General features: G+C 35.2%; 6 protein-coding genes and 1 long non-coding RNA gene across 20 annotated transcripts; 4 read left to right on the top strand and 3 right to left on the bottom strand.

The window, feature by feature from the left end:
* The first annotated feature begins 21,442 nt into the window (after positions 1 to 21,442).
* Positions 21,443 to 30,790, top strand: LOC105213003 (T-box transcription factor TBX18). The gene is made up of 5 exons (XM_011185476.3): positions 21,443 to 23,083; positions 24,246 to 24,402; positions 28,032 to 28,299; positions 28,455 to 28,592; positions 29,577 to 30,790. Exons 1-5 carry the CDS (start codon positions 22,993 to 22,995, stop codon positions 30,546 to 30,548), a joined length of 1,626 nt encoding a protein of 541 aa, XP_011183778.1. The 5' UTR covers positions 21,443 to 22,992; the 3' UTR covers positions 30,549 to 30,790.
* Positions 30,791 to 42,527: 11,737 nt separating this feature from the next.
* LOC105213002 (ubiquitin-protein ligase E3B) lies at positions 42,528 to 47,704 on the bottom strand. The gene is made up of 12 exons (XM_011185475.3): positions 47,331 to 47,704; positions 47,020 to 47,265; positions 46,882 to 46,952; positions 46,640 to 46,821; positions 46,295 to 46,579; positions 46,145 to 46,240; positions 45,655 to 46,087; positions 45,335 to 45,506; positions 44,365 to 44,483; positions 43,906 to 44,285; positions 43,043 to 43,840; positions 42,528 to 42,981 (listed from the first exon to the last, which is right to left on the bottom strand). Exons 1-12 carry the CDS (start codon positions 47,489 to 47,491, stop codon positions 42,697 to 42,699), a joined length of 3,228 nt encoding a protein of 1,075 aa, XP_011183777.1. The 5' UTR covers positions 47,492 to 47,704; the 3' UTR covers positions 42,528 to 42,696.
* A 489-nt stretch (positions 47,705 to 48,193) lies between these two features.
* On the top strand, positions 48,194 to 55,931 carry LOC105212999 (protein Smaug). Of its 4 annotated transcripts, XR_003752376.2 has the most exons (8): positions 48,919 to 49,365; positions 49,958 to 50,671; positions 50,773 to 51,628; positions 51,692 to 52,394; positions 52,480 to 52,699; positions 52,766 to 53,489; positions 54,292 to 54,383; positions 54,635 to 55,931. XR_003752376.2 is itself a non-coding variant. In XM_029040816.2 (7 exons), exons 3-7 carry the CDS (start codon positions 50,022 to 50,024, stop codon positions 53,964 to 53,966), a joined length of 3,630 nt encoding a protein of 1,209 aa, XP_028896649.1. In that variant the 5' UTR covers positions 48,194 to 48,349; positions 48,411 to 48,625; positions 49,958 to 50,021; the 3' UTR covers positions 53,967 to 54,348. The 4 variants fall into 4 exon arrangements, 3 of the variants coding, with proteins under 3 accessions (XP_028896649.1, XP_011183774.1, XP_011183776.1); XM_029040816.2 differs by lacking the exons at positions 48,919 to 49,365; positions 54,635 to 55,931 and adding exons at positions 48,194 to 48,349; positions 48,411 to 48,625 and having other exon boundaries at positions 52,766 to 54,348; XM_011185474.3 differs by having other exon boundaries at positions 54,292 to 55,931.
* Positions 55,932 to 56,001: 70 nt separating this feature from the next.
* On the top strand, positions 56,002 to 57,316 carry LOC105212998 (UPF0193 protein EVG1 homolog). 3 transcript variants are annotated; one of them, XM_029040817.2, is made up of 4 exons: positions 56,002 to 56,142; positions 56,200 to 56,429; positions 56,550 to 56,924; positions 56,982 to 57,316. In XM_029040817.2, exons 2-4 carry the CDS (start codon positions 56,255 to 56,257, stop codon positions 57,152 to 57,154), a joined length of 723 nt encoding a protein of 240 aa, XP_028896650.1. In that variant the 5' UTR covers positions 56,002 to 56,142; positions 56,200 to 56,254; the 3' UTR covers positions 57,155 to 57,316. The 3 variants fall into 3 exon arrangements, with proteins under 3 accessions (XP_028896650.1, XP_028896651.1, XP_011183773.1); XM_029040818.2 differs by lacking the exon at positions 56,002 to 56,142 and having other exon boundaries at positions 56,149 to 56,429; positions 56,988 to 57,316; XM_011185471.3 differs by lacking the exon at positions 56,002 to 56,142 and having other exon boundaries at positions 56,149 to 56,429.
* Positions 57,317 to 57,565: 249 nt separating this feature from the next.
* On the bottom strand, positions 57,566 to 59,694 carry LOC105212997 (protein phosphatase methylesterase 1). Its single transcript, XM_011185470.3, has 7 exons — positions 59,364 to 59,694; positions 59,083 to 59,281; positions 58,920 to 59,029; positions 58,543 to 58,854; positions 58,227 to 58,472; positions 58,013 to 58,170; positions 57,566 to 57,932 (listed from the first exon to the last, which is right to left on the bottom strand). The coding sequence occupies exons 1-7, from the start codon at positions 59,435 to 59,437 to the stop codon at positions 57,781 to 57,783; spliced, it is 1,251 nt and encodes a 416-aa protein (XP_011183772.1). The 5' UTR covers positions 59,438 to 59,694; the 3' UTR covers positions 57,566 to 57,780.
* A 299-nt stretch (positions 59,695 to 59,993) lies between these two features.
* On the top strand, positions 59,994 to 136,092 carry LOC105212996 (klarsicht protein). 9 transcript variants are annotated; one of them, XM_011185461.3, is made up of 20 exons: positions 59,994 to 60,301; positions 60,438 to 60,851; positions 72,067 to 72,934; positions 75,511 to 75,831; positions 75,903 to 76,064; positions 110,439 to 110,885; positions 113,256 to 113,468; positions 114,009 to 114,917; positions 117,088 to 117,942; positions 118,245 to 118,442; positions 122,632 to 122,814; positions 122,891 to 123,932; positions 124,615 to 124,762; positions 124,945 to 125,171; positions 125,245 to 125,642; positions 125,723 to 125,828; positions 133,134 to 133,309; positions 133,375 to 133,775; positions 133,856 to 134,078; positions 134,144 to 136,092. In XM_011185461.3, the coding sequence occupies exons 3-20, from the start codon at positions 72,167 to 72,169 to the stop codon at positions 135,014 to 135,016; spliced, it is 7,650 nt and encodes a 2,549-aa protein (XP_011183763.2). In that variant the 5' UTR covers positions 59,994 to 60,301; positions 60,438 to 60,851; positions 72,067 to 72,166; the 3' UTR covers positions 135,017 to 136,092. The 9 variants fall into 9 exon arrangements, with proteins under 9 accessions (XP_011183763.2, XP_011183764.2, XP_011183762.2 ...); XM_011185462.3 differs by lacking the exon at positions 60,438 to 60,851; XM_011185460.3 differs by having other exon boundaries at positions 59,994 to 60,851.
* On the bottom strand, positions 117,795 to 119,913 carry LOC128921578 (uncharacterized). The gene is made up of 2 exons (XR_008471019.1): positions 119,048 to 119,913; positions 117,795 to 118,979 (listed from the first exon to the last, which is right to left on the bottom strand). It is a non-coding gene; the product is annotated as an uncharacterized LOC128921578 (long non-coding RNA).
* Positions 136,093 to 136,826: the final 734 nt, after the last annotated feature.

Here is a 136,826-nt window from a genome sequence, read left to right as displayed (position 1 = left end):
GCGAATTCTTATATGATGGAATGGAAAATTCTTATATATTAATTAGTTTGAAAACTCCGTATATTCATCAGTAATTAACTGCAATTATATTTCTTTGCTATGGGACAATTATTCAACCATTGGCCGAAGATTCATTCAGAATTCATGTGATAACCTGAAAGTAAAATAACCAATTGAACGGAATATTGTATTTGAGTAAGCGAAGTATAAGCCAAGCCAATCGATCATTACACATACCTGCACATTTGGAATACATATGTACAATAGGGTGGAGCGATTTTTAGTTTTATTTTATTTTTGCATTGCTGTAAAAATTAAACACAAGAAAAATCAGTAATATCGTGCTATGTTTAGAGGTACCCCCATCGACATGGTACAATCTTCTATAAGAGTGTACAGCTGCTGGCGTACGCCGATAATATTGATATAATCGGTAGCAACAACCGCGCCGTTTGTTCTGCTTTTTCCCGAATGGATAAGGACGCGAATCGAATGGGTCTGGAGGTGAATGAGGACAAGACGAAATATCTCCTGTCATCAAGCAAACAGTCGGCGCATTCGCGTCTTGGCTCCCACTTCACTGTTGACAGTCATAATTTCGAAGTCGTAGATAATGCGCAGGATTTATGGTCTCAGAACCTTTTTTTTGGAGGGGGGGGGGTTTACGAAAAGTTTTATTACTCACCCTATTTTTAATATTTTAATATAGCAGTTCCCTCGCGAAAATTCAGTTATTATAGGACACGTTTTGTTTTTTTTTGTGCATTTTACCCAAAGTACGAATTTGACGCTAAAAAAGCTCGAGAAATATTTTCTTTTTATGAAAGGGTGATCAACTGTTCAGGACAAAACTTTAAAACTTTCTTGCGGAGGTGAAAATGTGGAAACAGCGAACTTCAGGCAAGCATTTTCGGAATGCTCTCGAAGCTTTAGAAGCAGTGAACAAAACGTCTTTTGGGAATGTTTTCAAGATTTTACGCATATTGGCTTGGTTATTGCCTGTTTCAATAGCATCACCGGAAAGAAGTTTTTCAAGTTTAATGAAAATTAACACCTATTTACGAAATACGGCAGGTCAAGATAGGCTTAATGGTCTAGCATCAATGAATATTCATAGGGATATTGATCTGTCAGTTGATGAAATACTAGAAGAATTCTTTCAAAAAGCAAGGAAAATATAACATGGAATGTGAGATCCCGTGTAAGTCGTTATTTGAATCCCGATATGAAAGCAATCATTGACAGAGTATTCCAACGAAATGGATATTTTGGTCACCCAGTAAAACTTCTCATGCTTGTTGATGGTAGATAGGTTATAAGGGATACTGCATATCGAATAATTGTAAAAGCAAGATCAGAGAATGCTTGAAAAATTCGAACGTTTAAAGTACCTGCATTCAGCTTCGATGCCAAAGGTTACACGGACATTATCATGTGGCGAGATTTTGATATAACTGAGAATGCCTTATTACAATACAAAAGACAGTTGAATGTGTAAATTTTTTTTGAATATTCAACAGTACTCGGGAACCTCAAAACATTAAAGCAGCTGTTTGATATTTTGCATGTTTGTTTCATTTCTTAAAAGGCAGCTTTTCATAGCTATGCTGTTAAAAAAAAATTATCCATACATTATCGCTCAACCTTAATGTATGAATATACTCATACAAGCATATCACAAATAAACATACATACATATAGCTACGGTGAACTAATTAGCAACGTTGCTGTTGTTAAAGCATGTTACCATACCATTACCAGTTGAAAGTTGAGTAGAATAATTTAAGTTTTTGGAGTTTTACTAACCGACATTTCACTGCTTTTTAAATAATATGTAGGTTTTTAATTTTAATTCATTCTGCACTACGTTTAATCTACTTGAAAATGTTATTGGAAAATGCTTCTCATTCCATCTTCACTTTTCCGAATTCTTCAGTTTCTTCAGAGAAATTCTCCCAAACAGACCTTTTTCTCTTAAACTAGTTTTGACCGTTTCTACCGATGGTGGACTATTATTTTCCCCAAAAATATGTACGCGAATTTCAGTTGATGCTTTTTGATTACATCTAACTTAACTTAAAATTGAAATCAATCAAAAAGTTTTACCTAATTACTTGAAATTTTGGTGTTAGGACGAAAATATTTCTTTGGTTCATGTCGTTGTTAATTAGTTGACAGTAGCTGTATATAGTTCAGGAACGAAGTGCGATGAATCAATATAAAACCTATTTGGGTATTTTCCAACAATTTTTGGACGTATGAAAATGGACAGGAAATTTTCAACGTATGTTTTGAAAGCTTTAGATCTCGAAGCCTCGATCTTTTAAAATTATTCCTACAACTCAGTGAACAAAACAGTTTTACTCTGTTCAACAGCCTGAACGAGTATAAAGTTAAAATAATTGATTTTGCTACATTGTAGGGAACGCATTTATGTATATATGTATGTATGTTTTACGTTTAAAAGAAATTTGTCAAAGCAGAACATTCTTCTGTGCATTTAAAGGACAAGTATACCACACACAAGAGCACAGCATACATTTAAACAGACTAAATAAAATAAGCATAATAATGTATATACATACATATGTACATGCATATGTCCATGGTCGAAGCAAATTTTCGAGCCCGACCAGGGTGTCTCCGTGCGCATCGCTGTGCATGAATACAAAACCGAATTCGCCTCCTCATTATATATTATGAATTCTATAAATATTAATGGCTCTTTAAATGCAATTATAACAGCTAATTAATAATGTGCATTTTAATCGTAACGCGAAGAGGTACTCACCTCGGACTGTTCGACAAATAAATTCTTCCTTAGGACTACCTACCCAGATACGCAAGTCCGTGGTAAGGTACATACATAGGTACATATGTATGTACATAAGTATTTGTAAGAACGTAACCAAAGGAGGGGCGGGGGTAGCAGATATGGCTGACCCTGCGACTTGTGTATACACATTCGATGATTCTTGCAATGTTGTAGATATATCAATTAATTTAAGCGTTCCCAAATTTCTTCGAAGGTTGAATACAATGCAATTCAGATTTTTTTTAAATGAAATCATATTTATGTTGATACATTATCCCTCCGTTTACATTCTTCAGCACGCCTCTGCATTGGCAATATGGTGGTCTGGCATCCCAACAGACTTTTTAATTTTTTGCCACTACTAGTTTTATGAATTTCGATTTTTTGAAGTCCCAAAAAGTGCACACAGCTAATGTGAGACGCTTTTGCATTACTTATTCAGGCGACATGTGATTATGCTTTGTAGTATTTGTTTGTATGTAGATAAATACATACATATGTGTTATGTACATATGTACTACACCGTCCCGCCAAACTTGTACATTTAAATAAAATTAAAATGTTAGTAAAACTACATCGCTTACACATGTATGTTTGTATATTTGATTTTACAACTATTCTTGAAATTATACTCGATTGTCGTTTGCAAATAAAAATACATACTTAAGCAAAATAGGCGACTGTTTGAAATACAAAGAAATGTAGGATCTAGGGTATAATTTATACAATCAAGAAAATATTTTATTTTAATCAAACTGAACATTTGATTTGCCTGATCATATATTATTTGTTTTGATCGATTAAAGAGGTACATATGTACATACATATGGAATTCATATAAAATACTTTAATTTACATGTTACATTTCCATTTTCCAGTGTCTACGCAAACACTACTTTCAATCACCAATAATCAGATAATCACCAATAATTGGAAATAAATTCAATAATAACAAGTAAGTTAAGGCTAAGTTCGGGTGCAACCGAACATTTTATACTCTCGCAATTTATTTAGAGATTTACCTATATTTTCGGTGAAAAATATCGGTTCCTTATGTATACATTATAAAGTGAACGAATCAGAAGGATTCAAAATTGAGTTATATGGGAGGTAGGCGTAGTTGTGAACCGATTCCACCAGTGTCATCAGGGTGCCAAGAAAATATTATATACCGAATTTCATTGAAATCTGTCGAGTAGTTCTTGAGATATGGTTTTTGACCCATAAGTGGGCGACGCCACGCCCATTTTCCATTTTGTAAAAAAATCTCAGTGCAGCTTCCTTCTGCCATTTCTTATGTAAAATTTGGTGCTTCTGATGTTTTTCATTAGTGAGTTAACGCACTTTTAGTCATTTTCAACCTAGCCTTTGTATGGGAGGTGTGCGTGGTTATTATCCGATTTCTTTCATTTTTGACTGTATAAGGAAACGGCTAAAAGAAACGACTGCAGAAAGTTTGGTTTATATAGCTTTATTGGTTTGCAAGATATATACGAAAAACCTATTTGGGTGCGGGGTCACGCCCACTTTTGCAAAAAAATTACATTCAAATGTGCCCCTCCTTAATGCGATCCTATGTTCCAAATTTTATTTTCATAACTTTATTTATGGCTTAGTTATAGCTCTTTATGTGTTTTTGGTTATCGCCATTTTGGGGTCGTGGCAGTGGTCCGATTCCGCCCATCTTCGAACTTAACCTTCTTATGGTGCCAAGGAACACGTGTTTCAAGTTTCATTAAGATATATCAATTTTTACTCAAGTTACAGCTTGCACGGACGAACAGACGGACAGACAGACATTCGGATTTGAATTTTACTCGTCACCCTGATCACTTTGGTATATATAACCCTATATCTAACTCGTTTAGTTTTAGGACTTACAAACAACCGTTATGTGACAAAACTATAACACTCTCTTAGCAACTTTTGTTGCGAGAGTATAATGATAATTGTTTATTAAAAGTTTCACGTTAAAGACTGTTTCGTGCATACATATGTATGTACATATAACTCATATGTCATAACTCAAAAACACGATTTTTGAGTTGAGTATGCATAAAATTGCACAATTTCATCGTCCATATTGTATAAAAATTCCATTCTGATGCGTAGAAAAATAAACCATGAAATTAGAATGTGTCGTTAATTCATTTGTTACATTGCATTATTATACTCTCGCAGCAAAGTTGCTAAGAGAGTATAATAGTTTTGTTCACATAACGGTTGTTTGTAACACCTAAAACTAAAAGAGCTAGATATAGAGTCATATAAATCAAAGTGATCAGGGTTGAAATCCGTATGTCTGTCCGTCCGTCTGTCTGTCCGTCTGTGCAATCTGTAACTTGAATAAAAATTAAGATATCTTGACGAAACTTGGTACAAATATTCCTTGGGACCGTGAGAGGGTTGCTTTCGAAGATGGCATCGAAATCGGTCTGCTGCCACGCCCACAAAATGGCGAAAACCGAAATACACATAAAGTGTCATAACTAAGCTATAAATAAAGTTATAAAAGTAAAATTTGGTACGAAGGATCGCACTAGGAAGGGGCATATTTGGATGATTACCTTAGGCTAATTCTTCACCGAAAATATCGGTAAATTTCTCAGATATCTTAATTTAATTCAGAGGGAATCTTTTTCTAATCTCTAATAGTGTGTCTCTGTACCAAAAATGGTTAAAATCGGTTCATAACTTCCCCTACCTCCCATATACCTTACTATAGGTTTTTCAAAAATATTATGGGCTTAATAGTGAAATCGGTCCAGGAATTACCTCAGCCCTCATTTACTATATATGATGATTGTCGTTATTCTATTGGACTTTATGTCGGATATATGGGTCAAATTGTGTGTTATATTAATAAAACTATATCAATAAATTGCGAATGTATAAAATACTTACTTGTTTTTTAACTACAACAACGATATATCTCAGTTATGCCAGAATTAGTCATGTTTTTTATTCAAAAGAAAGATATATTTTGTGTTACAACACATATTGTGAAGGTGATTTTCTTTTCAAAAAGAACGACACATTTTGTATTACAATAATATTGGTGAAAAATTAATCAAAATTTCCATATTGCTTTTTTCAGCAAAAACGACACTTGTTAGTCCATTTATGCTAAATATTGTATTTAATATATTACACGTTTTTCTATAATATATTTGCTAAATAAGAGACAATTGAAAACTTTAAACTGCTCTCCTGAAAAATCGTTTTTTTTTGCGTTGTGAAACTATTCATGTAAATGAGCTATACATATGCACATTCAAGTAAAATGAAAGCATAAATTATTATGTAAATTCATTTTAACACCTTCGATGTCAAGCAGCTCATCCATAAGTACAAACAATATTTTTTGGCTAACTGTTAATTTATTTTGCTTTTCTATTTGAGCTTTTTTGTGTATAGTAGTAATGTGCTAACATTAAAGGAAACATATAAATAAATCTTGCACAATACCCAAATACATACATATGCACATACCACATATGTATGTACGTGTATATTAAGCGATCGTCTACGCGATCGTCGGTAGGAGATAGTAGGAGACAACGATCGTGAGGCGTGAATTAATTCAATTCAATTGAGATGAAATTCCATGAAAACATTAAGAAGATTGTTTGCACAACAAATGATCACTGTCTATGGACCCATTATGCGAGCGCGTCAAGCTGTGAAATGCCATGAAAAGTTGATGAGCGTTAAAACGCTTTGGATTGAATGTCCCGTATGTATAAAGGTGCACAATCCGCTAATTTTCGGTCCAGTTTCTAACGTTTTCCGACTCATACATATACTATGTATGCATGCATCTGCATATTTATATTTCGCTGTCCGTCGACAGTGCTTATCAGTCATAGCAAGGTCTCACTCACGCTAATACCAACATACACATACATACATACATACTTGAAAAATAAAATGTTTTGTTAATGAACTTACATTGGTTTTCAGGTGCTATTAGAATTCGTAAGTCTACTCATCGTTCATAGCAAAGATATTCTCACCTTTGCAGCATGGCATATTTTTGTTATAAATTATACATACAAGCATCTGTACATCTGACAGAAAACCACAACGAAAGCAGAGGTAAGCAAACTACAATAATAATGTCTGGATGAATGAATGCCATTGACGCCGTTGCAGCTTCCAGCATGTTGTCTCGCCATCTAACTTGAATTCCATTCAGGCACACATAGTATACGAGTACTATGTAGCTCCTTGGCACTCACAACCACAAACCCTATGAATCAACCTGTCAAATGGCTCGTTAGCGCCAACAGCATTTTTACGGTTGCAGCCCCAAATTCGTATCAATTGCTCCAAAGCATACATATGTACATATGTATGTATGTACGTTCACATGTTAATATGCGTGTACATTTACGAAAATCGGAAAAAACCATTTAACCATTTCACTAAAGGGCTACCGTCTAAAAGGCCACTGAAGAAACAAGTGCCCACGAACACCAAGGCAAATATTAAAGAAGAAAAGAAATTTCATTAAGAGTGCGATAAAGTTAGACTGGCGCCAAATCAACCAGCCAAGTTTACTTCATCGTTTTGTTTATGGCTGCCGCAGTAGTTGGACACAAGTATGCTTCATACATACATACGTACTTAAAAATTGTTATTTCTTCGTAAGGTGCGCTTGCGCTCTTTCGCAAGCATACCACACACAGGCGCCACCAGCGTGGTCTTCATACAAACATATGTGTGTACATATAAGTGTTTGTACTACGTACATACATATGTACATATATGAATATAAATTATATGAACGCACACAGCCATGTTTATATAGATATACATATATACACACATAAATATTCATATACATATAAATACATACATATATGTATGTATATAAATTCGCATATTTATTCCAATCTTTGATTGAAAGTTGGCTCTAAATTATTCTTATTCCATGTTATAAAGTATTATATTTCAAAATTGGCAACTTGTAGATAGCCAATAGTTTGAATTCGGTTAACATAACCAAGAGATCATGTTAGTGTTTGACCACTATTCGGTTGGTCAAAGGTTCAAATATTTCTCACGTGGGAGTGTAAGCTATATATGTATGTATGTATATATTTGACGAAGAAATGAGAAACCAGATAATATGTAGGTATTCACAAAAAATAATAAAAATATTTAAATATTTTAAAAATTTAAAAGTCCCGTTGAAATCTTATTGCTCATAAATATAGTTGTTGTCGTTGTACCAATTATCCAGTCCTGCTGGAACGGAAACCATAAGTTTAGTTGTCGTCGAGGTCATCTAACGGGAGGCCAAGGAAAGGGGCTGTTTTAATGGGGTCGGACCAAAGGGGAAGCTGTGGTGGATGAGTTGAGTTCGACATGCAAAGAGGTTACTAGTATCATGCGGAGACTCATTGTATGCAGGACATGAATTCTAGCATGGGTGATTTCTGCGAAAACACCCGAGTAGAAACTCCTTGGTGAGCATTACGCATTTACTTTTAGACATAACGGCCTCATTGTATAGATGTGCTTCAGGAGACATCAAGAGACACCGTGAATGTCCGTAGTGCGGTGTTCTGGCACGTCCGTATCTTCTTTTGCTGCGTGCCGAACGGTCCGCCGGTAGCCTTGTGACCAGCAACATTACTTTGTCTTTTCCCAAGTGTTACCGTCTAGCGATTTGAGGATCTTGTTGCGGCTCTATACTTTGGTCATTATCGCGGTCGTATGTGGAGTGAAAGAGTGCAGACTGTCAAAGGTACCACTGTCGATATTGGTATATCATCGACGTACAGGTTCCTTCCTTTAAAATATTCGATGAATGTTTTATGCTACTACAACAATAACAACACGGGATCGTGAACTTTTGTCATCTCTGTGGTTATGAAACTTGGGTGCGACCCGGCGTGCAACCACTCGGAAATTCGTTAAATCAAAGGATTTCTCTGCACGATCTAACTTCCAAAGGCAAGAATTGAATCACCAACCAATTTGGCACTTTTCCCATTTCTTGCTTTGATGAAATTTTATAAATGTTCTATGAGAAATATACATGGTTTTGCTTAGAAGTACTGCATAAATGGTTAATGTGAATATATAAATAGTTACTGATTTATGGATTAAGTTATAATATACTCTTCCTGTGCGATTTCCTATGACATTAACTGTACTATATAAGTATGTAAAAATTCAAATCTTAAACACATACCTACATACTTACATATATACATTCCATACATATGACGCTCATACTCCCTGAGACCAATTATTCAGTGGCAGCGATCAATAGCTGTTGCGGCTAAAACACAAAGTAATGCACTTTATTAACTACTTGAGATTAGGACCGATAAACAGATAATCCTTCGCCGGTATTTTTCGACATAAAAGAGATCCGACAATGTGAACCAATTCTACTGGCATCAGTTCATCTGTTCTCTTCATCTTTGAGTGATCTTTGTTGGCATTAAAGTCGGTAGCTGACTAAGTGTAATAGCCATAACAATACCCGTTGTCCGCCCAATTGATATACCGCGTTTTCCTTAAGCGAACAAAGACAGTGTGAAGTGTATCATCTTTGCTTTGCTTGTGCTGTACCTGTATATATATGTACATGCATGTGCATACATATGTACATACTGCATGTGGATGCATACAAAAGTGATGAGTTGCGCTGCTTTGTTGCCGAAAATTCATCCGAATGGCGGTAGCGCGTTTTGAGGTGAGATCAATGACAGGCTTATCTCTATCATCTTTGTTGTAGAGCCTTTTCTTTCATCCGTCATAACAGTCTAGTAAAAAGTGAAATAGATCACCACGATTCACGTTAGTTTATCGTCTGATTTCTCCTTTAATCAGCCTCTCTTGCTTCGGGCGGCTTTTCCGTCACGAGTGGTGTTGGAAATAGCGGTTACCTTTTTACTTTGAACATTGAGGTGAACTTTAATCCCAAACACTTCTTCTGCTTCCTTACATCATTTAATGGGCACATGGAGCATATGCTCATTTTTATGTATGTATATCATCCTAATCAATAATTAAGAAAAGTTGTGAAACGTTGCCACAATATCACTTGAAAATAGTCGAATCCGTCAATATGATGACAATAGCTAATTTGGCTCTGCAATAAATAAAGGAGAAACCCTACCAAAAGGTCTAAGATAAGCGACGCCTCCATAGTTATTAAAATCATTTTCTTATATGCTATGACTAAACTTGGATTGATCAAATTTAATTTTGCGTTGAAAAATTTTATCTTAGAAAATCCTAGGCCTTTGTTGAGATCGCGCCACAAACAAAAATGCCTTTCTAAATCGATAGGGCGTCGAGATGAAAATTATGTCCGTCCATCCGTGTGTCTGTGCAAGCGATAACTTGAATAAAACTTAGTACAAGTGTTCCCTGGCAACAAGAGAGGGTCGGTATTGCAGATGAGCGAATCGGACTCTTGCAACGCCCACAAAATGGCAAATGAAAAACTATAATGTGATATAACGAAACCTCAAATCAAGCTATAAAACCGAAAAATGGCACAGATGATCACTATAAAAAGGGGCATCTATGGATAAAATTTAGATATTTTAAGGTTCCGTTGAAAATAAGAACTAAATTCTATAGAAACGATGGTTTAAAAGGGTTGCAATCTGACCAATATAAACACCTGCTCAAAATAATAGGTACACCAAAATTTTTCATGCAAAACACACCCAAAATAATTTGTATTCAACTTTTAGAGAAAAATGGAAACGCAATTCTATTCTTTAGATATCTACAAGTAAAATTAAAAAACTCCACGTTCAAATAAAGCAAAACAAAGAAATAAGGATCCAAACACGCTACATAGTCGAAATCAGCCATAATAGGTCAAAATAATAGGTACACTTCTGATAAGACATTTACTATCGAAAAATAAATTATGATACAAACGTTTTGTTGTTTATTTAACATTATTTAGTTAATAAAGAGTATATCCACCATCATTCCGGATTGGTTTACTAATTTTTTTGGAAATACTAGATGGATCGCAAGTCATACTGCTCAGTTGAAGAAACCCTACAAGTTCCCAGCTCAGAATGCAAGTAAGATTACTTCTGGATATTGAGAAATTAAGGGAAAGGTCTCATAAATGCTTTAACTGGAAAATCTAGTAGTTACACTCGCGAAAAACTACTAAAAATTAATAAATTTCTTGATCGTCTCATTGTAACTATTTGCAAAAAGGACCTTTTCAAGTGGTCGGAGTGTACATGTATAGCCGAATCCACCAGACCAAATACACATGGGAGTCCAAAGTGTGTGCTATCTTAATAAAATTAAATAAATAAATTGCGAGAGTATAAAATGTTCGGTTACACCCTGATACAGTCTTGAGTTGTTAACAGACATTGCTTGAGTTTTATTGGGGGAAGCAGTATGTTGATAGTATCAGAAACCATCTTATGGCGCAAAAATAAATTAAAAAAAAAATAAATTATGATACAAACGTCAAAAATATTATAACGTTCAAACTAGTTGTTGATTCAATTGTTTCTGTGTCATCTTAGTTAGTTTCCAAAATATTGTAAATAAATGTATCTATTTCAACACGTATATAACATAACACTTATATATCATATATACATATACATGCAGAGACTGACAAAGATACAGATCAAAGCGAATCATTGAGGAAGTCGATGAAGGTGTCAAGCTCTTGTACAATATATTTCACTACTACCATAAATGAATGTCAGGGGATGTATGAATGTATTTATGTACGCCTGAATAATAATATCTCTCCCGCCAGCACATTCTCTTCTGAGCAGGTAGATAATAGACTGTACTAATTTCAATTAGATTTTTATTTTATGCCCAGCTTCATATTAACGCTTCGCCAAATATAGATTACGTATGTACATATGTATGTATTTAAGGTGATATACACAACTGCCTCAGAATGGGTTACACACATTATTCAAAAATAGAGACATACTCGTAATCATGCTCTGAAAATATAGGGGCGTACGTACTTAAAAATTATCCAAATATTATTATCGATAAGGAGTACACAGTCCCCAATACAGCCAATATATGTACATATGTAAATACATTTATGTTCACAGAATAAGTTTCCTTCCCAGCTGCGAACTCCTTGAAGTATGCTCCTGAAATGACAATTATATGGGCGTTTACCGCAAGCCTCAACTAAACTTGTTATTCCTATAATTACTTTGAGATCGTACCTAAAGGCGCTGAATGGGATTGTGTGGGCTGTGCTCAATAGCTCAGTAATCTGTTTGTACACGGCTTAAGTAGGCTCATAATAGAAATTATTTACCACACAAGCACTGTGAACTGTTGGCAATGGATTCACTTATAACTCGTGTACTTAAGAATGTTGCAGTTTGACAAATTGTATGTGCATATATATAACTGTACAGACATACCTTTGTATGTATATATGTACTAAACAACCATACAGTTTTTACTTTAATTCACATAATCGAATATCCCTTTAGTATTCGTAAATGGTCCACTTGAGAGTATAAAGAACATGTGTACATCCTTTGGCATACATACATATACATACATTTGGAATTGTTTTACTACAATATATTCTTCCTTTCTGTCTTATTGTTAAACAATTTGCTACTTTCGCTTAATCGACACTTATCCTTATTTGCTTATTTTCTTAAGCAGATGCGTCCTTATGCTCCCATATGAACTTACATGCATCCATAAAGAATTCAGCAAATTGTCATACAGACTTATGCATATTATACTTATGTGTGTACCTAAATATGTTCTTTTCGGGAACGATAATTGCTTATTTCTCTATAGATTCTTGTTTTTGTTGTTTGTTTAATACTCGATTGTGGTTGAACACAAACAAACATGTTCTGGTAATCCCTTTGAAAATATCTTACACAACTTAAACAAACAAGGATTTGTGCGTACTCAATGCATGCACATTGCACTTCACTTGGATCAGAAAGTACTCCAAAATTTGCGACAATGTGTTTAAAAAATGGATAGTGTTCTTCAATGCAAGACATCGAACTGTCACATTTTGATATTCTTATCGATATTCTACATACCTACATACATATGTATGTTAGTGCAGAAAACGAAAATCGGAAATTTTTGTGGTTTTCATTAAATTAGATACTTCAAATATTCCACGCGTATTGATATCTTTTTGATACCGATACTGAAAAACAAATACTACCATAGTCGTTACCCATCCTAGTCCTGTCCATTACATATTGTACAGAGATTATATATATATATATATTTGGCGTAGGAACCGCTTTAAGCGATTATAGCCGAATCCACCAGAGCGCGCCACTCATTCCTCCTTTTTGCTTTTTGGCGCCAACTGGAAACACCAAGTGAAGCCAGGTCACTTTGCACTTGGTCTTTCCACCGGAGTGGAGGTCGTCCTCTTCCGCGGCTTCCTCCAGCGGGTACTGCATCGAATACTTTCAGAGCTGGAGTGTTTTCTTCCATCCGTACAACATGACCTAGCCAGCGTAGCCGCTGTCTTTTTATTCGCTGAACTATGTCAATGTCGTCGTATAAATCGTACAGCTCATCGTTCCATCGTCTGCGGTATTCGCCGTTGCCAATGTTTAGAGGACCATAAATCTTGCGCAAAACCTTTCTCTCGAAAACCCCAAGAGTCGTCTCATCGGATGTTGTCATCGTCCACGCTTCAGCGCCATACATCAGGACGGGAATAATGAGCGACTTATAGAGTTTGATTTTGGTTCGTCGAGAGAGGACTTTACTTTTCAATTGCCTACTCAGTCCAAAGTAGCACCTGTTGGCAAGAGTGATTCTGCGTTGGATTTCAAGGCTGACATTGTTGGTGTTGTTAATGCTGGTTCCCAGATAAACGAAATTATCTACAACTTCAAAGTTATGACTGTCAACAGTGACGTGGGAGCCAAGACGCGAGTGCGCTGACTGTTTGTTTGATGACAGGAGATATTTCGTCTTGTCCTCATTCACCACCAGACCCATACGCTTCGCTTCTTTATCTAGTCTGGAAAACGCAGAACAAACGGCGCGGTTGTTGCTTCCGATGATATCAATATCATCGGCATACGCCAGGAGCTGTACACAGAGATTACAATCCTTAAAACTCGAGCAACTTAAACTAACAAACTAACAGTTGTACAGAAAGTATTTCAATATAGCACAAATGACCAACAACAACACTTTTCGCATGATATAATACTAGTACATATACTAGCATTCGCTTGCTTACAAACGTAGAATCTGCAATTGTATTTCTCACTAAATCAGTGGTTTCTTTGCTCTCTTGTACTGATAACAAGATCGACCCAATAACTGTGTTTTAAATTATTACACGAGCGTTAGTCCCCCCAAACTAATGAACTGAACATTTTTATAAACAGAAAGAAATAATAAGAAAGCTTTGTTATAATACAAACAATATCAGACCATAAGTCGATTATGCCGTCATATAAATAACTTGAAAGAAACGTCAGGTTTTGATTAGGAGGTAATAGCTGGGAACGTATAGATCGATTTTGTTAATTTGTTCAAGAAATACTAAGTCCCAAAGGAATGAATTTCAAAGTAAATTTCGTTTCTTCGAACGTTTAGAGAGTCCTAGATTTGTTTCGGAGATATGTACATATATGTATGTGCATACAGCTTTTGTAAATATAAATACCGTGCAGTATAATCGATTACTATTCCCTCCAGAAAGCTAACTGTCTTTGACTGGTCTGTGCATCGAGATGTCCGTTTCCAGATTTTCGTCAGAATTGTACCACATTCGTATCAATAAATAATACAAAAAACTATTTGCTACCAAACACAAATCAAGAGAAATTAAACTTACAACTTTTTCTTCAAAACTTCAATTTAACAATTTAAAGAAGAAGAATTTTTGCAAATTTCTTGAGTCAAATAAAACTAATCATTAATAAATAGTCCAGCAATAGTAGTCTGCTTACTTAATTCGATTTCAGCCAGGACATTCACGTAGTATAATATACTATGAAACATCGATGAATTATATTAAGTCGATCCGTATTTATTGTTTACTGTTGGATTCATCATTTGGTCAGCGACGTTACGACGAAACGAAAATTCGTCGGTATTTTTGCTTAACGTGTGAAAATGCATTTGCATAATCAATAATCAACAATTTTTGAATTCATAATTCAATGTTAAATAGCAATAATAACAAGCAAGAAGAACAACTGCTCCAACAGATCGATGGTTACGAGCACGGGCGCTGGCAGACAACACAGACAACAATGACAGCGCAGAAAACTCATAAACTCATAATGGTGAGGGTATTAGTGTTTGCATTAGTATTGTCGACGAAGTAACAACAAAATTTACATAAAAAATTGGTAGTCACGAAACCGCGTCGCAGCAACGCAAATATATCTTTCCAGCGTATAATAAAAATATAAAGCTCCAGCTCATCTGCCCATCGCCCATTTAATGATGCGTCAATATGTCACAGCCGTTCAAATTGGTTTAACAAATAAAGTGGCTCGCAGAAGCCACAAAATAACACCAAGCGTGGATAAACAAGGAGAGAGATGCGAAGCAGAGACCCGCAACCACCGACTCGCGAATATGGCTAATATACATAGTGGAAGAGTTGCCACATGCATATATTTCTAACATATTTAAATTGATACCTATGTAGGATATGACATGGATTTAGAGTACAATGAGCTTTCTGTGAATAGGTGTTTTTAAGTGCTCTACAAAGTTTGGATGCACTCGTTTTAATTTGAATGTGAGTACACCAGTAATTTGTGCTTATTTATAAATAAAGTTAAATATGTCGTTGTTGTTGTGCCAACGATGCGTTGTTTATTTTCCATTATCGGAATTATTATTCTACTTTGCGTGAATTGCCGTGAAATTTTCCATATTGACGATACACTTTAAGTTATTCGGCTTGCGTGGATTTGAAATTATAGTAAATTTCCTTTAAATACATTGCAAAAAAATGAACATAAACATATACAAGACTTTGTACATATTTGCAAAGAATGGACGAATATTTCAATATACTCTGAAGCATGTACACATTCGTTTTTTTTTAGTTATGTTTAATTAAATGTTGCATCCAGATCTTACTTGAAAGATGACGAGACTAATTGATTTACCTTCTCAATTATATCAAAATAAGAAAGTCAGCTTTGTACACTTATCCTCGTTAGCTACCGTCGGCTTTGCGTGATCAGCACCCTCTTGTAAATAATTGCTTAGCTTCTTGGACGAGACATACTTATGTATAAAGTAGAAGACACATAAATGTATGCTTCAAAACTACAATGATGTAAGCGATTGAGTAACTAGTGAATAGCATTGTAATTGGAATTGACGCTGCATTAAGCAAGTTAATTAAGCTAACCAAAACAAATGAAAAGCCGAGAGTTAATACCACGTCAATTTAACATGTTGTTATAATAATGTTCGTTTATCATTTCTACCCTTGTCATATTTCACTTATATATGTAGATATAAAATAGTTAATGGTAGTTTATAACAACAAAAAAGGAATATCAAAATGTCAGAATGTCGGAATGATTTCTTGACCCTGTGATCCTCCTCATTCGAGATGATAGAGCTTAAGCATTCTTCAGAATAGATTCGCGGCCATGCCTACCAGTAGTCCACCCGCGCTTAGCAGTCTCTTGCTTGCTAAAACTGTGGGGTGCAATCCATGAAATGGGGAGTTATTTTAGGGCGAGAAGTACACATCATATAATATATGTATATATATGCACATCATGTGTATGTATGTGCATATAAACGTAAACATTCAGAGAGTTGGGAGTATGTGCCTTCTGTTACTGTAAATGTATTCAACACTATAAACACTAGCAGGGTGTAAAGTGTGTTTCTGGTAGCACGGACCATGTCATGTGTTCAAGAAATGTGTTGTAAGTGGAAAGAGAGGGGATGGGAAAACAGTGGAGAGAGTTTGATTACTTTTAACCAATGAAACCCATTATCACACCATACACATTATATTTATAAGCGTTTGTACATATAGTTTTACACACACCCTAAGTGCATAACTTATTGCAATCGTATATGGTAAATCTAGACGTAGGATGCCTAGCAATTACCGACATTTTCCTTCACATTTTCTGATTATATGCCTATAATCCAATTTCATATTAAATGATCGTGTTTCAAGGAAGGGTTAAATTCGGGAGTTTTAGAGGATGGTAAACACAAAAGGAGAACTTTTTTCAATTTCTTTTTTTGAAAACATTATAGGAACTTATAGCACCAATTAAAACTGTGTGCAATATTCCACATATGTAATAATATATGCATTAATACATATAGAAACATAAGCATGTGTGTATGTTAATTGTGAATTTACAAATTGTTTAATTGTCTACGTCGCTGCATTTGTTTTTAATAATAAACAGTCAAGTGTTTCGATAATTTCTAAAATGTATGAAATTGGTTACTGAAAAAACCAAACATGGTAGCACTTAGCATTGTTTAAGTGACCACTCAGCAGACTAAAGCAGAGTCTTACGCACTTACAAGCGACGGCAGGACGGGACGACCTCCAGTAGTGATTTAGCACTTAATCTGCTCTCCAAGTGGTCAACGAAGATAACGACGGCCTCGTGGAATATGAAATTTTTCTATTTGGAACCGGTTCGTATATGCCACAAACATAGATGTACATATGTATGTAAATATATATGAACATTTACTTATGTGCGATTGTAATGGGGCTTACATTAAGTCCAGATGTATGTGTTTGTCGTTATAAGTAAAGTACAAAACTTATAAACAGATTTATGCTGGTTTATTAAAGAATTCTAAGGAGGTATTTCATTTGAATAGATGTCGTATAAGAAATATTTATAACTCCTTTGCACTCCTTAAATTATAATCTACAATTAAAACAAATATATCCAAAGCTATGTGAACATCACTGGAACTCGGTTTACTAACTCTAATGAAATACCCTGTTTATTTGGGTCTCAACAGTCGGCATCAGCGAGGCAACATTTAATTTAAAAACACAATCAAGTAGCGCATTTTCGACTTTTACTATTTGCTTATGATAATTTGAGAGCGTGCATAAGCATTGTCTGTTTTGCCAGCCAGATATTCCCTCCATAAATACATACATACATATATGGAAATGTTCCCGGATTTGTTTGTATGTGCACATAAATAAATAAAGTGAGCTGCGTGCGGTATGCACGTGAAGCGGTAGTCATCGAAAGCATGAAAACACGATTAAACACCTCACAATTACTGGAGCCCTTTTTAAGGGCTGCATCTGAAGTAGATACATACATATTTACGTATGTGAATCGAATTTTTAATTATGCATAAAGAGTTAAAGTTGTTAAGTGGGAGTAATTGGTAGGACGGGGGCAACAATGGTCATTAAGCACAATTGACCACACAGTATCATTAGCTTCAGTATACGAAATGCAGCTTTTATTCAAACTCCTCAAAACTAATTACCAAAGTAATCATTAATTCATATTTACAATAAGTATTGGCGCAGCATTGTGTTTTACGGATAACTAAATGACATATAATAATTTTATACATACACATAAGTATGAAGTTCAAAAGCAAAGCAATATAAACCAATAAACAGCAAAAATTACATCTCAATAAATATAATATACAATTATATATATACATACATATAAATATAATATAAAATACAAAAATAGAATATACTACTAGTGGCCGGCCCATGCATTGCTGTGGATAAGGTATATGTATGTTAAATCCTATTCTGGTTAACTATTTTATAAAGTGAAAGTATTAGGGAGCAACTAATTATTTAAAAATATAGACAAAAATGTTATATCAATTGTTGTATCTTGAAGGTAAAGTAGTCAACACTAAAATCTTTTGCTGCGAAAGTATCGGGATTACAAAATCAGTTATGATCCAATTAATTATTATGTACTTGCATCTCAATTAATTAATTTTTGTATTGAACAATAAGTCATAAATTGTCTGGCAGATTAATACATTTTGTATTTGGTTGCAGTTCTATTCCACCGCTCCCAATAATAATATTTCTGCTGAGGAATCAATTTTAAGTTGTAGTTGAAGTGTTTCAACATTTCGCCATAAAATACATGCGTTATTGTCATTGTCAAAAGTACATAAGGATGTCAAAATAATATGCATGCAATTTGTATCAAAACGGTCAAAGAGTAATGGACCGTGTTACGTCCATTGTCTATTTTTTAGTGAAACCTTTCTCTACTATCTTGAGAAGACTACTTTCACTACCCTCCAAATTTTCCGTCAGCTTTAATGTTTTGCGATAAATATACCAAAATTCTATCTTTGGTTTTTTTTCTCGCCAATTTATCAAACAATTAACTACATAAGCCCTTCCGTAGCTAGGTCATGTGTTCCGAATTTTATAGCTTAAATTGTAGCTGTGTTATATCCCTATTTAACCACAATTTTTTAGTCGTTGCAGAAGTCCGATTTTGGCCATCAAGAATACCAACCTTCTCAAATTATCAAGGTTTAAATGTGAGCTAAGTTATATTAGGATATCCAGATCAAATTATCGCTTGACCAAAATGCCGATCCGACAGACGGATGTTGAGCTGTGACCACATCCACTTACCTAAAAATGTGTAGATCCTAATATTGTTCCGTGCTGTGAATATGGAAAAGTTTTATTTTTTCTTAACTTATTTTTTTTATTTTTTGCATTTGTCCGGATCCGGACAAACAACGTGACATGAAATTTTTATATATATAGTTTACCATATATAGGATATAGAACTTCACGGTTAATAATTTTCTGGCAATCATGCCATGCATGTGGTGTGTATTTAAAGTCGTATCACCTTCCGTAATACTCAAATCTCTCCGTAAATACTCAAATCTATCCTAACTGATTTGAATCAATTTTGTTTGTAAGATCATCATACCCAGCTCTCATACATATATAAAGTGGGTTCCAGATACCAAAAACTATTTTTTATCGGAAATAATATATACATATATATATTTAAATATGTTTTAAAGAAAAGCGGTAAGAGAGTGTTAGATAAACCGTCTTCCTGTTCAGATTTGACTGGAACTTCAAACTCCTCGCATGAGTACGTATGAGATTTTAAGAAAAATACTTATAAATTATTATATAATTATTTATTCATTCAAGCTCAATTCATTTCCTAAAGTTTTTAATGAAATATGACACGATACGATGTCTTTATAAACATAATTTTTTGTTTTTTTGTAATTTTTGTATTTTTCAATCGGGATCATTTTTCGAGATTTCCCATAATGCATATACATATATATTTTCAAGAAATTCGGAATTCAGAATTATTCCATGCGCATCCCAAGTTATCGGCGTCATAACTTTTTCAGTTGACTGTTACGCTAATAAGTCCAAATAAACAATTACAACGCGACAATAATATGATAAGAAATAATTTATGATAAATCACTGCGCCACTACATCCAAGTATAGGAATGTATATATTAATAAAATATATATTAGTATGTGAATGCACATTATAAAAGTCGCTGGCGAATGTTACCCTGTGAAGTGATAATAAAAGAAGTGAAAAGATTTTGCACATTTATGGAATTAAAATAAATACAAGACATTTGCTTTTTTGAGTTATAAGTTCACCTGGCCAGTAGGGGTTTTCCGGCTGGGTATCTTCACCACTAATTCACGACGAGCGAAAAACTGAGCAGGTAGAACTAAAAATTCTTCACATTTGCTTATATGTATTTGAATTTGCGTACATTAATACATACTTCATACAAAAAAGAGCAAATGTTTATCTAATGCGGATATTTACTAGTCTGCCCACACATTCTTTACACTGATTGTCTTTGAGACGGGAGTAATTTGTTAATTTCTTTGAATGGTTTCCGGGCGACACCGATTCAACATACTTACATACATACATATGTATGTACATACCTTTGTATGTTCTTACTCATGCCACCAACAGGCTAAGAGGCGCGACACATAAACATTCAATTGCAATTTATCAGTGGTACTAATTGTTCCGGATTTAACTATCCGCAGAGGTGGGTGTACTTCCGTCTGACTGCCTGTTCTGTTCTTCGTGTTGATTATTTTCTCTTTGGTAATTATTTGAGAGTAATTTATCGTTCTTTCTACATATACATATATGTATGTAGATACATACATACAGGTATATAATTGTGTTAACAATTTAAAAATACATTATATAGCCAATAGCGTTTAATTGAAAAGAAGGACTATATTGGGTTTACACAACAATAAACTATTATTTATTATGTAAAATTGTTCAGAAAACCAAATTCTGTCAGAGATTCCGCCCAAACATGGTATTAAATAATTCTTCACGCAACAATTTTTTATATATAACATCCATATACATATGTATGTGAGTACATGTTTGTGTAATTAGAACTTATATACTATAATTAACAGAACACCGTTTCTAAATGTATTAAAATAAAAACCCACTGATCAAAATCTAAGAATACTTAAAATATGCACAGATCACTGTAACAATTTGATACAGCGTGTTGTAAATAAAATGTGGCAAATGTTCTTCAATACAATAATCAGTACCTGCATAGAAAAAACAGCTGTTGAAAGGGGAGGAGTCAGATATCGACGATAGAGTGATATTGAGGGAAGTACAAATGTGGACTGTAACGGTGAGGGATTAACGACGGTGACGGTGTTGGAAGTCAACAACTTCAAGCGTCAATATCACCACCAGCAGCGAGACGTGATTTTCAAAATGGAGGCAGAAACAAGCCACCAAGCCAACTGCAACTCGAACACAGCGTTCCACAGAACTCAGTAATTCAATTTGAAGTCATAACAGCCAATCAGATCACTTTTCGTCATCTCTCCGTTTCGACACGTTCTCGGATCGCTCTCACACGCTTTAGTTGCGCCGATCTTGTGAGTGCGGAGCGTTGGAAGTGGAGAAAGCAAATACTGTCAAATACAGCAGGTTATTTCTCGCTTCGAACATACACAAGTGACAACCATTGCCTCTCCGCGTTTAAAAGTTGTGTAACTAAATGTTTCACTTCATGTTGTGTTATGATATTTGTACACTCATTTGCACATTGTGAATTCTGGTTCCCTTGAATGGAACCGTCTGAACGCTATTCCGACCTTCAGAGACGTGGAAGCTCTTTGAGTGAGAATCGAATGCGAAAACTTACTTAGTAGTACTCACTCAGTTTAAAAGTAAACTTTGCTAAAGACAGACACGAGTCTTTACCGGCAAAATAACACGTCAAACACTTGTGGCAAAGTGTATTGGGAATATTCTTTGAATTGTGTGTGTACTCGTATGTCACAGAAATCGTTATACTAAATCATTGGCGGTACAATTTGATTACTCGAGTGACATTGTGGATTTAAATTTCATTTTTATAATCGTCATATTATTGCTTTAACTCGCGCGCTAGATATACGAGTCTATATCCAGGGCAGCATTGGCGTGAAACTACGCTGAGATCCAATCCAGCTAGCTAATTAAATTAACGCCCTCACGCAATTGTCGAGATTGTCGTTGACAATTTGATTTATCTATGCGGATATACATACATATGTACATATGTATAGACATACATACATAAAAAAGCTTGCATTCACCATCAGTGTACAAATAAAACACATAAACATGTGTCAATGTTTACAATAATACAACGAGTGTAAGCGTGTGCATAAAGTATTTACTGTGATACAAAAGGCGTAAGCCGCACGATCTAATGCCAATGATATAAGCGTCATTAACACTTTTCTAAATCAGTAATAAAAGATTTTAAGTGTTTGAGTTTATTTGTTATGTGGACCCGGTTTCTATAATTTAATATGTGCTAAAAATACCATCCAACAAATAGAGTACCGACGTAACTGTATCCCTCATTTGTGAAAGTTGTAGACAAGTGTTGTTTACCAATTTTTTTTTTATATTATATTGCATATAGTATATACAGCTGTTGAAAACATACGATGGATGCATAAATTTGTATGTACAGTGATTAGAAAATATAAAATTCCATAGCTTTTTGCTATTTATGAAAAACATCACACGTGCATATGTATGATTTAAATACGTAAACTATCAAGGCACATATCAAATTCAAGCTTAATTAGTCTCAACAATTGAGAGAAGGCGAACAAAATGATGACGATGAATGAATTAGTGGATCTGCGAATGCAACAACAAATCGCGCATGAAATCTATCGTCAACAAATTATGCAACGAATTCCAGGTACGCATTCTTAATTTAACTAATATTTTTAATTTTGCAATAGAAGTCGTACTTTTTATTTTCGGATGTGTGTATAATTGTTACTTATCATAAAATTAAGAATATACATAAATATTGGCAAGAAAAAGTCAAGTCATTACATTCTTATCTAAATATTGGCTGCAATCATTTTTGTTTACATTTATACATATTAGTTTTTAAATATCGTAGAAGTTATTTTTTTTTATACATATGTACTTATATGTACGCTGTACGACACTGCTCTGATTATGGACCAAGACTAGAAGGGAAAAGTGATATATATATTTAATAATTAAATACTATTGCCAAATACCAAAATATTTACATATTTTAGAATTTCATCAACAATAAATAAACCTTGTTGTTGTTCGATAAAATGAAGTCTGTAAGTGACCGACGGCACGAATGAAGATTGTTGTTTGATCGAAGCTTCTTATTCTTTCTTGCATATAAAGTCCTAAGAAGTGTTCTATTGAACAGTACCGTCAATTGATTGATTCTCTATTAAAATTTATAAAAAAAAAAAAATAATATATACTGATATCAGAAATTACCAATTTTATAAATCGGTGAAGTACGACTCAGTATAAGTTTACGGTGCTTATATACTTAGTCTTTTGGTATTGTAACCAGCGAAAGGAAACAGCACATTATTCATGCTGGTGGAATTTTAAATAGACCAAAATCGAAAACTCTCCCCTAATCTCCATATTTCAACATTATTGAACACGTTAGAATATTGAAAACAACTGACATGTTTGACTCAAGAGAGGGTGTTTAAAACTAATTGGAGATTATCTTACCGGTTATTGCAAAAAGCACATGTACGAGCTGAAACAAATACATATTAATCAAAATTTATATATTTTGGTTTTTGTACATTTTTGTAGGAGTCAACAATTTATCGAATTAACTGTGTGTTTTTAGAGATGTTTAATTGCAAGTTCTGTGGATAAATAGATTAGATAGGCTTTTATAGTAATTAATATTTGAACTACATTCATTGCAATAAGGACTCATTCAAATTTCAGTGTTGCTAATTATTGTTAATTTATGCTTTTATTGTTATTATATAATGTTTACATACATAACTACTAATTCTTTAATCATAATTTCATATCTGCATGTATATTCATAACAGATCCCTTCCCACCTATGCTGCCTATACCGATTCCTCGGCACGTGGTAATGCCACCCAGAATCTCTTTACCGGACGCTGAAGTAAAGTTACAAAACGATCAACTTTGGAAACAGTTTCATCAAATTGGCACCGAAATGATAATAACAAAAAGTGGCAGGTAAGAAGCTCATCAAACGCTTAATCATAAATACAGTATCATATGTACGAGGGTGTGCATAATATATGCATATATGTATGCATATAAGAACACACGTGTACATCCATATACGTCTCGCCCTCTACCTTAACATACAAATATACATATGTATGTATGAGTGTAGCAACAGACACAACAAGTGTAAGATATTTATTCCTCCGACTTGAACAAGTGTAGATGCCGGTTTAACACTTCGTTTTGGAACTAGACTGTGAATGCACTTTGCGTTCCTCAATGGCGCGACGACATTAGTCAAAAATGCTGTTAAGTGGTCATCAAAGAATGGCGCCTGTGATGTGTTTACGTAGGTCATGTCGGCAAAGGCGACAGCAACGGCGCGACAAGAATTTCTCACAAATAAATAAATGACGCGAACATTCCATAGTAAAACCCAAAAAACACGCAAAATATTTGAATTCGTGTGATAGCATAAATGTACATACATACATATGTACATATTTATTATATACACATATGCTTCGATATAAGAAGAAGACCTCCTCACATGCCGAACTGCCTGGAACAATTCCAAACTATATTTATGTACATATATTCATACATAAATACAAATATTCATAGCGGCTAATCAAACTAAATGCATATGTACATACATACAAACTGTGTGTATATGAACGTGTTATTGCTTAAAAGGTGCGCATCGCCTTCGAAACACAACTTGTATTATGACTAGCCCGATTTACTGTCATCGCTACTTTTACTAGATAAGAAACGAGACTTGAATTTCGGTTATCAAAAGGCAAGGTTCCTCTTGACACCTGTTTCTTACATCTAGGAAATGTTCAATACATACATACACACATACACACAAATGTATGCGTATGCATATGTTCATGGCTAAAAATGCGCATTCGTGAGTGTATATGCAAGTGTGTATTTAACGTAATTAAATTGCCAATTGGCTTGTACTCGTATGTATTCGGCAGACAATTTTTTTCTGTCACCAACCATTTCGGACGTCGGCGCCAGTATTGTGCCACTTGAACCTTCTGTCGCACATTTAAAAAATGATACGTTGACAATGTCCGCAGCGTGTCATCCATTGCCCGACAAATACTACTAGCAATTTCACACTTTCAACAAGCATTTCGATCGGACAACCGATAAGCAGGTGACTGCAACGCTTTTACGACTGAGCAGAACATAGAAAGAAAAAGGGCCCGACAGTAGCCAGACGTGGTGCTATCAAAGATACTTTGGTCCATTCAATTTCGGTCACCTTCAGCAGCGCAGCTCCCGTGCCGACGGCTTAACTGCGTTTCTGGTAGCTATGCAAGAATTAGCATAATTTGAAGTTGCCCAAAATCTCCGAGCTCTTTTTTCTCACACAGTCATCCATAACCTGTCTTCAATCGGGAGTTGTGCTCGGTTCGTCTGAATTATTTATGAGTAGTGGCGAGTGGTGGATATGTACATACATACATACGAGTATAAACAAAGTGAGCAGCAGTGAGCAGGTCCAAATGAGTGGTAATGGTGTGCAGCTATAGCTTTTATTGCTGTTATTTGAATTTTTAATTGTTGGGCGCCAGTTGTCAGTAGGTAGAACCGAAATGTGTAATCGATACCTGTCCGCGGTATGACAAGTGATGGCCACGATCTTAGTATAGATACGCGCCATCCTTAAGACCATAAAGTTGAAAATCTCCCGAAGGTTTACCTTTCCACCAAGCTACACACAACATGAAGATAGACACGTAGGTATGGACATGCATTCATATGTATTTATATGGTACGTTCACACTCCACTTAATTTTTGTAGGCATTTGTCCGAAAATCAATTTTAGCATTTAGCATACATAAGTACATACATAATATCCAGAGAAACAGATTTCATAATTAATCATCATGAAGTCAAGTATGTATATGTGATCTTACCTACATACAAATATAACTATGTATGTATGCATGTATGCATTCGTTGTCGCCTTATACGCTGTGACACACAAATGAATTACCGAATCATAGCTGGCGCCATGTGCTTGACCACCTGCTGACCACACGATGCGTCCCTATTGTCGTTAAAAGTTAAGTGGATATGGTGTATAAATGTGCAAATGATGTTTTAAATTTATATACATACATACATACTATATGTACATGTTACACATTGGTCCTTTCAATTATTATTTTCTTGTGTGTTCCATACAGACATACATACATATATCTCAAATAAGACTGAAAGATGCAGATATCATACGTACATATGTATGTACATTTAAGTAAAAAAGTTTTGAGGAAATATTTGATACGCCCACTTTAAGGACGATATTCAACTCAAGTGTTGTTTATTATACACACATACATACTATATCTAAGAAAGCATTGAATATAAGAGAGTTTTTTCTTACACCAACTATGTATGTATGACGTAACTGCTAAATTAAAACAAAAGCTTATAAGAAGAGTCGGATATAATGAAGATTCTTCAAACATTAATGGATTAATGGATTCCATTGGAAAGCAATTATGTTAAAGAATGTTACATTTCTGGATTTCTGTCTCTGACAAAAATCAAAATTTTTTTGGAGAGGAGTTTCGACAGTAAACGAAAATTAAATTAATTAAATTGGATAGTGAAGAAGTTACTCAAAAACAACGTAGGCGATATTAATTTAGAGCACTGTCTATTGGAAGGAGTTTTTGGAGTTCGTGATGAGCAAATTTGGTAAGCATCGGCATAATTTAGCAATATTTTAAAACAAGTAAGGAAGGGCTAAGGTATATGGGAGCTAGGGGAAGTTATGACCCGATTTAACTCATTTTTGGCACGGAGACATAATATTAGAAGAAACATATTCCCTCCGAATTTGTTCAAAATATCTGAGAGACTTACCTATATTTTCGGTAAAAAAAATTGTTAGAAGCACTAAGATCCTCATATTCGATTTATAGGGTCTAGAAAACTTATTGACCGATTTCGACGATTTTTAGAAAGACGATTCCACCGTTTAAATGCAGTACTTTTGCAAAGTTTTGTTCCGATATCTTCACTAGTGCTTACTTTATATATTGTAAAGTAAGCTATTCAGACCGACTTCAAAGTTCTGGTATATGGTAAATAGGCGTGATTGTGAACCGATTTCGACTATTTTCACAACATATCATTGGGAAGCTAGGAAGATATTATTAATATTTATATTATATTTCATTGAAATTGGTCGAGTAGTTTCGCCCATCTAAGTAGGGGGCGGGACCACGCCCACTTCCCCAAAGAAATTGCATCTACATATGCCCCTTCATAGTACGATCCTTAATGCCAAATTTTATGGACGGATTTGAACTTTACTCGTCACCTTGATAATTTTGATATATGTACATATATAACCCTATATCTAACTCGTTTAGTTTTATGACTTGCAAAGAACCGTTATGTGAACAAAACTATAATACTTTCTTAGCAACATTTGTTGCGAGAGTATAAATATCAATTTGAAACCTATTGCCTTGTTGTTGTTGTAAAATATATTTATATTTATAATATACATATGTTGTATGTATCTAATTAAAGTTTAGTTTCTCGGTTGTCTTTGCTTAGAGGTCTAAATAATATGCTATTTTATTTTTTGTAGACGTATGTTCCCTTCTATGCGTCTCTCACTCTCTGGCCTGGAGGATGAATCCAATTATTGTGTTTTGTTGGAAATGGTGCCAATAGGTGATTGCCGATACAAATTCTCCGGATCACAATGGATGCCTGCCGGAGGAGCCGAACCACAGAGTCCACAAAGGATGTATTTGCATCCGGATAGCCCAGCGTCTGGGGCCCATTGGCAGGCGCAGCCTATTCTGTTTAATAAAGTTAAACTCACTAATAACACACTGGATAGTAATGGACACGTATGTATTTCATATTGTTAGGCATTCACGGAATGTAATATCTATGGATAGAAATACTAATAAAATTTTAAATCTCTACAATAGAATAGCAATTCATATAACTCCCTTAAATTTTATTCAATTAATTATAAGTGTACATACACATGTTTTCCTAGATTGTTTTAGCCAGTATGCACAAGTATCAACCACGCATTCACGTGATACGCACTGCAGATTTAACGCAGATACCATGGGCTCCTCAACAGGCCTTCATATTTCCAGAAACAGAGTTTGTTGCTGTAACAGCTTATCAGGTTAGTAATATCGATTCAATATTTTATCAAACTAATATTTCATTAATATATATGTACACATATGCATACTTATGTAAATATTTGTAAACATATGTCTGCATAGGACTAAGGATTTTATATATATTTAAAGCTAACAATGGGAATTCTTATTATTTATTTATATGTCAACTAACCTTTAAGGAAAGGATACCAGCAAAAATAATTTTTGTTTGCAGCAAATAGTTAAAACGGCTATGTATGCCAGGTAGGCCTAGGTAAAACTATTTTACTGAAGACTTCAGTGACTTAAGAGAAGTTTTTAAAAACTACTGCACCAAACACAACGACTGCATGCCATGCCGTTCGGAAATGGCCAACTAGATCAAATTAGCATGTAACGCCTACTACATACCAACCCAAAAACGCTCATAATGCTTCCAGTCTCCTGAAGAGTTTTTGTGTAGTCAGATGTTTGATCACTTGCTGTGTTTTTGTTCGTATATCCGTCGGCGCCAGTCTGAACACACCTAATTAACCAATTCAATGTCCACATTTCTTCCTAAACTGTTATGTCATGCTACGTGTACTGACGGTCCAATGGGCAATTTCAAATTTTTATAGATTTATGCACTTGCAAGATTCTAATCGTAAATTTCGTTAAATACATAAATATGTATACATTTCTTATTATACATGCATACGTACATGTGTATCCTTATATATAGAAATTTGTGTACATAACCTTAAATAAATTGTGCTGTTATCAGAACATTTGCTTTACAGTTTGTTCTCAATGTGTGATTTCATCACTATAACTGAATGATGCGATTTATACGTTAGTATAGAGCTTAAAAATATGTAATTGATATACATACAGCAATATATTAAAATTTCGATTTAAACATACATACTTACTTACTACTAGGTACTGATCATGAAATATAGAGATATGTATAGAAATATTTCGACTTTTTTCCATTTTCACTTTATATCCATGTCTTACAGAATGATCGCATCACCAAATTGAAGATAGACAATAATCCGTTTGCGAAGGGCTTCCGCGAAACTGGACAATCGCGAAGTAAACGTAAAATGTCTTCATCACCTTCCGATGAAGACTCCGAGCAACAACAAACTGGGCGGCAATACGGAATAAGAGCACTGTTATCACAACCTCAAACACATTCCCACAGTCAGCGCAATGTTGTGTCGCCAACCATTCCTGCCTTGGCGCTGACCAGCGAGTCGGGATCATCAATTTGTTCAGATAAGACGGGAAATCCGAACAACGGCGAAAATGACTTCGTGGACGTTGACATTGTTGCGGATGCCGACATCGATGACGGCGGACCACAAATAAAGCGCTTGAGATCAAATAACTCCGCCGGTTCGATAGCATCGACACCGCTCGAAAAGACGTTCGTTAATGCGCATGTGACTAGCGAGCATGAACCCTTTTCCGCTGTTACTGAGGAGACCAGTGCACAACAGGCATTGCTAACACAACTACCGGATAAGACTGTCGTGCCTGCTTTCGCCAATGGTGGCCAATCGTCATTTATTTTCCATCATTTGCAGCAAAACATGCAAACAATGCTACGACCCTCATTGGTCGACTTAGCTTGCACCTACTTTGGTCGATCTCAGCCCATTTACCTTCAGCATATGCACCCACCTCATTCAACTATCGGCGATCAAACCTTGTCCATCTCAATGCCACCAACAGCTGAAAGTTGTTCACATCTAGAGTATGTCGATTCATTGATACCTTCTAGTGCTAACGAAATACTCTGTCGTTCGTTAGTGCCCGATGAAGAGAATGTCCTTGCGGGAACCGTTGACAATGACGAAGGTAAAAATAATGCCACTTTGATATCGAATAGCACACAAATACTGCAATTGGAGAGCTTAATGAGTCATTCGCCACCAAAAAGAAAAGGTTTCAGCATTTCTGCTATTTTAGGAGGAAACAGCTAAAGCTAACAATAAATTTATCGATAATAAAGTTTCTTCCGCGTAAATTGTTCTTATGTTTTAAGTTATAATATTGTACAGTTTTAAACAAATGAAATTACACCGATGAATTGTTAAAATACTATAACTCACGTTTGTAATTGTGCGATAGCACATTCTTAAACAAGATACATATGTATGTATAAATCAAGTACAAATACAATATATATATATATCACTTGGAGGCTTGACAAGTCAATACAATATATAGTATGTGTAAATCTGTACTCGAAAACATTGAAATCATTTACTAATCTATCTCGTTAAGTGAAAGTTAGGCGTAATCTAACTCATCCTCTCTCAATCCATCCACCGTTCGAAGACTGCTCAAAATTGATTTACACACAAATATATATATAAAATAAAATATGGATCACAAAAATTTATTACTAAATTAGTTATGCCCAGAATTATTAAATAGTCGAATTTATATTATAAGTTTCTGGATTTCATTGTATGTATATATACAAATCTGATTTCGTTAGTTATTAGATAAAAATGTGTCGACAAAAATACTTGTATATAAAAATAAATAATCTCATTTGTTTTAAAACTTAAGCGCGTGTCTAACTAAAAAACTATAAAAATGAACATATCACTGGCAACATAAGAAACCCAATATTAATTTATTTTACTCTTAACACGCCATGTCAACAAGTTCAACATCATCATTAGCGTCATCCTAATTACTTAGGTATAGATAATTACATATGTATGTACTATTTTACCATGAAATGCGGTTACTACCCCTAATAGTGCCATCCAGAGACCGAAGTCAGCAATCAGATGTACACGTACATAAATACATACATAGATGTTTATCAGTCTTAAGAATCGTGCTTTAAGCGATCTCTAGTGGCAAATGAGGCAATAATCTATTAAACCAAAGTAGTATTTACAATTCCCTTTTGGTGCCACCGAGATAGAAATAGTACATACAATAAGTGTTCATGCAGCACATGCGTACAAGGCAGCAGAAGGGATGCATTTCGTTTAAAAGCGAACGTTTAAAGAAAAGTACATTCATGTACATACATATGTACATATGTACAGACACACAAATATCAAAAGAAAATTATTGGTGAAAAGTAAATTAGCTGTGTGTGCACCGGTCCAGACGGAGGCAGGAAGCCGCCGAAGCCTCAAACCAACTTTACGATGACATGCAGAACCGCCTCTCGTTGGCTGCATAGGAAACAATAAAAAATAAATAAATACGTACATACATATGTTTATTAAACCTACATATTCACATTTATTTGAGTATGTATGTAAGTATTTGGAAAAATAATTCAACTAATACAGACGGTTGCAATCCACGACGTCTGAACAAACCACAACGATGGCGACGTAAAATGAGTTGTAGGAGGACCAACACAAACAAACACTAAATGGAAAGGCACCGTGAACAAGAAAACAAAACAAACATGAAATTTTATAATGTATGAAATTGGCCATCAGGCCAATTTGGAGGCTTGACAAGTCATATCCAATTGCATGAACGCTGATGCGCTGACGCCACTACCGTGGTGATACAGCAATGCAGTTGAAGATTTCGTATTGCTTGTTATTGTACTTCATATGCGTATAGTTGCCGAAACTGTCGACGATTTAACGCATATAATTGACAGTTGAAGATGTCAAACGAAACGCGGTGATGGTGTGGCAATTGCCGCATTTGTTATTGCTGCCGTCAGTTGGCGATTGCTGCTGTTTGTCGTTTGTTTATTTTATTTTCCTTTTATAGTCGTGTAACATACTAATTTATACAACTAGAGAAAGGGGAGAAACTTTTGAGAGGTAGTTAATGGGTAGTAGTCCATTTCTAAGCACGAAAAAGAGGGAGTACTTACCACCAATGTATATTGAAACAAGTAAGGAAGGGCTAAGTTCGGGTGTAACCGATCATTACATACTCTCGCTATTTATTTATTTAATGTTATTCAAAATACACACAAATCGTTTCGTATATTCACATTAACTTCACTAGAATAACAAAAATCATTATATACATAAAGTATATAGGGGCTAGGGTAATTCATGAACCTATTTCACCCATTTTCATCACCAAACTACTATATATGCTAGATTATACACTCACTTAATTTTGCTAAGATATCTCACATATTAACCATTTATAGGAGCTAGTGGAATTATTGATTTGCCCATTTTTGGCACAGAGGCACACCATTAGAAGGAGCACATCTATTTTGAATTACTTTCGAATAACTGATAGATTTACAGATATGTTCGATAAAATATATAGACAAAGGCTCTGAGGTCCTCGTGTCCAATTACTGGGACCTTGAAAAGTTATAGTCAGATTTTGGCGGTTTCTATACGGGCACACTGTGCAAATTTTTCATCCGACATCTTCACTGATATATTGTGAAGTGGATATATCAGATAGATTTACAAATTGTGGGGTATGGTGAAAATAGGTGGGGCTGTGAGCCATTTTAAAAACTATAGCATTGAGGTGCCAAAGAAATGCTACAAATTTTGTTGAAATTCTGAAATTCTGAGTAGTTTCTGATATATGGTTTATGACCCCCACCACCCCCATTTGCAATTTTCAGGCCAGCTCTTTTGTACCATCTGTACCATAAAATTTAAAGTTTCTTGTGTTTTTCCTTACGGATTTAAAGCCCTTTGAGTAGTTTTCAAAATAAAATTTGTATGAGAAGTAGGTGTGTTTATAATCCGATTTCCTCGTCATTCTGATCACTTTAAAGGGAAGAAATTAGCTCCTAGGTCACAGCTAACCCGAATCTTGTGTTAAGGGCTATTATTGTAACAAGGCTCACATGAGATAACCTGGGTGCCGTAGTAGTATATGGAAGAGAAGTAGGACTTTTGATGGGTAGCTTAACGCGGAACGGTGAAAGGTTGTTCAGTTATCTTCATACCCATAGTCCCTTTTCTAGAAATAAACCTAAACCTAACTAACCATATCAACAAAGTCAAGCAGTGGATATACACCATATTTGTATGTCAGTCACTAATGGAACAGTTGCTTGGACCTCAATCGACAAAGGAAATGTGATAACGCCTCTATATATGACGATTTTCAGTGCGAATATGCAACTGCAACACCGGAACCCTTGCTTCTAGATTTAGTTGATTTGACTGGAAGGAGTAAAATACTCGGAGTAATAAATCCTTCTTCAGAAACCTATACAAGGCGTACTATTTTAAAATGATAACTATTTGTAAATATATATACAGTCATAATATTCGGGAAATATCAGAAGGATATTTAAATACAAAGAGTGTGTTGGTAGGTTTGGAATGCAGGCAGCATACCTTCCTTTCTTGACATACAATTACTTTAAAGGCCTTTAGAAAGCAAAGAAAGACCCACAAGTGGTTTCATTATGAGTCTCTTGCCGATGACAAGACACGCGTGCATAGAGATCTTGCGGTTACCCGATTCGTGATCCTCTAATTGTCTTCATTGTTTCCACTAAGGGCCAAATATGTAGCACTCTCAATAATTGCCATTTCAATTGTTTTGCTATTAGAATAAATTACAGATTTGCATAGCCTTCTCTTAAATACAACGCAACATTCACCACCACCAGGCTATTGTCGCCGAGCACCCACTTCAGATTCTAAGCTAATACCTATCAGAAATACAATACCAACTATTTTCAATACAATGCATTTATTTATTTGTTTCAAGTTTTGAACACAAATACTCGTACATACATACATACATACATACATACATACATAGACATTCTATTATTTGAAACAATTAGGGTTTTGGCAATACCAGTTGTGGTAACCTAAATTGCAGGTTTAACACTAAGCGTTTCGAGAGCTACATAAAGCAATCACGCGACTTTTTTTGTGTTGACAGGTTTGTTTGCAACTGTTTGAATGACTGAGGCAATTCGATTGCCAGTAAATGGACATATTAACAATCATCAGGTATGCATACCTGTACACTTGCGCACCAAAAGTTAAGTTTTCAAAAGTCCATTTATGCCACTTTCATATGCAAAATATATTCATATACATATATTTATATAAGTACGTGTTCACTTGGGAAAGTTTTAGACAATAGACTGAAAAATATACATATCCAATAAAACTTTGAACAATATATAAGATAAAGAGGATTTCATTTCAGCTATTGTACATTTTACATGAACATAACTAAATCGAAATGAAATAATTTGCTAGCCACCTTAATACACCAAATACACCGGTGACATTTCTTATTGGGATGGGTGTCTTGAAATTATCTTATATACATATATATACAGTGGAACTTCCATAACTCAAACGTCCTTAATTCGAAATTCTCCATAATTCCAACTCTTGAATTGGCAATAGAAGTAAAATTTTATACAAATTTCTTTCCATAAATCGAATTTTTCGACCAATGTATAATACAAAATTTAAAACTTTACTATCGAGGCAGAATTTTAAAGGAGTACCTCTATATCGTATGTAGGCGACCAAAAATATCATATTACACTTATGAATTGCATAAATCATGTAACAAGGGCATGGGATACAGACCTGAAGAGCCAAACAAAAGCAAACTGCAACTAACAAAATTACAGAATACTTGTTTTAACATATGAACATAAAACTTTATGCGAAGTAAATAAATAAAACTGGGTATAAATCTACATATATTGTTCAGCTTTTTGAAAAATTTTATGTTTTAATGAAAATTTCTTAACTCGAAGTTTTTTTGTGGATTATGGGGATTCGAGTTAAAGAAGTTCCACTGTACATAGGTATGACTCGTTTATGTGACAGAGACAGGAATGAGGAGTGCAATAAATATGGAATATTTACTCACAATATTGTATGTTATCTCACACGCCTGTTGAGTCTCCATTTGTAAAACTACTCAGAGTTGAGATATCTCGCGATTTAACTAAGAGAACGACAACAGTAGCTCACCTTTTGTCATCGTCAGTCATTATTTGTTTTCAAACAATATTTCATTTGATGGAGTTACATAATTATTGCTAAAAATTATAATATCATCAGAAGGCAATATTCTTGGACCTACACATGGAAGGGCTGGCTTCCTTAATAAGTAGCTGTATATACACACATATATATAAATCTAAACAATGTTTAAAGCCTCAGAATATTAGGTACTACATAAATATAACGATATATTAATGTGACAGTTTTTATTTCAAATATCACAGTAGTTGTGGCAACGCCAAAAAGTCACCAAAAAGCATCGAAACAACTTCCAAGAATGGACAGAAACATCGACAAACAAGACACTACAATTGAGTCTCGCTACTGACTTTGGCGCCATCACTTAAGATGCGGCATTCTCTGATGTACTGATAAACATGCATTCAAACACTATTTATACTCACCTAGCATATGGGCATATGCAGTACCAGAGCACATGTATGTATATACATATATTATATACATGCATTGAAGATGTGTATGCGTAGAAACTTGTTTTGTACGCCACTTCCGTATAATGAGAGATGAAAATTTCGGAGAGTATGTACATATAATGCCCATATACTTACATAAATACATTTTGTAAATATCCATATTTACATATATCTACGTGGCTAGTGAGTGATGAGTTTTCGGCCAATTTTATTAGATTATTTGCTGATTGGGGGGTTTCAAAACTCACTACCAGTGTTTGTGATTACGATGAGAATTTAATATGCGTATGTATTTGGACAGTTATTAAATGTTTAAAGAAGCATAATAATAAGTACCATAATATTGGCTTTTATCACATGAAAAACGCTACTTTGCTTCTTTTACATAAGTTTTATAAGCAAAACAAATCAACTCATATTAAATTATCCTGTGTAACCTGTGATATCAACTTCTAGGACAATTTGTCAGGCGATTATCTTTTTTCAATACAATTCTTCTCGTAAGAACTCGTTCAGATATGGGGAAATCGATCGTAATATTGTTTTAATAATAAGAAATAAAGGAAAATAAAAATATGCATACGCAATAAAAATATCTTTAATATATGATGACTAAATAAAAATTGACAGCCTTCCACGGATTCAATAAAATATATTACATTTTGTGTCATCTGACTAGTTTTATACTCCACGGTATATAAATGACCATTCCAGAAAACACATTGACCAGCATATACATACCTTAGTAAAATTGATATTTGTGCATCATGTTTTGTTATAATTTTTTCGAACTCTTACTTGACAGTTTTTTTAAATACATGTAAATAGGTAGGTTATATTGAAATTCAATGAATGAATAATTCCATTAGATTAGTAACTTTTCAAAGTTTTTAAATAGTTTCGATTTATATTTCGGTGGCACTTGATTAGTTCCGCTCTTTCACTATCATCCCCGCATTCAGACATTGTCGCAATCTGAATCCTCTCTTTGGACTTAATTTGGTTAAGACAGGATTTTTAAATCGAAGATAGTTTGAATTTCAAAAACAATACAGTAAATTGTTTTTTGTTGCACTTAAATTAGCCAGTAAATAAAATTTTAATAAGTGTAAACACTCTTTGCGCAGAGATCACTGAAGTGACGGACTCAAAATAAAGTGGAACTTCCATAACTCGACCTTCTATAACTGGAAAATCTCCATAACTCGAACTTTTGAATTGGCAATAGCGTTTAGAATTCAAATTTCATACAAATTTCCTTAACTCGAAGTTCTCCATAACTTGAAATGGGAAAAGAAGTAAAATTTGATACAATTTCCTTCCATAAATCGAACTTTTCGACGAGGACATAATAAACAAGTAAGGAAAGGCTAAGTTCGGGTGCAACCGAACATTTTATACTCTCGCAATTTATTGAAGAAATTTTATTAAGATAACATACAAATTTACCCATAAATTCGGCATAAAGTTTAATAGCATAACAAAAATCGTAATTCCTGAACCGATTTCATTCACTTTCACCAGCAAGGTACACTATATCCAAGACATTTTAACGAATACATATATGCGGAATAGCGCCAACCGTTTTTAAAAAAAAACAGATAATTATGTATATGGGAGCTAGAACAGAGACACACTATTAGAAGAAAAAAATGTTCTCTGAATTACATTAAATTATCTGAGAGATTTACCCATATTTTAGGTTAATATTTACCCTTAGGCGCTGAGTTCGACATGGTCGATATCTGGGGCCTATTATAAAGTGAAGGAATAAGATGGAATTCAAAATTGAGTTATAAGGAAAGTAGTCATGGTTGTGAACCGATTTCGCTGATTTTTTTATCCGTGTTATCAGGGTGTCAAGAAAATATTATGTACCGAATTTCATTCAAATCGGTCGAGTAGCTCCTGAGGTATGGTTTTTGACCCATAAGTGGGCGATGCCACGCCCATTTTCCATTTTGTAAAAAAATCTGAGTGCAGCTTCCTTCTGAAATTTCTTCTGTAAAATTTAGTGTTTCTGACGTTTTTCGTTAGTGAGTTAACCCACTTTTAGTAATTTTCAACCTAACCTTTGTATGGGAGGTGGGCGTGGTTATTATCCGATTTCAACTACACACATGGTGTATGGTGGGATACGTAAGAGAACCGACTGCAGAAAGTTTGTGGGCGTGGCAATGGTCCGATTTCGCCCATTTTAGAAAGCAACCTTCTCATGGTCCCAAGGAGTATTTGTGCCAAGTTTCGTCAAGAAGTCTTAATTTTTACTCAAGTTACAGCTTGCACAGACGGACAGACGGACAGACAGACAGACGGACAGACGGACGGACGGACAGACATCCGGATTTCAAATCTACTCGTCACCCTGATCACTTTGGTATATATAAATCTATATCTAACTCTTTTAGTTTTAGGTGTTACAAACAACCGTTATGTGAACAAAAGTATGAGAGTATAAAAATTTAAAATTTGACTATCGAGGTAGAATTTCAAAAGAGCCCTTCTATATCTTATGGAGGCGAACAAAAAATATGATATTTTACTTATAGATTGCATAAATCATGTAACATGGGCATGGGCTACAGACGTCAAGAACCAAACAACAGCAAACTGCAACAAACAAAATTACAGAATCCATTTTTAATGTATGTACATAAAACTGTATGCGAAGTAAATAAATAAATATGTGTATAAATCTATATTTTATAGTTTTTTGAAAAATTTTATGTTTTAATAAAAATTCTATAACTCAAAGTCTCTCTAACTCGAAGTTTTTTATGGATTATGGTGATTCGAGTTAGAGTAATTCCACTATATATATGAAGAATTTTGCACAAATATCAAATTTCTATTGAATGACTTTCTCTTCGTCGAGTATCAATAATATTGAATTATTGAATATATAAGCTTTTTGCCTTACATACACTGCTGGCCATAGGTTAGATATTTTTCTTTAAAGAACTCGTTATATTTATTACCAGGTATATTTTAGTTGAACAAAACCTTTTTCTTATAAAAGTTCAAACCGTGTTCGATAAAATGCTGTTCATAGTTGCTTGGCTTGTGCAAGCTTAACTATGTATTCCAAAACTTTAGAAACTTCGATGAATCCATATGTGCATTCAGTTGGGCATTCAATTAACGCATTATTTTCATGAATAAAAAACTTAATATTAAGAAATCAATAGTTTGTTTTAGCATTATTTGAAAAAATAGGAATAGCTAATGTTTGGAGCCTATTGGAACGCCTAAAAATATACTTCTTTCACTCACAATGACTATTGCCAAACAAATTAAGTACCGTTGCAGAACTGTTGATAGATGTTTAGAAGATCCAGAGGAATATAAAAAAAACTTTAAAATGCGAAAAATTATTCAAATTAGTCGACATCTTAAATCAGGGAATTAGTCGGAGTAAACACAAACTTCTCAACCGTTCCGCGTACAATCAGAAATGCAAAATATCTTTAGCGTTTAAAAATTATGAAAAATCCATTTCTGAATGTCATACGCAAAGAAAAACGGCTTCATTTAGCGGAAGAGTACATGCCTTAGAATGTTCATTCTGACACCCGACTCAAGGATCGGTGATCAGTTGTTTTACTGATGAAAAACGTTTAAATTTAGAAAGACCCGATGGCTTTCAACACTATTTTCATGATTTACGCAAAGAATAAGTGTGTATAAGACGCCACCATACGTGGGTAATGGTACGGGATGCCATCACAATTTATATAACAAATGATTTTATTGGTCAGAAAATTAGCGGAATCAAAAAAATTTATTTATTTATTTATTTACAAGAATATTGAAGCTATAACTAAATTATAGAACAATATATTAAGTTAAAGCTATGGCATCTGGGGCCTTAAGCTAATATGTATGTGAGGATATATAGTAGTGCAGTTAATTTAGGTGGGATGGAACATGTTAGCGTGAGTGAAAGATGTGAAGGAATAGTAAGTTCATAATTTATTATATAGGTTACAAAACTTTAAATAATTTATTAGTGTTATTAAATTTTTAGTTGAAGGGTTTTTGAGTAGGTTTGAGGGTGTTGGGTCTGGGAGTGACAGTCGGTAGATATCGAAGAATGTGCATGAATCAAGGATGTGTTGGGTACTAATTGTCTGACTATTGCAAAAGTAACATATGTTGGACAGGTTTTTGTCAATTAAGTGTTTATGTGTGAGATTATTGTGTCCTAGTCTTAGTCTTATAATTTTTGTTTGGTCTTTTCTAGTCAGAGAGGTTGTATTAATTTTTAAGTAGTCGTTGACTGTCTTGGAGTTTTGTGATATATTTGAGTACCATTGTGAAGTATTGTTGTTATAGTTTTGGTCTTTTTGGAGGAAGTGAGATTTTAAGAAACATTTTATGTCTGAGAAGAATAGGTTGGGTGTAATAGTGAGTGGTGCGTTTAGGGCATTTTTAGCTGCCATGTCAGCACATTCGTTGCCGGTTATCTGTACGTGACCTGGGATCAAAAAAATATTAGAGTCAGTTTTTATATTATTAAAAGATCTCTGCACATCTATCCCATGGATTTTTCAACAAGATAATGCCTCGATTCCTAAACGCTCGATTATTTTTTACTTCGTGTCAAAATGTTTATATCATGACTTGGCCACCATATTCTCCGGATCTTATCATATTTGAAACCGTTTGGAGTTGACCTTCATGGAAAGTTTATGAAGAAGGAAATCAATTACACATGCTTGAAGTGATAATTCGCTAAATTTTATATACTCTCTCTCAATCATTCAAGGACGAAAAGAATATCTGTATGTACCTCAGTAAAATTGATATTTGTGCACTGTTATTTTTCTCATTTTTTATTCAACCTTTGCATATGCTATTTACATGAAGGTGAACCTTTGCATATATTATTCATGTTTGATTTTTTTTTTGTTAGATGTTAGTAAGTAGTATTTAAAGAAACAAAAACATATGCCATGCTAAAAGAAAAAGTAAAAATTAAAAAAACTTCAGTTTATACCATAGAAAATATAATAGCTATTTATACAAAATTCAAATATTTTGTTAAGTATTAACTTTTAAAAAGGTAAACAATTTGTTCTTGTTTTTCAAAAGATATAGCCGATTTGTCATAGAATTGGCCAACTTTTACAGTACTGAAACGTTTATCTTCGCCATTCCTCCTCAATGGCTTGTTTTAGCTTTCATACTGCTTTGTTCAGCTAAAAAAATTTGCGGAAAGTATGTTCCATAAATCCTCTATTGAATTCAGAAAACACCGAAGTTAGGGAACATTACGCGACTCAAAAAGGCTTTAGTATACCCTCCGACCTGGATAAGCGCGTTATCCTGCTGGTACACTCAGTTGTCTAAATCTTGATATGTTCCTCAGACAAAATTCGGTTTCAAGTGGCATTTTTAGCTAAAATGGATGCTAGTTGTTGTTTTTATATACATATGTACATATAATTATTTTTAAATTTTTGCTTACGTTCTCGTTAGTTGTTTTTATAATTCCAAAAAACAAAGATATAATTTTGCACATACACCTATTTTCTATGTAGCGACCCGATTCCCATAGTGGACTTATAGTAACGATACTATGAGCAAAGTGTTGTAGTCGATCTTTTGTGCGGCAAACAGAAATAAACCATTAATAAACAGAACTGCATACTCAGAATTAAGGTCTTTTTTCTTTTGATAATAAATTTTACTGAGGTAGTTGTTGCAAACAAATGAAGCAGTTTTGCGTCGTTTGCGTCAACCTATTGACGAGGAGTGTATCTATGTTCGAATATACATTTGCATATGTATGTTTTTATACATTTATAATCTGCTGTTAGTTTGTTTTTTTGTTCACTGAAAATATTTTATCGAGAAGAATGACCTCCCATAATAATGGCGGACAGGAATGGAAAAAAGAGATGAACGTATTTACAATATCAAACATCAAACACCCAATCAGAAATGAAGTGAGATTACATCAAACCACCACCAGAGTTGCCAGGACTTGCAAGTTGTAGTACCGATTTCATTTATATACAATAAGCTTGCAAACAACATTTAAACCATAAAAAATCCTTCCAAGATACTATATATACATACTTGAATAATGTGAAATATGATAGTGATTTTTTTTTACATTTATTTTTCTTTTATTAATATTTTGCCATTTTAAATACATACACATACCTATTTATACATAAATTTCATTATATTAATAATATATTATACATATGTGTAGATATAACGAATATAATGTAAATTTGTTTATCACAGTTATCTGAAATTCTCGAACTCACTAAATATGAACAACAACTCATCAACTGTGAAAATTAAAGCGCAAATAACGGGTATTTGTATCGGAAAGTGTTATAGAAATTAATAGCTGCCGTAAAACTATTGAACATGCAACTGGGTGAGCAAAAATCATTCGTCCTTAAGACAGTTGTGATGGGCCACTATGATGAACTCGGATTTATATTCAGGTAAGAATTGTTTCAGCAACAACAGCAGTAACAAATTGTTCACAATGTAGAATTTATATGTTACCTTAATGAAGTATTGCACATACTGTATATAAAATATTTATAATAGAAAATGTAATAGAAAGTAATATTGGTCCCAAAGGAATACTTTCGAAATTATTGCGTACTTATGCAATTTAGTTTGATAAAAATATTTATGAGAATGTCGTTAAGTTGCACATTTCATTTAGAAGGTAAGTTCAGTTAAGAAATTTAGGACAATTCAAATCCGGTATTGCTGCTCACAGCGTAACGTAATTTGTCGCGCAACGTGGACTTCTTTTGGTAGTTTGGCAACTTCAATAAATTAAAGCAAGTTGATGATGTCGGCAACCGATTGAGGGGGTCTTTCTTGCGTATTGTAAAAAAACCACGTATGACACTACCAATAGTGTCACCAGTATCTTCGTCATCACTAACTTCAACACAACGAATGGAAAACGGTGGCTCGAGATTGGCAAATCCAAGTAAAGGTGGCTTGGAACAACTAGTAACAAACTATAAGAAGACCATCCATCATTAATCATATGCGCATTTACATATATATGAAATATCGAACCTTAAGAAATAATTTCCGCTCTTCTTCCGTAAAATCTTTGGCCAAAATATCCCATAACCAACCAACGACACGGTGGGAATCATGAAATCCTCCATAGTACTGCGTATGTTTTCGTAGATCTCGCAAATCCAGCGGTACAGTATCACCAGATATTAAGCGCTGTAATTCCGGTGGTGAAAATAAGGATAACCATTCAGGGTTGACGATACTACGAAATCCACGATTGAAAGCCTGTGTTTGTTCTCGTATTTGCGTGTTCATATGAAAATAGGCCATATAATGTATGTATACTAGTTTGTTGCTGTCAGTAACAGCACGAGCTTTTCCACCTGGATGCAATTCATGTGTAACAATCTTTCCCATTACATCTTGGTCTACCGAAAATGTTAAATTCAAGTCAGCAACGTCTTGTTTATAGTGCTTAATGAAAGTAAGGCTGCGATAGAGCTCGTTGTCCAATGAGGGAAGCTCATCCATACAAGAGTACAGTGCCTGATGTGTTTGGCCTAAGAGCTGGGAGAGAAAGAAGGAAGCGAATGGAACATCCACAACTATACCTTCATATACTGCTTTTCCCAACATTCGTCCTACAAACTCGAACAATTGCAAATGATTGTCCTGTACATATGATATAGGCGAAGGATATAAACGCTGATCCGTTGTGGTTTTAAATAAATTCAGTGATGGATCAAATACTCTCTTAATTGTTTCTTCTAAGAATTCCTTGAAAACGCCATCTTGATCAATACCGGCCTCGTGCAAACCTTGTTGATTAATAAAACGTACACGAATCACGCCCTGTACATTGGTTGGATATTTATTTTACAATTCAATATATGTTTGCTCATTTATTTATTACTCACTTTCAGAGCATGTGGCCTAAGTGCTGCCAACTGTCTATAGCCATCCTCCACAATGCGATCACGATGTACGACGATTAAAGCAGATCGTGGTGATGCACACGCACTCTCCGTCAAACCCATCACTGCCTTTTCATTTTGTACAAATTTACGAAACAATTTGACGCGATCTTCATGTGGTATTATATGTGGCATTTTCTGCAATAAAATCACTGCGTGTTTCTTGTTTTTCTCCAAATCACTGATAAATGCAGAGGGCTTTACTTCGGGAATCAGCCAGTGGTTAGTTGGCGCAAATGATCGACGACAATCACGACGGTATAGACATAACAGTAACGTATGCAGTGATACAAATACCGGACATTGGGTGACATTTTTCGTACCTATTTCAAATTGAATTAATCAATTACACAGCAAATTTAAGTGAAATTATTTTATTTATAATATTATGATCACACTTACCGAGTAAATTCTCGTTAATTAGTTTGTACAGTATATTATTGAGAAAATAAGTAAGCATTATAAAATCATTGAGGAGAAATGGTTTTTGTTCTGTGTACATTTCATACTCATCCAAAATACTAGAAAATAATATTGTACATATTATAAATATAACAAGTAAGGAAAAGCTAAGTTCGGGTGCAACCGAACATTTTATACTCCCGCAATTTATTGATATCGTTTTATTAAGATAACACACAATTTGACCCATATATTCTACATAAAGTCCAATAGAAAAACGTCATTAATCAATCATTATAATGAGGTAATTCCTGAACCAATTTCACTCATTTTCACCACCAAGGTATTTCTATTTTCCATTTTTTTTAAGATCTGAGTGCAGCTTCCTTCTGTCATTTCTTCTGTAAAATTTAGTGTTTCTGATTTTTTCCGTTAGTGAGTTAACACACATTTTAGTGGTGTGTGGTGTGGTACGTAGGAGAACCGACTGCCGAAAGTTTTGTTTATACAGCTTTATTGGTTTGCGAGATAAATACAAAAAAAACTATTTCTTACTTCCCCAAAAAAAATAACACCCAAATATGCCCCTCCCTAATGTAATCCTCTGTTCCAAATTTTACTTTCATAACTTTATTTATGGCTTAGTTATGACCCTCTATAGGTTTTCGCCATCTTGTGGGCGCGGCAGTGGACCGATTTCGCCCATTTTCAATACCAACCTCCAAGTTTCATTAAGATATCTCAATTTTTACTCAAGTTGTCGCTTGCACGGACAGACGGACGGACAGCCATCCGGGTTTCAACCCTACTCGTCATCCTGATCATTTTGATATATATATAACCCCATATCTAACTCTTTTATTTCTGGGTGACACAAACAACCGTTATGGGAACAAAACTATAATACTCTCTGTAGCAACTTTGTTGCGAGAGTATAAAAACATGTATTTCCAGTTTATATTTTACATACGTTACATAATGGGTCATACTGTCACAAAAGAGCATGAGCATAGTGACCTGGGATTTTTGTAAAACGTTGTCTTGCTTTAATAACTCCATAAACTCCTTCATGCCACAATTCGGCCCCAGCGAAGTGAGAAGTAGCCAAAGATCGTACAAAACATTATCATTGTAACAAATACCTTAAAATGTCAAATGTAAGTTGATACAATAATTGATATTATTTAAATGTATCACAAAGCTTTAAACAAACATCTACTATCTTAACAAAATTTATAGAAGTTATTATTATTATGTACTTATTTAGTTAAAAACGTATTTTTTAAATACCTGTTAAAATATCAAGTCGAAGTTGTGAAAGCGTATTTAGTGCCGCATAAAACATTGCGCATACCCGTGACACCTGCTCTACCTCGATACAATCTAATCGACGCCATGTTCTATTGCCTCTGATAAAAGTACCGCGAGCTGAACCGCGGTCCAACGCGCGACGAAGTATGTTGCTTGTGGATGCTTGTACTGGGGGCTGGAATTCTATTCGCTCATAAGTAGCATTAATATCCCTCAGAAAATCAGCCAATAAAACTTTGATACACCGATGACCCCATAACAAATGAAATTGCTTTTTAATTAGAGCTACATTTTGATTTTGTGCCGAATCCAACGAAGGAGTATGCCATCCAAGAAGTTCATGCCATTGCGTGAATACTCCTCGACTTGATACCGTGTTAGGAATATTTTCGAGAAGTATAGTGGTTGCACTCTATTCAGAAATACCAATAAAAATTATTATATTATATACAAACTGAAAACAAAATACCGTGAAAAGAGGATATGCAAGCTCTTTTGCTTCCACGGAGCTTTCGAGTGTAAAAAGATTCACAATATTCCCCAAAAATGCAAGTAATTTCGTCCCCTTAAACAGTATAATGAAAAATAGTTGGTCGAATTTTGCTTAATGTCAACTTACGGGCATACTGTTTGTAAATTCTGAAAACCAATTAGAATCATCTGCTGATTGAACAAATCTTTGGAGGATATGCATGGTAATGAGATTTTCCAAGCACTGTGAGGTAACAATATTCAAATGGAATACCAATGCTGGAACGGATAAAATTTCGGCGAAAAAATATGTGAGTAAATTACGACTATAGCCCCCATCGATAAGCGGTCGGGTAGAAAGCGTCATTATAGCTTTAAGGGAAACTGGTTTTATGGAAAGATCCTCCCGTGCTGTACCCTTCAATAGGATTGACTGTTGAGACATTATTATTATTGTTAGAAGAAAGATGTACTTCATATTTTCGTAACTTACGCGCATAGTTTTGAAAAAATTATTTTGTACTAATTTCCCTTGAATATTGCAGCATATTTTCTGAAATACTGGTTGCATTTTTTCGAATTGTTTATTTCGTAGAATACCCCATGACTTCGGTGAAGTGAAAACAATCAAAGTATGTAGATACAGAGCCAGAGAAATGCTGTCCGTATGATTTTCTAAAATATTTTAGTAATTTCTTTTTTATTTTATTAACTTTTTTTCTTGATTATTCATACCTGGCTTAATATCGTCCAGCATTAAACAGCATAAACTCAATAATGATTTGATATGTGCCAACCAAGGCAAGCTGCAGCTCAAGAATTAAATAAATTTATTTTTTTTTGTTGTATTATTTTTACAATTTGATTACACACCTCTTATCTTTGTGCAGACAAAGAGCTGCGTATGACAATTTTGGTGATTCCGATTCCATAGATTTGTTCAAATAACGACATAAACATTCAAACTTTTCACGTGACGGTTTCACTACGGTTGGCGATCCATTTTTATATTCAAAATATGTGAGAAAGCGACGAATAACCGGATACACGGTATTTGATGGTAAAAGATCCACGTCTAAATCATTATTTTCCTTTATGAATATAACATCAAAGTCGGAGCTAAATTCATGGGAATTTTTGTATTTATATTTTAGATATTAAATAAAAATCTCGCACATATTTACATTATCTTATTGTAATACTGTTTACGAGTTGTATATCCTTTCCAGTGTGCTTGTATTTTCACAGCTGCTTCTTCCCGACGTTTTTCGTATGCACGCTCCTCTCTAGCAGCTTTGGTATGCTCCAAAAAACACTTTTTTTCCGAATCAGACGTAACAAACATTTTTCCGTCTATGTTGGTATTCGAAATTCACTTGTATATATCGCAATAGATTATTTTCAACTGTTCAACAATTCTATCAACATTGTTTAAATAATTTTACATGTTGGGTTTTTGTAAGCATTTTATTTAAATATATTGTTTTGGTTAAGGTGTATTTTGGTTTTTCTTGAATTACAATATATGTATGTATATTTGTGGAAAAATTTACCAATCTGACAGTTAAATAAATTAAAATAATTGGCAGCACTGAAAGTCGATGTTCACAATACTTCGAAAAGCATTGAAACAATGCTTAAAATTTCATAAAAATTATGGTTGTATTTCTATTATAATAATTTCTCACTCAATTGCATCAGGTATAAATATATTGTATGCGTTAAAATCTAAAACAGGAATCTATATTTATTTTTCATACTATTTTAATTATTATACGCTTAATTAACGCTCGAACCCAGATAATCTATTATACATATTTCTGCTCATAAATATTTATTTAAAACTACACACAATAGAAACGAATATTCTATTCAGAAAAAAGTTCTCAGAGTTTCTGATGCGAAATCAAATTAGGTTAGGTAGTTTTTCGCACAATTAATTCTAGGTATATGTAGGTACAGCAAAATTGCCATAGTATATCAACACTGGTAGAATGCAACTCTGCTTAAGTACGCGAACTTATGTCAAATTAGTAGATGTCTCTTTGTTGAACTTTCTACGAGTGCAAATGAAAAAATTCATTGGTTTAGCTATAATTTTGTAACTTGAAAATATAAAATATGTTGAATATTGTTAAACATCAGGTACAAAATTGTGAAAAATCAGGAGTGAAACGAATTATCTAGACATTCGTTTCTAGCGGTAATGATTTATTAAAGTTTTATTTTGAAATGCAAAAGACATGTTGCCTATTTGACCACAGGGCGGATTAAACGGAATACATTGCAAAGAAAACACGATGAAATTCAAGGTTTTCTCCGAATGCGTTTTGTGCTGAAATTTTAATTTAACAAAGAAGTATTAAGTCATAACGTAAAGAAAGATAATTTTTCTTAATTAAACCATAAGGAAACTTGTCAAATCTCTGGAGATGCGGAATTGGATCGCAAATTTCTAAAGCAAACAACAACGACAGAGGTAAGTGAAAGGATAAAGCAAAATGAATAGGTTGAGTCAATTGTGCGTTAACCCCAACAACAGAATTATTTAGCATGGATTAAAGTAGAGTTGGCTGCGCGCGCGGCTCTCATTTGTATTGCGTTTTGTCGCATGATAGTATTCCCCTCGGAAACACTGTAATTTATAATAGATAAAAGTTAACGGTAACTGATTATCCGCACAAAAGTTATGATGGACAAAATGCTACGACGCTGAAGTCAACGTCGTATTGGAAGCATGGAATTAGCTTTAAGTACCTGCACATTAAAGAATCCATTTTAGAACATTTTTGGTAATTAGTTGTTTCAAAAGTACCGTACACTAATGTCGATTCCAAAAAGACCTTAGTTATAATTGCGCAATATCATTTAAAAGTTGGAAAAAATTAAAATCAGAAGATGCAAAATTTTGTATGATTTTAAATGATTACTGTTGATTTTGTATTAAATGTAGATTGTTCGCAATATTCCGTATGTTAAGTGATAATCAAATGATAGAAAATGCAAATATTGTTAGTATATGTGTTAATATAATTTGCCAAATAGTCGTGTAAACAACATAATTTGCGGGCAAAGAATCAAATTGGTAGACTGTCGTGACTAGTGACATAGAAGAAAGTCATCACTACTTTCGAAACTAATATTACATGACTTTAATTTCCGAGCGAAATTAATTATTTTAATAACGTAGATCAATATACATCATTGCCATTAAATTATGTAAGTATATAGAAATTTGGTTACTAAATCCTGAATTCATACTTCCACATTGTTCTTTTATCGTAGTTTATCTCTGAGATAATTTTTATATTAATATCAAAACATATATTGCTGTTGCTTAACTACGTTAAACTTTTAATACTTTTTATAATTAAGAAATTTGGAATACATGCTTCGCTGCTATGCTAATGCTTTATCAACTGTCTAAATATTTTTTGAATCAAAATACAATCGTATTTAAAAAATTCTACAGATATTTACACCATATAAAATTAAAAAAGGCCAAATTGATTTAAATTCACAAAAATCATTTATACAATGTTCCCGTCGAAAGTTAGTATAAAACGTTTGAAGAGTTCATCACAAAGATTTAAAATATTAACAAACTATTTCTACATTCGACCTATTCCGCATAAGCTAAACTTCCCTCCAAATATCCTTTAGGGAAAATGTACATACGTATTTATGTAAATATAATACCTTGCAAGTGGTGTTTCTTTATAAATTTTGTAAGAGTAATCAAAGAATTGTTGATTTATAATATTATATTATATTTGAGTCAAAATTTAATCACAATTTGTTATCCATTTAGAAATTTGCAGCAGATTTCAAATACAATACATCAAAAAGGAATATTTGAATATCAAAAAGCCACCATGAAATATATCAGTACAGAAAAGTTTGGAAATAGAAAAATGTTTGGTGCAAATGAACGGAATGACTATAGTAGAAATAGTCCCATCACATTTGGTGAGCAGGTTACAACAGTCACGAGCTTTTTTGAAAGCTGGAATAATTGCGAACGAACCGTAGTTATGTACGCTCTACTAAAGCGTCTTAGATATCCTAATTTAAAGTTCTTACAATACTCTATTGATCATGCTCTGACACAAAGTTTAGGATCAGAAACTAATCTCAGTAGCGTTCTATTTGACATGAATGCGAATAATCCTTCGTATTTGAAAAAACTATTAAACGCCTATAAGACGTTGCATTTGAACGACGCAGTTGATGCTCTGACTTCGGGTTCATTAGACAAGGACACCATTCCGTGTTATGGGTCCGATTTTCAAATTACAAATTGCGATGAACGTAAATTGTACGAAAAAAAGAAGGAGATATTGGTAGAGGTTTTGAACATGTTACCGCTCTTAAAACCTGGAAACGATGACGCCAAGTTAATTTATTTGGCTCTAATTCCATCAACAGTGCGGGATACCATGCATCAGCGTGTGCCCACAGAGTTGGTTCAGCAAATATTCTCGTACATGCTTATTCATCCTGCTATAAGCAACGAAGATCGAAGGTAATATTTACATACTACAATATTAATACTTCACCAATCTAAAAGAACTGAAAATTAAATGTATTTTGCTAAATATTTTTTTTTTATTTTATGTTCATTAGATCATTAAATGTTTGGCTGCGACACTTGGAGGATCATCTTATGGCTACAGATAAGTTGGTGGAACCAAAAAACAGAAATAGTAGCAGCATAAATCAAAGTTTAGGTGTCAGCTCGGATGCGTCAATTTCATCAGTGTCATCACTTACATCATCATCAATTTCCAATAATTCCATGTCATCTTCTGGGAGTTTTGCTCCAGGGATAGGAATTTCACCATATGCAAAAAGTCGAAATGTTGATTGGCAAACAATTGCTCCTCCAAGCAAGCATCACAGTAATGTTCAACAAAATCCACTTTCACAACCAAATTCTCTACCTGACTGGTCCAGCTTCATGCGGAATGACAGCGGATTTACTAACAGTGGCATAAGTAATTTGAGTGAATTAAGTTCGAGTAGTAGCGGCAGTAGTTGTACAAATCGACGGAACAGTAGCATTACTGATCAACTCTGTGATAATTTCAATGGTATTAATCTAAACGAATTAGGATCTAGTCAAAACAAATTGGGTTTGTCTTTAAATATTGCGACAATAGGTGTTGATGCACATGTGGAGGAATCATCATTAGTGAATGGTGTAGCTGCAGCAGCTGCCACAAATACTAACACTGTCATGTCTGGCCTATTTAGCAACAACAACAACCCAATTATAAACATATTGGGTAGCAGTGGTCATAATGAGGGCAATGTGTGCGAGAATAGCACTTCTAGTAATTCCAACAACGACGAGCATGATACATCGTTTTCAAAAAATGGCACAGAAATCATAGACTTTGAGCCGCATATAACTATTAATGTTGATGGACAATGTTTAGATGAATCTTCAGCTTCCATTAATAATGATATAAATCCAAAGGTACTATACTTTTATATTTTGTTTGTTTAAAGTTGTTCAGTTTGATTAATTTTATTTATTTAGTCGCTACAGCCGCAAATGGCTTACACCTCAATGCCGATGAGTAATTATGAGCAAACGGATATGACTCGTTGGAGTTTGGATGGAAAGTTGACTGCTTTAAAGACTCGACGATCTAATAGTCTTACAACACAAACTATATCCACTTCGTCCTCATCTTCAAATTCCTCAGTGATTACAGTCAATGATAATTGCTCAAATTCAAATGAAAACCTGGCGCAATTTGCAAATAAGCCGCGGAGCTTCTCGCTGTCAATAGAACATCAGCGCAGCGGCTTAGCTAATAGTGATTCGGATACGCGTTTGGATGATTTTAAACCAGGTTATATAAAATTTCAAAGTCAAAATGTAGGTATGTCAAATATTGGTCTGTGGTTGAAATCTTTGCGTTTACATAAGTACATAGATCTATTCAAAAATATGACATATGAAGATATGCTCTGTATCACTGAAGAATATTTGCAAGGCTTGGGAGTAACCAAAGGTGCATCGCACAAGTTAGCAATATGTATAGAAAAACTGAAAGATCGCAATAATCACTTGAACAGATTGGAGCATGATTTGGTGAATGGTCAAATAAAAATACAGAATGTTGTTGAGGATTTAGCAAGCATGGTACTTTCGCCAATGAAACCTATTGCAGCAGCTGATAGCGGGCCAAATGAAGACAATGTTGCTCATAGATTTTTAAAAGTTTTGGATATAGGTACGTCGTTAATAGAATTATAAATTTAATTATTATATTATGTTCCGAAATTGTTTCCAACATGTTGTATTGTATTGTGTTACAGTTGGTGCGATGGTGCAACGTGATACTAACGCCCCTCAAGATGAAGAAAATATCAATGTTTTAATGTGGGTGCTTGATCGTTCTATACATAACGAGGCTTTTGTAAACCATTCAAATCAACTGAAAGAGCTGAAATTTAAACTTTCAAAATATAAAATATCTATTGGTCACAAGGCACATCATTTAAAAAATGGAAGCTCCGGAAATTTAAATAAATCTAGGCAAGTACTCATTGAATTCTTTAAAATTAACACATGTACTATTTATGTTTTCCTATTTCCATTTAGATGGAGTGGTAAATCTCGAAAATGTGATATAAAGAACGGAAGTAATGACCGCATTAACCATAGAAAAAATTCGAATGATATGCTTAACTTCTCTGTTAGTGGTATATCTCAAAATCAGCAACACCACCACCATGGCAGTCAGGTACAACTGGGCGACTATGAAAAATTTACTCATATTATGAGCGGAAGTGCAGGCAGCAGTAACAATGGAAATAACGGTAGCTCACAGCACCAGTATAAAAGTTCATCATATCCAAACTTCATGAATAACCAACAACAGCAGGCCAAGCAACTACATCATAGTCATCATTCACAATTATCACAAAAACAGCAGGAGCAAAATACTATACCCCAGCTTAGCCATTTTCCATCATTGCCTCCGCATCAGCATCAGCAGCAGCAACAGCAACATCGAAGGTCTCTGAACAATTTAATATTAGTGTCGGGGGGTCCTCAACAACCCCAAAAAATGATTTTTAAACCTGGTCAAGGAATTGTACCCGCAGGTCCACCATCTAATGATGGTAACTTGCGTCGAACCAGTATGACTACAGCTATTAGTAACCAAAACAGTGGTAATGTCAATTTAACTTCGACATTTACTACAAGTCTGGGGAATGTAAACGGGAAGTCCGATCCTTCACAGCAACCACAAAGCTTATCGCAATCGCAACTTCAACAACAGACGCAGCAATCACAAAAGACAATGGCAGCAGTGATAATGGTTAGTAGTGAAGAAATTGGTGTTAGTGGTGTAATTGGTCCCCAACAGCCAAATTTGTTAAACAATAACACTAGTATGTTAAATAATAACTTGCTATGCCAACAGCAACAGCAAGAGTTGCAGCTACTTGCCGCTGCAGCAGCCGCTGTTGGCAATAGCTGCCGAAATAACAACATGTTAAATTGTTTGTGTGATGTGAATACAAACAGTAGCAATACTTGTAGTTGTGGTGTAACAAATGTCAAAAATTGTAGCAATATGTCGACTTCATTTAATGAAGTTCACAGCGGTAACAAAAAGGTTCCCTTAGTACCCGTAACAACAAACCCATTATCTAATATTAATGTGCAAACTGTGGATAAGGTGAATATGAAAACGCCATCGTCTGACTCCGCTGCAGTAGCCATGAACGACATTAATAGTTTAGATCAATTGGAAACGCTATGCTTGCAAATGACCGAGCAAGCTATTAACTGAAGTTGTTAGATTTTGTTCTAGTTCGAAGAGTACTTTATTTAGTAATATTATACATATATGCAATCGTAGATAAAATTGTACATTGTTGCATTTCTGTTGAAACTTGATATTTGTTGTAGATATTTCGTTTATAGCTTTCAATTCGACTCTTACTAACCTGGACGGGGTAGAATATATTTTTTATTAACATTTAGCATATTCGATATATAAGAATATAAGATAACAACTGAAATATGTAGTTGTATGAAAATAATGTTTTGGCTAGTTGCTCTTTAAACTTCATTGACGGCAATCATTTGTTTTCTTTATGGTTTCATTGATATAGGAAAATTTTACGAAGTTCGAGGAACATTTCACATTATTCTAGAATGTGCATTGAGAAGTTAAGTAATCAAATGGAGGACCTGGAAACCGACGGTGGGTTTTTTGAATATGATGGTCCAGCATGTTTTCGTTGTGATCGTTGAAATGATGTAAATGTTTCAATTACAATTTACGTTTGCTACACAAAATAGAGCTAATTAGGAAAAATGCATCGCGACAATGAGACTGACTAAAATTACTTTCTGGTACTAAGATATAAACGATTAAAACGCTTATAAACACTATTGACGCTCAGTTGTTGACATTTATTCAAATTGAATAAACAGGAGTTTCATCAATTTCAGGCATGTCTCTCGTACGGAATGTAATTGCTGAATTTAATTTTAATCACAAGGAAAAAAGTGAAATACTAAAATATATTAAAAACTTTAGAAGACACGATACATTTTGAACATTTTGACTTATTAGTAATCACTGTGCAAAGCTGAACTTTAATTTTAACACTAGGTATGTGTGCAAATATTCGCTATACGTCTGTAGTATGTAAGATATCCAATAGATTAACATTGTAATATTGCTAAGCTGAAATTATATAGACCTACGACAATATTTGTAAACTTCTTGTCAAGCATATCGACATCATGAAGTAACTTAAGAGTTGTCCTTACAATATTTAATGTTATAAGCCTTATGATCCAATGAATGGTGAGCAAAACCTCACGATAATTAATGCTGCGCAAGTTAGGCAAAATTTATATTCCTAGAGACAAATGCCTCTTAATGTCTGGTCTGCTTTTTATAATTTTATTGTAAAGCCAATCTATTTAGCAATTTTGTTTGTTTTAATGTATTGCAAATGTATTTATATTGGTAATTGTATATATTTACATACATACATACATATGTTTGCCTTTTAAATGTATGTCTAACTAGAATAATCATGAGTATGAGTAAGATTGCCACACGGAGGGAGCTTATGAATGCACTCTCGTTTGGCTACACATGCATAGTTTATGTAAATAGAATGCAAAAATGTTGTTTATTTGAAAAACTAACACACGTTAATTTCATATAGGAACTGAAACAGCTCTGCATAAGAACCAATTGATTTGAGTTCACTGTATTGAACAAAATTTGGATCCATAAGTACGCACTGTAGTAAAATTTTATAATTATTTTTATATGTTAGAACAAATTTATTTCTATCCCAAGCTGACAGATTTAGTCGGGCTATACCTTAATTTTTCCTCTTATTGAGTGCATGTTACACATGCAGTAATTTTTATAAAAAAAAATAAAAATAAAAAATAGTATATGTTGAGGATTTTAACCTATGACATTCGGAGGCAAGTGCCAACGATAAAGAAATGCAGAGCAAGAGACGATTACACATGCTAAGGTTTCCAATTAATTTAGAACTATTTGCAATTTGTGTTGAAAAAAATGTAAAAAGAAATCCATCAGGTATATCATGTTAGTTAATATGTTAATGATTTATTTATTTATGAAACTGTATTTTAGATGAATAAGAAAAATTAAAATAACTAACGACATACGAATCTTGTATCTTTGTGTAGTACAATAACAAATTTAAACAGATTTAATATCTAATATCCACATAAATAAAGTCTATTTGGATAATTGTTCTGAGTTTTCCTTTTCTTCTCTTATATCGCTGTCTAACTTTGACAGGGATTGAAATAATAGCAAATATAAATGCTTTACAGCATGAAACTTGAATGTTACCATGGAGCTATCGACTCTAACAAAACGATGAGTTTATTTACCCACTCAAAAATTGATTGTAGATATGGTTATATACTGCTGACTATTTGAGCTACGGAAAATATAAGTATGATTTCAATAAATTGTCAACTTGCGGAATTAAAATTTTTATAACCATTTGTAGTTTGTAAAAAATCCGTATTTGTTAAATAAACTGTACGTGAGTGAATACTTAAAAAATGGAAAAAAATCATTGTGAGAATCAAATCTCGGGGAGCGTTGTAGATGATAACGGAAGGACTCGAAGTTCGGAAAAGGAAGCTATAATGTGGCCAAGTGAGCGCATTCCTCAAGGAGGATTTTTTCACAGTCCTAAAATTGAGTACAGCAAAGAGACTGCAGATTTGTTGAAAGGTTGTCTAATTTATTATTTGTATTTTTATAACCAAAAAATTCTAGATAAATATGTATGTATGTATATATGGTAATATTAGTGCATATTTATTTCATTCTAATAATATCATATTGTCTTAGCTCTTATGGCTGAGTCCAAAATGTCGATGATGATGCGAAAAAAGATAAACTATCACTTACGTAATGGGGAGCCATTGCCCAAACCTGAACCACCAACTATTAACACAAAAGATCCCGAAGCTGGGGCGCTTGATATTCTGCACCGTGCTCATCTTGCTAAACGAAAGAGTCTTGAACAGATTTTAGCTAGTGACGCTTACAAGCTACCCCCGTTCCGTCCGAGACCCACGAATCGGATGCCCACGGAAAAAGAGAAGAAACTTCTGCAAGAGGCAATGTCGGGAATGCGGCTTGCAGAAACATCAGTGAAGGCAAAACGTAAACCACGAATTAGAACGGACTTTCAAGCTACGGAAGAAAATATAATTGATGAACGTAAGTTTCTAACAAATAAAAGATTGGTATTTTCTAGCTATTCCATTATCTGTATAGTTTTAGATCAAATTAATGAACGCGCGAACTGGTTGGCTGAAATGGAAGAATTAGGTGATGGTAAGCGCTTTAGGAATGAGGTTCGTGAACAAATTGCTGAACGGCTTCGCCATATAAAAGCGCTGGAAACGAAAATTCAAATTAAAAAAAGTGGTATTCGGTTTGTGGAATAAAGGGCATATTTTCGTTTTACAGCGATTAACTGCGCCAGACACTATTTCGTTTCAGTGCGAGTTTAGCTTGTGCAGTAAAACATGGTCTCATTCAATCGTTTCAATAACTTGTCCTAAAACAAAAAATTATTGACTTATAGAATTTTTGTGGAAATTATTGTGCAGATATATGGTTAAAAATTTATAAAATAATTGTGTCTTGAAATTTACATTTGCAACACTTATTTATGTAGCTATGCATAGTATATGTGAATTGTTATAATATATATATGTGGTTAATTTAATTATTTCCCAATATTTGTGACAATTATACCTAAACTTATATTTGCTAAAAATTGTGTTTCTTTTCTGATGAGAAGGTACAAATTATCTAAATATACAATAGGAGCAGAATAGAGTAAAAAAATATGGTTTAACTGCAATAAATAATTTATTTGTTATGAGTTTTAGTAGTACATGCTTTAAATTTCAACTTTCTGCATGTATGTGTCTTCTACTTATCTGTGAAATATACTTTTTGATGTATATCTTTGCATTTGATTGTAATGTTGATAATTTAGGTTTTGATTATTAAAAGTTTTTTTTATAACCAATCTTATTTACTGCTAATTGGCACTGTAAAAAATTTAACATGCTGGCAAATGAAAGTGAAATTCGCCAACCGCTTCTGCAAAACGATTGCGTATAAGATATCCACTTATTACCTCCGCTACTTCATGTGGACGATCCTCGTGAACGGCGTGTCCACATCGCGCCAGCACTTGCATTTGAAATCGACCTGTTCAAAAAAAAATATATTTTTATTTCTCCCAACTCACTTAATATGCAACGCGTGTATACACACACATATGTACATACCTTGCATTTGACCAACAGTTAGTGCCTTGTCTAAACCATCAATGCTGGCCAGTAATAGTTGTTTCGGAACACGTAAATTTAAAAATTTTTCGCTTAAACCGGTAAACCAACCCACCCAGTATTTTTCTGATTTTGAAAGATCAATGCGCCAAGTATACCTATAGTAAATCGAAATATTGTACTCAATCTATTTAGTGAGAAGTGTAGGATGTACTTTTTCGGAGATTCAATATGTCCGCTAAATGGTTTTTTAAATTCTGATGAATCTGAACTACTATCATTTTCACCTCCGAGTGTGGTACTGGCAATTGAAGTGACGGAATCACCTCCATTATCGTTGCCAATTTCCTCATCTTCTGAAATACTAAAAGGATGTGTAAAGTTACTTGTTGAAGCACTCTCCTCGATTTCATCTTCAGACAATGGTAGCTCGTTAGTAGCTAGCTGCTGCGTTGCACAACTATAAAAATATGTATACGTTTTTATAATATTTAGTATCAGTTCAAGGTAAAATAGTTATAAATTTCTACTTAATAATCTGTCCAGGCATTGAGACCTTTGCGCTTTCTACATTTCTTATTTGGCCACTTCTAATGCACCATTCTATAGCGTTTGGAATACTTTTAAAGTGAGTAGGACGCGATCGTAGAAAACTTTGCATACTGGCCAAAGCTTCCATAGCAGTTCCTTCGACTACATCAATTACAGTTATTCCAATTATACTTGGGATAATCGCTTTGTGCGCAAAATGAACAGCGATAGCGCCTCCCATAGAATGACCGACAAGGTATATGGGAGGAATATCTCCTTGGTAAAGTTGTAATACCAGGTCCCCTATATCTCTACAAAGTAAAGAGAATTATATTGCATTTTCATATACATATTTCATACTGCAAATTATATATACTTTGCAAGAGTATCTGAGGAAAGATCATCATCAAGTTCTGTCTTTGTGTCGCCATGGCCTCGTAAATCAATTGCGAGACACTGACAATGGATAATGCGAGTGATTTCAACCTTAAACATATTTCCAATGAGTATAAAATTTTGATTAGTATGGCATAACTTACGCAGAAATGCGACCATGTTAGACCAGAATATCCACCCCCATGCAGTAAGAGTAGAATTGGACCAGGTTTCTGTGGGGCTTTTGTACGGTATATGCGGAAAGTTCGATTCTCGTCTAAGACCACGTCCTCTTTTTCAGTAAAGAAATCACTCCAGAGTGCCGGTTTAAAATCTCGAATTCGAGACTTTTTAAATGAGTCACTGTAACAAGTTTCAAATTTTATATGCGTTTAGTAACATTGGAATATAAAAACTCAGGATTTTGAATTTGAAAACAGTTTACCTTCTTCCAATTCTCCCACCAGGTATTGTGGGCGGAAGTCTATTTTTAAGAATAGTGCGTTGCAAATTTGACATTTTTAAGTTTTTACCAGTGCGATACCCACAAACCCAATACGCTAGGAATAGTACTTATTATATTTTTCCTTGCAACTCAATGAAACAGCTTTACTTTTTTCTGTGCAGGTATAATATGACACCTCTTTTACCTCCCTCACAGTTATTATGAACTTTTATACCGAATACAAGAGAGTGAAATTAACAAAAATAATACAATTCTATTAATCGTAATTTACTCTACCAGTTTGTAGAATTTTCATCTTCTACTCGTTTAATATTTTCGTCAGCAGGGTTGCAACGAAATCTTCTTTTATAATTTTTAGTACTAAATTACATATTGTTCTTTTTTAATTAAGGAAAATTTATAAAATTTTTATTATAACAAATACAGTTTTAATGTAAATCTCCTTTAAAGAAAAAGTTATAAGTTTTCAAAATTTGGTTCAAGTTAAATCAATCCAAGAATTTAAGCCACTACTTATGGAAAATAACGAGTAGTAATCGGAACGAAACGATATTGTGATATACGAAGTAAGGCAACTCTATGATATCGTGAACTGGCAATCATTATTCTGTTCGGCCAATTGTAATTTGTATGTCCGGCATTTTAAAAACTTCAGTGTTTCGTTTTCGCTTGTATTGTGTGTAATAAATTAAATAATAAGAGTGTTCTTCGCATTTAGTCATGAAGAAAGAAAACTTTATAAAACAATATTGTGACATATTTGCTTTAAATACTTGGTAGAGTAATACAATAAAGTAATATAATTAATTCCCTTGCTGAAGTAATAAGTAGTTGATGGTGCAAAATGTACCGAAACCAAAGTGCATGAAGAAATAAAATATGAAGAGCTTTGTGGATGTGTGTGTGAAGTTTAAGATGTAAGTGCATCGAAAATGTGGCTAAATAAGTTACGAATAAAATAAAGTGGACAAATTCAATTAGAAAGAAATTAAGAATTGCTTGTTAGGCAAGCAGGCAATTGTATAAAAATCACTGTTTTCTTTATATTTGAAGGTGGTTTTGGCATTCGCTGGATATATATATATATGTACATATTAAGAATATGTGAATAACTGGTGAACGAAATTAATTAAAACACAGGGTCGATTCACTAAAAGAATCATATGTATAAAGTCCAAGCAAACAAAAAGTAACCAATATATTATACACATAAGTCGTATATAATAACGAACAGTGTTTTTAGTGCGATAAATTATGTTATTAAAGGAACAGGTGTCCACAGTATAAAAATAAAATGTAAATGATCTACATACATTGGATATATTTTATTTGGTGTATAAACCCTATATCTATGACGACACCTACTGGTATTAAAAATAGGGATATAACTATTGATCGTAAATAATTAAAAATATCATGTGGATCAAAACAAAATGTGATAACAAAAGGAATTAACACATCTTAAAGGTAATACTATCACGCATACCTATGTATATTCTACAAAAAATGAATGATTATATAAATTTATATATTGTACGCACGATTCCGATTACTTTGGCGTTCGGGGTTTGACAACTCCGATCGGTATAAATGGGGTATCGGCAAGAGGAGGATTTATAAATATCTTGATAGTTTTTTTTTCGCGTAGAACCGTGCTTTAAAAAAAATAACATTAGTCGAGCCAAAATCAGGTGTGTTCGAAGTTTTTTCGCGTAGAACTCCTTTCTGAAGTGGATGCCTTCGGCCGCGGTTTAAAAAAATTACCCTGGTCCAGCCAACACAAGTGTTAGCAACATAAGAGACTTGCCTCGATATGATTTTTAAACATTTATTTTGTTAAATAAAACTAGAGGAATTTTGAAAAAAAGAGGAATTTGCCCCCCCTGCGTTCGCCCCTGAAACACATAAGTCTTAGAGCGAAAAGTGATTTCAAATATAAGTGTGTTAAATTGCTTGTTGAAAATTTTGATTTTTTGATTTTCAGAATATCTCGAAAACTAGGCGTCTGCGGTATAACCCTATATATTTTTTAATTGGGAGGACGTCCTCTTTCCAACGGTGCCATAGTAATCGGAATTGTGCCACATTGAAGCTAATAAAATGTTGAAATTTGAGAAGGTCGTCTATCCACTAAAAACCAGAAACTATCTTGTAATCTATTTACATCTGATACGACGCGTCAATGATACCATCACACAGTACTTAACAAAAGGAAGTCGGACAAACATGCACATTTGCAGTGCATAGCCTCAACGAAACCGATAATATGAGAGAATAGCACTTCACTTTTAGAAAATACGAAAACTTGATTAACCCTAACTAATTGTATATGACTAATTTAAAATTTTTATACTCTCGCAACAAAGTTGCTAAGAGAGTATTATAGTTTTGTTCACATAACGGTTGTTTGTAACACCCAAAACTAAACGAGTTAGATATAGGGTTATATATACCAAAGTAATGTTGTTGTTGTAGCGGTTGTCGAAAACCTAAAACACATACAGTGTCATAACTAAGCCATAAATAAAGCTATGGAAATAAAATTTGGTACAAAGGATAGCACTATGAAGGGGCATATTTGGATGTAATTTTTTTGGGGAAGTGGGCGTGGCCCCGCCCCCCAAATAGGTTTATTTGATATATATCTCGCAAACTAATAAAGATATATAAACCAAATAGTCGTTTCATTTAGCCACTTCTTAATATACAGCCACTTCTTAATATACAACCATATTTGTTTCATACAGCCCAAAAATGAAAGAAATCAGATAATACCCACGCCCCCACGGCCATTATAATATTTCGTGCATCTGTATATACGAGCAAATTGTCCACTACTAGATCTATGATCTCTATATATTTAAAAGTAAAAGCTGTGCAAAATGAAGTCAAACTTTCCGTAGCCATCATATACCTAATATAATGGTTTTCACTCTTTCGGTAGAATTTATTCCGCATGTATCGGTTAATATTTGAGATATTTTACTTAATCTTAAAGTGTAGCTTGGTGGCGGAAATGGAGAAAATCGGACTGGAAATTACCCCAGGTCCCAATACTTCTTATAATGATTTTCGTAATTCTAATGGACATTTGAACCTAACCCGAATTTAGTCCTTCCTTACTTTTCTTCTTTTTTGCGTACGGACATTTGTTTTTAATTTTTGACGTATTATAATATATAAACATACATATTGTGTACATGTTTTAACTACATTTTCCTCCTAATAAAACTACACATAACTAATGGCAATAGTTTAAAAACATCCACCTTCGAAAGAATTATAAAAGAAGCCATAAAATTAAAATGAGAACAGCAACACATTTATCCAATGCAACATCATTGACCCCGATTTGTAATATGAAAATGAAGTGTAAACAAATTTTAAACGAACATATGTACAAGTGGTTTCTATTAAATAAGAATTGATGCATGTATAAATATTTACATGTAAACTATGCAAACTTTCTGAGGTTTCATGCAGAATTTTAAGAATGGCATAATCAAATCCGAGCTCTTACTATTAGCTCTATTTGGTGTGGAATTAAGCTATTTTTTCTTTTAAAATTTTTTTTCCATTTAAAGTGGCATTTTTACATTCCTATGTGCGCACATGTAAAAATAAGACCTTTGATTTCCATGTATCCCTCCTTTGTGTTCGGTGTGATTAAAATAGAAATATTTGTCTGACACTAGCATACGTTTTTTTACCGGCACATTAAAATACTTATGCAGTGAACGCAAGGGAAGCACATTAAAATGGAATATGGAATCTCTTTCGTTGGAGAGCTAATTTAAGAAAGAATTTCTTATATAGCATGTTTTCATACCAATATACCTAAATACATACATATATGCTTATGTGGATGTTTATTGTGAGCTATTCGAATTTTTATACCATGTGTAAATGTTGCGCAGTTTTTTTTTCCTTGCGATTTCTATATATGTACTTATGTTACCTGTAGATAGTATAATAGGAATTATATCGCTTTGACCGACAATCGATAAGAGACAGTTACTAAACCCTTTCTTTCAAGAGATCTTTGTGTAGTTTTAGTATTGAAGTTCAATCGACTGCACTACGTTTATGCTTCATTTCTACTCGGTCATATTATACACGGGTAAGTTCAACCCACATGCATAAACACTTTTTCACCACGAGTTAAATGATCTACTCGGATAGAATATACACATTTTCTTTACGTATGTAGACGAGTTAACTCGGATGCATAAACGGATTTAGAGTTGAGTTGAACGTCAAATCAGCTGATTTTTTGTGCCGGTGTATATTGTTTTGACAAATTTCATATACAGGGTTCCCGTATTGCTAATTTTTCGCTAAAAACCCCTACCCCACTTACTACCGAATTTTTGCGGCAAACGCCTGGTACTGTGTAGTACTACAGTAACCGGTTATTGGTTACTTTTTGGCACAGGTTTTTTTGTGGCCCACCCGTGGCACTGTGGGTTGTCGGATGGTGTAGCGAAAACCGGTTTTTTGCTCGTGCATTTCTGCCCGAACGCTTCTCAACCGATTTATGCCGCACATCCCTTTTATCTGGAAAATACGGACATATTTATAATACGAGGCAGCCCTCCATTTAATTCAATTCAGAATTTACCTCGAGTAGAGTATTTGCCGTTTATGCTTATAGGCTTTACTCATGTAGAATATAACCGAGTAGAAATGAAGCATAAACGTAGTATTGGATGTGCTGATTATGGGTGTTGTTTTTCTTTTAAATCTTAAACCTAGCGGTATTGACTTGAAAATACTCGATTACATTTCTTTGCACACTGCCAGAGCATATTAAGAATTGAGTGAAAAATTTGCTAAGAAATGTTTTCATAGGACATTTTAACTGACACATACTTTTTTTTATTTCCGGATAGTAGGTTTGCAGTGTCTGGTTAACTCAACGTTTTATTTGAGTATTCAGACTTTTGAAAAACTGATCTGCACTCGATATATGGTAGTGGTACAAAACGAATTCTCCTATGATTGCTTGTTATGTTTATTTAGGTATACTGATTATTGATAGTTACCCTTCGGCTTGACGCCTTTGAAATCTTATAACTAAATTTGTGGATGCGTTTAAAATTGATTCCACTCTCGCTTCTACTTAAATCTAGTATAAAAATGTAAAATGTAAATCTAGTATGAAATTCGGATGTAATCGAATATTTTATACTGTCGCAATTTATTTATTTAATTTTATTAATATAACACACAATTTGACTCATATATTGGTCATAAAGTCCACTCGAATAACCTGAAACCGTTTTCACTCATTTTCACCACTCACTTAATTTTGGTAAGATATCTCGCTTATTAACTGATATATACGGTGTAAAGCCCACCGGATGTCTGAAAACCCTAATATAAGGTATATGGGAGGTAGGGGAAGTTATGATCCGATACATATACATATGTATAGCTAAGTTAGACTAAAAAACTTAAAATTTTAACAATTCAATTCGAATAATCGGAATAATGGCGATGAAATGGATTCTAATGCCATGTATGACATACAATCTAACTTTTGTTCTCATTTCGTTTACATCATTGTCAATTATTATTTATTAAATTTTCTATTTGTTAATCTCAAATAATACGTCATTGTCGATTATAATATTATTTATTAAATTTTATATTTGTTAATCTCAAATAACTATAAAATTCCACACGTGACCCACTAACGCAACTGTATTTTGCGAATTTTCCTCATCAACAAGTGTGTTCCTGCGAATAGTATATAACAGAAAAAGAAACTTGTTATGGTGGAAATTGCACCTGATTTGGCGGCTCACAAATTTTACTTGAATGCGTCGCTTCGACGTGGCTACTCCATGCAGATGCATGGAGTGAACCAACCTGTTTGACTCTCCTGACCAATGAAGCATTTTCGACAGCAGCATAACAAGAAATAACACCGAAAACACGACAGTTTTGGTTGGGAGTGTCCTAATTCCCAGCCAAGCTATGCATATCAATGTCATTAAGAGACACATTACATGCCTTCATATGTATAAACTTCACTTATGTTTACATTATATATGAATAATATTTCTATTTTCTGCGACATTTGATTGGGTTTAAAGAATATACACGGTTAGATTAACATAGGTCTTTACTGAAACAAAATGAAATAGTTGTATACATATCTTCAACAACGGTCTAGTCACGAAATGTGAGATGGATCGTACATTTATATGTACATATATGTATTTAGAAACTCTATACTCTAAAAAAATCATTAATTTTGCACTTTACTTTTAGTAATATTGCATTCAAGGTGTATTCAAGTTAAACTAAAAATGCATATCTTTGTAAAAAATGAATTTATATTTGTAAACATTCATCGTTTAATTGAATATTATAATGAATAATAAGTGAGTGCTGTAGAACAATGAAACATTACATTATCTCCGATCCAATCTCGATGTTTGAAATACAACCATAGTTGTGAAACAGTTATGTACATGTTTATTATTTATAGTATTATTATGTATTGTAATTTGCTACGCTTGATCACTATAGGTACAGTTAATTTTTTATTTCTCTTGACTTTCAATAAACAGATATAATTTGCAGAAATAAACGTATAATTACCAACATATAATGTTAGATATTAGTTAGAGTTGGCCAGAGAGAAAGATGATTGAAAACGGATGTTGGAATTGTCTAAATGCAGCATTACTATCAACCTCTTTTCTGCATAGAAGCACAGTAACACTTATATTTTTAATAATAATCTATTCGTTCAGACATAATTGCTATGAATAATATATACAGAGGCTCCGTGTTTATATGCAAAAGAAATTGTCACGGATCTTTTAAAGTCACATTGTATATTATTATGATGAAAATAAAATATCAATATATGTACATATGTATATAAATAGTCCGCAGTACGAATTGATTTGACTATCAACAGCTGAGGAATTGACACCGTAGAAAAGAGATGTCTAACCATTAATTGATACGACTGTCTACATATAACCGAAAAAATATATTGTGTGCATGTTTTCTTGGTCACAATGTGATAAGTGTCAAAAATTTATTTTCCCAATATAATGAAATCCATTAATTTGGTTTTATTAACACAAGATAATACTTATCGCTTATCGTTAGCGATTTGGTACTGAAAATAAGTGGTATCAGTCTATGCCTGCTCTAGCACTATTGTGGTAATTATTCTACTGGTTAGTCCATTTATATTATTACATTAAAAGATAACTAAATGAGGGCAACCGGTTCATTTCGCCCAGTAATATTTAATTCATTGGCAGCATTTCTTATCATATAATCTAACAGACATCTGAAAACATTTTACACGTCTTTAAGTCTTACAAACATCTGGAATATATAATCACACTACTTTAGGCCCTCCTTACTGTTTTCTACTCAACACTGAATGTGAATATTTCTCGAAAATGCGATCGAAAAAACTTATTCGGTTACAAATGAATGAATACTATATAAGATATAAGCATAGGATTAAAGAAAAATCTGCCACAATGAAGGAGACCAAGGGCATCGTTTCTATTCTTTGAATAATTTTAATTTCTTGAAGTCAAATTTAAGAAACTTTTATTGCGGATGGCATCGCTCAAGGGGAACTAGTATTATTTAGTTGGTAGCATTCTTTATTCCAACCAGTATGTGCAAAGGCTTTTGTTTTGAGGTGTACAAAAAATACCAAATTTTGAATATATTTTCATAAGCATAAAACATAGGACAATATCATTGATTTTGTGTTTTAGGTACTCATTCGTTGGCCTTCATTTGATTCTTCCGACGTTGAAACGAAATGTATTCGATCGTCACAATTGCGAGTTTGACTACAGTAGTTCTGATAAATGCGGCACTTAAAGCAAAACTCGATAAGATAAATTTAGTGAACTTCTACAAACCTAACGGAAGATAAGATTATTTAAATATGATTAAGTACATATCTACATCAATACTGGCTAGTAAAGAGCTAAAGACAAATTCAATTTGCAATCACGCAAATGAATATTTCTGCAATAATAATAAAATTAGGAAAATATAAAGAAGTATGGAAAGGCCAAGTTCAGGTGTAAACGAACATTTTATATTCTCTCAATTCATTTATTTAATTTTATTAAGAAAACACACACGTTGACTCATATATTAGTCAAGAAGTCCATAAGAAAATCGAAAATCATTATTTATTGTATTGTTGTATTTCACTATTTTTTCGATTTCACTCTTTTTCTCCACCTAGTTAAAAGTTATCCAATTTTATACGTTCACTTAAGATAAGCTTTGCTAATATACTATCTCACATATTAACCGATATACACAGTAAGGTCACCTTATCTATTATATATGTTGAAAGCCCACCGGATGTTTGGAAATTCTAATATTAGGTATATGGGAACTAAGGGAATCAATTACCCAATTAAGCTATGTGCGCCGATTTCGCCAATCTGCAATACCAACCCTCCCATGGTACCAAGGAGTATGTGTACATTAAAATATCTAAATTTTTATTCAAGCTATCCGTTCCGAACATACGGATGAACAGACAGACATCCGAAATTCAATTCATCATCTTATCACCTTGGTATGTATGTATAACTCGTTTAGTTTTAAGTGTTACAAACAACCATTAGGTGAACAAAATTATTATACTTTGGATAGCATATTGCTAGAGTATAAAAAAAATCCCTTTATATATGTACTTCTATTGAAAAACTAACTGAAGTTTGTTAAAATAACAATTTCTTTGCGGCAGTACAACGTTTTTCTGAATTGAAAGATGATACCAACGTCATCTGCTTCTTATGACGACAACAACCTGTTTATTTGTATTGCATTTACGAACAGCAATTGAACTGAGCGCATAGCAGATAAGTCCAGTAACATAGTGGACTGATGTACAAAGCAACGATACCATTAGTATCTTAAATATATTTGGAACAAAATAATTATTTGCTGAGGTAGTTCGATAGCTCAGGCAAGGTTTAAAATTTTTGAAAAATTCGTTTGGTCGTTTGGTCAATATAAGTAAATTTGTCGAATGCAATTATTAATTCAGTTCAGTTCTGAAGTTAGGGGTCAGAGACGCGAACTATAGAAGTAACTTGATACACTTTGATTCTTCTGTGTGCATCAAAAAGCTTAAATTCAACATTAAGAAAGTTATTGCGTTTAACGAACTATGCCTTTGTTGGATTAATTATCGCATTGTAAAATCACAGAGAATGTTATTATTTTCAGAGGTCAGCTGGAATTTGTAAAAAACAATTTTTCATATGTTTTATAGTATTTTGTAATTATATGATTCTTTTAAGATTTCTCTTTTCTTTCGGTTGTTGTCGGTCTGATCTTCACTTTGCTATGCACTTAGCCGAACTGGGTTTTGTATTGTAATGTTTCGTGAATGAAATCGAGTACAAGTAATGTTCAGTAGTGGTGTTAGCATTACTTATGTTCACATCTCGGCGATTGTTCAAATGTATACCTACATATGCATGTGTATTCATATTCATGCACAACAAAAGTATGCGTAAATGCGATCCTAAATCTAACGTAATCGGACGCTTTCACTGAATGTGATTCTTTTGTTACTAAATACTTTTATACATAGACCATATACATGTACCATGAGCTTTTAAGGCGTCATCGACAACTGTGAATTATGGTTGAAGCCACGATTTAGTTTTGTTATTTGTACACGCTACATCCACGGGATTTTGTACAGTTGCATGCATTTTACCTGTGTGAAGTCTGACTATTGCTAAAAGCATTTAATCTGGGTTCTAATATTGAGGCTTAACGTACTTATTTTTGTTATTTACTTTTAATATTTTTTAATTGGGGTTTAGAAAAAATGAATTTGTAATGATTTTGATATTTAAGTGAGCATGATGGTCTTTAATTTGACCATTTAAATTGACTTGGTGAAAGTTATCCGGGTCCTGCGTTGGGTGAGACAAGCATTCATAAGTGGTTTCCTGAATTCCCTACAAGACTAAGTGTCGAATACGATGAAAGCGGTGGGTGGTGGATGTGTTGTTGAAAATTTCAATATGTTGAATAAATTAAATCGATCTTTTTATCCATAAGAAATCGATCTTTTTATCCATTAGAAATAATACATAATTCAACAATATTCTCAAAAATAATTTCTTTCGATTATATTTCAAACATTTTCATAATCCACGTCAAGCTAGTTTAAAAACTATTGTAAAAAACTATTAACATTGTATTATGGGCAGAAGTCTCAAAATCTGGTATCATCTGGAATAACCGAAAATCAACTAAATTAAAAGGAAATCTCTTCACTTTATAAGTTTTTATTGTATGACATCATTCTTGCTGACAAGAAATATCGAAAACTTGCGACTTGACTCCCGACCACATACAGGAGTTTTTATCTACATATACAGTCAGCGTCAAAAGAAAGTGTACCCAACTTTTTTCCTATATTGCTTGCGTAATTATGTTTTTGTTAAGTGATACAATGTAAAAGAATATTTAATACTAATCAAGTTTATAAAAAAAAAAATTATTACAGAATTATAATTTTTATAGTTTAAGTACATGCCATGTAGCATTTATGGGATCACCTAGACAAAAAAAATCAGAAAAAGGACGATCTGCAGTAGGGACATGCATAAGGATGTTATTGTGGAAGAATGACAAACAATTTTACTGGAAGTAACAGGAAAACTTGTCAATTCCATGCTTCGACGTTTACCAACCATAATTAAAGAGAATGGAAAGCACACAAAGTACTTAACTTTTGTTTCCATCGCTCCCTGTTCATTTGTACAATTTCTTTTGACGCCAGAAATTTGGTGTGTTTTCAGTTTTATGTTCATAACTTTTGTTGTTGTAATAATTTTGTTTTTGTTTCTTTATAAACTTCTTAGTATTAAATATCCTTAAAAAAAAAATAATAATAATAAATTCTTATATGTATTACTTAGCAAAAACATAAAAATACAGCAATATAGGAAACAAGTTTTGTACACTTTCATTTGCCGCTGACTGTACATATAATCGAACACAAATACGAATGCTCAAAACAATGTTTGTGTTCAGTTGCTGAGCAGAATAAATAAATGAAGTATGTTTCTTCAAACGATTAACATAAATTTTTATCACAAATAAGTTCATACATACTCGTATATGTAAGTACATTGATTTTTCAATATTGGAGGAAAGAAAAAGTGAGTGAATGCTAAAATGTGTCTCTTATTTAAGTTGATGCGAAATGATACAACAATTGAAGTAGGCAGATTGTTGCTATTTGAAATATTTTTACCGATGGAAAGCCATTTCATACGATTATCAATTTAACATAATTAAATTTTAGTTTAGGTATGTCACATGTATTTATTACCCTTATATTTATGAGAATATATTGTAAATAATATTTGAAAGTTATTTCGACTTCAGCGCCATCTATCTCACTTATTTGTAATGAAGTTTGAGGAAAAATCCGATTACGATCACTTACGAAGTTTATAATGGCGATCTTGACTATGTACGACAAATATTCCAAATTCGCTGATAATCACACGACTCCCTTTGAATTGTTAATTCTTATTCGATCAGTGTACTGGGCCGCACCTTAATTCTATAGCGAGTGCGACGAGTGTGAATACGAATTCATTCAGTGCATATTTGTTTGGGGTGCGTAGTCTTGGTATTCAGTTTGAACAAAACTATTGCGCTTGTCTGGCTGGCGCTGATGATTCATCGCTTTCATATAGCCCTAAAAGAGCGTCTGAGTAAAAGAGCGTTAGAGTTTTCTGTAAAATCAATTTGGCGACATTTTCTAGTCGGACTGCGTTCACATTGAAACTGTGTTGTGTTATTGGCTAAATTTAGAAGGAAAGTACACAGATTGTTGGATGGCGAGAAAAGCGTTATTTTCCGCATGTATGTATCTGTTATTCCAATAGCATATATGTACATTTTTTGTTCATTATGCTTTATGCATATCTACAATATATGATACATAGAAAGTGTGTTCTTTCCTCAATGAAGCGACCGCAAGAAGATAGCGACTTCTTGGCGAATCGGGCTTTGACGTCACAAATTTGTATGAGTTGAGTTAATTCTGTATCCTTGAAACAAAACAAGTTTCTTATAGAATCACTAATTTGAAAAGCATATTATATAATGATGGGACATGCGTTCAAAATTTAGTCAACCGTGTTTTAATCTAAGTATTATAAGGAATGAAGTATTGGGAAGCAATTTTGATATATCACATTTTTTTTTCTTTCTTTACATTTTAGTTGGTTTGTTTTACAATTAGTTGGTTTATTTCAAAAAACACTTAGCCTTATCATAGTAATAGTTCTGGATTTTAATTTGATTCAATGAATAATAGAGGTTTTGGACTTTTTAGCCTAGTATCTACGCTTGCCTAGGACCAAATTAACCCAAGTCTTGGATCGCGTCAGTATATTTCTAATAGTTTTAGCATAGTTTTCATTGATGTTTGGATTTCTAATTGATTCAACAGAAGCTTATGGATCACTGCATATAGCGTATTTTCACACATCGGTAAAAAAAATTTTATAAGACCTAATAATTTAAATATTTAATATAAGCTAAGCTTTAATTGACTTTTATGGATAATTTATGATTATTAATATATATGTACATATATTTATGTTCTCGTTCTTTTCAGATAATAATCGCGAGTGTACTTTGTTATTTTTTTGTAAAATTCTGATCTGGTTAGCACTCGATAATTATCTGTCAATTAATGTGGAAACTTAACAACGAAAATGGATTTGCCGAAGAGGGAGAAGGTAAACGTGGTGCAACCAAATAACTATCAACAAACGCTAAATATACGAAATACTAGCAATAATACAAATAATGAAGGCACAAGCCAAAGTACTGATACTAGTGAAATCTTTAGGGATCAAGTATCGAAATGTTCACCAATAAAAACAATAACTCCACCAATTAGCATATCAGCAGGTGGGACGTTAACCGAAGTAGCGCCGAAAGCGGTTGAGGCGGTGGTTAACAGTAACGAAGAGACTGAATACGCGGCCATGGTGTATGCTGATGCTTCGAAGATGAGCACGACAACACCCATAAACACAATACCGAAAACATTGGTAACAAATATAGCAATTACAACTAATGAATATCCGGAAAATGCACAGCTCAACTCTAAGATAGGAGAATTTATAATACCAGCCATACCCGATACCAAGCCAATCATCGAAAAGGGTGGGGTTGGTGGGGCCGTTACCAACATCAAAAAGAAGCGAAATAAAAACTCTAAGAAACGAGAAGACAATAAAACACGCAATATTGGTAACAAGAAAGCGAACATCAATATTATTACCAGAAACGTCACTGATGGGGATCGTTGTCAGCCTAATATGGCCGGACATCCAATAAATGCCATCGCTTCCGGTACGGCCAATATGAAGGCATCAGTGTCAATGACATCGCTGCCACCGGACGATGAGAAGGCAGAGAGTCGTGACGTAATTAAAGCGAAGCTTAACGTCGAACGTCCTTACAACAGTTTAAAAGTAAGTAAAGATATCTAAAATATTAGAATTTTCTTTATTCTAGAATACTTTATGAATATGTTCGGTAATCTGCGAAAAATTTTTAATGATATTAAAGGAAGCTGTGTGGTTTGGTGCTAAATCTTAGTGAAAACAATATATAAGTTGTCCTAACCCCCATATACCCAACGGTATTATTTGTTTGCTTCTGCTTTATTGGAATCTATTCACAATTTCCGCTAGATAGTAATGTTGATTACATATTCAATTTTATTAGCAATTGACATTTTTCAGATTTCTCCCGACCAGCACATATGATATGAATTGCTAGAAGATAACCGCAAATACACAGATGGCTGTGCGACAACCACTTAAGCAAATCATTTCAAGATAATTGCATTGAGGCATTAAGCGAATAGTGGCACTCGCCACTTCTCCCATCAGAGAGGTTTTTAAAGAACGAGTCGTTTTAAAAACCGGGTACTGTCCACCTGTTGATCTTTGGAAATTGGAGATCGTAGACTAAATAATTGGAGAGAGAAGTTAGGCGGAGAATGTCGAATTAAAGAAATTATGTCAATTAACAGTCAATCGTTAATTTGTTAGTAGCTTCACGCATTAACGGAATAGATTCTTCCCAGCATACGTACATATGCTTGTAAATAAATATCGCTCATTTACATGAATAGTGTCATAACTCAAAACATACGACTTTGGAGTTAAATATGCAGAAATGTACGCATCGTCCATATTGTATACAAATTTCATTCCGATGCGTAAAAAAATAAACCGTGAAATAAGAATATGCCGTTATTAAAATTGTTATGTTGCAGGCCTTAGTACACTATTTTTAGTCCACTTATGCTCAGCATTGGTTTAATATATTACACGGCACTAGTTTAGACTATAAACTTATGACGTTTTTGTATATTTAATAAATAAGAGACAATTGAAAACTTTAAACTGCTCTCCTGAAAAATCGACTGTTTTGAGTTGTGACACTATTCATGTAAATGAGCGATATGTAATAGAATAGTGATTTTTAGTCATCATTTGTTAGCTTCAAAATGCGAAGCTCTCTCTACGGTTTTGCGTTTACTTGCTTTTCTGGTTATTTTGCAAATTATGCAACACTTCGTTATTCCTTGTTTTGCCATTTAGCACTCCAACTGCCAATGTTGCATTTGTTCGTTGAGTTCGACATTTTAGGTGGAAATTAAGAATTTCCTATTCTTTATCGATCATTAGCAAACTGAGTAACAAAATATGGCTCAATCGCCTTGGACTTCGATGACTAACACAAAGCGCAACAAAATAATACTGACAGCTGCTTCGAGCAGACGGTGCCGAATAACAAAAAGAATACAAGTTGAGAAAAATGACAACCAGTTTTGAGTTTTTAGCTTGGCAACTATGTTTTCGTATTATTTTATTTGTGCGTTCGTTAGCGATTTGTGACTGCTTAGGTTTTATTACTTGTCTTTTCGACCATTATGTAGGCTAATACAGTATTCAAAACACATGTAGTCATATGCATGTATTTTTACACCTATACTGACTTCATTGCCATTGATATAGGTAGTTAACCGTATGGAAGGATTAATGAAATGTTCCCTTCCTTGCTTGCTATTATTTCGATGGGAAGTGGGTTTAATATACATATGTAGAAAGAAATTGCTCTATAAGCCTTATGGCTTCTGAACAATTAGAACATAACTTATAGCTAGAGCTATTTCTATCGAAGCTTTCCATTTTTCGTATATAAAGCGTCTCTCTAAAGAGAGTTCATTTTTAACTGCAAATCGCAAATTAAGTCTTAAAAATATAAAAGCTTTTACATAGTTTTAATTGTGACACTTCTGGCGAATGTGAATGTAAACATGTATGTACCGCTACAAATTACATAAACTTTGGAATAATTATTTTTTCACCTTGAGGTATTCTAGCTATTTCATAATTTTAATTAGCACAGACCTCTGCATCACAATGCTAATTGTTTCAAATATTAGTAAGTGACTGTTTTTATTCTAGGCCATTTAGCGACTACCACATATTCATATCGCAAAATTAGTCTGAAGTGCAAAATCTAAAATCCTATGTGAAATCGTGGCAAACCTTTTTTAAAAAATAATCGGCATCCCAAAGCTCAGGAGAAATGATATGTTGTTAAAATACTTTTCACAAACCCAATAGCAAATTGTTGATGCCAATTTAAATTCAGTTATATCCGCAATGGGCGGCGACAGGCATATTTTTTACAAAAAATAATCAAAATCGACGTAAACAAACGAAACGTTTTAGTCAAAGTCAAAGCACAAAACTAATAATTCTAGTTGCATTTTTGCGCTCAGTTGTCCAAAGATAAAATAATACTTGGGGATCTCAAATTTGGCACTGACCGCGAGTGACCCTATTCGGTAATAAGCAGCTAATGAGTCAAGTTAATGTCAATTTTAGAACTTTTTTTATTTACATACACATACATATATGATCTCCATGCTATATAGGCTTATTACATATTTATGTATCTATTTCCCCTATTTAGTCTACCGTGTTGTTGAAATCGAAAATTAATATGTACTTGTTATACTTCAAAGAAAAACATCGAACGCAATGCTGTCGGCGCAACTTTAGGGGTAAGAGCAAACTGCTTCAGCCAAAGTCAAAGTAGTGCCAGTAGCTTCGCAAACCATCGCTATTCCTGGGGAAGCGGATACAGTTATAGCTCGTCAAGTTTACAAAGCAGTGCCACGCTTGGTCTTGGTTCGGCTAAGGACGACCTTTGGGCTGCTATACAAACTAACTATAATTATATCATGGACACAAACCTTTTGGATTCATGCAAAGAGACAGAGCGACATCTTGCGGATCAGAATCAAGTTATTGATGTGGAATGCGAACAATCACATTGTGACGAGGTGAGTGTTCAAATCTGTGGTGAATTACGCATTTACACTCATAATTACCATTGTTTAATTTGTAATTCAAGTTGTTGGGTGTAACGCAGCGGCGCGAAATATCTTGGCACGATCCTCAAGAGTTGCGCAAGTGGTTACGTGAAATGGAAGAGCGTCTTGAGTCGGCGCCCTCTTTGTCGACTGCTACTATGTTAACGACAGCGGAGTTGGAGCACTGTTTGGCAGATCATTCGGTAAGTAAAGCAGTTTCCACTCGAGTCATGTAATGGTTGTAAGTCAACACGGTTATTTTGGTGGTTTGGGTGGTTTTCGCAAGCATTGATGCGCCAAATTTGATAGTGTCTGTCTTGTTGATTGTCTGGGCCCAATCATTGAATCCGTTTCGATCGAAAAATAGTTCGATTCGATCGAGAAATTCTACGTCGGAATCATTGAAACCGTATCGAAAATAAAATTTACGATCACACTGAACTCACTTACCGACTCGAAAAAATACATTCCGCGGTAAAAAGATGTCACTAATTACGAAATCATTGAATCCGCAAAATCGCAAATTTAGGTCGAAATCTATCCGTTGATGAATGAGTTGCGGAAATTTAAAAGAAGTAAACCGTTTTACGGACTAAATTATATTTTAAACGGGTAATTTAGAAACAAGAGACAAAAACAGACTAACAAAAATGAATTAAAGAAGTTTAAAAGCGATATAAAGTTGCCCCCTCAAAATAGCGAAAGAATTTTTTCAAAGAGCTTCAGTCGAATTAAATATTTGTTGTAAGAAATTTCACAATAGTTAAAGGCCAGTTTTAATTTTTTTAACAAAGCAAAAAGCACAGACACTATCAAATTTATCGCATTTGTCGATAAAACAGGTTTGCGTTCTCACTTTGTGGTAAAACAGTCAAAATTTAGTGGTGATACTTTGTCATTTGTATTTGTATATTTTGTTATTTTGTATATTTTAAAATAGTTTTGAAAGATATTTCAGTATATTAAAAAAAAATGTCTTACATGCTGGTCAAATTTTAAACCCATCAACCGATCAACTGCTGTTCTTTAAAATTTTGAAAAATTGCGCAGCGCTACGTTTCTTTGCTAGCTATCAGAAAGCCCAGGGGAATGACTTCGGAATTGCACAACTTCAATACAATGTCAGCGATTCTTACAGAAGTGAAAATATGCCCAAAAATTTTGAAGAGCAAAGTACTACTAAAATAATAAATAATAAACAATCAAACACAATTTCCAGTGTAATCTGATGTATGAATGGAACTCATGTGCCTATTTCAGCACCTAGAAAAGAACTGCAACATCAGTATATTGATATCTCTACCTACAGAAATAAATCCATTTTTAAAAAATGCTTAAAAATATAGTAGTATTAAAATATTAGGTTCTACCATTCTTTTCCAGTCCTATGTGGTGACCTGAATCTATTTATTTCGGCTGCAAAGCCATTTCATTGTACTTCCGGATGGTTTTGCATTTATGTATTTTAAATAATATTTAAAAAGCAACTCATTCAATTATATATTAATTTCAAATCATTTTTTATTTGGATTTACAAATTCTTCGCCATCTCTATATATACAGTACTTTTTGCTTAATTGCAAATCGAAATTTGCACAAATTTTCGTTCAATTAACCGGGGAAACAATTCGTTCAATTAAAGGAATCCCGTTTAAATTTATCACAAAAATTAGTTTTTTTTTGTTCATTAACAACAAATATTTTTGGTTTGTTGATATGGATGAACCAATAATGAGTTATGATGTCCACGGCAAGAACCTTTTTTTGGACCTTTTTTTTCACGGAAGATGAGGTACCAACGGCTAAGCTTTCGGAAGTTGTAAATACAAATACAAATATGTATCTTTAATATGCTGAATGAAATATATGATTGTATACATTAAAAACAAAATTGTAAATATACTCATGTTTTCAACCTCTTAAACCCACCTAACCCCATATACTGCATAAATACATATGTGCACTTAAAGTTTTTCAAATATTTGAATATTTTTTACCATTATAGGAAATAATGCAATAACAATTTGATGTACTAACATAGGTATCTATGAATCTATTTATGTACATATATATATTTGTTATTCAAATTTATTATTAAACAAGTAAGGAAAGGCTAAGTTCGGGTGCAACCGAACATTTTATATTCTCGCATTTTATTTCTATATTTTTATTAAGATAACACACAAATTTACCCATAAATTCGGCATAAAGTTTAATAAAATATCGAAAATCGGCATATATAGTATATGATGGCTGAGGTAATTCCTGAACCGATTTCACTCATTTTCACCACCAAAGTACACTATATTCAAGACTATACGCTCACTTAATTTTGCTAAGATATCTCATATATTAACCAATACATATATGCGGAATAAAGCCCACCGTATTTTTGAAAAAACTATAAATACGTATGAGGGAGCTAGGAGATGTTATGACCTGATTTTAATAATTTTTGGAACAGAGACACACTATTAGAAGAAAAATATTTCCTCTGAATTAAAATATTCGATATTCGGGGCTTTGAAAAGTTATAATCCGATTTCGACAATTTTTTCACAAGTGATGCCACAGATCATAAACAGTATTTGTGTGAAGTTTTATTTCGCTATCATCATTGATTCCTTATGTATATATGTATTATAAAGTGAAGGAATAAGATGGAGTTCAAAATTGAGTTACAAGGGAAGTTGTCATGGTTGTGAACCGATTTAATCCATTTTCCACACGTGTCATCAGGGTGTCAAGAAAATATTATATACCGAATGTGCAGCTTCCTTCTGCCATTTCTTCAGTAAAATTAAGTATTTCTGACGTTTTTCGTTAGTGAGATAACCCACTTTTAGTAATTTTCAACCTAACCTTTGTATGGGAGGTTTCCGATTTCAACTATTTTCATGGTGTGTGGTGGGGTACGCCCACTTCTCCAAGAAAATTACATCCAAATATGCCCCTTCCTAGTGCGATCGTTTGTTCCAAATTTTACTTTTATAACTTTATTTATGGCTTAGTTATGACACTTTATGTGTTTTCGGGTTTCGCCATTTTGTGGGCGTGACAGTGGTCCGAATTTGCCCATTTTCGAAAGCAAGACTCTCACGGTCCCAAGGACCATGTGTTCAAAGTTTCATTAAGATATCTCAATTTTTACTCAAGTTATCCGTTGCACGGACGGACGGACAGACAGACATTCGGATTTTGACTCGTTTCGTCACCCTGATCATTTTGATATATTTAACCCTATATCTAACTCGTTTAGTTTTATGACTTACATACAAACAACCATTATGTGAACAAAACTATAATACTCTCTTAGCAACTTTTGTTGCGAGAGTATAAAAATTATACAGTGTTGATTAGAAGATTAGTTTTTTCAATAATATTATTTGGTGGAATTAACCGGGAAAATTTAAAAGGAAAATAATTTTTGATGACATATATTTTGAACCAACTAAGCGGGAAAATCAATTAACCAAGTCCAATTATCCGAGAAAGTTTACATGTGCTTTCTTATGCTACATTTTTTGCCCAATAAAACCGTTCAATTAAACGGGGAAACCAATTAACCATAGGGTCAATTAAACGAAAAGTACTGTACTGCTTTACTCAAAACTACAATCTATAATGAAGAAACTGGTCATGATCAGTAGCCTGCTTTTGACATATTTGGATACTATAATTAGGGCTGATAGTAATAGATAATATGCAAAAAAATGGCGACTTTTGATCAGTACCCTTTCATATTCGCCAGTAGCGTCTTTTAATGTATTTTTCGGGCTATGTTAGTCTGAAGGCGACTGGACTCAGGTTATTAGAGATATATAATATGGGTGTTAATAAAATGCACGATCTATACTTTCACATTTTCACTCATCTTTAAGTTCATAATCGCAAATGTTTCGATGAGCGGTTTCGAATAAGTGTCTTACTACAGCACCAGTTGCCAGAAATTTCTGCATTACTGCTTGCAAGATACTGCGTTTAAGTTTATGATCTGTCATGACAATTCTCTGGCGTTGGCTGCTGCGTTAGATCCTAGATTAAAATTACTGCTCTTTAAAGACGCTTGGCTAAAAGAAACCTTTTTTTAAATGTACGGTGTCAAACTTATCAATTACAACGACGGATGGTTGAAAAGCAAATGTATCTTGACATAAATAGTGTGTTTCCGGAGTTGTTTAAACAGGCTACTTAATATTTACTGTTTTCTAAAGCCAGAGCAACTATCACGCAGAAGAAAAACCGAAAAACCTCTAAACAGTGAAAAAAACTTTCCGAGCTTTTGTTTTTAAATTCTGTTATTTATTGAGAAAAAGTTTTACTACTATATTTCATTTATTTATGCTTCTGCTTCTGAAATTAGCTTTTTATACTACTAGGGACTAGGGAGATCAAAAATTGCGATGTTAAGAGATTTCAACTTGAAAGTGGCTCTAATGAGGCAACAATTAGAGTTTACTACTATTTGTGTAAAATGTTAGCGTTGTGTTTGGTATGGCTTTTTGTCTAGCATTCGTGGCTTGTCTTGGAGTAAAAAAATTAAAGAGACTATAAATCAAAGGGAGTATGTATGAGTATGTATGCAAAAGCAAGCCATGTCTACCTGGTAATGTCTTTGTTGTATTTTATGTTATTTTCTTTAAATATGTACATATGTATTTTGTTTCGTACATATATGTATATATGTATAACATATTGCACAAATATCTATTACATGTATACTACACTTATGCATACGAAATGGATGTGAATAACAAAGTAAAATGGAAGTATTGAGCCAAATGTTGCGTGGATCTCAGTCTTAGTGAGTGGCCAACTGAAATCAAAAAGTAATAAATTTTATGCCATTCTAGAGAGTTTAGACTGTTTACGAACCAACTGATTCTGACATACTTGTCTAAAGATGTAGATATGCACATATAATAATTACCAATAGGTCGCCGATGAATTGAATTATGAACATATTTTCCACCAAGCCCCAAACGAAATGAATCGAAAGCTTTCAACAGTCTGTGAAAAATCGCTATGAAAAAATCACTTGAGTAGCAAACGGGTAAAATTGTTTGAATTCTGAATTTTTTTCGTGGACATAATGTGCCTAATTATTGAATCCGCAGCGAATTCGATTTCGATACAATAAAGATTTTCGATCGAAAATGTTCATGCAATTATTGATTCCGTCGATAAACTGCTATACCACAAAGTGAGAACGTAAAACTGTTTTATCGACAAATGCGACTAATTTGATAAAGTGTCTGCGCTTTTTGCTTTGTTAAAAAAAATTAAAATGACCTTTAACTATTGTGAAATTTCTTCCAAAAAAATATTTAATTCGTTTGAGGCTCTTTGCCAGGGGGCAACTTGATCTCGCTTTTAAACATCTTTAATTTATTTTAGTTAGTCTGTTTTTGTTTCCGAAACTCATTCACCAACGGATAGATTTCGACCACAATTTTCGATTTTGCGGATTCAATGATTTCGTAATTAGCGACATCTATTAGCCGCGGAATGTATTTGTTCGAGTGGGTAAGTGAGTTCAATGTGATCGTAAATTTTATTTTCGATACGGTATCAATGATTCCGACGTAAAACCGAATCGAACCATTTTTCGATCGAAACGGATTGAATGATTAGGCCTAATGATAGCCTGACAAGAATTTATAATCTATCTTATTTATATTTATGTATGTGTTGATGTAGTCATAATGCAAGATGTAATCAAACAGCTTATAATTTAGCATTATATGTAATGTACTTTACTTATCCCAAGGTGCTTACTATTTTCACTTTTTTTACAATTTGCCGATTACAGCACGAGTTACAAGACAATTGAGTATAATTTATAGGGTTGTCCGGCTTCACACAGTCCATTATTTCCAAACTCTCTCCTCAATACATTGTCGCATATTTATTTGCTGGGAGAAGAATTTTTAATTCACATTTGAATATCAAGTAGGAAGGAGAGAGTCATCGAAATTAGCGATTGAATTAATTATGGCCAACAGCAAGAATAATAGTGAATCTGCGAATGTTGCCATGTGGCATACTGCTAAAAGGGGCTGAACCCACATCCAGGAGTTCACAACCGTTGTGACATTGTGCAATTGTAAATCGGGAAAATAGTACAACGAAATTTGAACAATTGTCTTATGCAAAATGTGATTCCAACTACTAAGTACCGATTATATTGTTCAATTTTTTTTTTTCAAGACTAGAGAGGCTTTGCCGACACACTCGGTTGTGGCGGAATGCAGTGCACTGCAGTGGCAGGGAAATATAGATACATAAGTCACAAATACAATACACGCTCGGTGTTTAGTAAAACAATAGTATGGCTGCGATTTAGCGTTCAGCGAGGTTAAGAAAGACTTGACGGTGGTGCCTGGCGGCTTTTGGCTGCTTGCATGTTGTAAGAGGGGGTAACGTCCAAAATAAAGACACTTTAAATTATGATAACCATAAAAACACCGTGCAACAAAACCGCAGCGGCGAGTAAATGCGAGCGGCCATGCAACAATTTTATTATAACTTCCCTGCTGGATGGCTGTGGCGCGTGCCAGAAAGTCCAAAAGAGATACAAATGTACATATGTATGTACGCTAAAAAATTACAGCGAATCAATGGGAGTGAAATAAATAGTTGAAATAATAAAAATGTTATTTAAATATATTTTGTGTTGAAAATATGAGACAGGTAAAAGAAGAAAAATAATACTAACTGCGCTTTAAGGTTTTATAATACAGCTATTATTATGAAACGTAGCAGCGCTGTATGCATATGTACTTGAGGAATTGATAAAAAATATCTACCTTCAATGATATCAACCAACTTCCGGTATCTTTCGGGGACTATCGAATTATAATTTCAGAGAAGTTTTTATTGTAAGACGCAAATTCTCACATTTACGATCTTACTTATATTAATATTAATAACTCTCTCCCATGGAGCTGTTTATATTCGAATTAATGATCTGGGGTATGTAGATTTTCACTTCAGTGAATTTCGGCTTATTGGCTTGTTTACGGTGGTCCACACGCACCTTTTCGTTTCTATAGCAAATCTAAGTTTAAAATCAGGCACTAACTCATTTTGATAATTATGTTTCAATCATCAATGAAAAGATGATGGCATGACTATTCACAAATAGCCAATATCCACCGGCGCCAATTGGAACTCCCTGTATTATTGGCGCATGCAATGTGATTTGGTTTGGGAGCCGTTCAATTGATGTGTGAACAAATAGTGGCGCTTTTAGGTAGTATTTTGCAAGGCGACACAGGTGTCTAGCTAACGGGTGTTTATCGCTCCTTGTGCGATTTCATCACGCCACCACGCAGACGCGGGTCAGTTGACTTGCTATTTTCAAATGAAATAAAATAAATCACCAAGCGCTTGTGCCAGTGCGCCTTGTTACCTTTCCAAGTCGCTTCGACAATGCTGACTCAATTACCCTCTGGCTTAGGCGCAAAACCATTGTCAGTAGGCGACGGTGCAAGTACCTTCACTTCGGCATGGCGCTCTTAATATATAAAATATGTGAAGCCCAATCCCAGCAGTTACAATATAAACATCAAACTTTCTATTGCATAATACTCTAAAGTTGGTCGGTTTGTTGCGGGCAGCGTGAAAACTAAACCAGCTTGCCACAACTGCTGCTGTAGTTTTACCTTTTACCGTTGTCTAGTAATGCTATTTCGAATTTTTTACATGCGTACATAACAAATGTATGTATGTAGTTGTGGTGCGTATGCACATGCATATATAGTTGTATGCGTGCAGTCGAGTACTTGAAAAGTTTGGCCTTTTGCTTTGGCATAGATTTTCCACATCCGCACAAGCTAAATGACCTTAATGCTTCGCAGCTTTCTTTTTTGTTTTGCTTAATGTTGTACGTTTGGTGGTCGCATATCTGCTCCGAAGGGCGGAGCTCATTTGTTAGTTGGTTAGCTGGAACTGTGCTCATTTGGCGGCTCGCTTGCCCACGGTGTTGGCGTGCGGCATTTGAGCACTCATTGAGATGTTGCAATAACTCAACGTGGTGTGCCTCTGCATATTCGTAATCTTAACTTTTGATTGTTCCAAATACGATCGCTTTGTTGCTCTCGCTCTACCCGATTTAATAATATTATTTTTGTATGAACATATTCATATACACATATAAGTACGTATTAAAAGCAATATGGATATTATGACTTTCAATCAAAAGTGAAATCGAAATTTTCATAATAAAAAATGGAATAAAAAATGGAAAGTGTACCCCATTGTGAGCCTTTTAATGAATATGCTGTTCGTCAAACCGTCAGTCGGGACTATCCTTTGCTGATTGGTTATGCAGCACTTACGGATATACGTGTTGATCGAGTTAATGCAAATATTAATACATTGAAGAAAGCAGTTTTGTTTATCGATATTGGTTTCGAGGGAAAGCTCTTCTCTATAAAGAAGTTTGTATAATTGCCGTGCTGCCTCTCATTACATTACAGTCATTGATTAAAATAGATAGTAAACAATCCATACAGTTACATTCTAATATTCTTCGAATATTTCCAAGTCTGGCGTATATTGATGTTTATATAACTTTACTTAAAATAAAGTTATGATCTTTTCGATTTTCTCCGTGAAAGGTATAGTAATTGTAGTTTTTTCATAGTTTTCGTTCCGAACAAATTCATATTTAATTTTATTGTAGCCATCGGTTAGTTGTTAGACAGTGGGTTTTTCCTGTAATGTCTCTCGAGATTTCGTTGTTCTTCTGGTTACTTATGTATAAGGCATTGAACGCTGCAACGAGTGTAAGAATTGAAGATCACCAATGGATGACTTTCTTTGCCGCCAGTTTGCCTTGATTAAGCCAATGCGATGAATTTTTCAAAGGAAAATAAAGGAATTCTTGTAAAAGTTCTTGGGAACCGAAGACTTGTTGTGGTATTGACTTGATCACACGTTACGCTTTGCTGTGCGAGTGACTTTAAAATTATTGACAGTAAATAAGCAAGTGTACATACACACATACATACATGCAAAGATATCTCTTTATATTAATTTATATATGTATGTATGTTCATATTTAGTGTCCGGTAACATATATGTACGTATGGATGTAGGTCTAAAATACATGCAGTGGAAATGTAGAGAAAATGAATTGTTTAATAATCAGTTGTGTACTCAGTTGCGTACTTGCGCAACATGTTGCTCGAAGGTATTAGGCTGCTTCTAGACATCGATGTTAAATCGCACTTAACTTTATTTTGTAACAATAATAATGAGATATACAATGTGCAACATAACAATAGATGCATTGTGTATTGGAGTATAGACAAAATTGATTTCATATGCTTGGCTTAAAAGCGTGCCTAATAACGAATGTCGATTTTTAATATATTTTGGCAGATATTTCAAAAAAAAAAAACATTTATTCTTATACGTTGCGAGTGTAATCATGCTCTGTTGCTTCCGGGCTTGGCTCTTTCTTATTCGTTTATATAATTATATGTATGTATTACATGTAACCCATATGTAACCCGGAATGCATACTCGCATGTGTAAATGAAAATGAGAAATTACTACCTTAAAGTTGTACTTCCCACATTCGGTTACGGAACCTCATTAGTGAGCTTTGGTGTGTACGGGTTTTCGCACCATTGTGCTGTCTAATTTCTCTTTTTTAGTTGCTACATAAATACAGTGGAACCTCCATATCTCGAACTTCTATAACTCGAAGTTCTCCATAACTCGAACTCTTGAAATGGCAATAAAAGTAAAATTACATACAAAATTCATTCCATAAATCGAACTTTTCGACCAGGGTATAATACAAAATTTAAAATTTTACTATCGAGGCCGTATTTTAAAAGAGTCTATCTATATCGTATGGAGGCTAACAAAAATATGATATTATACTTAGGGATTGCATAAATCATGTAACAAAGGCATGGGATACAGATTTCAATAGACTAACAATAGCAAACTGCAACGAACAAAATCACAGAATACATTTTGTAAAGTTTTATGTATACACGTTAGGCGAAATAAATAAATAAAACTGTGTATAAATCTATATTTTACAGTTTTTTTTTAATTGCATGTTTTAATGAAAATTCTGTAATTCGAAGTCTCTCTAACTCGAATTTTTTTTTGTGGATTATGGTGATTCGAGTTAGAGAAGTTCCACTGTAGATGTGTTGTAGAAATCTTAGTTATGTTGGTTATTAGTTATTTAAACGCTAAGCTAAGACGAAAAACATGAGTCGGCTTTTAGAACTGCAATGCGTAAAAATCTAAAGCGAGTCAAGTAAAAAGTCGACTTGTACCGCTGTTGCTATTGTTTGCGTCAGAGTGCGTGGGTGGTCTCACTGCTGCCTAGCAGTATTCAATTAAGAATTCGCTGTATCGAACACATGCCTCAGTTGTTTGCTTCAATAATCGCCGTATTCCATAATATTTCACTGGCACTCCTTTCCATGCGGTATGCTACTGCGCCGAGAGCGTCCTCCGTGCGATTTGAGTTCACACTTTAGTTATCGCAATCAATATTCTGTTTAAACGATCAATAATCCGCAACCAGAGTTGAAGTTTAATGCCACTACACATACAACGTTGTGGTTTTCATGTCCTGCCCCCCTCCACCTCTGAGCAACCGACCATGTTGGTTTGGTAAAAGGAAATCGCATCTTGGCGGTTGGGTAAACTTTTTGAAATCAAAACGCACATGCGCTCATATTCGCGTGTTTCAACTTTGACTTTGGTAGTGTGCATATTCGGTGTCGGTGCTGCTGCGCTTGCATCTTCGTTTTTGCTTTCTTTTTAACTCCTCTTCGCTGTTCGCCCATTTATGTAAATCTATGTGTATAGTATATGTATGTTTAGAGAAAACACGCAATCGCACCATGACTTGTTGCTTGTGTGTGATTGGCGTCGAACAGTGAAATAGTAAATAGCGGAAGAGATGTGCATAAATCAAAATAGGTAGGCATCTCACCATCCACCAAACCGTGCCACACCGCATCATATTTCACAGCGCCAAAACGGAGGATGGATGTCGTCGCAGCGGTGCTGTGGCGCTTGGCAGCTTCTAAATCCATATGTATTTTTGTGCATTTTCGCTGCAATTTCTATTTCATTTAATTTTTTTCTCTAGTGCATTGGGTCAAATATTATTCATTGTTGTAGTTTTGAATTTGGAGCCGAGAATGCCAGAGTTCTATGACATATTTCTACTTCCTTAGGGGTGAGCGATTACACATGCTTGTACGTATGTATGTATGTGCAAGTGTTGATTTGTATACACTTCGTAACTCAAGAAAGTGGGCGCACCTGGGGTTGTTATAACGATGAAGAGGTAATTACATACATATGTGTGGAAAAATATACATCGTATATATATTTGCCGTACGCCTCTAAATTTCTATATAATTATGTAGATGGAATTCTTTATTGAAAAGCCTATGGTAAATTTGCAATGGTGGTCTTTTGGTGTGTGTCACTCGCTGTCTTATCTGTGGCACTTTCCGAGGCACGGTCTCATTGAATTGCTCAGCATTCTTAACGGCACTGGCGAAGCGTGCGTGAACTCCTGACTTGGTATTGTTTTAGTATGTATGGCGGTAACCGCTGTATCGGGCCACATTTGTTATGGTTTCATTCTGAGTATTGAACTAACTGAACAGCAGAGAAATGATCATCGTCTATTTTCCCTTCTACTTTCGGCACTGTGCCGTTGTTGTCTCTGGTTAGCTGCATCGGGGGAAATAAGGTCACATTTTACAGTCAGAAAATGTTAGCGGTGATTGAAAATTATTGCAGATTCACGAACGGTGGCCATGCTTTGTCTTCCAGCTTGTATGTATGTAATTCGGGCCGAACGTGGTACAGCAATATCAATGCCAATATGCCTCTTTTACTCCGTCTATGTTGCTGTTTGGAATACTTGTTGCCTATTTTGATTTGCTGTCATGAAACGGCGTCAAGAGAGTTTTCTGGTTGGCAGGCGCATCTGCTGTAGCTCTAAATGGTGTCACAACAATAACAGAAGCGAAAATCAAGACAATTGTTTGCTGACAACTTTCACCACCCACCCACGATTGGAATAAAATTTTATTGAAATTGATGGATCTCTTGCGGTTGGTCTGACGTAATGAGCGGAAACAACATATCCATATCCACGTACTTACAAACTTGCATTTTGTATTGCATTGTAGTGCGTCAATGGTAAACTGGCCAATTAATGCATTATCCTCAACATTTCCGTTTCACTTAAGCTGCTTGTGTTTTCATGTTGCATATTTAGCGGCGGGTGGAGCCTTTGTTCACTGAGAAATTCAACGGTTTAGTATGTTTCAGTGAGTATTGGGTGAGCTTTCAGTGATTATGAATGTATGCCAATGTTTTTGCAGAGCGATAAGAAAAGATTGAAATCCATCAGAGTGAAATTGCGGCTGTGTTTCGAAAGTAGCTCATTCTCCTCGACGATCAGTTCCGGCCATTCTAAAGCTACCAAAATTCACGTAGATCACAATCGCAATCGCAGGTGAGTGGTCAGATGTCTCTTGCAAGCTGTAGCATAACGACGCAGTTGTCGATTCTTTTTCGCTGCTGTCGTTTGCTCAAACAACTTTCAAGCCATTTGGGCAAGGTTGTCCTCGATTTCAAATTTATTCAATTTCCGTTTATAATACTAAAGAGACATGCCTAACGGTTTCTATGAGTATTGCAGCAATAGCCATAGATATTTTCTCGCTTTGTTGCCAGTGCCATTTTCTCGTGTTCGTATACCTCGGTTGAAAAGCGTCTGGTGTTGTGAGAAGATATGGCAAGTTGGCTGCATCTAAGTAAAATGTAACTTTCGAGTGTAGTCCTCGGCACCGTTGATGCTGGCCGTGTACAAATAATAACAACAATCATATGAATTCAAGTTTACTAAGATGCCGTTGTCATTTCGATACGTGCGCTTACACAGAGAACAGAAATGTAGAATAGAAAGTGAACACAAAAGTACATCTCACAGCTTGCCGGTCGGCTGTGACCAAACAGCAGAAAGCAAGTTTTTCTCTCTGTCGACTTTTACACATGGCATGGCTGTTGTCCACATTGCATCGATGGGTCTTAGGAAGGAAATGTGGCAAAGACGATCGACATCTATCCAACGGATCCATGTTTCCACGAATTGATATTGGATATTGGAATCACTATATCCGATTGGTAACACTAGCATGACACCAAAACCGGCCAAAGTTTTGACTTCCAGTATAAGATGATGGCCACATGCCTATTTTCTACAAAATCACTACAAATGGTAAGATAAGGGGTGACTACTAAGATGTGACAACATTTATAGTGATAAATAAATTTATGCTTACTGAAATTATGCGCTGACAGACACGTTTCATAAGCACAAATATTATTTAAAAGCAAAACTATTATACTCTGTGAAACATTTTGAGAGAGTGATTTCACATCCAATTCGTATACAATTTATACACAAACTACATGAATAAAGTGCTGAACACAAAGACGACGACACGACACGACGTAGCGACGGCTGATCACAAATGTCGCTTTGAAGCCAGCGTCGTGAACATTTTGAAGACGGCAGCGACATATCGAATAGGAATTTCATTGTTGCCGTACAAAAATTTTTACTTCAATAAAATTTACATATTTAGATTAAAGTTAAATTATTTGTGCAAAAAATTTAAAAATATATCGATTTATTTGCTTTAAATAATCCATTATTATTATAAATGATATAACAAAGCTATTTTACGCTTCTGCTGGCAAAATAACGTCATACTTGTTAGAACATTAAATGATTTTACATTTCACATATTAGTGGCAGCTCTACAGAGGCCATTGTCGTCGGCAAAATTAGAAACATTTCTAATTTGGCGACAGCGAAGACCTCAACCCTTTTGTCGTGAAATCGTGCTGTTGTCAAAAAATCTGTGCCCATAAGAACGCGTGTATTTTAATATTTGACAGATGTCGCTCGTCGCTTGTCGTCTTCTATGTGTTCAGCACATAACTTCAGTAGATTACCTCTCTTTTCACAACAATTGCGAGAGTCTACCATAGATCTACCACATAAACTGTTGTTAACGTCTCACACATCTGAAGCTTATAATTTATTACAACATAAACAAGATTTTTATTGAAAATCCTTATTTATTTATTCAACTAATTTCGCATCATTACATGGGATTTACGGAAATTTCTATGTCAAATAGAACCCTTGGTACTTGGTGGTGAGTTAAAACATTCGCAACATGTTGCGGCAACATTTACCACATTTTTTGCCGCCGAGAGTCGATTGTATCTACACTTCCACACTGCCCCATTGAGTTGGAAACTTCACGAGTTGCCTTCATCCGAATTTCGTGCAGCAGCAGCTGTTAGAGTAGAGGTGTTGTGCGTGTGTAGCGGCTTGTCGGTGTCTGGCCATGCATGTAGTTGTGTTTGTGTGATTTGTTCGTGCAATACCAGCTAACGAACAGACGAACAAAAATGTATCCGCGCCTTGTGCAGATACTTTAGTAGCACGCGAACTCTTCACACAAAACGTTAACGAAGCGCTGGAAACGCGACGCGTTTGTTACATTATTTTTGAGGGGAGGAAAGCCGGGAAGCGGCATATTTTAGTTTTGATTGTTTTATTCTTTATTTTGTCGTATTTTCGTTTAAAAATGTTTCAAAATTAAACCATTGTGCGGTTCGGTTCATCAATGTCTCTTTCCATTCTATGTGAATAATAAATTTGTGAAAGATATTATAACAGCATTTTCGTGATACATTTATTTTTGTATTTACATACAATTCATCAAGAACGGCGGTTTCGAAGAATTTTGTAAAATAAATCAGTTTTGAAAACTAAATTTTGTGTTTGTAATTGTGTTGATTTAAGTGCAACATATTTTTGGCAATGGCTAAGAACCGGTGCAGGTCCAGTTCTGAAAGTGTGCTTGAAAAATAGAGAAAATCAAATGCGAAAACCTGCATACACAAACAACTTAACTGAAACAACACCAAGTGCCTTCTGTATCTGAAGAACAAAGTTGCAGTACAAATGAGAGACTGCATGTAATACCAGCATATATTTACATACTTACAGTGTGTACAATGCCAACCGTCCACTCGGAATAGAGGAGACAAAGAAGAAATAAAATACAATCCAAATTTGTACAGCTGTGTTGGTATTCATCACACCGTGAATTGATCTTCGTGTAAGTGTACGAGAGTGTTAGTGTGTGTACATTTGTACGTGTTTAGGTACTTGGTGTTCTTGTTCTGCTGAGAACATACAAACATATATACATATCTGTCATCTGCAATCCTCGCTGCCAAACCGAAAACCTAAAAGAAAAAAGCAACTGAAATTGAACAGAGCGCAGCTTGAAGAGACAGAATTAATGGTAAACACCATTGGAACTTGCTTCTTTGCTTCTTTTCCAATTAGAGATTCGAACGCTCTCATTCCATTTGTTCGGATCATTTGGTCGATCACGTCACCGGCCCTGGTACAGTGTACCAGAAAAATCGTGCCTCTTCCGTTGATGCTCATCTTTGTCTTGGTCTTGCATTCATATTCCAATATTCGCCTCTCGTCCTGACACACATCCATAAGTACATATGCATGTATGTATGTATGTATATACATGGGTATTTGAATTTGAATACATGCAATTTTCATTAGTATTTTGGCTCCAATTTGGTTAAATTAACACCAATATACTTGATTATAGGTGTATATATGTATGTATTTTGTACAATAGAAAAATTTTCTATAGTGTTATTTTGGTCCGGGAGTGCCAATGATCTGCCAAAAGTTAGTTTCGCAATGTCTATTGTGGAACTTATATCTAAGAATTTCGTATTAGAATCATTTAAATTAGTTGTGCCGAAAGACGAATCATCGATTGTGAACGCAAAAAAATTAATTGCTCCATCCATGGCCACTGTGGCTATAGATATGTGTCTATGTACATCCATGCATGTTGAAGGGCTAAAGACCTTCAAGAAAAAAATAATAATAATTTCGTGTGCTTTAATTGCAAGATGAGTGCCCATGGATGTAAATATGTATACCACCGCAATTGTGTATGTGTATACACAACATATGCATATGTATGTGAAATTATACGCAAGTTTATGAAGTTATACTTATTTTACATTATTTATGTATTCACACATTTACTTATGTACATATTGGGTGTTTTTAGCCGTAGTTTTTTCTGGGGGGTCACGGTATAGTTACATGAGATCATCACCAGCGATGAAGCTCAGTTAGCAAAACTCCACAATATTGAGCGCGAGCAATCCAAGCTACCTTACATCCAGAAATATTACATAATTGTCCACTTAGGCCACGTGATTTGACTTCATAAACACGTTTCGTAGGGGTCCATTTAAGTGACAGTACTGATAAATCAGTAAAACCTCAAGTTTTGCGAACTAATTTATTGTGAAAACCTTATACTCCTAAAATACACCCTTTACTCATTACATGTGTACTACGATTAAACAGTTTAACCTTTACGCATTCGGAATGTTATCTACTTAAATAAAAAACTATTGTGATTTTAGGTAGTAGCAATTGCGCGGAAGGAGGTAAAGTTCTCACAATCGTCTAATTTGAGATTATGTGTATGTAAGTAAATATATATTGTTCAATCTTGATCTCACATCAGAATGTTAGGATTCCAAAGATTTCATAACCTTATATAAGCCTAACAAATTCATTCCTGCTGACCTAAGGTCAATGATACGTGCCAAGTGGGAAGTGAGGTACAGAAAATACATATATCGATATACTTCTTGACACAAACGCATTTCTGCTTTAGAAGCAAAATCGAAAGCCCTTTATGACTCCGGACCGTTTTCCTGCTACATACAGAATCGAAAAAATCATCAAAACAAAAGTGAGCAGAAATCAAACAGATGTTTTTATTCACTGGAAAACACGCAACTGTGGATGCCTCTTTGTGATTCAATTATGCGCGATACACACGATGTACACACATATGTATGTGTGTGTGAATGTAAGTAGGCTGGAAGCCGCCACAAACCCAAACAATTGAATGACTTTGCCAAATACGAAGCGAGGTACACGAAAGCAACTTCTTTTGTTTACCACCTTGTCTATGTGTGTGTGTATATGTTGGCTGATGAGTACGCATTTCCGCAGTGCGAACAGTCGTGTAATAAAAATGCAGCATAAGCAGTTTTATCACTTACGCTACTACCCTTCTGCGCAGACGCCATTGTGAGTGCTAAGAAATGCCGTAGCTGCGAGTAGCAATTGCACTTGTGTTTTTGTGTTTTCCTCGTGCACTGTTTTCCTCTACCGGCAATAACACCAATATAATATTATTTCTATGCCCATGCATTGAAATTATGGATGTATATGTACATACATACATGTGTATAGCACATGCACTTATACAGATTATGGTAACACAGGCATTGAAACGACAACATTTCTATGTATATTTATTGTGTGGGTGTTTGTTTACAATATTTCCCCCAATTGCCTCGAGAATAGTGTCTTGGCTTTCCTTTTCGTTGACTTTCCAAACCCGCCTGCACTCAAATACACATAAATACAGTCATATGTATGTATATATAGGAGTGTTTAGCATAGATTTTAAACTTCCGTGTTTTCACGTGACAGGATATGAAAGGTGATATGTATATAGATTTTATGTGCATATGTGGATTTCCAATGAGTTTGTGCTACGAGTAATATCGTTCGAGATTTCGATATTTGTGATTTGTATTGTACCGTTTATTTTTTTTCGAAACAAAAACTGAGTCCCGGCAACGTCACGATTTGAATTTGCTAAAAACATTTTGTGGTCATTGTATCACAGCTTTGTGCAACCATTTTATATTCTCCTCTTCCAACTCCTCCTCTGTGGTGTTCCTGTCCATATTTCGGTAAAAGTTATGCCATATCGCCTTCTCCACTGGTTCTGTTCTCCCAGTGGCCTCTTCGTTTACTTTTCGTTTATTTCTTTCCTTTTTCTTTCAGGCGAACAATCACTATGTGTCTTGCGGTTCTTGCACTTGCAGATATACTTGTTTACCTTGATTAAGATATTACATTAAAAAACGTTCGGATCTCAGCCGTGAGCTCTTCACGTGTGTCATTACTTTTCGTAGTGATCACCAGTCGGCAGAGCAGTCGTTTTCTGAAGCTAAAGCTATCTGTTCTCCCCTTTCCTGCGCTCATGGTGCGAATTTATTTTTGTTTATTGACTTAATACATTACTTTCCTTTTGAAATTGATTCACGAAGTGCAAAGGGCTCGATATTTTCGAGAAGCCAACAAAACCGTCATCACTTAAATAGAGCCAATATTAATATTTAATAGTTTTTGAATATTAATATTTTTGATACATTTTAGTGTATTAGTGATGATCCCATTAACCACATTCGTGCCACTTGTTGCTTTGCATACCACACTTAAACTATTTCACCTGCCGTAAACACCGCATACTTTGCAAATTCGTGTGATATAGTTAAATAGTTTTTAGTAAATCTAGTTTTGTTGGTCTACTTCCTGCTTCAATAACTACTTTTAGAAGGCATGGCGTCGATAGAACCATATTTTTTATTTCCGAAGGCGCAATATAATACTCCTTCTTCAGAGCTTCTTTCATGGATTGTTTGCTAGTTGAAGACGCTTTATAAATTTGCCAATGCCAATAGCTCCTAAAATGCTCAAGGGGGTTCATGTTCGATGATTGTGACTATAGAGCGGACGAGAAGCATAATACAACAGCCATTCCTTCACTAAGCCCGCCGTATGTATAGGGTGGTCGTCTTACTTCAAACTGTCAAAAAACTTTTATAAACATATTTGTCCATTATAACATCGATAACCCTTAGATATCTTACTGTAGCTGCTCCTATTGATCCCCAAACCATGACGCTCCTCCACTGCTTAACCGTTGATTTTGAAGTTTGGGTTTGCTATGCTGTTCCAGCTTTACGCCACATTTTTGCATGTCCATCGTTATCGAATATTTTCAGTAATCAGGACACTTATCCAAAAGGATTCATCCATATCTTTGTATTTGTTCGCAAATTCAAGTCCAAATTGCTTATTTTTCGCATTAAATCAAATTTTCTTCAAAAAACTCTCATGTTTTTTGTGTGGAACTCTGCTTTTCCCTTAAAGCTCGTGTTATAGTATTTGGGTGTACACTTTTTCCATGTTGCAGCGATGCTATTAGCTATCTTTGTAGCACTTATTTTGGGATTTTTTTGTCACTTCCTTGATGATTAAACTAACATCTCGCCAAGAAAGCTTACTTGTACGCCCAGTTTTTGGCCTATTTTCAACGAATTTGAGCGTTTTATACTTCCGAAAAACTACAGACGTCGCACAGGTGCTCGCATGCAACTTACATTTAAGGAAAATGTGCAATGTTTGTAGCAATTCCGGGTTAGCCTCTCGTCATTATCCATCGACAATTGTCCCGGGGAAGTAGCATGTTATTTATAACTCCTCTTCCCATAAAGCCCATGCCCCTGAAATAGTTCGGTAGCTAGGGTTTACGGGATCACAATAACACAATTATTGCATAGTTGCACTCCTAGACTTCCTTTCTTTTACTACTCCTGGCAGACACGTTCTGTATATCTAAGTCACCTGTGTAATGTTTTGCGACGAAACGCCCTAATTAATGACTTGTCTAGCAATCCAGTTCTATTGGCAGGTAAGTCGGGTCAATGCCTTGAATATGTAGTCCAAAGTCACTGCAGCACTTCGGTAGAGCACAGAAAATGATTAATGAATATGAATAAATGTAATAATAATACTTCGAATATACATATGTACATAATTATGGCGCTGTGGTATGTGTGTTATGTAAGATATGCAGGTGTTTGTAGCGCGGGTGTGTGTGTGTGTATATGAACGACCACAAATCGACACGGTCTGTGTGCTTTTAATGTTTCTAATGTTAGAGTACGTAACCCAACTTCCGTAAGTAGAAATGTGAAATTCACTTTGATGCCCTGCAATATCCATTGTTGTTGGATTTTGTGGCATGTAGTTGATAAGGGCTTCATATGGTACATATGTACATACATATATTTGCACCCTAATATAACTATTGTTGGATTTGGAACTGTAGCTCGATAGCTTACATGTGGACATATTTCTTACAATAACATTCGATTAAATTTATTAATTGTGAATTGTTTTTAAACATCGAATTGGCACTGTGACATCAGCTAGGCAGTTTGTAATTTCAAAATCTCTGTAAAGAGGCTAACGGTACCACAACGTGCGCAACCTATTATTCTCCAATATAATAGTATAGTATTCAATATATAAAAAAAAATGTTTGTGCGAGTATATTTGAGTTATTTCTTGTTTGACCCAACGTGCTTTGTACTCTTTATGTACGGTCAGCCGTACGGTGAACTAGATGTCACTTTGCGCAATTGCCACAATTATTTTAATTGCGTTCGCTCTCTACCTGCCGGCTGGCCGATGTATGAGTGCACGGATGCCTCTATGTCAATACGACGATGTTTTCTTACTATTTTCTACTTGTTTTATATGTGCTATACTAATGTTCTCTTATGTGTTTGTGGAGAGGGCATTGACCCCTATTCTACACAGCACGACACAGGTCTGGGCAAACATTTAACCACGATTTGTTCTGTTTATCCGCACGGCGGCGCTCTGTCATAATCTTTTTATTTTATTTTATTTTATTTATTTGGCTTTCATCCAATCGCGCGTGAAATGACAAATATGTGACACTTTTTAATGGACTATATAAGTTCCCGGTAGAGCGACACAATATTGAATCAATCAATTATTCTCGAAACGTTTTTTTTTTTTTTAATTTTTTGTTTATTTAAACTTTTTGTATATAATTTAATGATGTGCGGTGAAATAGATGTATGTGCGTAAAATAGATATACCACATACAATAACTTGTTAAGTAAGTAAGAGTTCCACTATAAGCCCTTCACTGGATCATTGCTCACAACCCTTTTGGTGCCATGCACGTTCCACCACATGACTTGCTTACACTTGCTTTTTGGATTCGCGCCATTTTCACTTTCAATCAGTGCAGACGAAAAACACATAAGAGCAAGGAAAAATCCATATTTTTTTATTTCGATATTTCTACTGCATTTTGTTTTTTTTTTATAAAATTATTAAGGAAACATATTATTTATTAACTTTTGCTCTGTGTAAAACTTTTGTAAGGATATAAAGAGCAAAATCAAATGCATAATAAAGTATGCGATTGCAAATAAATGTAAGTTTTAGCTCTCTTATTATCCTATATTACAATGTCCCGTGCGACATCAAAAAATAACACTTGTTTTTTGGGTATAAACATTTAATTTGTATACAATTAAAATAAAAAAAACCTTGTTCAAAAATCAGAATATTTGAAGAAGATTGCTTATTATATAATAAAAATGGTTAAATACATTCCAAGTATTTCCCAATTGTATTTCTTTTGTTGCGATTTTTGCTGTGTTTCTCGTTTGATGTTATTTAAAAATAATCAACATAAATATTATGATGGAAATAAAATGTCCTGTGCGACATGTGCCGTGGTTAATATTTAATTAAAAAAAATGCCATAAATTATTTTTGGGAGAAATTCATACCAATTTTAAAGGCGTCCATGCACAATGTTCTACAATCAAAAACATTTGAATATTGCCTCACAATCCCCTAAAATTTGCGTTTGAATTGTTGTCTGGTAAAACGACTTCTATTTTTTGTCCCGTGCGAATGCCTTGGGTTTTTTTACAATTACAGTGGAACTTCTCTTACTCGAATCACCATAATCCAAAAAAAACTTCGAGTTATAGAATTTTCATTAATACAAAACGCGATTGCCAATCCAAAAGTTCGAGTTATGGAAGTTCCACGTTCGTTGAAAAATCAACCTTAACACTAAATGTAGGGTTAATAAAGAGTTATAAAAAAATCCTGCTGTCAAATTTAAAAACATTTTGGTTAAAAATTGTTTTTAGTTGAAAAGTGTGCGATTGTCACGTTCGACATGACGGGAATGCCCATATGTATGTTTGTATATACAAACGTTTAAGATGACTCCGCCAATGGATTATCTGTACACACCTACACCTAAGCTACAATTTTCAGTATGGTTTGAAAGCCTGTACTCATTTATTAATTAGTCAAAAAATAGAACCTCTTCTCGCAAGTAACCAGCTACAGCTAGATGACCTAGATTTTCGATAAAGGATTCTGCAATATCTAAATAATATGTATCATTTTCATTCGTTTTGTATTAATCTGCAAAAATAACTCGAGTCTAAATGCCATCTATTCAATAAATAGATCTTTCGAAGGGTCGATTCGTTGGAATTTCAGTACATCAATGTAATGTATTAATCCAATACACACCTTATCTGTCGAGATCATTTGTTTGGCTTCGTTTATGTTCGCAACATTCATATTTTATGCTTTCTCTTAACCGCAAAAGTGCTAAAACCCCATAGACAGTGTACATACTAGGGCTCATTTTTCATTGTTATTTTTTGTATTTTAAAGCAAGTTTTTTGTTAGTTTTAATGTTTCACTTTTTTCAATAAAAATAAGAAAATTAATGAACTTGCACTATTCGAATAGTCGAAAATGAGCGGTTAATCGAATAGTCGATGACTAACGACGATTATTCGAATACCAAGAGCTCTAGTACATACAGTGGCTGAATAAAAAGATTGGACAAATAGATATAATTGAAGTGAAACGATATAATTTTGAGGCGTAAGGGAAATCTTTTATTTAGTTAAACCAATATGCGATATAGCAATAGAGGTTATAGTTAAAAACGGTTAAAATAAAGAGAAATCTAAATTTAATAAGTTTCTCTCCAAATCCTTCATAAGAATTGTTAGGTACTGTAAAGAAATTTACAAATATAGAATTGACCGTATGCCTTGTTCGACTTCATTATGAGGCACTGTGCAGGCATTACCACACGAATAACTACTCCATTTACATGCATTTATGTGATATGTGTGCAAGTATGTGTCTAAACCGCAATATTTTTCTTGTAGGAGAATTATTGTGTTGTTGTTGGCATCATCGATAGCTGGCGACATTAACGACATCGCTCTTACACATTATCTTCTCGTTGCTTTTCACTTGTATCTTTTGTTATTTATGTTTTTTTTCTTGTTTTACCACAAAGCCCAAATCCTTTGATTTGTTGTTGTGGTAGAGCCATTGAAAACGACGTAAAGCCAACTTTGTTTATATTGATGCAAATACATCTGCAACCATAATTAGGCTTTCCAACACGATTCCAACACTACTATGCAACTCGTATTTTTTATTTTTTGATGTCCTCTGAGATAAAATTGGACAGATTTTGAACGGAAACCTACCACTCATATCTACAAAACTCACTTCTCTAACTAAAATATGCAATTAGGGATTCATTCCATGGTTGGTATGAATCGAATGTGTTTATGTCTCGTTGAATTTCAGATAGGCATTCCTAGTTGTAAGCTTGTGTTTCCCCAACCGCAGGATATATATTTAATGTGTATTCAGAGCCACTGCATGTTGCAAATTCTAAAATCTCATTAAATATATCAGCTCAACAATATTGGCAGTCGTAATGGAACTGCAAAAATGTAGACAACTAAGTTTTTGCAGCATCATGCGTCGTGTTAATTACTTGCGGCACATAGTGTAAGAATTATATTGGGTTGAGACCCGTTCCAATATGCGCAGTATTTAGGCAGTAGGCAAACGAGTGAGTGGCGAACTCAACTGCCATTGATAGCTTTGACGGCCGATTTCCAAAATGTGAGCAAGTAAAAATGGTGGAGCAAAGGCAAAAGCATCTAATCTAACCAAAGCGCATAACCAAGCTTTGATGGAAATCAAACATACTCTTCGCTGTCCACGTGTGTAACTAATATTTATAAATTGGAGACGTCTTATTTATTTTTGTTTTATGTCATCAGTCGTTAGAACTTAAATGGTGAGATAATTTAGAATTCGATTTCGTTGGCATTGCTTAGTGGAAGTTTCAAGTTTCGATTACGATTTCGATTTTTAATGGACACACACACATACATATATCTAGCTAATTTGCTTGCATTATCGCGATGAGGGGTCGATTGGGGTCTTTAATGCCATAGTAGGTTTGGCATCGATCATTGTTTTCCCAAAGAAACTGATTTTATAAACTTACCGGCTTGAGCTGCGCTCCTCTAAAGCAAATACAGTCACTGAGTTTTTCCAACATAAATGATTTGCAAAAACCATAGATTATTGCCAATCCATGATAATTAAAAATGCCTCAAACATGCTTTTGCCATCTCACGACTTACGATGGCATCCGATAATTATAAACATTAACTTCATGCAGCGCATATAGCGTATTTTCATCATATTTCTCACGAGAGCGCCCGCCTAAACCTGTTGTCATGATTCATTGTTTTTTGCTCATGATTCAGGTTCTGTCAATGTGCCGTTTATTGTGCCAAGAACCAGCCTTGACGTGCGCATTTTTTACCCTATTAGTAGTAGAAGCAATACCAGGACCGTTTAGTGTCTCTATCTGCGACTATCTGCCTGACTCGTCGCCATATATATTGATAAAGGCGAGAAATGTACAATGTATGTTTAAAAAAAACTATTATTAATGGTTACAGTCATTTAGTTGGAATTTTCATCCATTCAAATTTTTCATCGAAATGCTGTAGATGTTTCACTTTTACTTTCGGCTTCACGTTTTCAACATGCATACATTTTTGTATTGTCGTCACTTTGTCATCTGTCCATGATAGACATCTCCAACATAGTCGCTTCGCCAACACAATGCCGCCGAGCTTCTCCTCGGCAGGAAAGAAGCACTCGAGGTATGTCCAAATAAATACAAGCCCAATCGCCAAGATGGGGCTTCTCTCCACCAACGTGCCACAAAACATCAAACACAAACATCAATCCATGTTAATCACTATCTCTGGCGACACCGTTGCTGATGATGTTTGTGCCGCAAAGGGTCAAGCTCTTTGTAGCACGGCGAATATCAATGGAAGGCCCAATGCTTTCACTAATTATTAAGACTTGCTGAGTTCAAAACGATAAATTCTAAACGATTTCTTAAAGAGCTTCCCTTAGACCTTTCGGCATTGGCATGAATTCATATTTATCTTTCCCATGTCGTTCGTCATATTGCCACTCTACATCTATAATCTCTTTAAAACTATACGTTACGTAGCCACAAGCAAATTTGCTTCTGTACGAGTACTCATATGGTGCTATGGCCTGCTAAATGAAGTGTAAGCGCTTTGCTGAGCTCAAAAAGTCAGACCGGGTATTTGAGCGGAAAACTTCAATGCCAGAGCGGCAAGTGTATGACCATGTGTGTCCGATATTTGTACAACCTGGTACAAACAGTGAGTGCGGCTGTAAGAGCAAGCAACATAGGAAATCAAATCCGTTTAAACGTGTGTGGTGTTTGATTCGAATTACCTTGGCGCACACTCCGTCGTTTGTAACCTCGACAAAAGAAACCGAATGTGGCGCTGTTCCTCCTTCATGCGTTGAGTTTGTAGAAATTGAGTGGTCTGGTGAATAAGCCATGCACATGTCGGAGGAATTCATCGCCACAACACAACATCCACGCGCGCTGTTGACCAGCTGCTGGCTAGGTCTTTCGCGCAACACCAGCAGTCCAAGTGCAAGTAATTTTTTGCAATAGAGACATCGATTCGTTCCTAATTTCATTACAGCCCGTTTTTTGCGAGTCGCGATGATGCAACATAATCGTGCGTCATGTGTTGCATTGACCAGTTTCCCACCATGCAATTTCGAAATCTTGATTCCGCGCAATTACAATGGTTTCGTACTTTTGCTTGTTTTGAAAGGGGAAATTGTGTTGCGCTAACCCCTGTCAACTTGAGGAAGTCAATGACTGCTAAAAATGAAATTTGGCTTGAGTTAAGTAGGATTTGGTTTAGCATGTCGCACACGCGTTCCACTTTGCAACGAATAGGTGAAGCATTACCGTGAAAGTACATTCATAATGAAATATGAAGCTAAGCTAGAAACTTAAAAAAGTATATATTTAGAGTAAAGCGTACATACTTAGTGTTCCAAGTAGCGTCCTGAAAATTTTCAAAACTTTTTCAAACGTTTAATTTTATATGAGCGTTGTTTTGCAAAAACATAGTCAGAGGGTTGCCGTAGGTTGGCCAATCCCTCAAGTCTTGGTCTGCTGGTTCGATCTACATATAGGCACTGAATGCACATTTGGGTCTCCAAAACAATGGAACATCGTAACTAAGTACAAAATATCGTCAAGTCCGAAAATAACTTTATATCGCATATGTTGCAAACATATGGTAACAAAGTGTTATGCAGTGCATTCACATAACTGGTCAAGTGGAAAAAAACACGTCCTTAATATATCGTAACGGGTGCATCAAGAGAGGAGTGTGCTGTTGGACATTTATGTGTGACGGCTGCGCAGCGGTTATGATTATTATCGGTGTTCGCGTTTGAAGTTTTTGGGAAAGCGCGAAAAACTGAATTTTCCATTGCACGGTTGGTTTTCCACCGTGGTTATATGTTTCGTAATTGCATGTTACGGCAAACAATAAACACAATGGCGATTTGTAAACAAAAAACGGAACAGTGTAACTAACGACAAAAATTGATATAATTGGAATTCAAAACAAATTGCTGCGCTCTCGGTGTGGCTGACTAGATATGTCGGTGAGCAACGACTAGTTGAACATGGCCAATTGGTAGTTGGCTGGTCTTTCTCGTTTCTTATAGTGCCACAATATTTGATGGTACTCAACAGAAGTTTGTCTTTTGCAATTATAGTCGCTTATGAAACTTGCCATAATAATCAAAAGTGAACTTTAAGTCGGAGTGGTTAGGTGGCAAAAGTAAAAAGTCATTAGAGCTTTTCAGTTTCTAATTACCTATGTTCTTTGACTTTCCGTCTCGATTAATTTTTTTAGAATTTTCTTCGAATGGCCTTCAGTTTTAATTGCAATTGCATAGTGTGTTAATTCGATATTTAAGTATTAGATTTATTATTAACTAATATCCATTTCATACTGCAAGTCTATGAGTAACTTTAATTAATTCCACTGAAACAATGTGGTAAAACCAAAGGCGAACCCATCTCGCAATTTATTGTTAACTCTGACCTACGTTCGTTCGTTGAGTAGGTGGGCGGTATCTCGTTTAAATTACACAGTTGTCATGCAACGTTTTCCATGGCTTCTCGTTGTGTAGCGCAGACTGGCAAACGGAAAAGTGCGAGGAAAGATCAACGAAACATTGTCGATTTGATTATGGTGATGAGTCCTAACATCTTTCTCGGCCATGGTGCTGCAGCGCTCTATAGTTGCAACAAATCGTTTCGGCACACGGTTGTTTAAATGTCTGCTGTGGTGGAGGTGGCAATGGTGGTAGGCGTTTGACGTTCCATTATGAACAACCAAACTTTCTAATGTTAACAATAAAAGTATTAATTCTCTAATGTCGACGCCCAGTTGAAATGCAGCACCGATAGACCATGGATTTAGCTGATATCCACTCTTCCCAATTTATAATAACCGCTTACAAAATGTGGTGTTTTGCACAATCACAATGCGTTTATCACAGTGGATCTATTGTATTTGTAATCAATTCATCAACGTGAAAATCTCAATGCAAGCCAAAACGCATACACGCACACTGATCAACTGATCGCTGATGCAAGCTGAGTTTTCTAAGCCACTCTCCGACAAAGCACTCATTCTGTGCTTGCTTATGCATTTGAACGCTGCACACCGTTGCGCCCGCACTAATCAAGATGGTCTTGAATTACTCATTTAAACGATTTGAGGTGCGGTCCTTATTTCGTCATGAACGGAGAAAGCAGTCCCGTGGACATAATTCCAGCGTGGGTGAGGTACAAGTAAACATGAAATAAAACGAAAAACAATTGGCCTTTTACTACGCTCAATAGAATAAGAATGGAAACTTGGAGCCTCGGAAAACTCTTCGAAAATTATGAAGGAATAAATCAACTTTCTAGTTGCGGATAAAGTTGAGGCACATAAGTAATATGTATATACAAAATTTGCTTTCGTTTCTTTGTGCCCACGTGGCAGTTTCATTTACCTAAAAATCAAGCTGAATGAACAATTTGAAAGAAAACCCCTTGTTATAAAAATTTACGAGATTTTGCAAGCAATTGCTTTGGAACTAACAGTGGTTTCATTATTTCGCAGCCCCAACATACGTTATAAATTTGCTTGAGCCAAACATCTGTATTTCTACAATTCTTAAAGATAACTCTCCCGTTCAGTGAGCACAAGCAATCATATACCATATTTCCATTTTATACGTGTGATCACTTGCAAACTGAGACTTAGATTATAATTCCTCGTTAAGTTGGGTGGCGCTCAGCGACGGAAAATAATAAATTGAGTAAAATGTGTCTGTGGATTCATTCATCTTAACATTTCTTTAGTGTTCCAACGAGAGTCAAAAGTGGTGTGAGTGCATGCAACATGACACGTTGGTCGACGCGTCAACACGTTTTCTCATTCGGTTTTCTGTGACTAACTTATTGAAAAGAAAGTTCACTAAATTTCATGTCGCAAGTCTAAGATTATGTACTCAACTTTGAGGCAATGACCAAATATATCCATCTGCATAGGATGTTCATATGTATGTATATGCTAGATGTTTGTATTTCGGAAGTATTTGAGATGCGACAACACTAGGTGGCTGTGCCGCGCAAATGGTGGTCAGGGTCAAAAATTCCATTTCCTAGCCACGATGTCGCAATTTTTCATATTTTAAGTGTATTGTATAATTAAAACCTCTCTGTTTGTGGCGCGTTATGTTGCATTGTCAATTGCAAAAGTCTTTTGTCGGAACTCCTTTGGAATTTTCTCCGGCAGTGTGTTCGCCACAAATTGTTGGTGTTTGTGATTTATTGCCACAACATCGTGTGCGACTTCTGTGAATACGGATGTTTGAAAATAAGGTAAACATTATTTCACCTCAAATGCATCGTGATGTTATACTTCAAAATTATTAAATGTTTCTTTAAATAAACTTCGTGAAATTGAACAAACAAACGAGATCCATTTTAAATGAGTTAGTGTTTGGACAAAATAGCAATGACTCCTTTGCACATATGACTGATTGAAGGAGGAAGAATCTATAGATCGACACATGTATGATTGAGTTACTACGCTAGCACGTGCTAATGATTTGTTGATTTCATGAAGGAGGTGGTGCGGGAAACTTTTCCTGAATTTGGAGCAATGGTGTTAAGAATATTAAATTTTGTGGCTTGCCCGAAGGACATGCCTACATGCGTTGGTCGAAGAGGACGCTTGTTGTGAATATATTCCCTAAAGCGATCTTCTGTGTATTATTCTCACTTGCATGGAAAATATTTGAGGATTTCTTTTCAATAGCTTCAACAAAGTCATACCTGGTGCGAGATCGGGCGAAAAATGACAGTAAACTCGCAAGCGCACACATTCGAAACAAATGCTACGTTCGACGTAACGCTACGTTTGTAGCCACTTCGACATGGGAGATCTGATTCGGTGTTGTGGCAGTGGTGCATGCCTAACCATGATTTGCGGTGCCAATTCAGGCATAACAATTTGCGCAATGAGTAAAACACGAAACTCTGATATTTTTGAGCGATTGGCGTTTCTTTCATATTGCAACACCTTGACTGGTGTTACTCTTGAGTGCGTTACTTCACGTCGCTATACAACCCGTTGTACTTTTGTAGTTTTGCTTTTGGCGCCATAATGTGGCACCAAGCACAGTGTTTTGGGCCGTTATGCTTGCAACTCAGAAATCAGAAGACCATTCCGCAAATTCAAATGACCAGATTAATATACAGTTCATATCGCACATGGTCACAGTGCAATGTGTCAAGAAAAGATTTTTTTGTCTGAAGACACTTTTGTTCCTATCAGAGCAATGTTTTTTTTCATTTAAGCTTGACTCGCAAAACTCGCACTAGCACATGCCATTCACAAATGGTTTTAGTTTCAACATCGAGGGTCACAGATGAATGGCATATTTGTTCGTTATTCCACCGGAATGAGCCACACCATCCATTTCATATTTCGCTTTTCCATTGAAGGTAATTTGTGTTGCTTTTAGAGGTTTCCTATGTAGGGGTGTTGCTGGGAGCAGTCATCGTGCGGCAACTGCAACAGCCTTGGGCCGTTGTATGCACGACGTGACGCCCAGAAGTGTGTGCACTTGTGTTCGAATAACGGCAAATGCAGTTGGCGCACTTGTTGGCACCGTCACTGCCATGCTGCCACGCCACCACTCAAGAAGGCTTGGCTCTATCTTGGCTGCCACCAACCTACTGTGTGTCTACCATTTTTACTCGCTTTTTTAGCTAAATGTGATTAAAGCACGTGTTGCCGTGCCAAACGTTATTGCGGTGGCTAGGCAAACGCAGTCGCAATATTCAACTTTGCTTTTAAGGTGTAATGCTGCAACACCTACCAATGAGTTCCCACTTAAAAGCTGATGTACAAATATTTACCAGCAGCATGTAGCAGCAAAATATAAGATATAACTTTCAATTGTCATGACAAATTGCCATCAAGATGCTCCCTCGACTTTGAAGTGTTGCAATACTCGTATACGCTGAAATCGCTGAATAGCGCTTGGCGAGTCGTTTCGAATTTGCACATCAGCTCGCTTCATATCAGGCGGTTGTGTGGTGTTGCCTGCCCTATAACCTCGCCGGCTATAACTTTACGTTTTTCTTTAAGTCTTGATTATCGTTAGCAAATATTGTGATTAGCGCAGATTGGTGGACAGCGGAGTCGAGCTCGCTCGGTTCAGTGACGTGTGTTACGGTATATTTCAATTCAATTCAGCCAAAAGAGTATGTTGGTATACGCTCTTCAACATCTGTACCATGAGCAAGAGTTCATCCTTGATATTGCTAACTTATACTATCGATTCAGTATAATTAAAAGCTCATTGAACTGATTGCCACTGTGAAACGCCCTACATGTGGGCACTGACGTATTAATCAAGTGCATGCGAGTCTTGATGGGCCATTGATGAAAGTTATTTGTGGGTGAAGGCAGTTAAAATACATAAATTGTTGAGGTTTTGGCACTAGAAAACTTTGAAATAAATTACTCAATGTTAGATGAAAGATTCTTATGTAAATGGTATGAGTCATATCACTTCCGGTTTTTGGTAAATATGCAGAACATACTAATGCGTTGTTTGTGTATGTGTTTTTTTAGACTTGATGATGATGTGTACTTGTGTAGTGCAAATTGTAATAAACCGTGTTAGTTCGATACCAGTACGGAACCCATTTGAAGCCGGGCTCTTAGTGACTTCTTATGAACCATTGCAAAAATGATTCAAAACGAAATATTCTAAGCTAATATATGTAGTTATGATTTAAATTTATAAATTTAACAAATTTTGTAAAGTAAGACAACGTTCGTTTAAATATAAATGTTCCTTGCATATGAATCAATTGGCCTACTCTTCATCCATTTTTCACCACTTTGGAGATACAACCAATTTCTTAGTGATGAACCAATGATTTGCCGTATTGTTCGCCATTTTATGTTGATGTGGGTATAAGTTTTGTGTAGCTAAACGTGCTAGTTTTAGAATTAAAAGAAAGTTGTCAACTCACGATCGCGCATTAACATCGCCAAGTGGCCTCTGCAGTTGCCTGGAATACGAACGTGACATTTTGAAGAGAGAGATGCCAGCTACGAATATTGTGTTTCCATGTAATAACTGTTGTTAATGTTAATACTGTTAAAAGTGATGTTAACCTGAGTTTTCGAATGTCATACTCACATATAAAATATACCTTTGTATATACAAATATACATATGGGGGTCATTGCACTGTTATTAAGTTCATAGAAGACTGTATCCATTAGATTTGAATTTTGTACAAACCCTAATCGAGGCTATGCACAGATCTGCTATCACTTGTGAGACGTACAATAATTAGTCATTGGAAGTTTCGCGCGCCTCTTTTCTCTAAGCCCTTTACAATTACAAGAAAACTGTTTTTCTCAATTTCAGTTCGAAATTTCTATATTATTAATTTCGAATTCGGTTTCTTCTTTCAGGGGCATACGTTTTTACAAATGTTTAGTGAAATGCGTTTAACTCACCGAACTCTCTCTACTTGGAGTAGACTTGTCAGATTTGTCAATGTCATCGCAAACAATATTTCAAATATAGAAGGCTTGCTGCTGTCGCTTCATGTGCATTTGTCGACACCTCATGGTTACTTCTTCACTCGGTCGGTTTTGTTCACTGCATAGAAGTTTCAAGTGACGCCCACACAGGTGTTACAAAACCCAAGCAATTTTTGATTTTATTATCTCAAATAAATGTTTTTTATTTCTGATATCCGCAATTTAACACTTTCGTGTACATTGCAAACATTTCATATCGAAATATGTTGCATGTACAAACATACATTTATACATATACACACATATGGATATATGTATGCGCACTAGTGCTGGCATTACTTACATCGAATATCGGACTTAAAATTACCATTGTATGTAATTTTGTTTTTCACTTAACTTTTGACTATATTTGAAAATTCATTCGTTGCAGTGAACATATATAATGTGACCTTAAAATATTTTAATAGTGAAATGAGTACTTCACTTGTAGTAAATTGGTATTTTAAAAGTAAGTGATAGTGGTACATTTCCCACCTAGCGAGAAGCATTGGGAATGGTGTGGTTGATTGATCTTATTGTACTTGTTTTGAAGTCAATTTGTAATCAATTAGTTAGTCGAAACTACAGAATTTCAATGTGACTCTCCTAAAAGAATCAATAATCAAGAGTAGATTTTAAATCAAGTAGCTTGCTAATTGGAATTGAATATTTTGTAGAAACTACATGGGGCGACCTTGCATGGCTGGAGAACGGGCAAACAATCGAAACAAATATTTTTGCATTTACTGCATTTCGTGAAATCTATTGCCGTTCGTTGCTCTAGGCGATTGTATGTGAAAATAATTGCCACACCTAATACTCGGTCATAAAAATACGGGGAGGAGGAAACTGGAATGTTTTTTTATCACGAGTATTACCACTTCACTCGTATTTTAGAATGACTAACATTAATTTTGCACTATTGAATTTTAAGTGGATCAATGCAGTCGAAGTAGTTTGCACTCCATTATTGAAATGTTCTAAAATAATCTTAGGCGTTGGATACAGAAAGCGAAAATGTTTATTTTTCGGAAAATTGGCAACGAAAAGTGAGCACAGAGGCGTGATGACAGTCTTTTAGTCTAGCTGTATTGCGTGTGTGCGAGTATACGTCGTTCCAAATACCAAAACGAATGAACGTGACGCATCGGTTCGGCTATTTCGGTCCATATAATTTCCTGTTCATGTTCATCATTGTAATCGTCGCCTCAGTGTACATATATTTATGTTTTTATTTATGCGCTCATACTATCGATATATATGTATATGTACATACATACATTCAAAATACGTATCTATGCACGAGTTAGGCATTTGTATGCCTTGAAGCGCTTTAGCAAAATGAAATTTGGGAAAATGTGATTCGAAATGTTTGCAAATGCTAGAGCGTGACTGAAATTAGAACCTTAACATTATATTACAACCTCATTGTATGATAAGTAATGGCTTGACCTCAACTCGTTATATTTCTAATCCCTTAATGCTCTTCGCTGATGCGAGATCATAGTTGGCGAGTCTGAACATTATGTGTTCCTTAACAACAAAATCAGGAAAACCGTAGGAAATTTAAACGTGGGCGTTATAGAAATTTGTTGGCAAAAATATTCGGTAAGGACACCAGGCTCTAAAACGTGTTTGAAGAGATTTTTGCTTACCTTTCACTATCTTCTGGCTAATCTTGTGTTTAATGGCCATCAATTTCGATCTTCGTATGTATGTTCACCGAATATCAGTTTGTTAAATCTTTTATTTCCGACAATCATTGACAATTCGTTTATATATATATACAATATATATGTATGTAGATATATGTGACGTAAATGTTATGTTTGGATACTCAAATGACGGTGTTAGATGCGCGATCATGGCGCAAAAGTTGAAGAGGTCAAAAAGTGATTACATAATGTTATTGTTCAAAAAGCTGAAACGAACAAAGCCATCGAAAGCAATGTGTGCAAAGGTGTGCAACGAAGGGGGATGGTGGGCGTTTAGCTGTTGCAACCATCAGATTAGATTTGATGATTAATGTACAAACAAAAATTGTGGAAGTAGTGCGTATGTTTACTCCTCTCCATATAGTATATACGATCGCATTGAAAAGCAGTTACGAACGCCAATGCACGAAAACGAACACAACATAAATACACGTATGTATGTACATACAAGAAGTATAGATGGGTTTAGCCTTTTTAATTCATGTTAGGCGCGATACTGATACGCCAATATCAACTGATTACTGTGTATTTTGGATTTTTAAAATGTTTGCCATATTTGCCCAACTTCGAAATAGTAACATTAATGTTTCTGATTTCATTTCAGGTGTTATACCATGAAATCGTATCACACGCCCGAGTGGTAAGCGCCTGCATTCGCTCGGCAACAGAGGGACATCAAGGACAGGTGGAGGGACAGCGGCAGCAATCGATTGATAGTTGCAGAACAATCATCGCAGAACAAACAAATTCATCACTCACATCCAACGAAGAGACAACAACTTTGACAATTGCCACAGCTAATGAGCAGAACAATCACGAATTGAGCAGTGGCAGTAGCACCAGCGGAATAGAAACTGCGGAAAAGTCTTTGTGTTCGCCTAGGACGTCGTTAGTCAGATCGAATACGGCATCCCCGCAGAAAGCGGAAAAAACTAAGATTACTGAGGATAGTTTGGAGAGATTGCAGAACCGTTATCATTTATTATATTTGAAGGCCTTCGAGGTACAACTTTGGTTGGACGGTTTGTTGCGCAAGAAAAGCTCGACTGCAGTAAGTTTGATACGTGTTAAGCAATATCTTTACAGACTCGGCAACAAGTGCTAGGCACTAATTAAGCTACCATGTTATGCATTCTTTTGGGTGGGATTACCATTTTGAAACTATATTTCACACATAAACTATAGTAAATAGTAAATCTCTCCACACAATTCTAATATGGTATATGTAAATTGTATGTGTATATGTGTGTATGTGCACATTATCAAATGTGTGCTATATACACAATTTCCATTGATCCACTTTGTGGATTACAGCTGCTGGTGCCTTAACAGGTTTTTCAGAGCACACCACCACAAGCAAAATTCTTTTGGGATAAGTGTTATTTTCACTATTTCTGTGGCGTAGTAAATGTAGAAATGTTTTTAGAATCGACGCTTCACATTCCACTCGCCATTTGATAACCGTTGTTCTACTTATATGGCCAGATACGTGGGCACATTCATACGTACCTACATGTACATCATAAATACATATGTACATATGTATGTACGAGTATGCTTATAGATGTGTGAAATCAATCAAATCACATCACATTGAATTCACAACTTTCAAACCACAGGCATTTTAGCTTGACCGAAACTTTCACAGTTTTATATGGCTTTACAGTTAGCTGATTCAAGAGTAAAAGTTTAGTTACCGCCACCTGAGCCTGCTATTTATCTGTCTGTTTGGTGGAGATATTTTGTTCAAACCGCTAAATGCCAGTCTTAGGGAAGAGTCTACTCGGATTAAATGTCATTTACATCTTAAATCCAATCAATCACTGCTGGCGAATTGCGAGCAATGACCTTAACTACTATTCGACGCCGGTCCACATAGCGCTTTCCGAGTCTCTCCGACAGCGGCTACTACCGTTAATATTGCTGCGGCCAATAAAAGTTCATGTATGTGGCAGTACCGCGTGTTAGGTGTCAGGCTCTGGATTGGCAGTTGCCGTTTGTTAATGGCATTAATTGAGCCCTGCCATATTGGCAAATTGTGAAATCGGTGACCTCACAACCGTTGCTTTTGCGCGTTGGACATGAGTTGGACGTATGTTATGTTTGATATGCACAAGGTCTTAAATCACCACTCATATGACATAAGCAGATAATTATCCATCTAAGATTTATTGCGAAGGGGGCAACAAACAAGCTACACAACTATGCAACACACATAGTACAGATAAAGAGGAATCACATTAAAATAAATACTAGTATACAATCATAAGTTAAAATAAAGTTTATTTAAATTGCTGGACTCTTTTAGGGCCAGTGGAGGTACTCATGCGCTTAACCAGGTTTCGACTAACAGTGGCTAAGTGTAGCTAAAGCAAGAAAACCACACACCTATACAAGAAACTTTGCTATAAATACGTATCTATGGAGATAACATATTTTGGCTTTAACATATAAGAGACCGAATTATAAAATTATAAATATGTTTTAAAGAGTTTTTACTCGTATAAATGATATTCATTTACAAACGAGTATATATGTACACCAAAGAGTTAAAACTTATAGTAAGTCCCAAGTACTCATGGACAGACTGAATTTGTTCATTTATACATATACGTACCAACATCATCCCAACGTGTGAGACGTAATATTCGAATTATACGTTTTCAAGGTGAATATAAATAAATATCTGATCTTACGAAACTCCCAAAATCATATACATATTTCTAGCGGCAAAAGATTTTTAGTGAACAACGAATTTTTCATTTGCTTGCTGTTTCATTCGAGAAAATTATATGCATGGCCTTTGGTTTGCCTTGAAAATTACACAAAATCATCAGTATTAGTTCGTATGTATGTATGGATAGTGTATCTATATTTTTTGTATGCTGATCATTAATCTTCATGTAAGGGCATGTGTGTATAATTGTTTATTGCGAGGGATGTTGCTTAAGTGCTAAGAGATTTGATTTTTGATCTCAACGCAAATTTCGAAATAACCCTAAAATACACTACCCTTTCATACACTAAACTAGAAGTATTCTTGGGGTGTTCAGAATGAGAAATGTGTTTGGAATGACCATTATTACAAAGCAATAAAATATTTAGTGAAAAACAAAGAATTCACAATTTTTTTTAGTTATGACACTATTCATGTAAATGAGCGAAATGTATCTGAAATCAAATACAATTTATAAACATATGTATGAACATAATATGGATCACGGTACGAAATCGCCCATTAGTTTTCATAATAACAACGCACAAGTGTACTACACTAGGCGTAATATGCTCCTTAGCACCCCATTAAAATATCAGATATCAAAATAAATATAACTGCCTGAACTATCAAACTGGCTTTTACAAAAAATTTAGACATACATATATAAAATACAAGTATTGATTTATGTTACGCATTTTCCAGAGTATTGTTGATGCCGTAGGTTATATTGATGACACCGACAATATAAATTGCCATTCCTCCGACTGTGAAGAAGACGAGACGGCTGCAACGGAGAACGACTTCAACATTCTTGGTTCAGGAATCGACAGCGATATCACGCACAATTCATCCTCAGTTGGTGAACTGCCGAATTGTATTGATTTGGTAGAAGAGGGCAACTGTGAGGCCGCAAAGGTAAACTAATAAACTACTCAGATTCACTAAATTTGAATGCTGATTATCTGCTGTGTTATAAATTTGTTTGGCTGCCCCGTGATTATGCAGCGCATGTATGGATTATTTTCAACTTTGCTAATTGCTTCCAATATGTAGGTGTTTTGTAAAAAACTAATGTGCACATATGCATGCCTTATACACCAATACAACTAGACTTTAATTCTGAATAGAATGTGGCCTCACAGGCACGTTCTTGTAACTGCTATTCTATCTCAAATTATTCAAAAAAGACAACGGCTCTGAGATATTATTGAACCGTTGCTTCAAGAGATTGACATTGGTTGCTTTAAAATCTAAGCTGTTGTTAGGAATTTAACTTTGTTAAAATCTTTTGCACACCTGTAAGGAGCTTTTGTAAAACTGTGCATTTCTGAAAAAATTTAATTTACAGCCTTTGACAGTTCATCCGCAAACCAACAGGCACCAAAACAAATTCCATTAAAAAATCATTTGCGCTTATTTCATTCGCTTAACCATAAAATTAACATTACTAAATAGGGAGACTGTGAAGACGGAGACGACGAAGGGGAAGACGAGGACGACGACGAAGTTGATTTTGGACGTTCCCGCTTTGGTAGGCCGGCACGAGGCTACAACACCGTATTGGTTACATTTGAGAAACGGGGTGCATCACGGTCCACCACTCTCACTGATTTCGAGGCTGATTCTGAAAGCAGCGACTGGGAGGTCACTGCGCAACAGGTGTCCGTTCAAAAGAAGTCAGACGACGTCGTCGTTGGCTGCCGACAGCTTTTGGAAAACGAAGAAATCCCAACTAATTCAAGTCAAATCGTCACGCCGATAATTGGAGAGGAAAGCAGCAAGATAGCTCAATTACCATTTGATATTCACACCTCCTCCAGTGCAACATTTGACAGTAACCTGCAGCAAGATGACATTGTTGGTTTGATTGCAAATAAACAGCATGAACGCGTGGCGGTCAGCGCATCACCATTGCTAATGAAATCGAAAATGAATATGCTAAACGCAGATGTTGAGCAACGAAAGCTAGTCTCAATGAGCGCGTCAACAGCGGCCGCCACAATCACCACCACCACTGCCAATGAAACTAACGCCACCTCCGCGGGCACGCAAACCGCACAAAAACTTCAAACACTATGCAATAACAAGCCGATTGGCCTACCTATCAAGCAAAAGAGCATCGCCATCATATCACCGAATAGTCACAACAATAAATCGCCGACCGTCTTGCGCAAACGTCAGTCACAGCACCACACTGACATCTCAAAGTTTAATCGATCGAATCGTAAGTCGAAAAATTGTGCCGTTTTCTACTTCAAACACCTCGATACGGACAACGAAACTAACTGCAGCAGCGTTGGTGATGGCGCTGATTTTAACACTACAGCAGATGGTTTATCCTCATCTAACTCACAAACAAGCGAAGTAAGTACCACCAAAATTGAGTGGTGTCGGTTATGGGCAATAGGGCATAGGCGATACGTACACTGGTGGCAGAAATAATAGGGACGGAAAATTTTAGCATGGTTTTTGGTATTTTTTCGTTTCTAAAAGAAGATGAACTAAATTCAATATTTATTTTGGTTGATAATGTATATATTCTTCCTATCTTTGTTGCAATTTACCAACATTATCAATTTTAACAAAACACAAAAATTCAAATATTAAATTATGATTGGCAAAAATAAAAGGGACAAGAAACTAAGTATTATGATATTCGAAATCTACAGTAAAAATGTATTAACTTTTAATATTTTGTGGTAGATTCTTTCATTTGTCGCACTTCCTGTCATCGTTGGGGCACTAGATTGGCACAAATATCAATCATAATGCTATAACAAGGCAATATAATCAATTCTTGACGAGATTCGCTGAGTGCTTGGACCGTTGTCCTGCAAAAACTTCCATTTTCACGGGGTTTATTTTCCAACGTATGGTTTCATTGTCGTTTTAAGAATGTCCAGATAGTCTACTGCACACATTCCATCCATTATCGAGAAAATCGTTCCAACACCAGATGATGAGAAACAACCACATACCATAATGGAACCACCGCTGACTTAACTCTCTTAATTGTTTATGTAGGCTTACACAATTGACTTTCAGGACGCCTATTATTACATTTTCCGTAATATCCAAGCAAGTTTGGTGCGTTTTAACTTCGTCTGACCCACGCATGTTTCTTTCAATTTTGGTGAACCAAGTGCATTCTCGCAAATTTAAGCCTTTGCTGTAGATTGAGTTTGCTCAAAACAGGGTACCTTTCTACATTTCGTCCAAGTAATATATTTTTTTGAAAATAGTCCTGGACCGTACGAATTGGAATTGGAACATTAAATTATTTTTTCAAGTCATTGGAAGTTTTAAATGGATATTCATGGGCGTGATATGCCAACATTTTGTTGAAACGGGTTGCAATTTTGTTTTTCCTTCCACTAGTTTTGATGTTTTTCATGAGGAGAAGCTCATTAAATAACTTTATTCTTAGAGTAGCCCATGAATGTGTAAATTAGTCCATGATGTTAGCGATTAACATCATATTTTTTCTTTCATGTATAGTTTCGCCATTATTTTCCGAACAAAAGAGTCCCCACACAGGGCGCGGCCCATATTCTACTTTTATTCCTTTAATTTTCAAATTACAAACCTAAAATAAATACTTATTTATTTATAATTAACCGAAATATTAATAACCTCATTTGTTTCGATATTTTATTTTTTAAACAAATTTACGTAGAGCGTCCCTATTATTTTTGCCAATTAAAACGCTGACAATTGAAACAAAATATCATTAACGCAGTTATTCTAGAAATAAATGAGAGAAACCACATTAAACACAAATTATTTTTACTTTTGTTGATAAAAACTTTTTTGGCGCTATGAAATTAGTCGATGGGCTCGTCCCTATTATTTCTGCCACCAGTGTATGTACAAACGTACGTATGTGTTTGGAGTCGTATTGAAAATGGGTTGGTCAATGTAACCACCGTTGTTCTGAACCTCACTACTCACATATGTACGAGTGCATACATACATAGAGATTCCCCAATTTCTCAGTTTCCGGTAATAAAAATCTGAGTGTTTTCAGGCTATTTATTAAATTTGTGTACACACTCTCAATTTGGAACTCGGAAATAAATTCAGTTTTAGTTGAAGTCGTACACATCGCCGCTATGAGTTTTATGATGTTGTTTTATCGATATTATAAACTTTTTTCGTGTGAATTTTGCATTTAAGTAGACTAGTGAGTGATATAGGAAGTATTTGTATGTATGACGATCATGTCGGTAACGCCTCTCAAATGGTATGTGCTAATATTTAAAATGTGAATATTATATGTGAGTTTTCGCAGCTGCTACGAACGACTTAGTTGTTCCGCCTGTTGCATGTTGCTGTATGCATGCAGGACTCTCGACAAACACACCGTACTAATATGCATCTTTACTCGTATGTAAAACATTTAGAATATATTTTTTCTATAAATCGCTATGTTGTTTGTATGTTTTGAACTACTAATACTTTTGTATATGTAATTCGTACTTGTGTTTGGTAATAGCTCGTTTTCATATTCACATTATTATTTCAACTTATTTAGCATCATTTGTTGAAATCGGCTGATGCGTCATCTGATGACGACGGTGGCTGGCTATATTCGTCTGTCTTGCCGCCACAACGAGAAGAAGACACTAGCGCATGCGAGGGAGTAGGAGTCGATGAAAAAGGTAACATCTGCATCACAACCATTGTCATTGATGGCTTGAAGTCATCTGCCGTGACATCCAGCTCAGCAGTGACTACAGCACCAACAGCGAACAGCGTCATTAATGACGACTCAGATAAGGAGAACACGGAAGCGCGCACTCCGACGTTGGCCCATGCGACACTAACTCCATTGCCGGCTTCGATTGTTTGCGCACAATCTTACGATATAAGCTCAGCGCCGTCTTCACAAAATCACACACAAATCGTACACGCCGAAATCCAACTGACACCAGTGACAACGGCAACGCCAACGGCACTGTCTGTAGGCCGATTTAAAGAAAAAAGCTTCGTCGCCAGTTGCGGCAGCGGTAGCAGCAGCAGCTACAGCACCAGAAGTAGTAGCTGTTCCTCGAACGATTTGCTCACCGAGACGACATCGGCTACGAATACAACGCAAATCACACAAATGCATTTTCAACGCGTACATCGCACCGAAATGGAATTGCAAATCGACGCCAACGGTAATAAATCCAAGCAAATGATGGACAATGGTGCGATCAGAGGTGTAACCACAAATAATTCCCATAACAACAATAATAACGGCGATGCTGATAACTTCAATGAGAGCAGCGCCATCAAAGGGGACAACAATGCAAATTATAACGTTAATAGTAATTCTAGTATTGTAGTATTGCACCAACAACAACTGCCACAACAGCCACTTATTTCAGGTGGAAATAATCAAAAGGTGAATGACTATGTGCCAATATCTACATGGCCCCGTATACTACTATTTAATGAAAGGCTGTCAATGTTTGCAAAGTTCCATTCTTTTAAAGGTTCTGGATTAACTAATTCTTTTTTTCTCCATGAATTTCTTCTAAATAGTAAACATTGAAACGGTAATTGTGATTTCTGGCAAAAGGCAGTCTTTTATTAAGTGCAATTCGTGGCAATATTATTGTAAATCGAATTTCGATATTCAAAAGCTATAAACAATAAATATTCAAATTTAATATAAAGCAATAATTTTATTTTGACTCATTTCAGAACGAAATGTTTTATTCCGTTCGCTGGCACCCTAAAACAGTCAGCGATTCCACCGATAAAACGTCAATGCAGCACCAGCAATCACAGAAAACGGACATTAAGAAAGTTCTTCTGCCTCCGCGCTCTCCACTTAAATCGGAAAAACCAGTACAGTCAACAGCACGAGGCGACAACTTCAGCCCAACTAACATGACAAAGGTATATAAAATAATTGTTCACTTATATTACATAATGAATCATAAAGGCAAACTGCATTTATCTCTTATACGAGTATAACGGTGCTAATGAAAGTCCCATTACATACTAAAGAAGTGATTATATGATTTCTACGAACACTCCCGTAGCTTACCCCCAGAACAACCAATTTAACTCATTGGTCGGGTCTTGCAACAGCAGCAATGAAGGCGTGTCCAAGTTACGCATTGTAGCTCTCACGTGTCTTGCTATCAGAGTATAAATAATACGTCACTGCTAATTTTCACATACATATATCAATATATTTATTAATATTTAAAAAAAAAATTCACGTCAGAAACGTAATTGGCAAACCGACCGGCATAAATAAATATGTAAATACATACTTCTACACACATTTACCGCACTCTCGCAGGCACGCATTGCGTGGGGCATCTAGGCTGTGCGCCAAGAGCTGCCAATGGACTTGACCAGCCTTGAAAACGTGCTCGCCATCAGGTGCCCGCAACCACGCACGATAGCACGATAGCCCACCTGGGGCTGTGTGCGAGTATACATATAATATCGAAGTTAGATATACACATACATACATATGTAAATGCAGTTACCTGTGGCACAGCTGATTTATTTGAAACGACTTTTCAACTAGCAGTTTTGCACATTCCCTAACGAAACATGAATTTGCTGAACTGCATTTGCATTGCGATTAGTTCCAACTCAAAAGGAGCGAGTCCGACTGTACATAAGCTATACACACATATTTACATATATGTATATATATCATATGTACTGTATTCACATTGTGTTAGTATATTGTTAGGTAAGTGAAATTATCTTGTTTCTTTTCGAAATGCGAAATAAAAATGATAAAAGAGTGTTGAATTTTAATCAGAAGGTGAGATAAGCAAACTTTTAGGCAGTGATGTTTGCTATCTGCTATCTTCTTGAAACACAGATATACATGCACATGTTTGTATAAATGAATGAAAGTAAATAAACAATTTAATTAAATTTTGAAATTAACGCCATAGAGATCTAACGGTTCTCCAAGGAGAATCAAAGTGTTTAAATGATAGTCAACGGCGACTGTGACCCGTTTTGTCTCAGTATACACTAATATGTAAACTCCACTAAAACCGAGTACTCTTAAGTGTTCGTTGAGTTGGACTGTTACTTCACTAAAATGATGACGATTTATAGAAGTATTGCAAACATTTCAAAACTACATTTCAAATCTTTTGACGTGACGGCACCTCTTTTATACTATTTTACTTTTTTGATTACTAGTGCAGCTGGATTTTCAGTCGTCAAGCAATCTTTCAATGCCTTAATTAGTCCAATTATTTTAATAATGAACTGTATATAGCCGAATTTAGTGCAGTAATATTCAAATTATAACCTATTTAAGCTCCATAAGCCTTTAGTGAGTGCGCACAAGTATGAAAAAGGCAGATAAAATCACATCGCAAAAAGCTAAATAAAACTCATACATATGCATATATACAAGCGTCTAGTGAGGGTTTGAATCGATTTTTGTTAGCTTATCTTATCGAGAGCACGCCCTGAATACTGGCAATAATAATACTCGTACTTATAATTATTTATGTGTGGCTCGTTTCCCACCCCTTTACCGGTTTGCCAACGATATTGAAATGTTAACACAATTAAGCACAAATGGAGCCAACACTTTTGCGAACCGATTGGCTTTCGACGCGCAAACTCTTCGGGTGGCTTGCGGTGAAGTCATACAGCTGCTGATCAGTCTGCTCTGTTCCATTGTGAAAGTTGTGCAAAAATTAAGCAGAAGGGAAAATCAAAAGTGCCAGCAGTATTTGATAAACCATAATACAAACATTGTATAAATAAAATTCGCAAAAGTAAAAGCAAAAAAAGGAAGTTAAAAAAATTGGTGAGCCAATTATTTTAAAACGGACGTGCGATAAATCACAAATGCATGTTTCTTAGCGATTCAAAGTTCGGTTTAAGTTTCGGTTTCAATTGAATTTGCGTGCGCCCGACCACTTAAGTGAGACAACTAATCACAAGATCAGAGTTTCCATATTTTAGCTGTCGAACGTTCACAAAATGCTAGCATCATTTCATACACAAATAGACACATCTGTATATATGTGTATTTATTAATTGGTATCCAATGCCAGGGGCACAATTATTGTATTCAAAATCTCAAAATAAATGAGAAACTTTAGTTGGCAGTGACAATGGAGACCACCAGTGATCTTCGTGGATCACAACGGATGATTCTATGGAAATTGGATTTCTTGAGTTTTCACTTCTCCCAATGGCATACTATTCATTCATATATGTATATACATATGTGTAACTAATACATGGTGAATGTGTGAAAATAAGGAATTTTTCATTGGCAAAGGAAATCACAAACCGCACTTTGCGCGTGCGTTCCCCTCTGTGTCTCTCTGTGGCAATGTTGTTGAAAACTTCAATCTTTGGAGTTTTAATTGCTGATTGTGTTTCCAAGTCCAAGTATGTCCAATGGCTTGAGTAATAATTGTAATCAATTATCTCAACCACCCAATCTCCCGATCGCCACATTGGCTGCGGCTGCAGGCGTCTCGTTTCCTTTCTTTTGTTTCCGTATTGAACATTGGCGCTCTTGTCCTCTAACTAATAACTTGCGCACCATTTTCTCTGTTGTTGCTGATTTATCAATTTCGCTTGTTGCGGACTTCGCCGTGGCCAGAGTTAGCTACGAGTATAGCTGCTTGACCATTTTCGAATTTTCATTCGCTTTTGAGTAATTGTTTCCGCTTATTGTCGTCGCCTGGCAAACATTCAAGTAGCGCTGGTTTAGTCACTTAATGTGCTTGTTGGAGCTGTTGTTATTGTGAAAATGGATTCATTTGCGAGTACGAATCACAGTTCGGACACCAGCAAATGAACGCTACTACTTAATTATAATATTCATACACACACAAACGATTCGAATTGCAATTAAATATCGCTAATGCACTGCTTTATAATCTTGTATGTACGTCTCACTGGTTTGTGTGGGTATGTGTGTGCGTGTTTTAGTGTCTGTCTTGTAGTGTGACTATCAGTGAAAGATTCATACATACATACAAATATGTACGAGTACATATCAAGTGGTGTCTCTTAACATTACCCAGTTAACAGAAACGCTCGCACCAGAGGGCTCAGCAAATAACGTCTTATATAATATAATACAGTACTTGTTGTCTTCGATTTGTCAAGCGTTTTAGAGTAGCCAATCGAAGCACCTCCGTTGCATCGCATTTCTGGTCGACCCGTCAGTTATTAAAACTTAAAGAATAAAGATAAGTTCCGAGAATCAAATAGCCATGCTAGCTTGAAAACGTATAGAAAGTGTGCTTAAAAATACACATATGAATGTATGTATCTTTGAATGTATGCACTTTTGGTAAATTACCCAACTCGAAATGCTGACATACATATATTCATATCTATATGTATATGTAAGCGTGCATCGTGAACTGAATGTGATGTCGAATTTACTGAGGCGTATTAGATATAATTCCAGAACAGAGGACAACTGTCATTTTGTTTTGCCATCCGAATACTTTACGGCTGACCTTTATATTGCTGAAATTAAACGTTTGTTGGAAGTCGCGCTCTAATTATTTTGAATAAAAAAGTATACTTCGAATTTTTTACACTAATTATACGCACATTACGTGCACATATGCATGTATGTATGTATATGTTTAATTATGGTCAAATATATGTACATATATATCTTGTGTCTGAGTATATATTTTTGCTGCCAGCACTGACAAATAAACAAACGCTTGAAATGCAATGGAAATGTATGGAATTAGTTGGTATGTTTGTGTTCATTACTTAACAAGTTCGCACAACTTGACTTGTGATGATTCGGTTCACTTTTCTTCGAAGAAGCATTGCAACAGGCGATAAGATATTCGATACCACAGTGTGCTCCTTCGCTCTCCAGTAAATGACTTGAATTCTTACTCGCCACTTCGATACTTATGTGTGCTGAGGTCTTTCCGTGTGTACATTTATTATTTACTCATTTGCTCTATCAGTTACTTCGATTTACACGCTGGTTCGTTGTGATAGCATTTTATGTGCACTTCTCTCTTATCGTGAAGTTGTACTCGCATTGCTCTATTGCCGGCTCATTTGTCATATGTGTGTGTTGTTTTGACTTCAGGGTAAACTCTCGCATGAATCAATCAAACAGCTGGTACTCGAAGCAGAGCATTTAGTACGTGATGTCGAAGCTCTAAAGACGCCTATTAATAAACAGAAACAAAAGCATTCCGTCATCAAATTGTCGTCAACGGTAAAGAAGCGAGACATAGTCATGCCAGGTCCAATCAAGCAACGTGTACAAGTAAGTGGTGTTGTAATAATACGTACATATGTAGTCCTTTTCATCATTGAGATTCTTCTTTTTGGCATATCGAAAGGAATGGCTGGAGCATCAGCCATCATCATCAACCCCAGTTCAGGGGCATCGAAATCACAGCGATGAATTGCAAAGTGGTGTAAAGTCAAAAGCGGGCGACGACTGTGAAGCGTCAGGCGAAGCTTCCGAATCAGATTCGGTTCCGCAGCTTGGTTCAGATACTTCGGAGGGACTTACAGAATCAATAGCTACGTGCATGCAGACAAGCACAAATTCATATGGTGGCAATTCCACAGAATGCTTTGGTAGTTCAGCTGAACCCATAGCCAGTTCAGCGACAATACAAGGTTACGGCAGTAGCAATCAGAGTTTAAATGTAAAAATTGTAAAACGCTCTCAGTCCCGTCGCAAGTCGGAACGACCATGGTCGGTATCATGCCTGTCACAACTGACTACTGAAACAGTTCAAACAGAGGCGATCGAACCAGTTGTGAGCAATGCACAAACTGGACTTGCTACACATTCTATCAGTGAGTCAGCGTTGGATTCTCTGTCTCCTGGACGGCAACGTGTCTCCTCCGCGTCAGCGTTAAATGTCACCCAAGTTAAAGCGAGCAATAGCAAGGGATCTTTGAAACGTCGTAAGACTCGTAAGAAGAAAATGTCCACGTCTGGGAATTTAGGTGTAGTCGCTTCAAATTCACATTCAGTTCTTAAGAAAAGTCCAGATTCTGGCTCTGAGGATACCGCCGAGATGCCACGACTCACACAAACTCTGCTCATGAAGTCGTGTGAGTCCATGTCTACGCAACAAATACGTGAAATAACAAGCGCGCTATTGAGTCTACAACACGGAAATGTAACAAATCCCAATGAAGGTGCAACAGGTGGCAGCAACAATGCAGCTCAATACACCATAGAAAAGTCACAACAGCACGCCATGCAGGAAGCGCAGAAAGATATGGGCGAAGGGGTTTCCTTGATGAAACCCAATTTTCGAGTGGGTTCCTACACCTCGGCATATATGCGCAATGAGAAACGGTTGGGTTCGTTGGCCGCTTTAGCCACATACATGAACGATGATGAAGAAGAGCAACAGGGAGGTGAGTACAATGGAAATCGCTGTTATTCTATATCGGTTAGCATATTGCATAATCAGTTATGTTGCACTGCAAATAGCTTTGTACAATAATAGCTTTACTTTACGATCACATTTCTTGCTTATTTCGTCAACTTTTTTCACACTGCAATGTTTTTCGTGTCTTAAGCTGCCACACCAGTGCCGCAAAAACAGCGAGGTATCTACACATCCTGTAGAAATTAGAAAAATGTATTTTTATAATGAATCAACCACCTAGTTACACATTTACACGTGACTTATATACATACATCATAAATTCATGTCGAGTCAAATGTGCATTGTTGTATAGTTACAATAACAAAAGATGTATGCAAGTACATATACAGCAATCATTGTGATTTAAAGTCGATTTAATGGCAATTGGAAAAGTAAGCTCATTAATAGCAGTTCTAAAATCAAAGTTACCCTTACGAAACTTTGATATACTCGTAAACTCAAAATTGTATGCTTTAAAAAAATATTTCGAAATGCTTTAAAAGGTACGTGTCATTACTAATGCCCAAATGAATACTTTACTGACTTTATGAACTATGTTTGCTGAGTATTTATTGAATATATATACTTTATGCTTTGCACTTCTGTTGTTAATTAGAATATAAATCGTGAAATGCTCCAATTAATTTTGAATCTCGAATGTTATATAGAATACACTACTGGCACTGAGGATCACCATAGCAGTTTCTCAGAGACAGCTTGGGATAATTATCAAGAAAAATATAATTCTGAAAACTATTCCGAAGGCTTCGACTCGGATGCAGCCAGAAAACTTATGGAATTCGGAGATGACTACAGGTAAAACAAAAAGAAAACATACTACCACTGCGGTAGTGGTCGGGTTGCTAGCATAGTGAGCAAATTAAAAATTTTACATTAATTCCCTTCGATACTTTTCGCACTGGCACTAATCATATATAGTAGATACATAGTTGCTCGTTAATATGACAACCAACTAAAAATAAACTTTTCACTCCTAGAAATTTCATCGATTCGCAGTCAGATTGCTGTTCGTCGCTGTCTGCTGCCAACAATTTGGATTCGTTGTCGCCGCCACGTATGGACTCGTTGCAACAAGCAGACACGAAAACGATCACGCAAGACACAATTGCCAATAGTGTAGATCATGCCAGACGTCGCCGTGCACTTGACTTGGAGTATGAGAGGAGACGTAAGACATTAGAGGTTCGCCGCAAATCATGTCAAGGTAAGCTAATCTTGGTATTTACATATGTTTAACAAATTCTCAAATCTCAATTTTTAAATATGTATTTGTTAAGATTCAACTGATACACAAAATACGCGTAGTCCCGTCATATCGACGTCATCTTCAGTCAACGCAATCACTCCTAGGATCGGTTTTGAAAGGGTACATCAACAGATAAAATCAGATACAACTGGTCGCAAATTGGAATTTGGTATGAGTCAATCGGCACAGTCGTTGCGCCGCACATCTGAAAGCGATACATCTACTCGACGTCGCAAAATTGACGATCGTCGTCGCTCATCGCGCAACCTTGATAAAAGTATCAAAGCCATACCGGCCACGTCGTCGTCGAGCTGCGACGACTCCGACAATGAAAAGGAAATGCGTAATTTGCTACAACAAAGCAGAAATCGCTTGGAAGACACCGAAGCATTAAAGATACGCTGTCACCTATTGCGTCCAGAAGATTATGTAAGTTGATGTGGTCTCGAGATGAGATATTTGTGAAAATATATATAATAACACGCACACGCTTTTATTGGCAATTTCAGACGGAGATTATTAGCACTTGCCGAGACAACATACGGTGTTTGGAAGCCGTAATACGTGGTCCGCCTGGCACAGTGCTCTCTGCACAGTGTGCCGGCCAGACAAAAGGTGAGTTGGCTCTTTGTATTCACCTCGATTGCAAGTGTGCGCCCATTACACGATTCGTAGCGCGAACAATAGACTTTTTATTGGACGTTAGTAATATGTTGATGTACTTTACTCTATATCGTTTTCTTGTAAACACACTAAAGAGCTTGTACTCGATGGTTAACTGCAGCATTCCATTCTTCAAAAGATTCTTCTAAATATTGCAAGGCAAGGATAGCTGAGGCTTTAAAATTTGTGAATACATTGTGACCTTTGGTTTTTAAAACTTCATAAATGTATTACTTTACATTCCCACATTTATAAGTATATACATACACACATACATACATATAAGTTTGAATAAGCGGTATGTTTTTTTTTAATATTTTTAAACAATTCCTATTTTGAAAGAAAAGAGCTAATGTAGTTTTACAAAATCGAGTGTATTTTTATGCATTTGACAAGCATATTACGAATTTATTTATTATTTTCTCTATAATTTAATTTTACTTTTACCAAATAAAGATGCCTATGTATTTCTTAAAACTCTGAATATACGCGTTTGATTTTTTGTAGTTTTGTAATTTTGTAATTTATCTTTTTTGTTCGCGTTTAATAAATACACTTAGTTAACGTAGTGTCTGTTTCATTCCTCATGTGTTTTGTCAAATGTACAACTTATAATTAGCTAATATTCTTCTCACTCTGATCACCATTGCCATTGCTCAATTACAATACTAAAACTAACTAAAGAAATTATAGTAGGTAAAGGGCTCACACTTGTAATTTAGTTTTTGTTTAATCAAGACAGCTTTAATTATTTAACAATTATACTTCAGTTGTATTTAATTCTAGTTAATAGAAAAAGGAATGCTACGTATTCCATACAGTCATTTTTATTTGCCAATTAAAGTATTATTCGTAGTATACTAACACTCTTCTTTATTATAACGGTATATACAGTGGCCGACAAATATCTACATAGACCTCCTGCTTTCGTTGGTGTGAAAGTAAGAAAAGATTTTTAGAAAAATATGTTGATACAGTTTCAGTCGAATCTTCTTTCTAATCACAAGAAACATTTTTTAAATGTATTAAAAAAGTTATGAAAGAAAAACTCAAAAATTCGCTTGACAAAAGTCTACATACAGTAACAAAGTAATAGAAATATGTTTTTTTTTTTGTGATAATTAGTTTCAAAAATTCTCAGATATGTTCAATTATTCTCAAATCTGTGCTATTCGGTGGTGTGTTTAATAGTATTGAAGCTTAAAAAAACACCTAATCCGTAGCAATTTGCTTTGGATCGTAATCTTGTTGGAAGACGCAGCCGAAACTGAGGTAAACTTATATGTGACCTGGTCTACGGAAAGTGGGCTTAGTTGTCAAAAAATCAATTTTCACTTTTTAGTTGATTCGGATGGAAGATGAGATGTTGTTTATTTTTAACAGCTGTTTCCCAGAAAACTAGTTTTGGCACGTTAGCTCCCTTTTCGTAGACCAGGTCACGTATATTGAAGGTTTCGAATTATGTTCCAATAGAGACTACTATGTGTAGCGATCCATATTACTCCCAGTAAAGGCTAACATTCCCACTCCAGAAGCCGCTACAGTTCACTAAACAATTACACTGCCGCCATCATACTTTCACAATTATCACAAAGTACTTCGGATCAAGCACAGCGTTAGTTTTTATCCAAACGTTTAATCTTCTTACGTTATTAAGCTATTTTCCAAACTCCTTCATCTTTTATTTATGTTCATTGCCAATTCTAAACGAAGTTTGGGGGTTTGGGGAAAATAAGTGGTTCCTTCTGTGGTGATCTGTGGTGGAACACATTATCGGATAAAGTTTTTTTGTTTTGTTTTGAGAGATACCACTTTTGTGATGTATTTGGAACGTGTTGGGCTAATTCTAAGGTAGTTACTTTTGGATCTTGGTCCACCTTTTTGAGAATCAAACCGATGTCGTTAAGAGACGGATGCTTTGGGTGTCCACTGCGCTGCTTATTTTCGGTATAATCACTACTTTTGAAGTTTTTTTCAATTATTATTACTGTCGCCCTACTTTAGCTAAAATTGTTGAATTTCCACCATATTATTTTATTTTTATTTTTCATGTTCTATCGAAAAATGTCGTATATCAACCAAAATTGCTTTTCGCAAGGGTATTGTAGGTATTTATTTTAAATTCAATAATAATCATAAAAAAGAAAAAAATTAGAAAGAAGATTCGAATGAAACTATATCAACACAATTTCCCTAAAAGCTTTTCTTACTTTCGCACCAATGAAAGCAGGATTTGTCAGCCACTGTATATAATTTGTGGCTGGGCCGATATCTGCTTTTTCACCAGTAATAATATGTTTGTGTATGAAAAGAGCGATTCCCTTACGTAGAGATGAGCATACGGAAAAGCATAACATTTCTGATAAATATTTGCTGATTGTAGTAGTATGTAGTAGCGGTTCTTTGTCGAAATATTTTTTTACGAAGCACTTTCCATTTGTATACATTCCGCGTTGATGCCCTAATGTCCGTCCAAGCATCCAAACAAATATGGGTGGTGGGTACTGTATATGTATGTATAGTTGAATGTACTATCGCCCACAAATAAAAAACAGATGTCTGTATTTTCAACACAGCCCAGCAAAAGCTCGAATAAGAGAAAAATGTACGCTTTGACCGTTTTCACACGGGCAATTTTTGTCGCGGCAATTCTTAGTTTTATGGGAGAGGGGGCGACGAAGAGACGAGAATTTCTCTCTCTCTCGCTTCCCTTGGTCGCCCCCTCTCCTATAAAACTAAGAATTGCCGCGACAAAAATTGCCTGTGTGAAAACGGTCTTTGGAATCACCTAGAGCGAATTATTTGCTCGTTCTCTCTCATGCTATTTCTCTGCAGCTTTCAGCTCTTTTAATGTTAACCAAAAGCTACGTGTAAATGTTAAATGCCGTTGTATGTACATATACATACATATTGTCATAGTTTCTCTGTTTACACTGTAAGTTTATGCTGTGTGCTGTTTAGTTCAAGGGCAGTTGATATCTATGTATGTCGTTTATTATGGATTAGTACAGTGTAACTTGGCGGCCCTTACATTAACATTGTTATTTTGTTCCAAGTTTTATTCTATATTTATTTCGGATTCCATTTCCATTATCATCGAACTAAATGGTTTCTTTGTTTGATGCTGGACAACCAGTAGGTTGTTCTTTGATGTTTTTGTACTTCGTTGTCGACGTGTTTACATTTCCCAACATGTTTGGGAACAACTGCTACAACAGCTGTGAGCTGTGGTGAGTGAGTAACTGAATTCGGTGAGAACCGTGCACAATATAGAAACACTGAGGTTATGTTATGCGCCACAATACCGTCAGTGTTTGCCAAAGATGACATGATACGAAACTCATTATTCTGAGAGAGCGCTGTAAAAATCCACATTTTTTATAACATTTGACAATGATCCCACTATGTAAAAAAAAAATAAATTGGGCATTTTAGAAATAACTTTTGGGTATTTTAACTTTTAGATATTATTTTTAAATGATCTGTTCCTATTAGACCTATATCATATATATACTAACTTCAATATACTTATGTACTAATTATAAATAATTAAGAAAATAAAAAATTGATTTTATATAAAATCATGCAACAAAATATATTAATTTATTAACATAAAATATATAATATATTAAATATAATGATGTCATTTGATATATTAGATGTCATTTGTAACAAATAATAGCAAAAAAAAATAGTTTCACACAATTTAATATTATCAGTGTATTTCCCTAAAATTGTATTTCGCACCGATTTTGTCATATACTTTTACCGGTATTACTTCTGGCATCCCGCCTTTTCTGTCAAAAATTCCTTCAACTCGCATTGCTACCAACTTAAAATGAGAGATCAGGGAATTCGGTTTGAGGAAAAATGAGAGAGTTTCGTATCATGTCATCTTTGGTGTTTGCTACTCACGATAGCAAAGTAGTTGATTGTTGTGCGTCGGTACCATCATACAATATTAAATGGTTTATTTAGACAACGACAGAATTGACGATAAATTAGGTCACTAAGCGGTTAAATTTTTTCCTTGCAAAAGTTCAGAATCTCAATTTACTGCAATAAAAATCTGTGATATAGTTTCGTACCTGAAGCAAAATCGAATTAACATAAAATATAATAATAGTGAAAAAATCGTAGTGACATCAGAGATGTATTGTTAGCATAGTGACACAAGACAATTGAACAGCGCAGAATCATCGAGAGAGTTGATTCTCAACGTTGTATGTGAGCTGCTAAGGGATGGTGCGAAAAGTCGGAAGTTAAACCCCACAAAGAGCAATATTTCGATTGACATTTGGTTGTACTTTTGTACATACCATATATGTATACATGTGTATTCCCATGTTAAACCAATTACCACTAAAAAATGATTACCGTAATATCAATTATGTTTGCCATGTGCTCAAATGAACGGTCGAAATGATCTGCCTAAACAAACATATGTTCCTATTTACATATACATATATGTATATACGTATATACGTCCTAAAATAAGGAATGCCAATATTTTTGGTTAGCTGATAAGCAATTATAAGTGGTACTTGAAAGGCGGAGATTTCACCTTAAGTCATCTACTTACGCATTATCTTGAACGCTACTTAAGCATCTTATATTCAAATGAATACAGACAATTGTCAAATGTTCAAGTGCAACTACAATCAATCCCACCGCAACAAAGTCTAGCACCCCTTTTCGAATACACAATTATTATTAATCACTAAGCTTGCTCATTTCAAACACAGCCCAACAAAAGCTTGTACGTACATATGTATAAGTAATAGTGGCAGTAAGCATAAATGCAATTAAATGGAGGAGGTCTTCGACAAATATACTTGAATATTTATGCTAGACCCTATGAACGTATGAAGGTCATTGAAAATGAAAGTCAGCGTCGCAGTACAAACAGACATCTCAGAAATGCTCTCGGCGAGTTCATCGTCAGCGGCATCACGCTGCTCTTCGGAACAAGGTACAACTTCATGGTTCTATTTATGATAAAATATAAATATTTTCTCTATTATAACAACGTTTTTTGATGTCGTCAATTATAAACCCCAATATGTGCTCAATTCTAACATTCTCGAAATACCGTATATGTACATATATGTATATGTATGAAATTAGGTTCCATATACTTTAAGAACTTAAGTAATTATGCACACTCGTACACATAAAAGTATGTGTTGGCCTTATCTCTTGCTACTTCTATAAACCGGTCTTTGCTTGAATCAAGGTAACACAAATCACACATTAAATCACAGTTCACGTTGTTCTCTTGCCTGCCGAAAGAAATGTGGATTCTACTGAAATGCCAAAGCCGTCGCTCATGGGTGTAAATGCGGTTTGCGCATTTCTCAGTTAGGCGACCTCAGTTTTATAAACATTTTCGTTGTTGTCATGTTACCCACTCATACATAAGTAAGTAGGTGTATATGTAAGTGTGGATTGGAAAACTCGACTCTGGTAAGCAGGGCAAGTACAACGGCGCTACAATTATTAATAAATTTGTATTCTTTCGATTGCATTTACATATATACACAATATACATTAGCGGAGTAGTTCCGACGTAGGCTAAGAGTTGTATGAATGAAATTGCATTACCACAAAGAATCTGTATCGCGGTCACGTTTACGTACTGTATGCACCCATATGCACATATACGGGTTAGTAGTTCGGCAAAAAGTTAAAATAAATAAAACTAACATTATCCACTTGCATCTGCATATAAAAAAGCGGATTGTCAATATATTTACTGAAAGTGCATTGACTTATGATAAACAAAAGATACGTCGCATTTCCAACAAGTTTTATGTTCGACTTTTAAAGCAGTTGTAAGCGCGTGGCGTTGATAATTGAAGTGCTGCTCACACCCCATTCAAGCAGAGCGCTTTCCGCAGCTGATTTGAATCAAACTTCGCGGCACTCAGAGCGAATGCTTTTAGGTTATGAAATTTCGCAAGCAGCAATGCGACATTTAAAAATATGTGCTGATGTCAAAGCAAACAAACATGTTTGTCATTGCTGAAGCTTATTGCTTATTAGTCATTCATGGGTTCTGGTTGATGACAACGACCTCAACACCCATTTCCACTATTCGGCAAAAGATTTATTGCATCTGCAGCATCAATTATTTAGCTCACCATTATTCGTTCATTTTCATCTTCTTTTCACTTTTCAATCAAGTGAAAATTTTAATTTTACATATGTAGATGAACTAGTAGCATCGAGAGCCACTTCTACTTATGGTTACATGTAACACCACCAGGTAACCATCGAACTTGAATTGTGGTTGTGGCCTTGCGTTGTGAACGAAGTGCTCGATCGATTCAATTAACTATGCAAATCGCCGGTTGGTTTTACGAGTTCTGAGCTCACTTACTTGCTACAGTGTACCGGACGTGCTTGCACTGCATTACGCTTTCCCTTCTCGCGGACTCTGAAACCCATTGCTGAAAGCGCTTCAACAACACTGTACTTTTTGTAAGTGCATTTGAGACACGGCCGAACAGTACGCTTTTGAGTTTCGCAAGGTGCGGTCATATCTGCGATTTTAATTTCGCCTTCGATAGTCATCTGATTGTGTGATTTGTTTGTGATGCTCCATAGAATTTGTTGGCGATTCAGTTTTTGTTCCTCCGTTAACATTTCTACAGATATAAATTATACATAGAATACAATACATATTTGTATGTATATGGGATATGGCATTCCATTCAATTACACATATTGCGTGACAATTAATATCGGTATTTAGCCCATTATCGTACCGTCTATGTGCTTTACTAATATACATGACTATATTTGCAAACTAATTGTATAAATGAAGAATTTATGTTCGGCTCGGTGTTCGCCTGTGATAACGAAACATCCTCGTAATTTATTAATGTGTGGAATGTGCTATCAGAAGATTCCACAAAATCGCCTCAATTGCATTATTTTCATGTTTGTGTTTGAAGTACTAAATATGTGTTCATATATAATTCTATGTTTTCAAAATTTAATATGTTCGTAAGAGCTCTCTGTTCATTGCCGATTTGAAAATGCATATTTCACATTTTCCGTTGGAAGCACCATAGTTAATAGTAATTGGCATGGTCAGGTGGTTATCGTAATTCGTGCGTAAACGTTCCGTTTGAGAGAACCGTTGAACTTAATTAACTCAGTCTTGGTTCGTTGGTCATGTAGTTACTTGATAGTTACATACTTACATCCTACTCAATTCATTCACCCGGTTACAATATAATATAATTTCAGATTTACTAGCAGCTTGGGAGGATCTTTTGAGCTGGAGTGAAAATGCTGCATCTGCACGTAAAATGCAGGAAGAGATGATCATCCTTAAGCACTCTCTTAACAAATTAGGTAATAATGGTACATTTGAGCTACTGGATACGGAGCCCCAAATCCAAGTTGCCATCGAGGCTCTAAAGGTAAGCATATTGAGTTGTCAAGTTGGTTTATATTTTGATTGACTGTTCGACTGACTTTCTTGTAGAATGAGAAAACGGAATTGCAAAACTATCGCACAAATATGCTGCGGCTTAACGCCAGTGTGCACAGCTGGTTAACACGCCAAGAAAGACGCTTGCAGAACGCCATAGCAGAGGAAGAATCCAAAGATACTGGAATAGTTGATGTTGAATCGCTCAATAAACTCAATATGCCCAGTGTCGACGAAGGAGATGCTGCCAAGTGTTCATCTCCTGGGGATACAGTGACTACAAATATAAGTGCCGCTGCAAAGAATATGTCTGCATCCATCGGCACCAGCACCGTTGGTAGCAGTACCAAAGTGCTGGACATACAAACATTAATAAACTCAGAAAATGAATTCCACAGACACTTGAAGAATGAAGTGAGTGAAATGTACAGTGCTTGGGATGATGCTGACGCAAGGTAATTAAATTGTTCCTGTTGTCTATGAGGGGTAAATTCCAGTCGTCGGAATTCAAATCTTTGCATCTCGCAATTTACAGAATTAATTCGCAATTGGAGACGCTAACCAACTCGTTGCTGGCTTGGAGGCAGTTAGAAAGTGGTCTGTACGAATTTCAGCAAGCGCTCGGTCATGATCGCGGCACATTGAAAGGCCTGGAGGGCGCTCTGGATAAAGGTCAAACAACACCAGTGGAGCTTGCACAGAATGTGAAAGTCGTTGCTAAATTACTTTCGGAGCGTGTAAATGTCAGCGAGGAACAGGTAAGTACATACAGTCACTGCTGGAATGCTCTCCAAATTCATTCATTCGGATTTTTTTATAACAGCTCACTGCAGTGCGGGAACACTTGGACCCCAATCACATTTTACACATTACTAAATTCACCGCTTCAAATGGCTCCCTTTCGGATTCCGGCATTTCAGATGGTGGCGCAACTTCTGATGGCGGATTGTCTGAGCGTGAGCGCCGACTCGGCGTATTGCGGCGCTTAGTAAAGCAACTGGAGTTGGCTTTAGCCCCTGGTAGTGAGGCAATGAAATCGATTGCAGTGCGCATGGAATCGGCTGAAGCAGAACTTAAGAATTTGCAAAACACTTGTCGTGATCTTATTGTGCGCACAGCTGCCACGCATCAAAATAAGAAAATGCAACAGAAATTGCAGAAAACCGAAATACAACAACTACTCGTACCTGTCACTGATATTGGCGGCAAAGGCAGTAAGACTCCGAAATCCAATGGTCCTGATGCTGATGGTAAAAATGGAAACCTAACTTATGAACAGAATTATGGCCTTCAATGTAATGGGACATCAAAACGCAATGGCCGCCGAAGGCAGAACAAAAGATCTTCAGGGTCCGATGGCAACATAGATAAGACCAATGCCAGAATCACTAACAACAATTCGGATGCCACGGAAGTACGTAGTCATTTATCTGTAGCTGCTCCGGACTCTGGTGATCCTGCTGATGATCCGGATCTGGAATTCGATTTGGAGACAGGAGACAAAAAGAATGATAAGGTCACCCATAATAGCTGGGCTTGGCGTATTGCAAAAGCAGCGGTTCCAATGCAACTGGCTCTAATCACCTTCCTGTGCGCAGCTTGTCTTATGCAGCCCAACTGTTGTGACAACCTCAACAACTTATCTATGAGTTTTACGCCTCAGTTGCGGTATATACGTGGGCCTCCTCCGATTTGAAACACATCCTATCGGATGCTCCGTAGGATAGGGTAGGAACTAACGTGATGAGTCATAATAAGACCATCCCTCTGCTCAAGTTGAGAGCTTATCCATAAAGAAGGTATCCAAGCATTTGAAATTTGTTCATCTACATTGGGGAATTACAAACCCTATCAAATTTTCAATTTATATTGAATTTCATGCATTATGTACTAGATAAAACCGATACCCAATAAGGTGGAAATTTGAGTAATTAAGGAGAATGGTAGGGCACTTATTTTAGTGGTGAAGACACTTAAATTATTTAGATTTAAAAGAAAAAACATTGGAAAGGGGAAGTTGAAACTGCAAAAAGCGTTTTGGGAATAAGAAATAGCGTATACATGTATACGGACTTGAAAACCGGTCATTACAAAAAATGGTAGTATGAACACCGGCATTCTTCTGAATGTTGAAAGCATTGAACACGAATTTATTGAATGGAATTTGCAAATTCAACTGAAACGCGTCACAATGGTGTGAGCATTAAATACTGCGGCATATTCTAAAAAAGTGAAGAAGCACAACTGAGCCGATAGCTAAATGTCTATTGAGTTATTTCAGCAATAATCATAATGAAATGTCGAGAAAATAGAATCGATTGCAAAATTGGCAGAAATTGCTGAGTGGATAATATACAGTTACTTTTTTGTTTCGAAAACACTAAAGTGCCTGATTACATATGACGCCTAGAATGGCTCATTATCGTACCCTTGTACATTTGAAAATGTTCCTTATGAAATTACTTATAATACTAAAAGAGAAAAAAGGTGAACCAACAATATACACACGGATTATGAAATTCAAATTGATGACTGACATTTTACTTTGGATGCCCAATACCCACAAATTTGAGCTATTTTGCAGTAAACGCTTGAATTCCTTTTCTATTATATTAATAGGTGCAACAACTGAAGCTCGCTTTAGGTGCACTTAATGCTATACAAAACGACTAGTTATGTAAAAGTGCATATTTACAACTCTTATTGAAAAATAAGTTGATCTAATTTAAAACGGTTTATTAATAAGTTTCCTACCTTAGTTACTCTATTACGGTTCTACAAGAAACGTTTCATATATCTGTTCTACTTATTCTTATATTAAGCTTACACTAATTGCTTCTTTAAGCGAGCTGGGATTTATGCAGCAAAACAACTAACAACCATTATATACTTCTAATAATTCTGGACAATTCTAATATGCATATATTAAAGCATATATACATATGCAAACATATTTCTATGGGCAATTACTAAAAGTATATATATATATATATAAAATAAAAACGTATATTTTACACGGAAGACAAAAACATGAAGATGGCTTTAATTATTTTTTTTATGGAAAGGGAGACCATGGGATAGCCGATATGTTAGATGAGGTGGTTTAATTTCTTGCGAAAAAGTTGAAAGAAAAGTATTCGTTGCACTGCGCAGTATGTTTAATGCAATCTGTTCGGAAAAGCAAAACTAGCATCTGCATCAGAATCGTATATTCGAAAAAGCAAACATGGCGAAGCTAATGCACAAAAAAGCGCAAATTCTGCAATTAAGAAAAAGTATTTGCAGGAAACATTTGCAAGGCGAAATTCAATTCATAGAGTCACTTTGTCATTAATAATCAGGGTTGTTGTGGAATCGGATAGTTGACGGAATCAAAATTCAAACCGACAAAAATTCCTGGTTCATGTCATGAATTCTGATATTATTCGTTTGATGTACGAATCAGAAATTTTATTGGTTTTAGGTGTCATGGAAACCACTTTTATCGGTTTAACTATCAGAAAGAA

This window comes from Zeugodacus cucurbitae, chromosome 4 (genome assembly GCF_028554725.1).
Source record: "Zeugodacus cucurbitae isolate PBARC_wt_2022May chromosome 4, idZeuCucr1.2, whole genome shotgun sequence".
In the NCBI taxonomy this organism is placed as follows: Eukaryota; Metazoa; Arthropoda; class Insecta; order Diptera; family Tephritidae; genus Zeugodacus; species Zeugodacus cucurbitae.
The sequence above is the reverse complement of the archived record's forward strand: the minus strand, read 5'-3'. Positions and strand labels throughout refer to the sequence as shown.

What these genes read in the sequence shown, in the direction of transcription:
- LOC105213003 (XM_011185476.3), top strand. Translation starts at nt 22,993, where the DNA reads ATGATGACGATGAATGAATTAGTGGATCTGCGAATGCAACAACAAATC. An exon ending in AATTATGCAACGAATTCCAG is followed by an intron (nt 23,084 to 24,245) that starts GTACGCATTCTT and finishes TATTCATAACAG; the next exon opens with ATCCCTTCCCACCTATGCTG. An exon ending in ATAATAACAAAAAGTGGCAG is followed by an intron (nt 24,403 to 28,031) that starts GTAAGAAGCTCA and finishes TATTTTTTGTAG; the next exon opens with ACGTATGTTCCCTTCTATGC.
- LOC105213002 (XM_011185475.3), bottom strand. Translation starts at nt 47,491, where the DNA reads ATGTTTGTTACGTCTGATTCGGAAAAAAAGTGTTTTTTGGAGCATACC. An exon ending in AATTTACAAACAGTATGCCC is followed by an intron (nt 46,241 to 46,294) that starts GTAAGTTGACAT and finishes ATACTGTTTAAG; the next exon opens with GGGACGAAATTACTTGCATT. An exon ending in TTAGGCCACATGCTCTGAAA is followed by an intron (nt 43,841 to 43,905) that starts GTGAGTAATAAA and finishes ACCAATGTACAG; the next exon opens with GGCGTGATTCGTGTACGTTT.
- LOC105212999 (XM_029040816.2), top strand. Translation starts at nt 50,022, where the DNA reads ATGAAATATATCAGTACAGAAAAGTTTGGAAATAGAAAAATGTTTGGT. An exon ending in TTTAAAAGTTTTGGATATAG is followed by an intron (nt 52,395 to 52,479) that starts GTACGTCGTTAA and finishes ATTGTGTTACAG; the next exon opens with TTGGTGCGATGGTGCAACGT. An exon ending in GGAAATTTAAATAAATCTAG is followed by an intron (nt 52,700 to 52,765) that starts GCAAGTACTCAT and finishes ATTTCCATTTAG; the next exon opens with ATGGAGTGGTAAATCTCGAA.
- LOC105212998 (XM_029040817.2), top strand. Translation starts at nt 56,255, where the DNA reads ATGGAAAAAAATCATTGTGAGAATCAAATCTCGGGGAGCGTTGTAGAT. An exon ending in GACTGCAGATTTGTTGAAAG is followed by an intron (nt 56,430 to 56,549) that starts GTTGTCTAATTT and finishes ATATTGTCTTAG; the next exon opens with CTCTTATGGCTGAGTCCAAA. An exon ending in AGAAAATATAATTGATGAAC is followed by an intron (nt 56,925 to 56,981) that starts GTAAGTTTCTAA and finishes TTATCTGTATAG; the next exon opens with TTTTAGATCAAATTAATGAA.
- LOC105212997 (XM_011185470.3), bottom strand. Translation starts at nt 59,437, where the DNA reads ATGTCAAATTTGCAACGCACTATTCTTAAAAATAGACTTCCGCCCACA. An exon ending in GGTGGGAGAATTGGAAGAAG is followed by an intron (nt 59,282 to 59,363) that starts GTAAACTGTTTT and finishes AACTTGTTACAG; the next exon opens with TGACTCATTTAAAAAGTCTC. An exon ending in ATGCCTGGACAGATTATTAA is followed by an intron (nt 58,473 to 58,542) that starts GTAGAAATTTAT and finishes ATATTTTTATAG; the next exon opens with TTGTGCAACGCAGCAGCTAG.
- LOC105212996 (XM_011185462.3), top strand. Translation starts at nt 72,167, where the DNA reads ATGGATTTGCCGAAGAGGGAGAAGGTAAACGTGGTGCAACCAAATAAC. An exon ending in GAATTCGGAGATGACTACAG is followed by an intron (nt 124,763 to 124,944) that starts GTAAAACAAAAA and finishes TTTCACTCCTAG; the next exon opens with AAATTTCATCGATTCGCAGT. An exon ending in TGGGATGATGCTGACGCAAG is followed by an intron (nt 133,776 to 133,855) that starts GTAATTAAATTG and finishes CGCAATTTACAG; the next exon opens with AATTAATTCGCAATTGGAGA.